Source organism: Haliotis asinina, chromosome 8, assembly GCF_037392515.1.
Source record: "Haliotis asinina isolate JCU_RB_2024 chromosome 8, JCU_Hal_asi_v2, whole genome shotgun sequence".
NCBI lineage: Eukaryota > Metazoa > Mollusca > Gastropoda > Lepetellida > Haliotidae > Haliotis > Haliotis asinina.
In genome coordinates, this window is record NC_090287.1 from 4,311,378 (window position 1) to 4,419,525 (window position 108,148).

At 40.7% G+C, this 108,148-nt stretch overlaps 3 protein-coding genes across 6 annotated transcripts; 2 read left to right on the top strand and 1 right to left on the bottom strand.

The window, feature by feature from the left end:
• The first annotated feature begins 7,157 nt into the window (after positions 1-7,157).
• LOC137293932 (uncharacterized) lies at positions 7,158-57,534 on the top strand. 4 transcript variants are annotated; one of them, XM_067824796.1, is made up of 10 exons: positions 45,290-45,524; positions 47,200-47,336; positions 48,156-48,201; positions 48,973-49,068; positions 49,921-49,995; positions 51,952-52,059; positions 53,387-53,443; positions 54,231-54,529; positions 55,834-55,941; positions 56,279-57,534. In XM_067824796.1, the coding sequence occupies exons 2-10, from the start codon at positions 47,334-47,336 to the stop codon at positions 56,792-56,794; spliced, it is 1,308 nt and encodes a 435-aa protein (XP_067680897.1). In that variant the 5' UTR covers positions 45,290-45,524; positions 47,200-47,333; the 3' UTR covers positions 56,795-57,534. The 4 variants fall into 4 exon arrangements, with proteins under 4 accessions (XP_067680894.1, XP_067680898.1, XP_067680896.1 ...); XM_067824793.1 differs by lacking the exons at positions 45,290-45,524; positions 47,200-47,336 and adding an exon at positions 7,158-7,373; XM_067824797.1 differs by lacking the exons at positions 45,290-45,524; positions 47,200-47,336 and adding an exon at positions 24,249-24,336.
• A 14,399-nt stretch (positions 57,535-71,933) lies between these two features.
• LOC137294332 (phenylethanolamine N-methyltransferase-like) lies at positions 71,934-83,956 on the top strand (the record flags this gene model as incomplete). The annotated part of the gene is made up of 3 exons (XM_067825331.1): positions 71,934-72,093; positions 82,309-82,513; positions 82,897-83,956. Coding segments are annotated over 3 exons (795 nt in total), but the record flags the coding sequence as incomplete, so codon positions are not given.
• LOC137294464 (anti-sigma-I factor RsgI6-like) lies at positions 83,895-95,598 on the bottom strand. The gene is made up of 12 exons (XM_067825485.1): positions 95,392-95,598; positions 92,103-92,251; positions 91,378-91,482; positions 90,547-90,706; positions 90,177-90,222; positions 89,658-89,813; positions 88,829-88,884; positions 88,557-88,694; positions 87,057-87,228; positions 85,460-85,570; positions 84,685-84,903; positions 83,895-84,229 (listed from the first exon to the last, which is right to left on the bottom strand). The coding sequence occupies exons 1-12, from the start codon at positions 95,559-95,561 to the stop codon at positions 83,990-83,992; spliced, it is 1,722 nt and encodes a 573-aa protein (XP_067681586.1). The 5' UTR covers positions 95,562-95,598; the 3' UTR covers positions 83,895-83,989.
• Between the last annotated feature and the right edge of the window lie 12,550 nt (positions 95,599-108,148).

A 108,148-nucleotide genomic window follows, 5' to 3' on the forward strand; every position in this document is an offset into this window, starting at 1 on the left:
GGCCATACCCCAGAACAAAATGTTCCGATACGTGGTTGAAGATGTTGGGAAAATGAAGCTGGTGATAATCCATCTCGTATAATCAACTTTAAACTGTGTTTGGGGACTTGTTAATATCCTTGATAAGAAGAACAACAACGATCACAGCTAAGCAATTTAAAGTGGGTGGTGTTATGATATAGTTATTCATAAAACAGCAATACATGACAGATTGGCGGTAATTGCAACACCTGTAATATGTACCAACAACATAATTAAGGAATGTAATAGTTTGATTTGGATAACCCCTGATACTGTTTCGCGGAGTTGATAGACTTGAGTATGTGAGTAACGATTTATGTAATGTGTGATGACGGGAATAATAGTACATGCAGATCCTGTAGTGATTTCTAAGCATAGCTCGGTGCAGTCTTAATAAACTATCACTATTATCTGCTTTACTGATGTCAACAGCCGTAATAGAACGCGAGGCGGCCGAACTATTAACTATTCACACAACCGCTACTATTTAGCTTTGGGCGGAAAATGGTCTACTTCTTCATGTACTTAAAGGTGTTATTAAATTGTTGTATTTCTAAATGCTTCTTCCCTTAAACCGATACGAGGAACGATTACAGTGAAGCAGTTTACAGTAAGTGGTGTTTGACTTTCAATGATTCTTTTCTGATAAAATTGTCCATTGTCTTGGTGTAAATCGTGATTTGTCGAAACGATTTGGCTCTACGAAATGTTAGTTAGCTACAACTAATCATGTTTAATATTGCTGATGTCGTTTGACATTTACGGTTCAATTCGATCTTTGAATGTGAGGTTAAGAACTCGCACTTTACATATTTCTAATACCGACATATTCCCTTTCACTTCCAAAGACCACCGATTCAGTCGCTACAACGTTAGAATTATATAACGCCGTGGTCCAGTTAGATTACAAGACCGATGAGAAAAATCTTGTGCATGTTAATGATTAGAGGGAGATAACTGATGACGTCACTTCCGAAAGATGAAGTTTTGATTGCGATTTTCTTCCGTGTATTTGTCATAATACCTTGGATAACCGATCACGCTGTTCCACAGTATTGCTAAACATCCCTGCTCTCGCTGACCTGATATAATGAATGAGGCATGATACTGGCATTATGTTAGAGTGCCCAAGCATCTTGTGAGTCGTTTACAGGAGGAGTTAATGGAATCCACTCGTCACACAACATCGTGGTTTTCATTATCTAAAGTTCACTCTGAATCCCTACGTCACCGTATGCACCAGGCGGTCTTTCGACCACGATAGTGACTTGCACAAGTCTTTAAGGCAATGATAAATAGGTGAGTTGATTATTTGTATAGAATATAAATATTCCTCAAATGGGCTTGTGTACTGTCTAGACAGCTAGAATTGAGTACTCTATACACTCTTAGGCTCTGCATACAGTGCAGCCTTGGCTCGGTCCACGCGAGGAGTTCATGTTTCTGGCATCTGGAATTGATACCTGACACCTCTATGTTGACACCTTGAAGTGAAACATGACACCTACGTGTTTCTGTTTGTTAATCAGGAGCTTCAGTCTATCAATGATTTGTACAGGAACGGAAACATACCACCTCACCATGACCAAGACTGGTACCAGTGATCGAGTAGTGACGTGAAATACTATATACAACTCTTCCAACACTGACTAGTCACGTGAATCCCCTCAAAACCGTGCTGGGTAATAACAAGTACCGTCTTTAAACGTGTGTTGGGATGACGTGACCACACATCGACACAACCCCCGACTGCCCGGTAGACGCTCTACCCTCTAGACCACACATCGAACCCCCGACTACCCGGTAGACGCTCTAGATACCCTTTAGATCGCACATCGAACCCCCGACTCTCCGGTAGACGCTCTACCTTTTAGACCACACATCGAACCACCGACTACCCTTTAGACTACAGAGGGGGACAATAGTAATATGCATTAAAAGTGTCACACCGACTATTTTAAACCATTTTCAATTTACAGAAACACTTACACTCGAGCCAACGTTCTATGGTTCATGGTACGTTGCTCTCCAACTCAATAGCTCTTAAGAGCTACTTGAACATGGCCAAACCAGGCTAAATATTGTATGATTTTAAGCCCTACTCTGGTTTTCCAGTTATAATATTTTTCGAAACACGTGCAGTCGAGGTATTTAATGGTTGTAAGGCCATTGGAAAACCTCCTTTGGACTACCTAAAACAAGGCGCGCTTTACTTGCTTTCCAGTTGATATAGCGATGTTCAGTTTAAGAACAACACAAAGATGACTAACTGTGAACATTCGCCATGTTTCTACATTGCGTATAGTTATGATTGTTTGATGTAGACAGAGGACACAACAATACACAAACAAGAAGGGAAAACAAGGGAGGTCACTGCTACTGTATTTTGAAAAGCTAAGAACAAAAATAGTATTCCAATTTTCTCAAATAGATGGAAGTAGTGAATTAACCTTGTTCTGACGGAGTGTCTCTGTGGACGACCTACTATCTAGCATGGATGTTATACCTGTAGTGGAGAGGTCAAGACTGGCCATCATCTTGAACAGGGAAGACTGTTGGGTATATCCAGGCAAGCCGATCTTATGACTGCGTTTCTGATTGTAGGAGCGTACTAGTTTTGGACATCGGTACATAAACTCCTAGTTGGGATATTGCTCTGTTAATGTATAGATAGAGTACGTTCACAAGATGGAATAGTGTCAACTAAATATTATCGCAATGATATATGTCAAAAGGCTATTGTCCACAAGCTTCCGTTATGGTTGCTCTCGGGAGACAGTGTGGACAAGAAACGGAGGGGAGCCAAGAGTCAGTGGCAAAGGTGAAGACAGCAGCAGCAATGTTCTATTATTGTTTGGTCGAGTGAGTGAGTTTAATTTTACGCCGCACTCAGGAATATTCCAGCAGTATGGTAAATAATTGAGTCTGGACTAAACAATCCAGTGATCAACAACATGAGCATCGATCTGCGCAATTGAGAACCGATGGCATGTGTCAACCAAGTCAGCGAGCCTGACCACCCGATCCCGTTAGTCGCCTCTTACGGCAAGCATAGTCGCCTTTTATGACACGCATTGGTTGCTGAATGCCTATTCTACCCCGGGACCTTCACGGGTCTTGTTTGGTCGAATGAATTCTTCATCGTCGACGTAGTCGTAGGTGGGGCTACGGTCTTGGCCGACACCCCGACTAGACGCACAATCCGTCCACTTCTGTCGATGATCTGGTTTACCTGCTTGGTTCCCATGACTGGTCTCGCTGGTTGGTCTCCCTGCTTGTTCTCCTTGGTTGGTGTTACTTGACATGTATTGAGAATTAAGGGTCCTGTCCGGAGGTGGGGTTTATGATAAGGGGGATTCACCGACTGTTTGCTGAATACATTACACAGACAAAGGGGATAGAATTTCTGTGCACTTTGGACATATATTGAACCAAATAGATCAATAACATAAGTATAGACCGAACTTAACTTAAACCGTATATACCTAACCTAAGATGAGATGATGAGATGATAAAAAACACTATAGGTTAACTACGTCAAGTACAGTGAAGGCTATCCAGACTTTGGTAGAGGCAGTGTGAACTAGCCACCTCACACTCAAGCCTACATTAATTACATGTACATACCAGGGATGTCGCAAAGCTGGTCGACCTCACCTGGACAGTTATAAAAATGTAACTGTTTTTATGTTGTATTTTGATACATATTATCTGTCAAGCTCAAGCAAACTGTTTTGCCATGTTCCAGCCTCACGATCCCCATTTTGTTTAACCTTTTATCTTGGTACCCCTCAAAACGCAAAATCGGCAATAATACATCATTATCTTCAGGAAAGAAAATATGAAAGAAACATTTTGTGTGTTTGAGATTAGAAGTTCTCTAGAATCAAACGTAGATGTTATGGTGCATAATCATGGAGTTTGAAACTAGAATCGCTTGTTAAAGTGACTCCCCCATGATACTGACAGAGCTTTTTTTTTGGAGAGATCACCCACCCCCATTTTCAGGTGACGTAATCAAAAGGACATAACTTATTCTAATGTGTTCACTTATTCATGCATGGTGCCAAGGGTTCAAATGACATACTGAATAGTCACAGAAGTGTCAGCTCTCAACATACTGTAAACAGTGCCAGCCTGAATGTCTGGACAAAATGGTTTTGAAAGATCAACATGGAGATGACTTTTAAAACAGCCTCCTCTAAATATAAACCAAGCAATCCAAACCTTTGAATGGTGTTTATGACGTGAAGTCATCCACACTATACTGAACATATTGTATATCATATCATCTAAACGCATCCCATCAACCAAAAGGTACTAAATGACAGATTGTTTTTCACTTTCTGCAATGTTATAAAAGGTATATTACACCCCAATGTGTTGTGATTACGAATATCTCGTTAACCACAGTAACCACATATGTGAAATTCTGGATATGCCTTTGGTTGGTAATGATTCCTTCAAAGAGAAATTGGATATCTAGGGTATAGTGAGCCCGACCACTTTTGGGACACCCCTTGTAACCCACAATTTATGATTCCCTATAGTACCCAAAAGGTCCCAGGTTGTGGATGGTTGTGTCATTCTTGAAGAATTACCTACAAGAAGGTCGTTATCGCGCCTCTCTGACCCTTATCGCTCAGCCGGACTGACCATGCGTGCTTTAGTCTGTCTGACAGTCCCTGAAGCACATTACATTCCCTACTGCCAAGCCCTCTGTGCAATACTAACGCCTCAAATGAAGAAGTCTAGACGTCTATATATAGCCATGGTTTGGTGATGGTTAAAACAAAAACCAAGAAATGGTGTATTATGTCAGATTTGTTTTGGAAATAAAAAGGCAGTGTTTTGGCGACCTTCAACCACGTTTGGTAAAATACGTGTTTTCAAGAGTCTGATTTGCCCCCCGTCTGTATATATCTGGGTGTTCTTAGTGGTGTTGGTAAAGTCTGATCTAATGGTCTTGAACCGTTGACCTAAGCTAACTTCCTTAATACATGTATATCAAAACAAAGGAAGTTTATCCTTAATTGTGTTCTGGCTCAGCACAAAACTGTCTAAACATGACATTTGAAAACTCCCTTCCTTGAAGAAGGGATTGTAAAGATGGCGCGCAGATGCAGAGCACAATGTTCCAGTGCGTCCTGCCAAAATTCAAGAAATATTTCGCCGAGCGTCTGACCCATTATCGGCGTGGCCCCAACGCCACAGCTGCCCATAGATCTTATCTCTGCTCTGTGGTCATCGCCTGGTCAAGCTCACACACGAACTCAAATAAGATTCTGACTTTATATTTGCTGTGTTCGCGCGATGCGTTCCAAGGTTTCCGGTTTGAATAATATTGGTATGGTTGTTTATTGTTCCACTGTTACAGCTGTGTGTTATTACGCATATCAGTCAGGTAATCACGTGTCTTTAACAGATCAGAATAATAACTGGGTTACTTTTGAAGTTTCAGATGCTCCATATATAAACTACATGTAAACTCACTCACTGTATACATGTAAAGGTCCTCGCTCTTGCCACCGTGACTGTCAAACTTCATATAGTTATACTTTTAAAGCAAACAAATGACAAAATCGACTAAAATGAGTAGTTTTCTTTTTTCCTCCATGTACCTATTTCTAAATGTTTTCAACAAACAAAAAGACTCATTTGACAATTTTTGGCCTACAAATGAAACTTTCCGGAGTAAATTATTTGCATTCATCTCGGAATTTTCACAAACTATGTTTAAAACTGGCAAATGTGTTCACACTACCAAGCGAAGGTTACAGGTGCTGTAGTAATATAGCAGGCATTTCTCCCCCGGTTCGGCCTAGCACTCATGAAGGAAATCCTATATAAACGGATTGTACTTGATGATGCATTGGTGTGGAACGTTAGATGAAAGATCTGGATGGATGAAAGTTTGTTTGCAGTTCACACTCATCATGCACTCGTATATACTTATTAATTGTTGATGAAGCTGCTAAAATTGGATCTGACATTAAACTATATTATTCAGCACCGATTGCTACTGAGGACTTCCATAAAGGTGAAGGTACAATTAATAAACAACGATCATTATCTTACCACATACGCAATCTGTACCCGCTATAACTACACAGGTATACCCGACCGTCGAGGCAATATACAATTTTCGACAGTTTCTGTTATCCTTGTGCGGCATCACCAGTAATAAATAAGGAAATGCTACCCTTTAGGAAATCCTGGCACCCCTACCCTTAAAACATGTATCCTGTAGGGCGGGTCCCCTGTCCCATGACGAGAATCCTCGCTCACGATTTTGATGTATGGTCTGCCTGGTTCAATCATCTGTTGTCATATTGCAAAGTTTTACAAAATTTACTCATATTTATCTCCACATATCTGATGTCGTTGACTGGGTGATTGTGATTTACAGATCACTGTGCAACATTCGTCATAAGTGCAAAACTCACTCAAGGGTGAAATGAAAAGTTTGCTTTATTATCATAGTTTCGATGTACAGTGAAATCTGTCTATTACGGACCGGCCTGGGACCGACTGATTTTTGAGGACTGTCAAGCAGTCCGGATTAAGCATCAAGAGTCAACCCCCTTTGTTATGGACAATGAACAACTTAAACCGTTCTTTTTTGTTTTATATTTATACTCAGTATAGTATTTGTACTTTCTTTGAAAAAGAAATTGAAATTGAAGTCCCTTAACTATGATTTGCTTCTGATTGTGCAAATTTGATCGTAATACAGTGTTTTCACTCATTAATCATTTTGAACAGAAGTAACAGAAATGTTTATTCAGTCAACTCTAATTGTAGTCAGCTACGCCAGGATTACAACGCATTGTTCTTCTAGTAAGTTGATAGTCGGAACTGCTATATTTGTCAGCTGTGATAGCATAGCACTGTTCTTCTAGTAAGTTGATTGTCGGGGCTGCTACGTAAATATATGTTATTTTGATGTCTGGTACCATTACAATAACCAAACATATTTAAACAATTCGTTCTGTGCTGAACTTTGTGGTATCTCCTTTTCATTTCTACATCTGAACAGTTTTTATTTTCAACTGTCGTCGACTTTGTAACAGATCGCTCGAATACAGCTTCGAAACCTATCGAAGGGAGATAACCGCTACCAAGCAAACCGGATTAATGTTCTGATAAGATAGCTCAGCTGAATGTTTATATTCAGCCGAGTCCATACCGGATACTATCAAACCAGGCTGTGTTCTGGAGACCAGTCTCAGAAAATGGGATAAAGCCTCGCCTCACGTGCGTTACCTAACTGTGGACAACAACATAATTAACAAATGAAATGGATAACACGTTTTCTAGCACTTCTTCACTGGAACACAGATGAACAAAAGGTGAGCACATGCCTATTTATATATTTCATTAGCAGTTGCTGTGAAACATTTATCACTTCATCTTTGATAATTTATTGATAAATTATTTCATAAGACGTATTACGTGAAGACGTTTCATGTAGACCCTGTGACTTTACATACACGTTTACAATGCAATAGTATACAACCAAACCTCCAGTCACTTGCACATATTGATTAAAACAGTATTTCGGAAAGAGATGCAGTGCACAATGTTCTTCACGTGTTCTGTTGTCAGTCATGGACACCCTGTCTACAGCTGAAATACAGATGTATATTACACGACATTAATACATTTTTAACGATGTCTTCCGCATGATTGTTCAGTCGCACGTTGTGTGTCCGTCTTATAACGTCATTGCCACCGACCGGAGCTCTAGTATAACTGCCGATAACGTCTCTGAGAGGAATTTAGTAACTGGAGCAGCAAGGTGGGATAACAGCAAATACCTCTTTACTAGCGTCCTTAGATGTACTTTCCACTTACCCAGCCTTGGATACACCAACTATCTATCCATGAGCTCAGAATTCAGTACAGCTTGGGGAAACACCTAAACGTCGCTGTCACTTTTAATCTGTCTCGCAGTCCCTGAACCACATTATTTTCCCTAGTGCCAACCCCTCACTGGGGCTCCATTTTTAATTTAAATGTGTTTATTTGTTGCTATCAAAATTATATATTCTGGGACTAAGCGTTGGTCTACTCTCACTGTAACACGCTAACTGAAATGTAACATGGATTCCTTATATATTTTATTCTATTTCATCAATACATATAAAATGTTTAGATTTTTCACATCAGGTATATTTTGAATAATTGACTATTAAACAAAATATTTATTGTCTGGCAAACGTCGATATGAAGAGTATTTCAACTGCCCCTCAGGCTAGTACGTATTGTGGCCGGAAAGCGTGACGTGAGGCAGCGTTTTACCACCTTGATGCCACCTTATCCATACACGCGCACTACAGTGGCTTTGCGAGGATCAGTGATATAAGCAATGTTGTTGTTGAGATGATCCCGACTCAAAATGCTTCACAGTACAATAAATATATCATGACAGGCCCATACACTTCGGTGCACCCCACTCTCCAGCTTTGCCGATCGGTACGCTACCACCGCATGCAATCGATTAAAACGTAATGACAATATAATCGTGGTGATTGGCATATCAAGCACCACTCACAGCAGCTACCAGTTCTTTATTTATTTTTCTGCAAGTCGATTGAATTCCGATTTCCTCTCTTTACTAAATGACCTTGACACAAATAGATGACGATATGTCCGCCTAAAACGGGGTTTGGGTAGAACCAAGCCCCCAGGTTTGGTGATGCTTGGTAATTAAACATTTATGACGGATGCTTTCTTTTGAGAAGCCATTGCTGGAAAAATGAATTTAATAATTTACATTTCCAAGTGAAGCAGTCGATGAAAGTAAAAATTACCACGAAATTTCAAAGAATGAGCAGATTTACAAGCGTTGACAATCAGGGGATTGTATAAAGTAACTAAGGGGATCCCATCTGCGTAGACCGATGCACATGCTGTTGACCACTGGATTCTTTGGTCCAGTGTGGCGTAGAATTACGCTAGGGTACACTTACAATACACTTAATCACTCAAAAAAAAAAAAAAAAAAAAAAAAAAAAGAAACAAACAAACAAAGAAATAACAATAGAAAAAAGATGGTACTTGTTTTCCAGGTGAGCTGTCACGTACGACACCAAGGATCACCTTCAGTGTAGACTAACGCTTAGTTACTGATATATATACGTTTGGTAATAACCAATAAACCCATCCCATTAAGACTAACCACAAGTCTTGCATATGTAATGGTTAAAATATCCACCTCAAAGATGTTCGCTGATGCATTGACGCTTAGGACAAATTATTCGCAAAGCGCAAGCATTTTCACCCCGGTTACAACAACCTGTCTGTGAGGCGCTAGAAAGTCAGCCGTCATATATTAATGACCATCCTCTCCCACCCATTCACCTCTGAGTAAACAGAGCCATTTCTGTACAAACTCACTTGCCTGATGTGAGACAATGAGTTTCATTATGGGGCAGGACTGAAACCTTAGAGTGTGTGAGTGAGTAATATTAAGTATAATGTCATAATTTCTATATCATGTAAATCATTAGTCTGCCATACAGACCGTCAAGCAAATATATCAAAGAAAGTCCACACAAGTCTAGAAAATGTTGCAAGTTGACATGTCCACAGCTTCAGGTTAACGAAGAAAGTATCTGGGTTCCTTTTTATTGTATTTCTAATCTGAATGTAAAGACTTCTGTTTTCTGTAAAATGTGTTCATTTCAGAGATTAGCTGTTTGTCTGGTAAATCACAGAATACGTTATCCTTGTACTGTCCACTTATCCACACCTATCTCCTATATTGACAATAAGACCGGAATTACCACCCACCCATGTCCTTCTACTGTCCACTTATTCACACCTGTCTGCAATAATGACAATAAGGACGAAATTACCACCCACCCATGTCCTTCTATTGTCCACGTATCCAGACCTGTCTGCAATAATGACAACAAGGACGGAATTAACACCCTCCCATGTCCTTGTACTGTCCACTTATCCACAACTGTCTGCAATAATGACAATAAGGACGGAGTTAGCACCCACCCATGTCCTTGTACTGTCCATTTATCCACACCTGTCTGCTTTATTGACAATAAGGACGGAATTACCACCAACCCATGTCCTTTTACTGTCTACTAATCCACAACTGTCTGCAATAATGACTATAAGGACGGAATTAACACCCTCCCATGACCTTGTACTGTCCACTTATCCACACCTGTCTGCAATAATGACAATAAGGACGGAGTTAGCACCCACCCATGTCCTTGTACTGTCCATTTAACCACACCTGTCTGCAATAATGACAATAAGGACGGAGTTAGCACCCACCCATGTCCTTGTACTGTCCATTTAACCACACCTGTCTGCAATAATGACAATAAGGACGGAATTAGCACCCACCCATGTCCTTGTACTCTCCATTTATCCACACCTGTCTGCTTTATTGACAATAAGGACGGAACTACCACCCATCCATGTCCTTCTACTGTCTACTTATCCACACCTGTCTGCAATAATGACAATAAGGACGGAGTTAGCACCCACCCATGTCCTTTTACTGTCCACTTATTCACACCTGTCTGCAATAATGACAATAAGGACGGAATTAACACCCTCCCATGTCCTTGTACTGTCCACTTATCCACACCTGTCTGCAATAATGACAATAAGGACGGAGTTAGCACCCACCCATGTCCTTGTACTGTCCATTTAACCACACCTGTCTGCTTTATTGACAATAAGGACGGAATTACCACCCATCCATGTCCTTTTACTGTCTACTTATCCACACCTGTCTGCAATAATGACAATAAGGACGGAATTACCACCCTCCTATGTCCTTGTACTGTCCATTTAACCACACCTGTCTGCAATAATGACAATAAGGACGGAATTAACACCCTCCCATGTCCTTGTACTGTCCACTTATCCACACCTGTCTGCAATAATGACAATAAGGACGGAAGTAACACCCTCCCATGTCCTTGTACTGTCCACTTATCCGCACCTGTCTGCAATAATGACAATAAGGACGGAGTTAGCACCCACCCATGTCCTTGTACTGTCCATTTATCCACACCTGTCTGCTTTATTGACAATAAGGACGGAATTACCACCCACCCATGTCCTTTTACTGTCTACTTATCCACACCTGTCTGCAATAATGACAATAAGGACGGAAATAACACCCTCCCATGTCCTTGTACTGTCCACTTATCCACACCTGTCTGCAATAATGACAATAAGGACGGAGTTAGCACCCACCCATGTCCTTGTACTGTCCATTTAACCACACCTGTCTGCTTTATTGACAATAAGGACGGAATTACCACCCATCCATGTCCTTTTACTGTCTACTTATCCACACCTGTCTGCAATAATGACAATAAGGACGGAGTTAGCACCCACCCATGTCCTTGTACTGTCCATTTAACCACACCTGTCTGCTTTATTGACAATAAGGACGGAATTACCACCCACCCATGTCCTTTTACTGTCTACTTATCCACACCTGTCTGCAATAATGACAATAAGGACGGAATTAACACCCTCCCATGTCCTTGTACTGTCCACTTATCCACACCTGTCTGCAACAATGACAATAAGGACGGAATTAACACCCTCCCATGTCCTTGTACTGTCCACTTATCCACACCTGTCTGCAATAATGACAATAAGGACGGAGTTAGCACCCACCCATGTCCTTGTACTGTCCATTTAACCACACCTGTCTGCTTTTTTGACAATAAGGACGGAATTACCACCCATCCATGTCCTTTTACTGTCTACTTATCCACACCTGTCTGCAATAATGACAATAAGGACGGAATTAACACCCTCCCATGTCCTTGTACTGTCCACTTATCCACACCTGTCTGCAACAATGACAATAAGGACGGAATTAACACCCTCCCATGTCCTTTTACTGTCCACTTATCCACACCTGTCTGCAATAATGACAATAAGGACGGAATTAACACCCTCCCATGTCCTTGTACTGTCCACTTATCCACACCTGTCTGCAATAATGACAATAAGGACGGAGTTAGCACCCACCCATGTCCTTGTACTGTCCATTTAACCACACCTGTCTGCTTTATTGACAATAAGGACGGAATTACCACCCATCCATGTCCTTTTACTGTCTACTTATCCACACCTGTCTGCAATAATGACAATAAGGACGGAGTTAGCACCCACCCATGTCCTTGTACTGTCCATTTAACCACACCTGTCTGCTTTATTGACAATAAGGACGGAATTACCACCCACCCATGTCCTTTTACTGTCTACTTATCCACACCTGTCTGCAATAATGACTATAAGGACGGAATTAACACCCACCAATGTCCTTGTACTGTCCATTTAACCACACCTGTCTGCTTTATTGACAATAAGGACGGAATTACCACCCACCCATGTCCTTTTACTGTCCACTTATCCACACCTGTCTGCAATAATGACTATACGGACGGAATTAACACCCTCCCATGTCCTTGTACTGTCCACTTATCCACACCTCTCTGCAATAATGACAATAAGGACGGAGTTAGCACCCACCCATGACCTTGTACTGTCCATTTAACCACACCTGTCTGCAATAATGACAATAAGGACGGAGTTAGTACCCACCCATGTCCTTGTACTGTCCATTTAACCACACCTGTCTGCAATAATGACAATAAGGACGGAATTAGCACCCACCCATGTCCTTGTACTGTCCATGTATCCACACCTGTCTGCTTTATTGACAATAAGGACGGAATTACCACCCATCCATGTCCTTCTACTGTCTACTTATCCACACCTGTCTGCAATAATGACAATAAGGACGGAGTTAGCACCCACCCATGTCCTTCTACTGTCCATTTAACCACACCTGTCTGCAATAATGACAATAAGGACGGAATTAACACCCTCCCATGTCCTTTTACTGTCCACTTATTCACACCTGTCTGCAATAATGACAATAAGGACGGAATTAACACCCTCCCATGTCCTTGTACTGTCCAGTTATCCACACCTGTCTGCAATAATGACAATAAGGACGGAGTTAGCACCCACCCATGTCCTTGTACTGTCCATTTAACCACACCTGTCTGCTTTATTGACAATAAGGACGGAATTACCACCCATCCATGTCCTTTTACTGTCTACTTATCCACACCTGTCTGCAATAATGACAATAAGGACGGAATTACCACCCTCCTATGTCCTTTTACTGTCCATTTAACCACACCTGTCTGCAATAATGACAATAAGGACGGAACTAACACCCTCCCATGTCCTTTTACTGTCCACTTATCCACACCTGTCTGCAATAATGACAATAAGGACGGAAGTAACACCCTCCCATGTCCTTGTACTGTCTACTTATCCACACCTATCTGCAATAATGACAATAAGGACGGAAATAACACCCTCCCATGTCCTTGTACTGTCCACTTATCCACACCTGTCTGCAATAATGACAATAAGGACGGAGTTAGCACCCACCCATGTCCTTGTACTGTCCATTTAACCACACCTGTCTGCTTTATTGACAATAAGGACGGAATTACCACCCATCCATGTCCTTTTACTGTCTACTTATCCACACCTGTCTGCAATGATGACAATAAGGACGGAGTTAGCACCCACCCATGTCCTTGTACTGTCCATTTAACCACACCTGTCTGCTTTATTGACAATAAGGACGGAATTACCACCCATCCATGTCCTTTTACTGTCTACTTATCCACACCTGTCTGCAATAATGACAACAAGGACGGAATTAACACCCTCCCATGTCCTTGTACTGTCCACTTATCCACACCTGTCTGCAATAATGACAATAAGGACGGAATTAACACCCTCCCATGTCCTTGTACTGTCCACTTATCCACACCTGTCTGCAATAATGACAATAAGGACGGAATTAACACCCTCCCATGTCCTTGTACTGTCCACTTATCCACACCTGTCTGCAATAATGACAATAAGGGCGGAGTTAGCACCCACCATGTCCTTGTACTGTCCATTTATCCACACCTGTCTGCTTTATTGGCAATAAGGACGAAATTACCACCCACCCATGTCCTTGTACTGTCTAATTATCCACACCTGTCTGCAATAATGACAATAAGGACGGAATTAACACCCTCCCATGTCCTTGTACTGTCCACTTATCCACACCTGTCTGCAATAATGACAATAAGGACGGAGTTAGCACCCACCCATGCCCTTGTACTGTCCATTTAACCACACCTGTCTGCTTTATTGACAATAAGGACGGAATTAACACCCATCCATGTCCTTTTACTGTCTACTTATCCACACCTGTCTGCAATAATGACAATAAGGACGGAATTAACACCCTCCCATGTCCTTGTACTGTCCACTTATCGACACCTGTCTGCAATAATGACAATAAGGACGGAATTAACACCCTCCCATGTCCTTTTACTGTCCACTTATCCACACCTGTCTGCAATAATGACAATAAGGACGGAGTTAGCACCCACCCATGTCCTTGTACTGTCCATTTATCCACACCTGTCTGCTTTATTGACAATAAGGACGGAATTACCACCCACCCATGTCCTTTTACTGTCTAATTATCCACACCTGTCTGCAATAATGACAATAAGGACGGAATTAACACACACACACACACACCATGTCCTTGTACTGTCCACTTATCCACACCTGTCTGCAATAATGACAATAAGGACGACACTGCTACAGACCCATGTCCTTTTACTGTCTACTTATCCACACCTGTCTGTAATAATGACAATAAGGACGAAATTAACACCCACCCATGTCCTTGTACTGTCCACTTATCCACACCTGTCTGTAATGATGACAATAAGGACGAAATTACCACCCACCCATGTCCTTGTACTGTCCACTTATCCACACCTGTCTGTAGTAATGACAATAAGGACGAAATTAACACCCACCCATGTCCTTGTACTGTCCACTTATCCACACCTGTCTGTAATAATGACAGTAAGGACGAAATTACCACCCACCCATGTCCTTGTACTGTCCACTTATCCACACCTGTCTGTAATAATGACAATAAGGACGAAATTAACACCCACCCATGTCCTTGTACTGTCCACTTATCCACACCTGTCTGTAATAATGACAATAAGGGCGGAGTTAGCACCCACCATGTCCTTGTACTGTCCATTTATCCACACCTGTCTGCTTTATTGGCAATAAGGACGAAATTACCACCCACCCATGTCCTTGTACTGTCTAATTATCCACACCTGTCTGCAATAATGACAATAAGGACGGAATTAACACCCTCCCATGTCCTTGTACTGTCCACTTATCCACACCTGTCTGCAATAATGACAATAAGGACGGAGTTAGCACCCACCCATGCCCTTGTACTGTCCATTTAACCACACCTGTCTGCTTTATTGACAATAAGGACGGAATTAACACCCATCCATGTCCTTTTACTGTCTACTTATCCACACCTGTCTGCAATAATGACAATAAGGACGGAATTAACACCCTCCCATGTCCTTGTACTGTCCACTTATCGACACCTGTCTGCAATAATGACAATAAGGACGGAATTAACACCCTCCCATGTCCTTTTACTGTCCACTTATCCACACCTGTCTGCAATAATGACAATAAGGACGGAGTTAGCACCCACCCATGTCCTTGTACTGTCCATTTATCCACACCTGTCTGCTTTATTGACAATAAGGACGGAATTACCACCCACCCATGTCCTTTTACTGTCTAATTATCCACACCTGTCTGCAATAATGACAATAAGGACGGAATTAACACACACACACACACACCATGTCCTTGTACTGTCCACTTATCCACACCTGTCTGCAATAATGACAATAAGGACGACACTGCTACAGACCCATGTCCTTTTACTGTCTACTTATCCACACCTGTCTGTAATAATGACAATAAGGACGAAATTAACACCCACCCATGTCCTTGTACTGTCCACTTATCCACACCTGTCTGTAATGATGACAATAAGGACGAAATTACCACCCACCCATGTCCTTGTACTGTCCACTTATCCACACCTGTCTGTAGTAATGACAATAAGGACGAAATTAACACCCACCCATGTCCTTGTACTGTCCACTTATCCACACCTGTCTGTAATAATGACAGTAAGGACGAAATTACCACCCACCCATGTCCTTGTACTGTCCACTTATCCACACCTGTCTGTAATAATGACAATAAGGACGAAATTAACACCCACCCATGTCCTTGTACTGTCCACTTATCCACACCTGTCTGTAATAATGACAATAAGGACGAAATTAACATCCACCCATGTCCTTGTACTGTCCACTTATCCACACCTGTCTGCAATAATGACAATAAGGACGAAATTAACACCCACCTATGTCCTTGTACTGTCCACTTATCCACACCTGTCTGTAATAATGACAATAAGGACGAAATTACCACCCACTCATGTCCTTGTACTGTCCACTTATCCACACCTGTCTGCCTTATTGACAATAAGGACGGAGTTAGCACCCACCCCTGTACAGTCATGTATCATTCAGTACAGCCTTGGAGCAAGACTACATAATGGAGTTCTATTGAGGACAAAAAGAATGGAACTTTCGCACATCGGCGGTAGTGATCAATGACTGCACGTGTCTGGTGGAAACCAAGGAGACGAGGCAATAAACAAGATAGGTTTCGGCTGATGGATTTGAAATCACTTTATATATGGAGAAGTCGTGACTGCCTGTCGGACAGGCAGCGATAGCACCTTTTTAGTCTAGATGTATTACCTACACTATTAGATGTATTACCTACACTATGCAAAGCTTTTGTTCATAAGAAATCTGCAGAGTAACGTTTACACATACAAACGATGCGTAGAAACAACTGCAGGTGAAGATAAAGTGTTCTGAGCCATTCATGGTACATTCTACAACAGACCCTGCTCGCTTATTTGGAAAAAAAACCCACGTCGACACTTCCGATGCCTTGCAGATAAATATTCATGGAAAGTTCTATTTTGATCACGTATGAAATGGATCTTGATCGTGGCAAAGGTTGAAATAAGTGTTCCGTCGCCACATGTGGTGAAACTCCAAACACAGATAAAGCGCATCCATCACAATGTCTGATAACGTTTTGATGAGCTGCGTGGGGATATCAAGAGTTTGCTGTGCTTGCACTGCTAATGGTTCGTTCAGTGAAATGCGCAGGCACAAGTGTCTGATGAAGGAAGACACTCAGTCTGTGACCCACATGGGGTCGGGGATGAAACAGCACCACTTGTTCACGGGAATCGGGGGTGATATTTTACAACCCCTGAGTTTGACATTTTCCCGATTAAACTTCAGAAACTGATCTTTTTTATCCGTTTTGGTGGGAATGTGGGTATTTATTTTCCGAATTAAACAGTAACGATCCTGGAAAGGAGAACATTATGGTCGCTCTTTGTATGAATATGTGATACAGTAACGACCACGATATTGTGAACGTAGTCCGACTCACAGTCCCAGAACCACATTATTTTGCCTAATGCCAAGCCAAGCTTAAATGTAGCAAGACTAGATTTCCCGAGGTTCTGAATCTCTGGTCTCCCTGCGGCTACTTTTCAGTTATAATGGGTTTGTTACTATCAAAATTATATAATATTATATTCAGAGACTAAGTCTTAGTCTATTGTGGACGGTACAATCTGTCTGTCTCGCCTGGGTTTAAAGCTGGACGTTACACAGTAATGTGGAACCGCACAATACTATGCCGTGTATGATACCCCAGAAAAATGTACAATACAGTGTCCAATAGGAGAGTGTATTGTATTGTACATTTGTTCTGGGTGATTTATTCCCGGAGTGGCCCTTTCTACAGTGGCCCCTGTGTTGTCATGCCTTTGGCATACACTAGATCGTTTCAATAAGTTTCCTTAAAACTTCATTTATTCAAACGATCTATTTGTTTCAATATAAGTCCAAAGTGCACCGAAATTCAATCCCCTATGTCTGTGTACTGTATTCAGCAAACATTCGGTGTATCCCCTCTTATTATAAACCCCCTCCGGGCAGGACCCTTAATTCTCTAACGCTATCAATACATGCCAATCAACACTTCCCTACGTCGGCGAATCTTACGTATGTACATGTGCATGGGCCAGTGACCTTGCACAATGTGACGTAATGGCCCTGTGTATAAAAACCTGACTGATATGGTCAGTCGGAGAGACCAACCAGCGAGACCAACCGGCGAGACCAACCACGGAAACCAGATCATCGACAGAAGTGGACGGATTGTGCGTCTAGTCGGGGTTTCGGTCAAGGCCGTCGCCCCATCTGCGACTACGTCGACAATAAAGAATCCCCGTCGGACTTCTGAATGTATGTAAGTGGCAGAAAGGGTCTCCACCTCGGGATCATTGGCCACTCAGTCCCGATGTGCGTTCTGTCACATGTTCACCACTGTATATACCATTTCGACCGTCATTCAGCCAAACAACAATAAACCATAGGTACTGCTGTCTTCGCCTCTATCACCGACTCTTGTCTTCCCTGTCTCCTGTGCACCATCCTAAACTACCACCCGAGAGCAAACCTCGACGACCGCTCTTGGACACCTTGTTGATGACTCTTCACAGTGTGGCTCTCGAACACTTAAGTGTTCCCACACTGACCTCTCTTAATCCAATCAGCATAGTTACTAACTGTGTTGGACTAATTAGGGTGTAAATGTAAATATCTGTGGGATGGTGGTGAGTTCCTCACTGGCTCTTTTCTTCGTAGAGGTTGTGATGATATGCACAACAATCATTCCTGTATCTGACTGATGGGTGTGTCCCTTCCTTCTTCTCTGAAGACAACCATCAGCATCAGTAGTGATAGTTGCTTAGCAACCTGTGTGACGACAACGCCATGCTGCTGTGCCATTCATCTTTTCCTTCTAAGCGCTTCTTCTTGTTATACCCGAAACCGTCCATCAAAATATCAAGTCGATTTTTGTACTAAGAACAAATCCTCCCTCAGAGCCATGGCTCATATAGCCAACATTCGCCCAGAATGTACGACAAAATATTATGGATGTCGACTTCATCTTTATTGTTTTCACAATAAGTGAATACAGTAAAGAGGAAGTTGACATCTATAACATTTTGTCGTATATTAGAATACCGACTTCTAAATGCCTCCCAAGAACCTCATTCACCCAGAAGTCTACTTATAGCAAAATTCAAGGATAAACACACTCCAAAACTGAAAATGGAATATTTCACCAACATCCTCCTCGGACCAGCAGTTACCAAGATTAACATTAGAGATAAATTGTTACATAAACCATTAATGGTAATCAGACGCCCACTGATCTCTTTCTCATTGTACTCTGAAGTTGAGAACGAAGACTCTTATGGGTAGACAACTTCTTTCTTGCAATGGATGCTTGATAACGGTGTTAGACTCCACACCGAGACGTCACATCCACTGCAAGAAAGAAGCTGTCTATCCATAAAAGTTTTCATCCTCTTCATGCTAACTTCTAAATGTTACTTAAAGAAGGTACTCTGAAGTTACCACCTTCTACTCCCAGCAGCAAACTCTTTGTTTTGACAACGTTCACGCCAGCATCAGCAGTCACCTTCATTGGTTTGGCAAGTCTAGACTATTTCCTTGAGTGGCATTGACAAGCTGGTGTGAAGAACATCGTTTGCATGATAATGGTTTTGGCATCGTCACCGAAACTTCCCATATGTGACAATAAAGAAATTGTATATGTAGCACCACCTCCCATACTGAAGTCTAGATTTCAGGAGTCTCTGAAAACAAAGATGTTGTATTGTTAGTATTATATTTCATTATGGTAATCTACCATCCTTTTTCTATGAAATACATTCATTTCAGGGACTAAATGTAGAGAGCTATGATTTGTCATTTAAAGGTGACCAAACTGTCTCTGCTACTGAATGTTTTTCACACTAAGAAGGAGAGATTGACTATTATTCACCGAGCCTTGTCAACAAATTAATTAGTTGGACCGCTGAAGGGAACTGACATCATCATCATCATCATCATCATCACCATCATCATCATCATCATCATCATTATGTTTCGGTTTCACCTCGTATACAACATGAATACATACATATATACAGGTATAATAAAATGCATACCGAGCCACCCATATCGGGTTATGAGAGACTAAAAAAAACCGTAGAATGAACAAGAGTGACATCACAGAGATAAATCTAAGCATTAAATAAAATAGACTTGCGCTTTTCAAGTAAGAGTTTGCAGGTTTGGGCTGTTAAAAACAACAGATCATCATTGGACATAATAAAAGCGAACTTCTCCTCATCATCTAAAACTTGAAAATTATCACAGATATGAAACAAAGGCGGCTGTGTGCGGGATCCTGTGGCGTCCTGGCGGCTTATACTGATGTCATTATGCCTCCCAGAGGCTCGCACACACCTGTGTACACACAGTCTTAGGACTCGACATAATATGGCCACCAGGCGTTGTTTCAACGAACGCTGATCTCACGTCAGCCTATTTTATTACAGTATGGTGCTTCTTTCAAGCTGTTAATTAACAAGCTGCGATGTTGACCAATGGCTACTGTCAATGGCTACAATGGTGTGATATAGTCTGCCATTTCCAGAAGACATAACTACACTGACAAGAAGTTCGAACGGCATTCCAGAAGAGGGATCCAGCGGGTACATGTGCACCACACGTAATCCACCCAACAAGGTAAGATGTTGCCGCCCAGACAATTCCTAAAACCCCAAGTATTCGACCGTCATCAAGGAAGTCTACAGTCCTGTACTCGTCCAGATGAAGTCATTCCCACATCGTACGTTTGTGCGGTGTCAGGCCAGAGTGACGACCTTCCGACCTCCTGTATCGGCCCCTTGTAGGGCTGTAACGACGCATCGAACTATCGATGCATTGCAGTTGTCGAGTCTCCATGAGCAGTTAATCGATGGTAGAAACGAAAAACCATCGATGCATCGATTGGGTGGCTGAGTAACGATAGTTTAGCAACTGACTTCCCTTGGTAAATGCGCAGTGCAAAATACAGTGACTACCAAATTCGTTCACTTTGATTTAGACTTTTCCGCTCCTGTTACTTGATCCGTGTTTCAAGTTTCTTGCCAGTTATTAAAAGAGACCGAAACTACGTCAGCTTGTGTTTAGTTAACAGAGACTATACATTCTTTTGAGAAATGATTTCAGATGGGACACTTTAAGGAGAATATATTTATTGCAATAGTATAGCAATATAAAGAAACATTACTGAGCATTTTCTCTTGTAATGTCTAGGGAGGATTCTTTTCACATCCTGAACTACGTTTATACGTTTATCCTGCAATGGGCAGAGTTATCGAAGCGATGAACTTGCACATAGCGCCACGAAGTAGATTTAATAATAAGCTCCATATTCCGATGCAGTTAGACTAATGCTTATAGTCTCTGACGGTATATTATTTTGATTGTAACAAAAAAAAACAAAAAAACTATTTAAATTGAAAAGGGGGCCAAGCTCTACCAGAGATTCAGAAATTGGAAATCTAGACTGGCTTTATCCAGAGCCTTAGCACGGCGGGGAGGACAAGGCTGTAAGGGAAATAGTGTGGTTCAGGGGCTGTGAAACAGACTACGATGCAGTGTGTACTTCCCCCGCGGTGTTGTATAACGAACACTTACTACTACACCGTGCTATACGGGCGTATCACGTGACTGGAATTTTTTCGTTGTTTGTCAACATTCTGAATTATAAACAGACGCGCCTAATACAAGCCATGTCATGGCTTTAATTATTGATTGGCATAGTTATGTAAGTATGCTACATACTTGTCCAAGGTTTCGGGATTTTGTTTCTTAATGAATCATGATTTTATAAGAAGTATTCACGTTAATAAGTGCAGTAGATGAAAAACCTGTAATTTAATGAATGAAGTTTTTAAAATATGATGAATCATGTCACATCTCCTTTGCGCAGAGAGATAGCTGCCGGCTGTCTTCTAAGTCAAGCATGGATTTTGTTTAGTATCTTTTGAAGTTTGCTGACTGTCAAGATTACCGACAACAAATCATTTGGTACATGCATATAAGCAAAAGCAATAATCTCTTTGAATAGCCACAAGTTTTTCTTTTCTAGAAGTAGAGGGTATTCCATCACTGGTTACGTTTATTAATCGGGGAGTCGGCATCAACAAGTAGATAAAAGGAAGTAGCCCCATCCTGGTTAGGACTGTGCTGCTCGACACAATGTAGACATTTGATCACCTAAAACAAAGGAACATAGAGTAGAATCCAAAACGGGGAATTGCACGGGACGTCATTTGCCACGAATGCATGGGGAGTGTGACTCTTGTTGACTCGAGCATTAATTAGTCCAGTGAAAGAAATCTAGCTGATCATTTGAGGAAATACATTATTTGACCAAACACTGTTTGCTTTCACATCAAGACTATTTTAGAAATAACACTTGTCCACCCCTCTCACATTGTAGTTATATATTTCAAATATTTGATACTTACTGTACGAAAACATGCTTGTTTACTTTCGAAAAGATCCATGTTATATATTTAGGAGATACACCCAGTAGTGTTAAACTGCGTTCTCTCAGAGAATTTAGAATACAGATAAGCCGGTTTCTTTGCATTAAAATACTTTGCCGTAAACTATACGTTAATATTGCGTGGAGTGTTGAGAAACTGTTTGCCTAGCAGCAGACATAATCTTAGGCTGCAGGAAACACAATATATATATGTCTTTGCACGGTTTCCCCAGCCAGACGGGTTTCATCTCGTGTTAAGTTGATGAATGGAGTCACTGTCCTCGTTTCCATTTGTATGTTTCAGTTTGAGTTACTCCGCAATGAATTCTGGAGAAGTCACAGACAAAAACGTGACGTTTCATTCGCTTGAGAATTAGAGGCAATGACTCTAAGTGTATCGATAATGGAATGCTTTAAACTCAATACTAGTATACTGAATACAACACGTCCGACTTCTGTCGGACTTCTGACACGTCTGTCAGTTCTTTATAAGAAATACATTCAAGGTTCCGTTGTACGTGGTAATGATCAAAACGCGTCATACAGTGTGGGTTTGACGCCTACTGTAGGCATGTTCCCTTGATTTTAAAGTCTCGGAGGGTTCCATATATATTGTGTGTAGAAAGGTCAGACTCTTATCATGACAGAATATATATAGTGATACAACCCTTTTAAGAACCATAAGATATTTCTAATGCCTGTGGAATGACGAAGTGTTATCCCAAAGTTCTATTCGTCTTTTTGTACGTGAGACATTTTGTTCACCCCAATGTTCACCCCAATGATGACACTCTGACGCAGAGATAAGTATTTAAAGTCATTCTACGGACAAGAATCTTATTTTCGTCGTGGATCTCCAACAACTTTATAACATCTCCTTCGACAAATATCATCCAGATTTGTATCGCCAGTCCAACACCTTATGTGCATACACTATCTTGACTTATTGCCATTTTGTCCAAAACAAAAAGCATGGTTATGTCCCTTGCCGCACCAGAATCTGCTGCTTGCGGATACGATACTAGATTGCTCATCTTTTGTCACCAGTGATGTAAAGGCAGGAAGTTTTCCTTGTGTTTCCTGACGCTCAAAAACATAAAAAATGAAGTTACAAAATCTTAGTAAAACGTAACAGAAGAGGGTAACAAAACAGACCATAGCGTTCTCTCAACAGGAGGCACGGATAGGGACAGGTTATTCACCAGGCCCAAATAGTTTTCATAATGCCTAAACTAAAGCTTTCTCAGTCGGCATTAAGTTATGTATGCTTGGTAATTTCTGGGTGAGTATTTTGATTTACAAATACCTTCAGGGCAGGCTTTGATTAGATTTCCGTCTGTTTTCCGATTTGACATTGTCGCGCAAACAAAACATGGCAGTCGCGCCTGACAGTATGTCGGTGTGTGCACAGATCGTGCTTGTCACATGTGTTCCCGCGAGATGTCTGCCAGTTCTCGTTTCTTCTTTATGGGAATACCACGACAAGATCAATGTGATAAAAAAAAGGAGGCCAATTCACATACTCCGCACACCGACTTGAGCACAACCGGCGTCGTCATACCAAACTCAGATAGCCAAGCTCGTTACAGGGCTAGATGTTGCAACAGCTACTATATATCTTTGCTCCCATGGTAACTCTTAGCTGAATGGGATAATAGTTGATTCTCAAACCGCAACCACGCTGCCGAGATAGGATCCTGTAGTTTCTATAGTGGATGCTAGTCGCAGTACTGTCTGTTGTATAAGAGATACCAAAATGAGCCTTCTGACGGAGAGGTGACATGTTGCAGATAGGTGAGTGTTAGCGTGTTCATATATACATATTTTCAGTTGGACAGCGATGTAGCGGTCAAATGGATACAATACTGACCTACAGTTTGTCAGTCTAGACAACTGAATTTCAAACTATTTTGGTGAGGGCTTGTAGAATACGAAAAAAGCGTATAGACTACTATAGACTGACCGCTAGTCTCTGAAAATGAACATATTTAACAGAAAATAACATTTTTTAATTAATAATTATAAGACAAAAAGGAGTTCAGGGACTTTCTTCACTTTTAGCTGTGGAAATCTAGACTTGCTACATCTTCTATACTTTCATGGGCTTTGTTGGATATAGTTGTCTGTATGACAAGCTAAGACTAACACAGTAGGGGCTGTAGCATACTATTCAGCTTTTAGAGTAGGATTCCACGTCTAATTAATTATAAGTTGACCCTGAAGTTAGAAATGAAACAGTTTTATATATTCTGTAACAGATGGCAACCTTTGTTAGACGTGAACCTCTGTCTGACACGCCTTCCGAAACTATATCTTAGCGTTTTGCATGGTTTTGTAACGCCGCGATCTGGTAGCCCCTTGTCGTTGTCATCGGGGAGAGGAGAGATGGGGTAGCCTAGTGGTTAAAGCAGGCTCGTCACGCCGATGACATGGGTTCGATTCCCCACATGTGTACAATGTGTGAAGGCCATTTCTGAAAAACCTTGGACCTAGAATGTGGATATTATCAGGTTGAACTTGACAACATGTCTTTTCCGATGATGGAGTTCAACCAGATCCTACAAAACTGGAAGTAATATAAAACTGGCCATGAATTACGAGCTCTTTCCATGTAAGAAAGTTTCTAGGCTTTGCAGGATACTACATACGGTTTGTAGAGAATGTCTTCAAGATTTCGTTAAGCGTTCGCTCGTCACACCGAAGATCCGGGTTCGATTCCAAACATGTGTACAATGTATGAAGTCCTTTACTCCCCGCCGTGATATTTATTGAATATTGCTAAAGGCCACACTCACTCACTCGATTCAGTTGGATCACAAGGGTCAACTAAGAGACCACTGCCACTGCGATGTAACAAAGACTTTTACTTTCATATAAACATAACTATTTGTTACTTCTGCAGAACGGCATCAAAATATACAATGAAGGCATAAAGCGAACTTTCACTTCGACATAATGCGAGAACACAATGCGATGACGTCACATTGTTTGGCATGTCTCAACAGTGGTGAGAGTAAACAAGCTTGTAGACATCTCACAGTACAGGCACGTTAACACGATCTCAGATGTGGACAGAAAACAGATTGGAATTTAGTACCTGGGAATCCGTGTACCCGAGGACGTTCAGTAATAACAGCCTCCGAAAATCATGTCAGATATAATTTGATCCTCATGTGACCAGAAGTTACTGGAAGCGGCGTATAGTCCCACTACCTGGTCCACAGAAACCGCCAATAGTCTGTGTCACAGTCGCTAGACCAATGAAGAATGTCTACATTTCCTCAGGTCCAGGCTGAATTTCGGGTCTCCCAGACGTTCCTTTTCAATTTAAACTGGTTTATTTGATACTGTCCATATTATTTATATTCAGAGACTAAGCGTTAGTTTAAGACCATCAAGACAGCCCCTGGGTTTGCGATCACAGATGCAGTGTGTGTCATTTTCCCCCAGTGACATTTTCACTCGTACTGCCATGCCAAATGAACGCGCGTGTTGCCACAGGGATTCCCAGGGTTTATCATGCACGTTCGTTCAGGGGTATTACATTAGCAGCCTGGTGTCCGGGACTTCTGTAATTATAAACATTTCATATAAACAACGACTTGAAGTTAATATTATTATAGCTTCTGCGGACACGGACGTCAGTTGGGCACCAACAGCTGATTCAAGCGAGCATTAGTGGCCAAGGGTTCACACCTCACGTAACGGCCTTATCCGATCTTTGGCAGCACCTGTTTGTTGGTGTTTCCAGGTCACTCTAGTGATGCCAGAGTGTCAGTAGCCTCGCTGGCGCCCGATTGACTTGAATGACATACTCACAATCAGCTCCATGTGTGCCCACAATCTGCCATTTCAGTCCCATTGAAAATCTTCTTTTCGCCGTGCATGTTGTCATGTATTGATAAAAAGGATGGCATATTCACATGTCTTATACCTACGTACGGCCGGCTAGACAGAGATACAATCCTAAACCTCGTTGACTGTCGTCGGTATGGTAGAGGCTAATCGCAGTAACCCAATACCGCCGTGTCTGTATAATTCAGATGTTGTAATGCTACTTCCCGGACAGCTCCAAGACCCAGTCCATGTTCTTTGTTTGTCTCTTCTGCCCGCTAGGTATTACCTGTAAAACCCACTGCCAGCTCGATTACCGTAATTCCCTCTATTCTTGGTAAAGCAAAACTGCCCGTGATACTGGACGGTCCCAGCGTCTTCTAATTGTACAAGACAAGTGTTGGAGAAACATCTGCGTCTGATGGAATCGTGTGGCAAGCGACTGGGATTATTGATTCCTTGTCAACGCCAACCTGGGCCCCGTTTCACAAAACTCTCGTAAGCCTAAGATCTCGTAAGTTTTCTCGTAGTATTGGCGCCTCCTATGTTACAGTATGAGAGGTACGAATGCCAGGAGAAAAGTTACGAGATCGTAGGTTTACGAGGCCGTGGAAAATAACTTGTGGGTTTGCTTGAATACCTATGTAAGTTTACCTCCTTGGAGCCCTACTTGCCCCTCTGCCACAAACCTGCCTGTACACGCGCCGTAAACTTTATATCATCATCAATGTTATGCATTGTTTGATAGGTATGTGGGTGTGTATATCCAAGCACGTCAGTATATTTTACTATTTACTTATATTACCTGTTGTATTCAGTATATGTCCGTGTATCCAGCATAACTGCAGTATGTAAGTATGTATGTAGGTATGGGTGGATGGGTTGGGTTGGGGACAATTGTACTCAGCATCACTCTACCATTGTGTATCTGTATGTGCGTATGTGTGTGCGTGCGTGTGCGTGCGTCCGTGCAGGTGTGTGCAGTCTAAGTATAGTCCCAGTATTACTCGTTACATTCATGCACTAAGCCTAACAAACCCGTGTCAGCTAACCTTTGAGTGACCTATGACCGTCAATAATACTAGTACGTGAAACGGTCGAACGGATTTAACCAACCAGGCGACTTACGAAATTTCCACAGTCACTGACCCCTCAACAAATGAAAGTCCACAATAAAACACATATATCTGACCTGCAGTATACACGGTCAGGGCTTTCTGTTGACCTTGTTACCATTAGCTAATATTTCCTGCAAACTGACATCCTTGAATATTGCCAAAAACGCTGTTTTCAACGACTGTTTATTCAGTGTTGTGACGTGCTCCATCGGCATCACCCGGAAGCCATCGCAATGAGAAAAGCATTCTTAATCGTTCCGGTACAAACCTTTTCGAGGTAAAGGTTCAAAAGATATGTGCGATTATCCACTTTCGCGATTTGGTAAGCTGTGTTCTGATTGGGCAGTCTCAAAGGTTACCTACTTGGGTTTGTTAGACTCAGCAAGGTGTGTAACGAATGCATGTAATACCGAATAATACCGACTAAGTTTACTTAGACTTGGGGTTGGTAGGGGAGGCTGTGGGTGGGTGCTTGTTGGTTGGTGGGGGTTGGATATGTGTGTACATGTATGTATGTATCAGTCTGTACTTACGTAAATAAAGTTTTAACTATTTTATTCACTTTCATATTTAGATATATCTTCAAGTAAACTAGTATAATGTAGGCTAATTGACCGGCTGCTGTTTTATTGCAGTATAATACAACTATAAATTCTGTGCCAGAACATGTGACACTTCAACAGAATATTTTTCTTCTTCTTATGTTCCCGTTTAGTCCGTCTTGATTTGTCTCCAATCATTCTTTGCCGAGCATTCGCACAAATGATCATATACCGAAATGTTCACTACAATGAGGTGTGAAAGGATGTGTGCCTTGAGTATATGTGATCTTTAAGAGACCCAGGACCCATCGTTGACTTACATATTTCCACTGTGTTTGACAAGACATCGGTACCCAAATATTTGACATTAACAGCTGATATTTGCTGTGTGCTGCAACCAGTGGTAAACCAGGTAAAGCGTCTATTGATTCAAAACCAGAGGCCCGTTTCACTACCCGATCGTAGCACTACGATTGTCGTAAGCCTGTGTTAAAGTGTGAGAGTTACGATCACCTTAGCGCTACTGCTGTCGTAAGTCTGTGTTAAAGTTTGAGAGTTACGATCACCTTAGCGCTACGATTGTCGTAAGTCTCTGTTAAAGTGTGAGAGTTACGATCACCTTAGCGCTACGATCGCGTTATGAAATTTAATGTTAATGTATGCCACATACGACTACCTTAGTTCTAAGCGAGCTTAGAAAATATAGGCACTGGGGTCGTGGGGCTTACAGCTCGCTCTCAACAAAGTAAGTGTGAACAGCCAACAACAAATAAATTGTAGCCTGTGCACCTGAGAGTGAAAGAGGAGGTTTCATTGGGTGAAACCGCTATACCGGTTTATCGGAATACGCTTTTCAAACGATACCTGTTGCAATATTTCTTGTGAGAACATCTGTCCTTGAACACCGAAAAAAGACAAGAAGTTCTGGATTGTCAGATACAGACAGGGTCGACACACCCAGTAAACAACGATGACATTAACACACGTCGTGTACACCCCTTACACATCGTCTATAGCCACGCCCCTCAGGATAATGATCCTGTGTACAAGCACCCTCTCCTTAACGTCCACTGTACTGACTGTGTCCCAACCGCTCACCTACAGGGCCAGGTTATGGCCAGTCCCCTCACGACTATGGCTGTCTTTGCCCGTGCGACGTCATTGTGTGAAATGCCTTGGTCTGTGGAACATATAATGTTAAGACTTTTGTTGGCCCTCCATAGAGACCCTGAAACAAATATTACCGATTGGAGCCCATGCAAGTCTAGAGTATGTGGCCAATCTAGATCACTACAATGTGTGGAAAAAAAGAAGGTCTCCTTTTGAGTATTCTACCCATATATGTTTCTGGAAAGTGAACAGACATAGAAAAGAAACTTTATATCGTTGATATCAGCGGGGAGCCTATATAGAGGGGGAGAAGAAACTCCTTGTAAAGCCGCTGAACGTATGTCTCGGGTCGTTACGTAACCAGTGTAGCCAATATGGTGGCAGCGTAGTACTTATGATTCAGCCCGGTTTATTTTCAACAGCTGATTAAGTTTGCTGAGTGTTGTAACAACTGAAATCCTACATGTAGAAGATAGGTTAACTATTTTGTCACTTCAGTTTATGTCAAATAATTGGTATTAGAGTGCGTATTAGGACAGTAGATTTGAAGTAAAGTTTCAAGTCGGTATATTATAGCTCACTGGCTTCTATTCTCGATTCACCGCGAAGATAGACCAAATTTTGCCGATAAAAACTTCTTTCACACATTCGTTTAATTTTTAGAAGGAAAACATACCTTTAGTTGAAAGGTATTTGCAAGTAATAGTGACAGTTTTGTGCCTTAAAAATTGATAGGGTGTAATTGAGGTATGTGAAAAATATGTCACTTCGCCGATGTGTTCTGATCCGCCATTGAAATACTATACGCCGTTGTTTGAGTATTCATAGTTACTTCCTCAAAAACAGACCCGTGAAGGTCCCAGGGTAGAATAGGCTTTCAGCAACCCATGTTTGCCACAGAGGGTGACTGTGCTTGTCGTAAAAGGCGACTAACGGGATTGGGTGGTCAGGCTCGCTGACTTGGTTGACAACTTGACACATGTCATCGGTTCCCAACTGCACAGATCGATGCTCATGTTTTTGATCACTGGACTGTCTGGTCCAGATTCGATTATTTACAGACCGCCGCCATATAGCTGGAATATTGCTAAGTGCGGCGTAAAACTAAACTCACTTACTCACTCCTTAAAAGCATCTTTCACATACACCTGTAATTCATATGAGGAGAATATACTATCAGGTGAAATGTGTTTGCAAGTAATAGTGATAGTTTCATAATCTAAAAAAGAATGTTAGGCTGTATTTGAGGTGTGTGAAAAATATGACGTCTTGCCGATCTGATCTGATTCGCCATTGACGCTTAAGGGTTATAGTTCTATAACTTCTTTCTTGATAACTAGAGTTACACGCCCCTATCAACACAGTCACGCAACACAGCAGCTGAGAAGATTTAGCCTAAGGTAATTATCAGTCTGCCGCGTGATATTTGACAATCAACTGTAAATGCTACTTTATAAGGAACTAGAGCATCTATACACCTGGAAATTAATCAAGCAACACCCCAATTTTTTCTATTGGAGCAACTTTGAAGTGTTCTGACAATCAAAATATGCCGGGTTGATATAGTTTGACACTTTTGTATTCAACAGACGATCTCTGACAAACAACTTAAAGGGAAAAAGTATCAAGACTTTGCTTTATTGCAACGAAATCCAAATTCTTAAAACTGTCTTAAATTCATGAAAAAATGGACACAATTTACTATTCATCCACAGACGTTGTTGTCAGGTGTATTAACACAAATGTCACATGGAAAGAAAGAACAGTCATCTGAGAGTCTGCACACCGACTTTCATCAATATCTAGTGTGTCCTCCCTGCGCACGCACCACCGATTCCAGACGCCTCCTCATTCCTTGGATGAGTCTCCGGATCTGATTCTGGGGGATCCTGTTCCACTCCTCATGCAGGGCAGCCGTCAATTCGTTGAGATTATGGACTGGTGGGTCTCTCTGCCTCACACGACGGCCAATAAAGTCCCACAAATGTTCAATGGGGTTGAGGTCAGGGCTCATGGCAGGCCATGGAATTCTGTCAATTGCATTTTGCCGCAAAAAATCATTTACAGCATGCGCCCTGTGAGGTCTAGCATTGTCGTCCATAAATATGGGTCTCGTTGCCAGAGGATGGTTCTCAAAATGAGGTACCACAGCCCTGTCAAGAACCTCCTGTTGGTAACGAACACCGTTAAGGTTGCCACGGATGGTAATGATATCCAACTTGCAGTTCATGGAAATGCACCCCCATACCATAACGGAACCTCCCCCAAAGGCCACAGTCTCCTGGATGTTCCGTGGAGCCATTGCTGTGTTCCTCTGCCTCCAGACCCGAGTACGACCGTCCACCATGTGCAGCAAGAACCGGCTCTCATCTGAGAAATGGACCTTCCTCCAAGAGGCAATGTTCCAGTGCAAACGGTCATTACACCAGGCCAGTCGGGCTGCCTTATGGGCTGGAGACAGTCTGGGTCGCTTGATTGGCCTCCTTGCCCGGTATCCTGCAGCTTTCAGACGATTCCGAACAGTCCTGTTCGAGATGGGTCTCCCTGGAAGCCACTCCTGTCTCAACCGAGAGCTCGAGTCGAAGGACCTGCGCCGTACAAGTCTCAGTAAAGCTCTGTCCTCCCGGACTGTGGTCTTCCTGGGTCTTCCTGGTCTAGGCAGGTCTTTAACTTCATTAGTGGCCCGGTATTTTTTCAAAAGTTTTGAAATTATGGAATGATGTCGTCCGATTTGAGTCCCGATTTGTCTTAGAGACATACCAGCATTCCTCATGCCGATTATTTGCCAACGAGTGGCCTCTGATAATTTCCTACGTGCCATGACATTGAAATGAATGAAAAACCGAATGCAATCGACAACCTGCGCTTGTAAACACCCCAGGGAAAAAGTGCATTTTTCGAAAGTTGAGGTTAAAGCAATGCACGTGCGCTGTGCAAGCTTCACGCGCGTCATATCAACCCATGAAAAGCTCATGCTGTATGTCAATACATCAAAATTGAATAATCAATCATCAAAATTACTTCGTTAAACTTTGTTAAGTTTTTATGTGTCTTTGAATTTGGTGTTGCTTAATTAATTTCCATATGTATATATGACTTAACTATGATAGACCTAGAGCTCAATAGAGCGACGATCGGGCTCTTTACACACCCGAGGGGTAGCCGACAGGTCGGCCATTGTGACACCTACACCCCGTATACCGCCAGCTCTGATGTACCCTGCAGACTGACTCTCTATGCAGTACTCTTCACAACACATCTCATCTTGTCTTCTTCCCTTGTGCGATATGTGGAGGTTTGTGCTGAGACCGGGCCTCTTGAGTTTGATGTGCTAGCTGGGGAAAATGTGATGAAACTAGATATTGAGGCCTTGAATGACAGGACAGTGGATATTGAGGAATACTTGTAGGAATTAGACACTACACTTGAGGATCATGAGTAACGTAGCATACGGAACAATGTAGTGCTGTATAATGTGCCTGAGAGCGATCAAAGAGAGACACGCTGACAGTAAGGACAAAGTCTTGTCAGTTCCCAATAAGGCCAAGGTAGTGAAGAATCTCCCACCTTCAGTCCCGAGGAATATAGAAAGGGCACATAGACTCTACTAAGAGGGGTGGCAAGACTAGGCCCATTATACCTCGCATGTGTCATTGGGAGGATAAGTGGTAGTCGATGAAAATGAGGAGTGTTTTGAAGGACCAGGGGTTGGGAATTGCTAACTACCTCACAACGTACCAACGCAAACATTTAAAGAATTTCAACGACGACGCAGTGTAAACCCCAACATACGTTACTATTTTAGGGGTAACAAACTGATGGAAGCTCAATAGGACGACCCCGAGAAGACAACAGACACACCTGCACCCACTCAGTCTCCCTCACACCATGCAGAGAACACCTCGCCAGAGCGTAGTAGTAGCCATGGTCGTCTCCGTCGTGGACTCAGATCAGGTTCGCGTCCCCCTCCCAGGTAACACCCTCACCAGGGGTGGGGGCCAAGGCCACGATTCTCGTCATCATTTTACGGCGCATCGGAAACGACCGGAGCAGGAAGTTGTGACGTCCGCATGTGTTAACAATACATCGGACTGTGTGAACTTTGTGTTATGGAACATTGGTGGGATAACACACAGATTATCTTATAAAGGTTTTATTGATTATATTAAAACATTTGATGTTATTGGAATTAGTGAAACTTGGAGTGAGAGCATTGATATCCGTAATATTTTCCCTGGTTTTGATGTGATTGTAAAAGCAGCAGATAAAATGTCTACATAGGAAGACCTTCCGGTGGGATACTAGTTTTGATACGTGACCAATTCTGTTTGATATCTGAAATGGACAATGGAAAACGCTGTTTTTATATTATTTGACCGTGCATTATTTGGTCTAGACAGAGGTAGCCTCTACTCGTGTGTATACATTCTACCAGAAGGCTCAACATGGTACGAAAAACTATATCCACATTGTAAAAATGGAATACTTATATTTCAAGAATCATTATTAGAAGGTGTATCTCATCTACCAGGTGTCTATATTCTGTGTGGTGGAGATTTTAATGCTCGAACTGGCACAAACACGGACTTTGAAGAGGATGATTTATTAGAATATACAGAAAATCAAAAAGAATCCTGCTGGGACTTTAAAACAGACTTTTTTAATCTAAAACATTTTTCCACCGACAGAATTCTAAACAATTTTGGTAAAACCTTACTAGATCTATGTTCTACATTGAATATCCATATTATGAACGGGCGATGTGGAAGCGAGCCAGAAACTGGGATTTTACGTATATAGGCAGGAATGGTACGAGGCTAATAGATTACATTATCTCATCATCAGTATTATTCGACTTTGTTGGTGCTTTTAGTATTCAAACTCGTATCGAGTCAGACCATTTGCCGATAACACTATCAGTAACGACTGATCATGTTAGATATTCTGACGGATGTTACACAAAAACAAATAGTGCTTATAATTTTTTTCTGGGAAAACGATAAAGCTGAACAATTTAGAGAAATCTGTTTTCCGATCATGTTCAAACATAGCTTGATAACTCAGTTGATAAAGCATTCATAAATATTGGTGACAGTATTAAACATATCACTAATGCTCTTTGTTTAGCTGCGGAGAAATGAAAAATGGAAAGAAAAAATTGGTACACCAAAGAAAATTTCAAACAAATGGTATAACAGTGCACATGAGAAACTTAAAACTAAACGTTGTAAGCTATTAAATAAGTTTAGAAAATCGAAAGATAGGAGGTCATTTGAAGAATTGTCAAATTAGAAAAGAATATAATTCAGTATGTAAACAAAAGCGACTTGATTACTTTAAAGAAAAACGGTTAGACATAGAAAATAGCATATTGGACTCTAAAAGGTTTTGACTAAAGTTGAAAACTTTGAAAAGCGTAACAAAAACAATATTAGTATGAATGAGTGGCATCGACACTTTAGTAATCTTTTCAACACGGATACGGATAATAATACGAATAGCCTTTTGGAGGACGCAAACCTACCAACATCTCCTGACTCGAACTTTGCGCTAACAGAGGATATGCTGGATTCTCCTATCAGTAGAGACGAGATTTTGGACAGCATTAAATGTTTAAAACCCAATAAATCACCAGGCATCGATGACATAATACCCGAGTTAATTAAGAATTCGTCGGATATTTTAGCACCGTATTTAGAATTATTGTTCAATATAATTTTCGATAATGGTATTTTTCCAACTAGCTTGACAATCGGTATTATTGTCCCACTCCATAAACACGGCAGTATCGATAACCCAAATAGCTATAGAGGCATTACTGTCACATACCAAAGTAACCACAACAGAAGAATAGTTTGTTTTGCAAAACTTTATTCCTCCCCTTAAGATATAAGTAACCCCAATACCTATACTAAACTAATTCTACAGGTGCAAATACAACTAACTAATCTAATTACCTAACCTAGCTACATATACAGTTCTGTCTACCACTTATATTGCTAAAGTTCTAATAATACTACTACTACTACTAACTACACTAAAATCCTAATACCCTCACTAATATAGATAATGATTACATATAATCCCAATCAGAAACTAAACAATTGAACTAAATAACAATAAAGGAATTTTCCACTCAGAGAGAACACTTTCTCTTTACAATGTAATCAGAATGTCAGTGCACTTTGGTTCCACTTGGTGACGTCATGGTATTTGTGTGGTATCCCTCACACCCAGGCGATGGTTTCCCTCACGGAGTTTAAGGGGCCTGTGTAATGGTTGATGGCTGTGCCATCCACATCTCACATTACTAGGAGATACATGCTCCTTGTACAACAGGGAAGACTCTTGTCTGTCTCCTTACAGGCGGAGATAATACCCCTCTCCTTACTTTAAGGATAACCGGCCAGTTCCGGGACACTACAATACAATATAAGTAACTACAGTTACTCAGTAAGACATGTGTCAATGTCTTATACTTTATGCATGTACTTTACTCCGATTTACATATTTGAAAGTGGAACAGTTTTTGTGGAACGATAACATTCAAATTTTGAATGGCTTTGTGGCTATATAGTGTTACAATATGCACATATATCTAGAAATACTACATCAGTAAAACAATTTCTTGCTACATCTACTCAATCAATAAATACAAAAGTAATAATGATAATAAAAACTTACGCCAGCCAGCGTGAGATGCAATCCCATACAAAAGTTGAACCCATACAGGTGAACACAGTGGTGATTCTGGCTGACTGTGCAGATTACTACCCTTCCTCACTATTTATATTGACCTCCCATACCCAAGCTACTCAACACCTCTCTATTGTTTACAAATTAACACCCCAGCTCTCTGGCCATACCTGGTCACGCTTCCCTGAACATAACCCTGTTCCCATAGTATTACCGAACATAATCTAACAACAACTCCCAACAATATATAACACACTCTAACAATACCATACTACATCTATTTACAGTACCATAAACTAATTATATAAACGAAATCATCTGTGATCTTGACATCACTCCCCTCTTCAAGTAATTGTACACAAGTACAATTATATATTACACTCAAGATCACATTTAAGTTTGTTTTAATGCATAAATATCATAAAACACAATTGTCTAAATGTACAATAGCACAGTAATACATAAGAAATAACTGCTGACAAATAATCTGGATATGCAGAGAGTACATTATTTACACACTACCATACACATAGTATGACTAGTGTGAACACCGGCTCAAGAGATCAGCCCCAACATTCTCACTTCCTTTGATTGCACGAATTAGAAATCTGTAGGGTTGCAAAGTCAGGGCCCACCTCATCACTCGTCCATTGGTCATTTTTGCCTTGGTCATCCATATTAAGGGCTGATGGTCAGTCTCCAAAATAAATTCTCTCCCATACAGATATCTTTCTAACTTCTGTATTGCCCACACAATAGCCAAACACTCTTTTTCTATTGTAGAATACGCTCTCTCACGATCTACTAACTTCCGACTCACAAACAATATTGGAAATCGCTCACCTTCCTGTTCTTGTAGCAGTACAGCTCCGATTCCAACGTCAGAAGCGTCTGTTCTTACCAAGAATGGTTTCTTCAAGTCGGGTAGTTTCAAGATAGGAAAACTTGACATATGGGTTCTTAACGTAGTGAAAGCTAATTCCTGGCTTTCTGTCCATATTACCTTGTTTGGCTTTCCTTTCTTTGTGAGATCAGTTAACGGAACTGCTATGGCTGCATAGTTTGGGATAAATTTCCGGTAGTACCCGGTCAGTCCCAACAACGCTCTCACTTGTTTCTTGGTTTGAGGTCGCTCCACATTTAGGATCTTTTCTACATTCTTACCTTCTGGTCGAATTAGACCACTACCCACCTTGTGCCCTAAAAAGTCCAGATGTTCATATCCCACTTTTACCTTTGAAGGTCGAGCTGTAAGATGGAATTGTCTTAACCTCGTAAATATTGCTCTCAGACTTACCATGTGGTGTGACCAGTTCTCAGTTCCTTCTATGATGTCGTCTATGAAGTTGTCTGTATTTGGTATGTTGTGCAATACTTGTCTCATCAGTCGGGAAAATACTGCAGGTGCATTAACTACTCCAAATGGCATCACCTTCCATTGGTATAATCCATCCGGAGTTATAAATGCTGTCAGTTCTTTGCTACTCTCTTCCATTGGAATCTGCCAATATGCTTTGCTTACATCAATTTTGGTAAGATATTTACAGTTCCGTAACCGTGCAAAGATGGAATCAGCTAATGGAATTGGTTCGGCATCAAATACGGTCACCTGATTCAGTTTGCGAAAATCGGTACAAAATCTGTAAGTCGAGTCAGGCTTCTTCACAAGTACAATGGGGGATGCATATGGTGACTGAGAAGGTTCTATCACCCCCATGTCTAACATTAGCTGTATCTCCTTGGCTACAACATCTCTCATATGATGAGGAAGTGGATAGGGCTTGGATCGTATAGGCTCATTACATGTCAGCTTGATCTTATATTCCATACAATTTACCTTCCCTGGTAAATCACTCAGTACATCTTTGAATTCACTTATAAGCTCCTTCACCTCATTTTGTTGCTCCTCTGTCAAATCTTCAGAAATGTCTACATCCTGATACGTTTCCTTAGAAACTAAAGAAGGTGAAGCTATGTCTAACATACTCACCTCTTCAGCCTTGACATCCACCAGACCAGCACTGACATGCACAAGTTGAGCTATGCTGACGTCACATACAGCTGTGTCCTTGACCTCCTCTCTCTCAATGTACCTTTTCAGTAGATTGGCATGATAGGTTTTAATCTTGTTACCAACCTGTATTCTGTAATTGCCAATGCCAAAGGTATCCAGTATTTCATATGGCCCTTTCCACTGCAGCAACAGTTTGTTTGAATCAGTGGGCAACAGAATTAATACTTTATCACCAACCTTCATTTTTCTTGGCTTGGACTTCACATCAAAGAACTTTTTGTATTTACATGCTTTCTTTTGAAGTTCTTGCTGTGCTACGTGAATAGTCTCCTCAAGACGGTTTTGAAGATCTAGCACATACTCATATGTGGTTCTTACCTCTGGATTTGGTATATCTCTTGTCCAGATTTCCCTCAGAATCTGTACTGGTCCTCTCACAGTGCGTCCATATAAGAGTTCAAATGGGGCAAAACCCAAACTCTCTTGAGGTACCTCTCGGTAAGCAAATAACAAAGCAGGTACATACCTGTCCCAGTCATTTGGTCGTTCTGCACACATCCGTTTCAGCATCGTCTTCAAGGTTCCATTGAACTTCTCCACTAGGCCATTGCACATTGGATGATAAGGGGAAGTAGTAAGCTGATGTATGGACAATAGTCTACTTACCTCCTTCATCACGCCTGACGTGAACTGGGCTCCCATGTCTGTTAATATCTCCTTGGGGATACCAACCCTACTGAATATCTCGAACAGAGCTTCGGCAACATATTCCGTCTCTACTCTGGGTAAAGCTACTGCTTCTGGGTATCGTGTTGCATAATCAACCACCGTCAGTATATACCTATTACCCTTGTCTGTGACAGGATACAATGGACCAATCAAATCAACAGCTACCCTCTCAAATGGCACTTCAATTAATGGCATTTGTCCCAGTGGTATTTTCCTTACCTTTCCCTTCGGCATGGTACGTTGACAAATATCACAAGACTGAACATGTCTTCTGACATCACCAATTACTCCTGGCCAATAAAACTGTGAGATTACCCTATCTAGAGTCTTCTTGATTCCAAGATGTCCACCCATCAGTGCTTCATGACATACCTTCATTACCTGTGTGCGCAATCCAACCGGTACTACTGCCTGTACAACTTGTTTACCATTGTCCATTTTATTGGAAGTATGCTTCCTATACAGCATATCATTCTCCACAAAGTAAGAGGAAGTACTATGTCGGGTCTCCCTAATCTTACCTTCTTCCACTAATTTTCTTATTTTGTTCAGACTTGAATCCTGATGTTGTAGGGATACGAACTCACCTCGACTCAGTGTCAACCCAACAGGTTCCAATGTCTTCAAGGGTTCCATGCCTACTTGGCGTACTCTTCTCTGGCTCCTTGTCTCTACAGCACCTACTGTTTTAATGTCCTGCTTATCCCACATCAAGTCTGGATCTCCTGGCTCTCTAACTCCGGGAATATTGCCTAATATTAAGTCACAGATTGGTGTGTCCATACATGCTGCTCTCACCATACCCGTGTAAAAGGGCGTATTTACAGTAATCCATGCTACCGGAAGTGTCAAGATCCTGCTATCTGCTAATTTACAAGATTGTGTTTCTGAAGTCAAACATGCATCTTTTACCATTGACCTCCTCACTATTACACCGTTACATCCCGTGTCTCTAAGCACATCTACTGGAGTGTCGTTTACCTTTCCCTGATAAAATGGCATGCGGTGATCTTTGGTAAGCACACTCCCTGAGGCTACATCTGCTTTAGTAACCTCCTCTGAAGTTGCTGCATCACCATCTAGAACTTCATGTATGCAGGGCTCTACTTTTGTGTTATCTGGATGTATTAGAGACATGTTTGTGTTGTCTTCACTCACCTGGATACTTGCCACTTTAAACTTGGGTTTCTTGCACTGTGCTGCCAAATGCCCAGTTTGATTGCAGTTGTAACATGTCCTTTCCTTAATAGGAACAAATTGTTTGGAACAAGTACCATGTTTACCTGATGCGCTACCCTCGACTATTTTCCCTTTGGAAACCTGCTTGTCAGTTTGACCTGGAATAACTGGTCTATTGTATCTTCCATGACTCGTACCTCTAGCTTCTATAAATTGCTCTGCTAGTCTAGCCATTTCCATCGCGTCTTTTGGCTTTCTCTCTCTCAAGAATATACCCAGATCCCTTCCAGTCACATTCAAAATCTGTTCACGCAGCAGCAAATCTCTCACACCTTCGAACGTCTTTTGTGTACCACTTAGTTCAATCCATCTGTTGAAATAGTTCTCAATTCTAACTACAAATTGTGTGAAAATCTCACCTGTTTCAGTTTTAGCAGTCCTAAATTTCTGATGGAATCCATCCTCAGTCATTTCATAGCGTTTAAGTAATGCAGTTTTAACTGCATTGTAATTTTCAGCCTCAAAGGCATTTAACCGGGAGTATACTTCTAAAGCCTTACCTTTCAGCAGAGTACACAGGTAAGCTGCCCAATGGGACGGGTCCCAGCCTTGCGCTGTAGCTACACGTTCAAACCTTTGCAGATATGCATCAATATTGTCATTGTGGTCGTCAAATGGAGGCATTTTAGGCATCTTGGGAATGGCTGCCGATCTATTCTCTCCTACCTGCCCTTCTTGATTTCCTGCCGCACTCTTTTCTAACTTGGCTAGTTCTATTCTTTCATTTGACTGTATTTTACACTTTTCTTTCTCCAATTCTAATCGTTCTCTCTCTCGTTCCCATTCTAACCTTTCTTTCTCCTTTCTTTCCTCCAGTTCTAACTTTTTAATCTCCCGCTCCCTAGCTCTTTCCTCCCGTTCGAGCCTGTCCTTTTCTTTCTCATTCTCCAACTCCATTTGCTCTTTCACAAACACTCTCAAATCATCTTTCTCATACCCTAAACTCTGACCCAGTTTGATAAGTTTGTCAATGTCCATAATTGTCTGTATGAGGGCAAAGCAGGGTACACAAAAAGTCAAACTGTCTGGAATAAATAGGGATCCTACCAAGAATAAAACCGGAGGTGATTTCCCATATATCCCAATGTTCAAAATGTTCACGACGAACCAATGGCCTTAACTGACCAATAACCACAATACACCCTCCACCCTTGAATTCCAAATCATACACTCAAGGACGCAGAAGTGGTGCCGTATGTTCTAACCCTTCTTTATGGACACAAAGATTCTGCAGCGATATACAATCAACAACGCTACATCAAATGCGCTACAGAACACAACTAGGGTTCCCTTTGATAGTGACAAATAATCTAATTATCCCACCGCTGCCACCAAAATGTCACATACCAAAGTAACCACAACAGAAGAATAGTTTGTTTTGCAAAACTTTATTCCTCCCCTTAAGATATAAGTAACCCCAATACCTATACTAAACTAATTCTACAGGTGCAAATACAACTAACTAATCTAATTACCTAACCTAGCTACATATACAGTTCTGTCTACCACTTATATTGCTAAAGTTCTAATAATACTACTACTACTACTAACTACACTAAAATCCTAATACCCTCACTAATATAGATAATGATTACATATAATCCCAATCAGAAACTAAACAATTGAACTAAATAACAATAAAGGAATTTTCCACTCAGAGAGAACACTTTCTCTTTACAATGTAATCAGAATGTCAGTGCACTTTGGTTCCACTTGGTGACGTCATGGTATTTGTGTGGTATCCCTCACACCCAGGCGATGGTTTCCCTCACGGAGTTTAAGGGGCCTGTGTAATGGTTGATGGCTGTGCCATCCACATCTCACATTACTAGGAGATACATGCTCCTTGTACAACAGGGAAGACTCTTGTCTGTCTCCTTACAGGCGGAGATAATACCCCTCTCCTTACTTTAAGGATAACCGGCCAGTTCCGGGACACTACAATACAATATAAGTAACTACAGTTACTCAGTAAGACATGTGTCAATGTCTTATACTTTATGCATGTACTTTACTCCGATTTACATATTTGAAAGTGGAACAGTTTTTGTGGAACGATAACATTCAAATTTTGAATGGCTTTGTGGCTATATAGTGTTACAATATGCACATATATCTAGAAATACTACATCAGTAAAACAATTTCTTGCTACATCTACTCAATCAATAAATACAAAAGTAATAATGATAATAAAAACTTACGCCAGCCAGCGTGAGATGCAATCCCATACAAAAGTTGAACCCATACAGGTGAACACAGTGGTGATTCTGGCTGACTGTGCAGATTACTACCCTTCCTCACTATTTATATTGACCTCCCATACCCAAGCTACTCAACACCTCTCTATTGTTTACAAATTAACACCCCAGCTCTCTGGCCATACCTGGTCACGCTTCCCTGAACATAACCCTGTTCCCATAGTATTACCGAACATAATCTAACAACAACTCCCAACAATATATAACACACTCTAACAATACCATACTACATCTATTTACAGTACCATAAACTAATTATATAAACGAAATCATCTGTGATCTTGACAATTACTCTTTTGAGTATTTTTAGCAAGGTTTTCACTTCTATCATTAATAGAAGATTAGTGAATTGGGGAGAGGCAATGAATAAAATAAATGAATCCTAGGCAGGATTTAGACATGGATATACGACTACAAATATGTTTATATTACAAAGTGTTGTACAGAGATACCTCAACACCAAAGGGGGTAAACTCGATACACTGTTCGTTGATTTTGATAAAGCATTTGATTAAGTCGACAGACAAAAGCTATGGTCTATTCTTACTACCCATGGTCAAAGTCTTAAAATGAAAAAAATTATTCATAATATGTATCAAAATGTTAAAGCTTGTGTTAAGAATAACCATGAATTCTCAGATTCCTTTGAACTACAACTCGGGGTACGACAAGGCTCTATACTAAGCCCATTTTTATTCTCATTTTTCATAAATGAACTAGCAAACCAAATTGAAAGCAATTGTGAGCATGAAATACAGTTACACCCAGACCCAGTACATATTTTTCTTCTGCTTTTTGCAGACGATATCGTGCTGTTCTCAAGTACTGTTGCAGGTTTACAGAGACTTATACAAGAACTTGAGACTTATTGTGACAAATACAAATTAACTGTAAACAGAAGTAAAGTTCAAGAAGTAGTTTTTAAAAAGGGTTGGCGTTTATCAAAAACCGAGAAATGGTTATATAAAGGTAAAGAAATAGAATGCACCAGTTCATACAAATATTTGGGAATGTTCTTTAGCAACTGTTTATCTTGGACAGCACATGCTACTTACGCTTGTTTGCAAGCACAAAAAGTCATGATAGGTATCTTCAAACAACTAAATGTACTTGGAGACATAAATTTCAGTTCTTATTTTTAAATATTTGATAAAAACATTAAGCCGATTTTATTATATGGAGCCGAAATATGGGATTTGAATTATTACAATGATATAGAAAGAGTCCAATTGAAAGCATGTAAACGATTTCTTGGTGTTAAGTCCAATACAATGAATACAGTAGTGTATGGAGAATGTGGTAAATACCCGACGTATTTGTATACGAATATAAGAGTTATAAAATACTGGTTACAACTACTGGAGATGCCTTCTTATAGGTTACCAAAGAAATGTTACAATATGTTGATGCTATTCGATAAAAACGGCATACAGATTGGGTTTCTTCTGTTAGACATTCTCGAAAGGGTTTGGGTACGTATGGAACAATCAGTATGTTGATTCTGAGGATAAGTTTATTTTAGAACTAACACAAAGATTAAAATATATATATTTGCAAGAATGGTTTGCAAAAATATCACTTTCCGGTAAATGTTTGAATTAAAAGGCGTTTAAATGTACTTTTGATGCCGAAACATATCTTTCATGTCTCAATAAAAAAATATAGGATAACGTTAAGTCGACTGAGATGTTCGTCACATGATTTATTTATCGAAAAAGGAAGATTTAAAAATGTCAAAAGAGAAAACAGAACTTGCAAACTATGTGATCTTAACAAAACAGAAGATGAGTTTCATTTCCTTTTAATTTGCCCTGCTTATAATTCCATTAGGAAGTTGTATATTAAGAAATATTATCCTGTCCATCCAAACATAGATAAATTCGCAGCTTTGTTAAATAACACAAACCGTACTATGCTTCAAAACTTGTCCATGTTTGTTTACTATGCCATGTTGTTTAGAATAAAATATATCTTAGAACACAATGTAGCCTACAGTTGATTACTGTCTCTTTTTCAAGTATATGTTATGTGTGTGTAAATATCGATGTAATAATTGTCGGGTTTTTTTTGGTACTACAGGCCTGTGGCCTTTCAGTACCGGAAATAAAAAATAACTTCTTTCGTTCTTGTTGATTTTATTATTTGACAAAACTGGAAAGGTGTTTTAGAACGTTTTGTGAGAGTTTTACACTTTATTTTTGAGGGCAGTGTGACAGTGTCAGTTAACATTTTGTTAATGTTCATTCCATTTCACACATGCAATAAGATATCTGAATTAATTATTAATGTGAACAAAAATGTCTCAAAGTAGATTTTTTGAAGGGACAGTTGATGTTAACACGTGTTCTCGCGATACTTTTGTGTTCTTTGACATGTTTTGGGAGGGAAGGCCGCGTGTATCATTTATTATTATTTCATTCATTCACACATGTACTTCTTTCTTTTATTCTTTTTCTTCTCATTCATTCACATAATTCTTGCTCTTAATTCTTACTATAAGTCATACATTGTAAAATTCCGACTGAAACAATAAACTGGCTGAATTTCTGTTAAACACAACTGAAGTTGCGCTGGGAACGAGCCAAGTCACTATGTGCGTTGGAGCATGACGAGGCACACGTTCTTTAGTACAAATGGTAAAGAAAGCAAGCTGCGGCCTTCATGTGGGATGTTGATGATATGACCTATTCAATATAGCGCTCGGTACTGTTTGGATAACATAACAACGCCCTGTTTTACGAGGGGATCGTAGATGCTTGAACCCGTCACGTGATCACGGGTGGCTTCCAACGAGGCCGCACCCGGATGAATGGATACACAGGCGATGACCGAAGTAACCTCAGGCAGTGCAGCTACATGCGCATATTACATGGATATAATGCATTAGCTGGATCAAATCAGCTACAAAAGTTTGTATTTTAAAGTAGTTAAACAAGGTAGGTTGTGTTACGACATTGTCAACTTGTCAGATGTCTGATGAACGTAACAGCAAATAAATGCCATGTCCCAAATATCAATATGTTTATTTTGGGGAGTGCGCAAATTGCGCAATTGCCGATCGCACTTTTTCGGATGTAAATTCGAGTCACATGGGTCGAAATACATTGACAATTTATAAATTAAGCTCAGCTATGTCATGAAGGTCACCAGTCTTTCCAAATGACTTGTATGAAGAACCACCAGTATTTTTGTTTACTGTCAAGCGCATGCGCGGTAAAAATTTTCTCGACGAAATTTGTTGTGATTGTTTACGAACAGTCAGACTGTTATACCTGAAGTCTGTGGATGAAACATTACTGATGTCTCCAGTGCAGTGATAAAATGCGATAATAACGCTAGATATATTATTATATACCTATATCGCAACGACAGTTTTAGTACTTTAACAATATGGCTCACGCTTCCATGTCAGCCATTCAATAAGAGTTAGCGAAACCGAATGTAAGACCATACACCACGCCATTACATAACAGCAGAAATATATTTTTGCATAAGTTTTCTAGCAAGGTTAAGACTAACCCAGTCTAAGGTTAGACTCAAGATTACAAAACATAATACAATTTAAGCCAAGGAGTCCTGGACAAATAAGCTGTGGTCCAATATATAAACTGTGCACCAATTTTCGAATTCCATTATTCAGACATCATAACTGTCATGTATATGCAATTGTGAGGTTCTATATGTCCAGTTGTTTTTGACTGCAACACTGCCCCCATTGCATATTTTACGAATGACCTTTAGACATGGTAACACATTTCTGTTAAAAGTTCTTCAACTAAGTTCAAGCCACCAATGTTTTAGTATGTAATAAATCTTGGCAGGTATTTCTTAAATATGCTTGTTAATATTAATTCAAGTAACCAAATGATTCTGAGAGCACTTATCTGTAGTTCACACAGTTCGCACAAACTTGAAAAAAAACCATGAAGCAAGGGCCATCAAAAATGGTTTAGGGAAAAAGTGGGTCCACTTTGATGAGCTAGCTGGCTGGTTGAAGGATGGGTGAATTTTGTTCCTATAGATATCTCATATCCACAAATTATTTGTTATAAAAAACTGTCCAGTGCCTTACCACACAACTAACCCAAAGGATCTATGGGTTATTGTCACAAAGAAAAGATTGGAAGAGATCAATAGATTACGGGCAACCTGGAGAACAAGACAATTGACTCTAGTAGGCAAAATTACTGTTGTTTAGACATTGGCTCTCTCAAAATTAGTTCATATTTTTAACAGTGTACCTAACCCTACAGAGGACTTTATCGCCGCTCTTGAACGAATATTTTTTAAATTCATCTGGAATGACAAAAACGACAAGATCAAACAGAGCACCTTTAAAAAGGATTATAAAAAGGGGGGTCTACGCATGATTGATATCAAGATCTTTGTTAACGCCATGAAATTATCTACTCTCAAACTATACTTGAAAAAAAACAAATCCTTGTAACCCATGCAATTTCCCTTTTGAGGATATACTAAAATATGGGGCAAACTTTCAGAATATAACAGCAGTTGATAATCTTTTTTGGAAAGATGTTTTAAGTGCATTTATATTGTACAAAAAAAATATTGATGCTGAGAATATTACTGAAATCTTATCCAAGTCCCTATGGTTGAATAACAATTTAAAAAACTCAAACCACATTAGTAGACACTGAACTAAAAGAGGAATCTTGACAATCAAGGACCTATGTGATGAACATGGATTTATATCCTTAGAACATATGAAGCGTAAATTGAATTTGTTTGAATATGTTATGTATCTTTTACCTGAATCTTGGAAAAAGACTATAAAGGAACATGGATATATAAACACAAATGACCTCGCCATAAATTCTCTCTAAAAGGATTCCATAGCATCAAGAAAAGGTTCAAGGGTCTTCTATGATAAATTGCTGGCCGAAAATGTTAAACCCCACAGGTGCCAAAAATGGGAAACAATATTTAATTGTATTGATTTTGATTGGTGTTTGAATTTTGATACTTCCAAAAAGAATTTAAAAGATGTGAAATTGTTAGATTTCCGTTATAAATTTCTGCATGGAATTGTACATACCTAACAAGAACTGTTTAGGATGAATCTGGTTGACAATACATTATGTTCTTTTTGTAATAGATCTGATGAGACCCTATGCCATGTATACTGGGATTGTGAAGAAACCAAAACTTTCTGGAATAAACTTGAACAGTGGATTATTACACATATCCAAGCATATCATTTGACAAAAAAATTGAATCGGTTTGCCTTTTATGGTAAGAACTCATTACTGATTCACGTATTGTTATCTGCTAAGAGGTATGTTTAGACATGCTCTTTGAAAAAAAAACAATTCCAAAAGTTGATAATTACTTGAAGATATGGAAAGACTTATTTACCATCGTAGCCAAATGATTTCCTCTCGTCCATGAATTCAAACCCTGAATGACCACAAATACATACCACTGATGTTGATGTTGATATTGGTATTGGTATTGGTATTGGTATTGGTATTGATCTTGATATGTGATGTACACTTAATCCACTGTATGCTTTTTTATATCTCTGTACCCACTACACTGGGATATGTGATGTACTCACTTACTCTGTCCTCCCCACTTGTTGTATGTACACTTACTCTACTATATGCTTTTTCATATCTTTGTACTCATTATATTAGGAACAATAAAAAAGATGGAAAAAAAATTGTGAATGAGTACGTAAGTTAGCAGTGGGTCATTGGGCTTGGGCCACCAGGTTAAATCTGTTTCAACTGTCCCAACATTTTGCGTATCTGGGTTTGTACTTCAGCAAAGCCTTAGTGGTGGCTAGTTTGTCATTGATAATTTGAACCTCATTTTAACGCTGGTTGGATATTGTAAAATGGGATTTGTGTTGTAAGATCTGGTCTCTACTCTGTTTGAAGGTTGGTTTTGAAAATAGTTGAATTCTACTGTGGATTTGCCAAGTTATGTCTGAAAAATACCATGTTGCCATATCCAGTAGAATGTCGGTTGTGTACTCTATAGTCTGTACTTAATGACATCCTGCAGTGCAGAAACCATCTGTAGTAACTTCTGTTTTTATTTCAACAGGTGCAGAATACCACAATGGGGATGTCAAAATACCTGCGAAAAACAGGTGAGAAGTATACATATATTCATTGTCATGGTTGCAAGAATGTTGTCAGGTTTTCACCTTTTTGGCGAGTTCTTCACACAAGACAAATGCTAAGGAATGTAGCTGCTGTAAAATCATATATTTTAATAAAGACTTAAACATTCAGCAACAGTGTAGAAAACAGTTGTTGAAACATAGCTGAGGCATGGTCCACAAGATAGCTATAATACCCGTATCCAATACATGTCCATTAATTAAGCTTTTCTTGTTTCTTGTAATTTGTATGGATGGATAACAATATATGAATGAACAGCTTTATTACAGTGAGAGCAATGTTTCATGTTGTTTCTCCTCATTTCCAAGAAAGTGATATTATCCTCCCTTACTACTCCGACTTCTAAATGCCTCACAGACGTTCATCAGTTGGCATTCATGTTGGATTGTGCAACATGAATTTTAATTTTGTAACTGAACTTTTTATGTTGTTTTTAGATCAAAGTTATGGTTCTGTTTAGTTGTTAAATTAGCAAATTTAATTTTTATCTGGACATTCTCATCACCACACTGATTAACAACCCACTGTGTACTAGTATTTGGAAACAATGTCCAACTGACTGCTGTAGGCTGTTACAGCTGACAGCAGGTTGACTGAATGGCACATCATGCTTTGTCATAGTTATTAGCAGTCTTAATAGTCTTGTCATTTTATTCATTAACATAATATTGGGTTTTTGGTAAAGGCAGGTAAAATTTACTTTATCATTATTCATCATGATTTGTTTCATATTTCAGGTGTTCGACTATTAATAAAACCTTTTCTTCTCCTCATGGCAGTGTTTGCCTTTTACATCTATCTACGATCTCAAATCTCATCACAGATGTCCAGTGGTGAGTATACCTCTCTGCTTCATATGTAGCAGAAAATCAAAACTGATGAATGGAATGAAAGCTACATGCATGTCCTAGTTCATAGACTAGTCTATTTGTTCACAGAGGGGACACAGGCTGCATGTTTTGCATGGTATGCCAATGCTATCTAGAAACTACATATCCTGTTCAGATACCCACAGGTAAAACAATCCCATAGATTTTATTAATGTCTGAAAATGTTGTGAGTCTGTACCAGAATGCTTAAACACTCTTCTCCTTTCTCACATGATTTCTTTCACAAATCAACCTGATCACATGATTTCTTCTCCAGTCTAGATAAAAACATAAACATGTGCAAAAGCAAAATTAATAAAATCGTAACTTCATGGTCACTGTGGATTTGTTTAGTGTCACTGCATCACAATCAGAAAAGCAGAAAAGAACAACATTATTCATTGGCTGAAAGCATTCTGTAGAACAAACACAGGTTGATCTGTGGAAGATACAGTTTGATTGATCATGAACTCTATAGACATCATCTAGTTACCACAATTGTGAACTATTTTCGAAATATGTCCCATAGTCAAAGACATGGTCAAATATATACCCTTGGAAAATGTATTGGTCCACAGGGACGGCTATAAAATAAAGTTGTAAGCCCGCCATGAAACTAGCAAGCAGTGGGCCGCCAGGCAGACGCAATTTCATACACTGTGTACACACACAAGACATGTAGTGAGTGCTTTAAGTGGGTTGTATACACTGAAATCTGCCATAATGATCACTTACACACCTACATTGCCTAGACCAGCTGGGCAGATATTTAACATTACCTTCATCAAGTGTACCCAATAGCTGTTTGAATTACAGATATTGAAGAGCTGAGAGCTCAGGTCAGTTCAATTCAGAAAGAATATGGAGAACATCTGCACATACCAGATACAGGTTTGTATTTTTAGCTTAATATCCACATCTTGTTGTTTGTAAGCTTGCCAGTATTAACATGCCTATATTTTGATGGATTGCACTAAATTGGAAACAACTGATAGCAGGTTGACTGAACCACATTCACCCCCTCTGTTGCTTATTAACATGTTTTATATGAAATCTAACACTAACATTAGTACACTCTTTGGGAAAGATTTAAAACAAATACCTACACTTTTCAAAATGGAAGAAAACCAGGAAAAGAGAGTTCACAACATTGACGAGATGAACACTGATGAGATGAACTCATAAATTCACTTGACCCATGAAGGTCAGTGGTAGAGTAGGCCTTCAGCAACCCACGCTTGCAATAAAATGCAGCTATGCTTGTAAGAGGTGACTAATGGGATCGAATGGCCAGGCAGTCTGACTTGGTTGACACATGTCATCAGTTCCCAGTTACGCAGATCAATACTTATGCTGTTGATCAGTGGGTTGTCTGGTCCAAACTGGATTATTTACAGACTGCCACCATATAGCTGGAAGATTGCTGAGTGTGACATAAAACTAAACTCACTCACTCACTCACTCACTCACTCATAAATTCACTCTCCCATGGGTCTTTGTTTATCAACATTATAAATGTAGCAATTCAGTCCAATGTAGAAACAATTGGTAGCAAAAGACTTCATGTTTTCCACAGTTTGTATGTTTGTATTTTTTGTGTACTTGTGCTCATGTGCACGTATGTATGTAAAGGTGCATGCATGTACATGTGCATGTGTTCATTGCAGATACTTTCTCAGCACTGTGAATATATTCTGCAATTCCATGCATCACAATTCAATGAAATGTTTTCTAGGCCGTGTAAGTGTTTCGTTTGTGCAAAGTCATTTGATTTTTTGCAAAAAAATTGATGTTTTATTTTTATTTATCAAATATAATTGTGTCAACCTTAGTGAAATAGTAATGATCAATATCTACTGTCATTTGGAACATTTACATTCAGTTCCATTTAACTGATGGATTATGCAAGGTGGAAAAGGGCTTGTTCTTTCACAGATCAAGAAGTATTTGCCTGTTTCAGCAGCACAACGCCAAAACGTAAATATTTATGTTGAAAAAGATGAACAGCATGATTATATTCTTGAATGATCAAGGTACATGATGGCAGTAAACTTTGTAAGAGTAACGAGACTTCAAATCCTAGTTTTCACTGAAGCAATATATTTTCACACCAAATTTCCCATTCAAAGATTACTTTTCATAAACTACTGTAGTGATGAATGATACTTAAAGAGACAGGATCAGATTTATTTTTTTCTCCATAAAATAATAAAGTCGGTGTACTTTCATTCATCCTTAAAGTTAATCTCTGAGTTTTGGGCATCTGGAATGCAGATTATGCAGGGAACCTGATGTAGGACTTAACCTCATGGAATGCACATTTTTAAAAATGAACTTGTTATGATATGTGTTTGTGAGCAATCAAGTGTTAGGCCATGTATGCTAGAGCTGTTTTCTGTATGCACATGCTCCCTTACATGTACATGCCTTTCTTTATCAAAAGGTAAGATATCAGAAAATATAGAAATCTTATTTAGTAGTGTTTTGTAGAAGCAAACTCTTTCATTGATCTCATTCTGCACTTACTTGCCAAGTTGCCTGTGACATACTGACAGACCTCCACTATCTTACACATAGATACCTAAGATCTTAGCCTGTGACATACTGACAAACTGCCAGTGTCTTACACATAGATACCGAAGATCTAATTGTCTTATACTTGGACACCTGAGATAATGATTTTGTGTCCATATTACAATATTTATTGTGATTTATGCTGAAAGTTGTTTCTGGAAGTGGCAATCTATGAAGGTAATGCTCATTATGTTGTGAACAATATATATAGTCACAAACCTTTTTAATAATGTTTTTGGAAGCCTTTTAAACTCATACCTCTTTCTCGTTCAGATCATTCGGAGGAGGTCAGTTCACTTAATGACCCCAAACGTGTGCCAGAAAACCCACAAAACCATCTTGAAAAAAAGCTTGTCAGTATATATAAATCCAAGTTGAAAGGTATGTATGTGGTCTCTGATTGTTTATTACCGATTCTTTACAGTTGCTATTAAAGCGAGTGAGTTGCTGTTCAAGCGATAGACTAACAACAAGTCTCTGAACATATTTGACTGAAAAAAATATTTCATAGTAAAACAATAAAGTATGATGAAACAGCCCTGAGACGTTCTTCATCTTGGCACATTTTGTAGACTTGCAAGAGCTTTTTTGGATATATTTGTTTCAGGTCAGACAGTCAGTCAGTATATTCTCAGTGTATGACCAACACAGTGTGTTGGATCTTATTCTTACCAGGAATCCTCATGTGGCATTAAAAATCCCTATTAAGTTTGGAGTAAGCAGTCTTTTCTCCAGATTTCTGCTACATGTTAAGTCACACATGTACCTACCAACCCCTCTGAATGTCACATGCCAACAAACAAGAAATCAAGTTACACAACAGTATGTACAAAATACACATGGCTCTTGTGTGTCTACACTGGCCTTGTTAGTTGTATTGCAACATGGGCACATGTTGTCACCAGAGCTGAAGCATGTGGAATTCATCATGAATGCACTGTATTGCTCTGTGATGGTTGTGTCAGTCAATCGGTTGGGAGGGAGGGATGTTAGGTGGTATGCTCAGGAAGGAAAGAGGGAGTTAGAAAGGTAATAGGTAAGAAAGGAGGGAGGAAGGTGGTGAAAGACTTTAGGAGGGAAGTGGGGAAGGGAAAGAAGGAATGGTGGAAGTTAGGAAGACAGGAAAGAGGGAAGGAAGAAAGTCATGAGGGAAATGATGTCAGGAAGGAGGGAGGGATGTAGGGAAGAAAGTATGTTAGGAAAGAGGGAGGAACATCAAGAGGGTGGTTACTGAGGATGCAAGGAATGAGGTAGAGATGTCTGGAAGGAAAGGTAGGTGGATAAGTTAGGAAGAGAGTAAGAAAGGAGTGAGGAAGACTTGGTAATTTGATTCATAGCATGCTGTCGTGGTCATCACCATAGGCTGATGTTTATCAGAAGCTTGACATTGTAAAGGCCTGATTATCTACATGATTTTAACAATGTTTAACCTTGGCATACAGTATTAGCAGTCATCAGGACTCCCTGATGTCATGCATGGGAGTCATGGGCATGGTTTTGGGACTCAACTCCAATCTGTCTTTGCCCTTGACATAAAAGGTTAGGATTCATCATGACTCCCTGATGTCACGAGAGGGAGTCATAGACATTTTTGGGGGAGTGAATGGGAAACACTGTTTAACAGGATAATTTCTGTGACATTTCATGAGTAGCTAAGAAGGAAAGAAACAAACATATATCTGTTGATAAACATGTTATATTTCTACAGATATTAAAGTCCCACTGGCGACAGCAAGGGTTACCTGTGACAATGAACCAAGTATTGGTAAGGATACAGCTTCATGTTAACATAGTGCATCGACCTCAACACATCATGTTTGTCTACCCAGCAGGGAAAGAACTGACCCATGTTTAGGAAGCTATGTTTGGCCTCTGATAGGGCACAATCAACATATGTTTGTCTCTGTACAAGAACAGTATGAAGCCATATTTGCCTTCTGATGGGGTAAGGGGTGGTGGGTTAGCCCAGTGGTTAAGGCATTCACTTGTCATGAAGAAGGCCTGGGTTCAATTCCCCACACATGGGTACAATGTTGAAGCCCATTTCTGGTGTCCCCCCATAATGATATTGCTGGAATATTGCTAAAAACGATATAAAACCAAACTCACCCTGATGGGATACGAGAACGATCAACATATGTTTGTCAGTGCATGGTGTGCTAGAAGGGTATGAGTCCAAGTTTGATAATTGAGCCCAGAATGGCCCCCCATGCCCCAAGCATACTGAAGAGGTTTTGAGGTATATTTTTGGAGACACTTAAACAGACATTACTATTTAAATTATACCTTCAGGTGATGTGTAGAAATTAATGAAGCACTGGTTTTGAAGATAATGTGTCCTTTGTTCTGTAAAGGACAGCCATTAGAATAGTATGGCATTGAAAAGTGAAAGCTGAAAGGACATCGTATTCAGTGTTCCAACAACAAACATGGCGTGCTGGGGAGATTCCTTATTGCCAGGCCCCAGCTTAATTTTGAAATGAGAAATACAGCCCGAAGTGTAATATGGACAGTTGACCAAACTTTAAGCTCTACTGTGTATTGTGTTCCAGATAAAGCATGTGTGGACACTAGGTGCAGGGCTGATTTCCTTCAACCAATGGAGGAGAACTTGTTGGATGTTTTGCGTCGACAGTTTCCCATTCCAGAGAAGTACAAGCGGGTTATAGAGAAGATGGTGGACCCAAGACGAGACAAGACCAGGATTTCGTTTGTGACTGCAGCCTCAGCCAATCACTTCTATGAGTGCCAGGTTTTGATGAAGAACTTGATTGAAAATGTATTTCCAAATTTGCAGCAGTTCCGATTTTATGTCTACGACCTGGGATTAACACCTGCACAAGTTGCAACGGTTTGTGCCAATATTTTATTTGTTAATGTTTTGTATTTAATGCTTTCTATAGAGTGGAATAGTCCAAGGTGCCACATTTTGCTGTACAGACTTCCTTTGCGCATGGCGGAAAGCAGAAGTCCTGTCAAATCCTACAGGGCTGGTTATGAAATATAAATACTGCAGCACACAAATGCTTCATACACAAGTGAGCCATTGATTCCTTCCAGTGGTCAAGAGACTGAAATCTGGAGTTTATTACTTTATCGGAAACTTAGATCAGTGGCTAATGTGTTTGCTTGTCTCATGACTTGCCCACAGAAAAACAGTATATGTTGCTTGTACAGGCAACCTCTGAATTATTGCCATACACAAACCCCATCATTTATGCCACATACCTGAACATGAATTCCACAGCAACTTAATCACATGCTGTCTGTGTATTGGTGGTAAGTCTACACCAGACTATCACTGACTCCCTGGCGTCTATCTGGAATGTGCTGTGGAGTCAGTCATCTCAAATTGTGGTCACATCTCACTCTTTCCATATATCTGTGTCTGTGAGCTATAGTGAAGGGAAATCCTCAAGAGATAAATATGGGAAAATATTACCACATCGATGAAGCCCACAAGCATGGTTATGGGGTTGATAAACAGGAATTCTGCCATGAATCAAGAAAATGCTTGATTTTGATTGGTTGTTCAGAATAATCAGACTGCATCAATTCTGGATTGAGGTTGTGTTATCTGTAGAGTGAGACAGTTCAATTTTAAAAGAGTTGTGTTAGAATGGAGGTAAAACCTAGTGTGTTTGAAAATCAGAGGCATGCTTTACAGAATTGATGGTGACGAAATAACCAAATTAAACTGAATTTTAGTTTGAACTGAACATGTAGCATGAGGTTTCATTTGAAATATTTAGTCACCATCAATTCAGTGAAACATGTCTCTGATTTTCAAGCACTCAAGGTTTATCTCCTAAATCATAATTAGGGCAATTCTGGAATTTGAACCGACAATCTTTGGGTACTGACACAGGCAAACTAATTGTGGTGTCTTACCCAACCCTTCAGTCACTGAAGATTGACCAAAGAAAATCTACATTTGTATTGTCAGAGCACATCCCATGCAAATAGGGAGATCTTGCTACCAGCACCAGCTACCAGTTGAGAAAGAAAGTTTCAGCAAGAAGTTTCAGCAAATACAAACAGGAAAAGTGTTCAACGTGATATGATCATGGTGGAACATGATATAATCAGATAGACAAGCAGCACTTCTGATTTTATGATGTCACAACACATGTAAATCTGATCTGCTCGTTCCAGCTCAAGAAACACTGCCCTGTGTGCATTCTCCGTAAATTCCCATTCAGCCAACTGCCTCCAGTGTTCAGCAACCTCAAGTCCTACACTTGGAAACCCACATTGATACAGGTATGTACACCTAGAAACCCATCCTGGTACAGGTAGGTACATCTGCATAAAACACCTTGGTACAGGTTGGCACACCTGGATAAAACACCTTGGTACATGTAGGTTTGTGTTGCACTATTACACACCACAACATCACATCCTTGAAGCTCTGTTGTAACATTATTTGAACAGATCCACCACTGCATCATATTAATAATATTACTAACAGCAACTTTTTATTGTAACATATATGCGTACACAGTCATAGATATGTGGACCCAGTACAAAGTTAGAGTTGACTTGGAACATATTATCAAACAAGTTTGTGACCTTTTAAACAAATATTTTTTTTCTGCAGGCTCATCTGCCAGTATCAAAATATGTATTTTGGATGGACTCATCAGTAAGGTTCCTTGTGAGCAATCTCACAGGAATACTCGAGACTGTACGAAAACGAGGAATGATGATCTCAGCATCTCACATATCCACCCCATTGCACACAGATCCCAAAATGTATGACTATTTTGGTGTAGAAGCATGTCAGATGTCACGATTCCGAGAAATGGAAGGCACATTTTTGATATTCCATAGTGATGTGTTCACCCAAAATGCAATAGTACTTCCGTGGTTGGCGTGTGCATTCGCCCCTAACTGCATGTACCCATTCAAGGAAATTCCCGCCTCCTCCAGCCACTACTCGTGCAAGACATCCCAGAGGAAATATGGCACATGCCACAGGTTCGACCAAGCTGCGCTCAGCACCATTCTGATAAAAATATTTATGGATGATATTGGATATGTATTGTTGAGGAAGAACACAATCAACGTGAACAAACGAGGAGAAAAAATAAAGTTTTTCCCTGAAGACAAATAACAAACAATGCCAAAAGAGTCTGATAACAGAAATTGTCAACAATACTACCAAATGTAAATAATGTTTCACAGGTTGATACTTATTTCTGTTGTATGATCATTCAATGTATTTGAAGTCCTCATCACATTGACAGATAGGTTTATGCAATGTGCAGATGTGCAGATTAACATAATATGTACTATTTTGAGTAACAGATGAAATGATGTACAAAAAGGTACAATCAGTCTTGTGTTCATATTTGTGTTCATATGAGAGTATGATGTCTGAATCATGCTGAAACATTGTTATGTGATCAGAGAACACATTTATTTGTGTGGGCACACACTGTTCAACTGCATATTGCACAAACCTCTGTGTGTGTGTGTGTGTGTGTGTGTGTGCATGTGTGTGCATGTGTGTGTGCGATAGCAAGTGAGCGAGCAAGGGAGTGGTCTAGGTCAGTCTTGAGTGAGTTAGTGAATCATTTTAACCAATATTACATCAATGGCTCAGTAGGGGACACTAGAACCTCATGTGGGAAATAGACTCTGCGTTGGATGACCACTTGGTAAAGAGAGAATGGGTTAAAAATGTAAAGGTGTCTGTCAAACATTGTAAATATTCACAACAGTACATTTATATCTATATATCTATATTTATGTTATGTATATCTTTTACAGCAGTCATGTACATTTGATTCGTTTTTAAGATATATGATATATTTCTATTTTTGTATCAATGAATAAAACAAAAGAACGTCACTATGACCACGTCTTGTCATGTAAAGGACAACACTACACATGCTGCTGGACAGGTCACTATGACCACGTCTTGTCATGTAAAGGACAACACTACACATGCTGCTGGACAGGTCACTATGACTACGTCTTGTCATGTAAAGGACAACACTACACATGCTGCTGGACAGGTCACTATAACCACGTCTTGTCATGTAAAGGACAACACTACACATGCTGCTTGACAGGTCACTATAACCACGTCTTGTCGTGTAAAGGACAACACTACACATGCTGCTGGACAGGTCACTATAACCACGTCTTGTCATGTAAAGGACAACACTACACATGCTGCTGGACAGGTCACTATGACTACGTCTTGTCGTGTAAAGGACAACACTACACATGCTGCTGGTAAGGTCACTATAACCACGTCTTGTCATGTAAAGGACAACACTACACATGCTGCTGGTAAGGTCACTATAACCACGTCTTGTGTAAAGGACAACACTACACATGCTGCTGGACAGGTCACTATGACTATGTCTTGTCGTGTAAAGGACAACACTACACATGCTGCTGGACAGGTCACTATAACCACGTCTTGTCGTATAAAGGACAACACTACACATGCTGCTGGACAGGTCACTATAACCACGTCTTGTCATGTAAAGGACAACACTACACATGCTGCTGGACAGGTCACTATGACTACGTCTTGTCGTGTAAAGGACAACACTACACATGCTGCTGGTAAGGTCACTATAACCACGTCTTCTTGTGTAAAGGACAACACTACACATGCTGCTGGACAGGTCACTATAACCGCGTCTTGTTGTGTAAAGGACAACACTACACATGCTGCTGGACAGGTCACTATAACCACGTCTTGTCATGTAAAGGACAACACTACACATGCCGCTGGACAGGTCACTATAACCACGTCTTGTCGTGTAAAGGACAACACTACACATGCTGCTGGACAGGTCACTATAACCACGTCTTGTCGTGTAAAGGACAACACTACACATGCTGCTGGACAGGTCACTATAACCACGTCTTGTCATGTAAAGGACAACACTACACATGGTGCTGGACAGGTCACTATAACCACGTCTTGTGTAAAGGACAACACTACACATGCTGCTGGACAGGTCACTATAACCACGTCTTGTCGTGTAAAGGACAACACTACACATGATGCTGGACAGGTCACTATAACCACGTCTTATCATGTAAAGGACAACACTACACATGCTGCTGGACAGGTCACTATAACCACGTCTTGTCATGTAAAGGACAACACTACACATGCTGCTGGACAGGTCACTATAACCACGTCTTGTCGTGTAAAGGACAACACTACACATGCTGCTGGACAGGTCACTATGACTACGTCTTGTCGTGTAAAGGACAACACTACACATGCTGCTGGTAAGGTCACTATAACCACGTCTTGTCATGTAAAGGACAACACTACACATGCTGCTGGTAAGGTCACTATAACCACGTCTTGTCGTGTAAAGGACAACACTACACATGCTGCTGGACAGGTCACTATGACTATGTCTTGTCGTGTAAAGGACAACACTACACATGCTGCTGGACAGGTCACTATAACCACGTCTTGTCGTATAAAGGACAACACTACACATGCTGCTGGACAGGTCACTATAACCACGTCTTGTCGTGTAAAGGACAACACTACACATGCTGCTGGACAGGTCACTATGACTACGTCTTGTCGTGTAAAGGACAACACTACACATGCTGCTGGACAGGTCACTATAACCACGTCTTGTCGTGTAAAGGACAACACTACACATGCTGCTGGACAGGTCACTATAACCGCGTCTTGTCGTGTAAAGGACAACACTACACATGCTGCTGGACAGGTCACTATAACCACGTCTTGTCATGTAAAGGACAACACTACACATGCCGCTGGACAGGTCACTATAACCACGTCTTGTCGTGTAAAGGACAACACTACACATGCTGCTGGACAGGTCACTATAACCACGTCTTGTCGTGTAAAGGACAACACTACACATGCTGCTGGACAGGTCACTATAACCACGTCTTGTCATGTAAAGGACAACACTACACATGCTGCTGGACAGGTCACTATAAGCACGTCTTGTCGTGTAAAGGACAACACTACACATGCTGCTGGACAGGTCACTATAACCACGTCTTGTCATGTAAAGGACAACACTACACATGCTGCTGGACAGGTCACTATAACCACGTCTTGTCATGTAAAGGACAACACTACACATGCTGCTGGACAGGTCACTATAACCACGTCTTGTCGTATAAAGGACAACACTACACATGCTGCTGGACAGGTCACTATAACCACGTCTTGTCATGTAAAGGACAACACTACACATGCTGCTGGACAGGTCACTATAACCACGTCTTGTCGTGTAAAGGACAACACTACACATGATGCTGGACAGGTCACTATAACCACGTCTTATCATGTAAAGGACAACACTACACATGCTGCTGGACAGGTCACTATAACCACGTCTTGTCATGTAAAGGACAACACTACACATGCTGCTGGACAGGTCACTATAACCACGTCTTGTCGTGTAAAGGACAACACTACACATGATGCTGGACAGGTCACTATAACCACGTCTTATCATGTAAAGGACAACACTACACATGCTGCTGGACAGGTCACTATAACCACGTCTTGTCATGTAAAGGACAACACTACACATGCTGCTGGTAAGGTCACTATAACCACGTCTTGTCGTGTAAAGGACAACACTACACATGCTGCTGGACAGGTCACTATGACTATGTCTTGTCGTGTAAAGGACAACACTACACATGCTGCTGGACAGGTCACTATAACCACGTCTTGTCGTATAAAGGACAACACTACACATGCTGCTGGACAGGTCACTATAACCACGTCTTGTCGTGTAAAGGACAACACTACACATGCTGCTGGACAGGTCACTATAACCACGTCTTGTCGTGTAAAGGACAACACTACACATGCTGCTGGACAGGTCACTATAACCACGGCTTCTCATGTAAAGGACAACACTACACATGCTGCTGGACAGGTCACTATAACCACGTCTTGTCATGTAAAGGACAACACTACACATGCTGCTGGACAGGTCACTATAACCACGTCTTGTCGTGTAAAGGACAACACTACACATGCTGCTGGACAGGTCACTATAACCACGTCTTGTCGTGTAAAGGACAACACTACACATGCTGCTGGACAGGTCACTATAACCACGTCTTGTCATGTAAAGGACAACACTACACATGCTGCTGGACAGGTCACTATGACTACGTCTTGTCGTGTAAAGGACAACACTACACATGCTGCTGGTAAGGTCACTATAACCACGTCTTGTCATGTAAAGGACAACACTACACATGCTGCTGGTAAGGTCACTATAACCACGTCTTGTCGTGTAAAGGACAACACTACACATGCTGCTGGACAGGTCACTATGACTATGTCTTGTCGTGTAAAGGACAACACTACACATGCTGCTGGACAGGTCACTATAACCACGTCTTGTCGTATAAAGGACAACACTACACATGCTGCTGGACAGGTCACTATAACCACGTCTTGTCATGTAAAGGACAACACTACACATGCTGCTGGACAGGTCACTATGACTACGTCTTGTCGTGTAAAGGACAACACTACACATGCTGCTGGACAGGTCACTATAACCACGTCTTGTCGTGTAAAGGACAACACTACACATGCTGCTGGACAGGTCACTATAACCGCGTCTTGTCGTGTAAAGGACAACACTACACATGCTGCTGGACAGGTCACTATAACCACGTCTTGTCATGTAAAGGACAACACTACACATGCCGCTGGACAGGTCACTATAACCACGTCTTGTCGTGTAAAGGACAACACTACACATGCTGCTGGACAGGTCACTATAACCACGTCTTGTCGTGTAAAGGACAACACTACACATGCTGCTGGACAGGTCACTATAACCACGTCTTGTCGTGTAAAGGACAACACTACACATGCTGCTGGACAGGTCACTATAACCACGTCTTGTCATGTAAAGGACAACACTACACATGCTGCTGGACAGGTCACTATGACTACGTCTTGTCGTGTAAAGGACAACACTACACATGCTGCTGGTAAGGTCACTATAACCACGTCTTGTCATGTAAAGGACAACACTACACATGCTGCTGGTAAGGTCACTATAACCACGTCTTGTCGTGTAAAGGACAACACTACACATGCTGCTGGACAGGTCACTATGACTATGTCTTGTCGTGTAAAGGACAACACTACACATGCTGCTGGACAGGTCACTATAACCACGTCTTGTCGTATAAAGGACAACACTACACATGCTGCTGGACAGGTCACTATAACCACGTCTTGTCATGTAAAGGACAACACTACACATGCTGCTGGACAGGTCACTATGACTACGTCTTGTCGTGTAAAGGACAACACTACACATGCTGCTGGACAGGTCACTATAACCACGTCTTGTCGTGTAAAGGACAACACTACACATGCTGCTGGACAGGTCACTATAACCGCGTCTTGTCGTGTAAAGGACAACACTACACATGCTGCTGGACAGGTCACTATAACCACGTCTTGTCATGTAAAGGACAACACTACACATGCCGCTGGACAGGTCACTATAACCACGTCTTGTCGTGTAAAGGACAACACTACACATGCTGCTGGACAGGTCACTATAACCACGTCTTGTCATGTAAAGGACAACACTACACATGCCGCTGGACAGGTCACTATAACCACGTCTTGTCGTGTAAAGGACAACACTACACATGCTGCTGGACAGGTCACTATAACCACGTCTTGTCATGTAAAGGACAACACTACACATGCTGCTGGACAGGTCACTATAACCACGTCTTGTCGTATAAAGGACAACACTACACATGCTGCTGGACAGGTCACTATAACCACGTCTTGTCGTGTAAAGGACAACACTACACATGCTGCTGGACAGGTCACTATGACTACGTCTTCTCGTGTAAAGGACAACACTACACATGCTGCTGGACAGGTCACTATAACCACGTCTTGTCGTGTAAAGGACAACACTACACATGCTGCTGGACAGGTCACTATAACCGCGTCTTGTCGTGTAAAGGACAACACTACACATGCTGCTGGACAGGTCACTATAACCACGTCTTGTCATGTAAAGGACAACACTACACATGCCGCTGGACAGGTCACTATAACCACGTCTTGTCGTGTAAAGGACAACACTACACATGCTGCTGGACAGGTCACTATAACCACGTCTTGTCGTGTAAAGGACAACACTACACATGCTGCTGGACAGGTCACTATAACCACGTCTTGTCATGTAAAGGACAACACTACACATGCTGCTGGACAGGTCACTATAAGCACGTCTTGTCGTGTAAAGGACAACACTACACATGCTGCTGGACAGGTCACTATAACCACGTCTTGTCATGTAAAGGACAACACTACACATGCTGCTGGACAGGTCACTATAACCACGTCTTGTCATGTAAAGGACAACACTACACATGCTGCTGGACAGGTCACTATAACCACGTCTTGTCGTATAAAGGACAACACTACACATGCTGCTGGACAGGTCACTATAACCACGTCTTGTCATGTAAAGGACAACACTACACATGCTGCTGGACAGGTCACTATAACCACGTCTTGTCGTGTAAAGGACAACACTACACATGATGCTGGACAGGTCACTATAACCACGTCTTATCATGTAAAGGACAACACTACACATGCTGCTGGACAGGTCACTATAACCACGTCTTGTCATGTAAAGGACAACACTACACATGCTGCTGGACAGGTCACTATAACCACGTCTTGTCGTGTAAAGGACAACACTACACATGATGCTGGACAGGTCACTATAACCACGTCTTATCATGTAAAGGACAACACTACACATGCTGCTGGACAGGTCACTATAACCACGTCTTGTCATGTAAAGGACAACACTACACATGCTGCTGGTAAGGTCACTATAACCACGTCTTGTCGTGTAAAGGACAACACTACACATGCTGCTGGACAGGTCACTATGACTATGTCTTGTCGTGTAAAGGACAACACTACACATGCTGCTGGACAGGTCACTATAACCACGTCTTGTCGTATAAAGGACAACACTACACATGCTGCTGGACAGGTCACTATAACCACGTCTTGTCGTGTAAAGGACAACACTACACATGCTGCTGGACAGGTCACTATAACCACGTCTTGTCGTGTAAAGGACAACACTACACATGCTGCTGGACAGGTCACTATAACCACGGCTTCTCATGTAAAGGACAACACTACACATGCTGCTGGACAGGTCACTATAACCACGTCTTGTCATGTAAAGGACAACACTACACATGCTGCTGGACAGGTCACTATAACCACGTCTTGTCGTGTAAAGGACAACACTACACATGCTGCTGGACAGGTCACTATAACCACGTCTTGTCGTGTAAAGGACAACACTACACATGCTGCTGGACAGGTCACTATAACCACGTCTTGTCATGTAAAGGACAACACTACACATGCTGCTGGACAGGTCACTATGACTACGTCTTGTCGTGTAAAGGACAACACTACACATGCTGCTGGTAAGGTCACTATAACCACGTCTTGTCATGTAAAGGACAACACTACACATGCTGCTGGTAAGGTCACTATAACCACGTCTTGTCGTGTAAAGGACAACACTACACATGCTGCTGGACAGGTCACTATGACTATGTCTTGTCGTGTAAAGGACAACACTACACATGCTGCTGGACAGGTCACTATAACCACGTCTTGTCGTATAAAGGACAACACTACACATGCTGCTGGACAGGTCACTATAACCACGTCTTGTCATGTAAAGGACAACACTACACATGCTGCTGGACAGGTCACTATGACTACGTCTTGTCGTGTAAAGGACAACACTACACATGCTGCTGGACAGGTCACTATAACCACGTCTTGTCGTGTAAAGGACAACACTACACATGCTGCTGGACAGGTCACTATAACCGCGTCTTGTCGTGTAAAGGACAACACTACACATGCTGCTGGACAGGTCACTATAACCACGTCTTGTCATGTAAAGGACAACACTACACATGCCGCTGGACAGGTCACTATAACCACGTCTTGTCGTGTAAAGGACAACACTACACATGCTGCTGGACAGGTCACTATAACCACGTCTTGTCGTGTAAAGGACAACACTACACATGCTGCTGGACAGGTCACTATAACCACGTCTTGTCGTGTAAAGGACAACACTACACATGCTGCTGGACAGGTCACTATAACCACGTCTTGTCATGTAAAGGACAACACTACACATGCTGCTGGACAGGTCACTATGACTACGTCTTGTCGTGTAAAGGACAACACTACACATGCTGCTGGTAAGGTCACTATAACCACGTCTTGTCATGTAAAGGACAACACTACACATGCTGCTGGTAAGGTCACTATAACCACGTCTTGTCGTGTAAAGGACAACACTACACATGCTGCTGGACAGGTCACTATGACTATGTCTTGTCGTGTAAAGGACAACACTACACATGCTGCTGGACAGGTCACTATAACCACGTCTTGTCGTATAAAGGACAACACTACACATGCTGCTGGACAGGTCACTATAACCACGTCTTGTCATGTAAAGGACAACACTACACATGCTGCTGGACAGGTCACTATGACTACGTCTTGTCGTGTAAAGGACAACACTACACATGCTGCTGGACAGGTCACTATAACCACGTCTTGTCGTGTAAAGGACAACACTACACATGCTGCTGGACAGGTCACTATAACCGCGTCTTGTCGTGTAAAGGACAACACTACACATGCTGCTGGACAGGTCACTATAACCACGTCTTGTCATGTAAAGGACAACACTACACATGCCGCTGGACAGGTCACTATAACCACGTCTTGTCGTGTAAAGGACAACACTACACATGCTGCTGGACAGGTCACTATAACCACGTCTTGTCGTGTAAAGGACAACACTACACATGCTGCTGGACAGGTCACTATAACCACGTCTTGTCATGTAAAGGACAACACTACACATGCTGCTGGACAGGTCACTATAACCACGTCTTGTCGTGTAAAGGACAACACTACACATGCTGCTGGACAGGTCACTATAACCACGTCTTGTCATGTAAAGGACAACACTACACATGCTGCTGGACAGGTCACTATAACCACGTCTTGTCATGTAAAGGACAACACTACACATGCTGCTGGACAGGTCACTATAACCACGTCTTGTCGTATAAAGGACAACACTACACATGCTGCTGGACAGGTCACTATAACCACGTCTTGTCATGTAAAGGACAACACTACACATGCTGCTGGACAGGTCACTATAACCACGTCTTGTCGTGTAAAGGACAACACTACACATGATGCTGGACAGGTCACTATAACCACGTCTTATCATGTAAAGGACAACACTACACATGCTGCTGGACAGGTCACTATAACCACGTCTTGTCATGTAAAGGACAACACTACACATGCTGCTGGACAGGTCACTATAACCACGTCTTGTCGTGTAAAGGACAACACTACACATGCTGCTGGACAGGTCACTATAACCACGTCTTGTCATGTAAAGGACAACACTACACATGCTGCTGGACAGGTCACTATGACTACGTCTTGTCGTGTAAAGGACAACACTACACATGCTGCTGGACAGGTCACTATAACCACGTCTTGTCATGTAAAGGACAACACTACACATGCTGCTGGAGAGGTCACTATAACCACGTCTTGTCATGTAAAGGACAACACTACACATGCTGCTGGTAAGGTCACTATAACCACGTCTTGTCGTGTAAAGGACAACACTACACATGCTGCTGGTACGGTCACTATAACCACGTCTTGTCATGTAAAGGACAACACAAAACATGCTGCTGGTGACTGCTGGAAGTGTCTTTATCCTATCGAGCAAGGTTTGAGTCGCTGTTGTCGGGTGCTACAGTAGTTTACGTGTAGCATCCAGCATGTGTAGGCTGGATCAGGAAACCAGTCCCTTCAGATACACCAGACACGACCTACAAACTCAATGCCTCCACGTAAACAAGAGTCGGTCAGGCAAATCTTGGGTTGTCAACTTGATAGTTGGAGTAAATATGGGTATCGTCCACGTGCTGACTTCAAGCAGGTGGGTCAGTGGCATTGGCAACGTCAGTCATTTCTAAACCAACCTGAAAATGTTTACATTACGAAGAGACGGCCATTTCACATCTGCGACTTGCGACGAAAATAATTGCATAAAAATGCTATTAGTTACAAGAAAAGTATCAAATGCATATATAATGTGCATATGCCTGAATATACATCTGTTTGATTTATCAAACTACAAATATTACCATTTATAACCTGATCATGACAACATTATAGAAATATTTGGGTTAGGATCAATCAAAAGAGCAACATTCTCTCCTGCAATGAAAGGACAGTGACACACATGTATTAGAAATACAACGAAGCATAGAATGATGGGCTGTAGTTATGGGTGACTCAAGAGCATGGATGGAATGTCAACCAGCGTCCAAAAGAAACGCCACCAAAATACGAATGACTGTAATCTGTCAAAATAATTGTCAATCTCTTTGATAATAGCTAAAAACACATTTCTCGAACACAGCACGTCTATTCCACGTGAACTCTTGTCCTTGCATTTCTTATTTTGTGGGGAAAAAACCCCGAATTTATACGCGCAAAATGGAAATTGTGCACAAACTTACCGTATCCAATTAGGGCATAAAAACTGACTGCACTTATTTTCTTTTATTATGCCAATCGACTGGCAACCAGGAACATGCCTCGTTTAAAACCAGAGCAGGAGAGAGCAATCGGTATGCTACAGGTGGGAGCAACACTAAAGCATGTGGCTAGGAACATGGAATGCTGCAAATCTGCCATCGCTTGACTTGTCACACGTCTACGACAGACTTGCAGCATGGCAGATAGGCCAAAGAGTGGTAGATTGAAGGTCACTGCCTAAAACGAAGACTGGAATTTACGGGTGTTTCACCCGAGGAACCAATGCTGTGATGTCATCAAGCGCTGGCAGCCGTGGACATCCAGTCAGCAGACAGACTCTGGCCAGACAACTCCGCCATCATGGTCTCGGTGCTTATCGACCTTCCAAGGTCATTAGGTTGACGTGCCAACACTGAGGTGCCAGACTGAGATGGACCAGGACTGTGCCACTCTGTCAGCAGCAGTAGAGTGCTGTTTGGTGATAAAAGCAGGTTCCAGCTCTTCAAGACCTGCCTCCAACCGAGCACTTTACTTTGGGACTAATTAGGACCTGGTATTCGGAAACTCCAAAATCAGTCATTGATGTGGAACAACTGGTGTCGGACCCCTAATCAAGATGAAGACTCACCTACTCAGTTCAACACCGGGTTCAGGCCTGCATCACCGCTGGGGTTGACCACATCCGGTATTGAACAATATGTGGGGCTCAGAAAGTTGTAACAACTCTCAGTCGATTCTGCATTGGTGATGGAATAATGGATAATGCACCCCAGTGTCATTCATGTATCATTGATTCACGCACTGCGTCGTTTGCCTTCTTGTCCACTAAATAATGTTGCTGAATGATTGCGTATTACAATAAAACTCTGAATGGTAGCAACCGCTTTTTCTCTGATTGAGCAACCCTAATGTACTGTACCACATGTATTTTGCAGTGAAAAGACACAATTAGCGAGAAACAGCCAAAATTATCATGGCAAAATCTGGTTCATTGTAAGTCTGTGTAGATTTGGAAATGACGTCATTTCAGTCAAAAACATTTCGATTTTCACTTTTCATGCAGAGACGTAAGTGTCAGTACTATTCACACATCTTGTTTCCATATTGGGAGTGAGTGAATTTTGTTTTACATCGCCTTTAGCGATATTACAGCAATATCCATGTGCCCACGTGGGGAATCGAACCCGGGTCTTGGTGTGACCTTTAACCACTTCACTACACCACCGCCCCTCATGGAATTGAATCATACTGTCTTGCTAGTCCATATCCTGACTTTCTAATAGTATCTTGTGCAACCTCCCTGCACAGGAACAACTGATTTAAGAGTGTTCCACATTCCTCGGATCGATGCTGAGGAATCCTGGTCCATTCCTCATGCAAAGGAGCAGTCCGTTAACTGGCAGTATGTACAGCTAAGATAGAAGTACAGAGGTACTGACATCTGGACTCATTGTAGAAAAGCATGGTTCGTGTCGATGCGATGCAGGTAGCGTGTCCACACGCTGGACATGGGTCAAGCAATTTCATAAATTCAACAAGGGCGTGGTCATCGTTCCTACTATACGCATCATGTCTGACAAGCGTACGTAAAATCTCCAAATCATCATTGCATCAAGCATGGAGAGCTTCTGGAAATTCATGATAATGTCACAGTCTGCTTTTGGCGGATAATTCTTACGAATGTCGAAAGGGTTTTGTTGCTTCTATAGTCATGTTCTCTGCAACTCTGCCAAGTCATTTGGTAAAATTTGGTAAAACTTCAGGCAAGAGACACACAAGCAAGTCAAAGCAGTTGAACTTGAATATTATACCGTTGAAGAAAGCCATCTGTATTTGTGCACAGATGTAGTTCCACTTTGGTTTCTACCAAACTATCTTGTGTATATGCTTCATTTGACCAGAATTCACACCAACGAACATGAACTAGACTAGCAACAGCAGAAGATCCAGAGATCCTGTTGGTTAGAATCCCTGACGGAATTCAACCCAAAATGTACAAGAAACCCATTCTGTAGTGGTATTCAAGAGCTATGACTACCAGCCAGCTAGACACAACCGCCACTGGTAACAGGCTACCTCATTCCGTGCATCTGTGGCAGACCTAAGTAGGTGAAACATCTAAACCCCTCAGAACCCGAATCAAAGAACATTGGAGTTCAGTGTCCGGACTTAAGTTGACTCCAAATAAACCCTATCAGATCACATCCAAGACGGTCCTGACCACACGACCACAGTATCCAGTGGGACAGAGCCAAAACCCTAACAACCAACCTCAAAGACTTTAAACTCAGAATCTCCAAGACGCTATCTTCATCAAAAGGCCAGCCATCAGTCAATCGTGACTCAGGCTATTACATACCTCTATCATACTCATACTATTAACTCATCAAAGATCCCCATCAGTTATAGTCCATTTCTGCATACTCAAGTTTCACATTCATATTCGGTATACACTGTGTATAAACATCCACATTTTTTGCCTTTAATAAATAATGTATAAACATACAATATTGTGGAATTATTACATCAACACAGAAATAAATATTACCACTTCACCAAGTTTCCATACATACGACAAAACAATTTCCATGGTCTTATCTGCTAAATGCAAATAGTCCATTATTGAGTTAAACATAAACACCTGTATATGAATCACTATCAGACAGATGTCATCAGTCCCAAATGACACATGTTTAATGTAAAACTATTATTTAAAGAAAGCGCACGGGCGTCAGTAACAGGTATGTAGTGATTTTGTCATTTGATCCCGAGAAATTGTCTAGGCGCACAGAGGTAGAAGTTTAATAATGTGAATCACCTCAAGAGTGATTTTGATCGTGGATTGATCTGGGAATCCTCCACAGACCCAATCACCGAAACTACGTCAAACATCAGTAACTCGTTAAAACGCGGCAAGGGGAATCCCTCCCCACTGTCCCGGTGGCGAATTATTTGAGTTTTGGAGGACGCTTGTGAGGTTTTTTTTCTCGCCTAATTTGCACCTTATTATTTTGATTCAAGTTGGTCAAGCATTTGTCCTTAAGGATACTTTAAATTACTGCAAAATTGTTAAGTTGTGTTCTCCCCTGTAAGTACCCCAAGGAACAAAGACATTGGTCTGTTTCCGGTAAATACGTTGACAAACACATCACACATCAGGATGTCGGCATCCCCAAGTCGACACAACAAGGGTTAACTGTTCGACATAACAAGGGTTAACTGTAACTGAAGTCCCGACACGAACGTCATAGTTATCTAACATTGACTGTCAAATGCTGCAGAAAGAAAGAATATGATTACATGTATCACATTACAAAGATTGAAGTGAGTGAATAACGAAATAGCGCCATCTAGTTTACCACACTAATCGAGAATTTCATGTGTATTGTAGCAGGCGGTGTACGTCAGATACTTCAAACGACGATGCATTTAGGTCAAGTTTCTTTTCTGAGTGTTGAATCACACAGTGAGTATGAGGTGCATCTAGGTCATGGTTCTTTCCTGATTGTTCTTTGTTTGGTGCTCAGAGGCAGAAGTTCCTGTGTATTGTAGCAGGCGGTTTACGACAGATACTTCAAACGACGAATCACACAGTGAGTATGAGGTGCATCTAGGTCATGGTTCTTTCCTGATTGTTCTTTGTTTGATGCTCAGAGGCAGAGGTTCATATGTATTGTAGCAGGCGGTTTACGACAGATACTTCAATTGACGAATCACACAGTGAGTATGAGGTGCATCTAGGCCATGGTTCTTTCCTGATTGTTCTTTGTTTAGTGCTCAGAGGCAGAAGTTCATGTGTATTGTACCAGGGGGTGTACGACAGATACTTCAATTGACGAATCACACAGTGAGTATGAGGTGCATCTAGACCATGGTTCTTTGCTGACTGTTCTTTGTTTGGTGCTCAGAGGCAGAAGTTCCTGTGTATTGTAGCAGGGGGTTTACGACAGATACTTCAATTGACGAATCACACAATGAGTATGAGGTGCATCTAGGCCATGGTTCTTTGCTGACTGTTCTTTGTTTGGTGCTCAGAGGCAGAAGTTCCTGTGTATTGTAGCAGGCGGTGTACGACAGATACTTCAAACGACGAATCACACAGTGAGTATGAGGTGCATCTAGGTCATCCATGGTTCTTTCCAGATTGTTCTTTGTTTGGTACCCAGAGGCGAAGGCTGTGACCGTGGTTCTGAGAAAGGTCGATGATGAATGCGTGTGAGGTGATTTTACTTTTGCATTAGGGTCAAGGTCATTTATTGTTACTTGATGGAGATACACTGTCACGTCGAGGATGTCGTACCCCGACAACGCGGCAGGCTGATCATGCTGTCGGGCACCGGTTGCCTTTATGTAAGACCCGAATATGTAAACGCTATCGGTATATATCTGAAAGACTCCGACTGTGTAGCAAAAACTGACAAACACAGATTCACACATTACAGGGTAACTCATCGTTTGAAGTGGCGTCTTTACATACTACAGCTTGAACGAGGATGTTTTATTGAATGATGCACGGAGACTAATAACTCAGTTTGCACTTTTCTGATGTATTTACACAGCCATGGACAAAAAGAAGTTTGGACGAGAGGACTATCTGAAATATTTTGATCCTGTTGCCTTCCTAAAGATGTATCACTCGGATATTAAAGGAAACGAGGATGAAGGTGACCTGATGCCATGGAAGATGAAGACTCTCCACGACGTTTTTGCAGAAGGTGACTTCATGATTACTGTTTTAGTAATATTTCATTTCAAATCTCCGACTGACGCCATTGGTTCCAAATAATTTGACCTGCTAGTAGGGAAAAATTCACCTGTCATACACAGACAAAAGCATTCCTGAACCAAACAAAAACATTCCTGAACCGAACGAAAGCATTCCTTAGGAGCACAAAAGAAATTCCTTAAGGAGCGTAGGAGCAACCTTAAGAGGACAAAAGAAATTCTTATAGGTGCTCCCAGGTGCATACAGGTTCGCTAACTCCCATTCCATCGGTGTGACATTTAGACAATGCACATTCCTTTAATACAATATCAAATTCTTATAGTTTTCTTTGTTCACTTCAAAACAGTTTTACATGTAGACAAGAGACACGTAATTATGCGGTGGAAAAGTTAATCGCACTTATTTACCACATGCGACAAACTCACCCGTGTACACTCGAACACCATGTTTACATAATGATAAAATGTAGGTCGCCTCATCCCGCTTCACGTTTCACACACAGTATAGTTATAATCTGCCTCCCTAGTAGTGCATAAAATTCAAACACAAAGTATACTAGAACAGTGAGTTGAATTCAAGTCATAATGTAGGATGTCTCGTCTTGCATACTCATACTTAGAATTGTTTACTAGAACAGTGAGGTAAATTCAGCTTTGATCATTCAGTTTGTTTTACACTCCTAGTCGTGTTTATTTAACACAGCCAAGTGCATTCACACCTCATGCTGTCATCACATGCTTTCATAACGTATATGATATAGTTCGCTTTGTCACTCATACAGAGTATCGTTATATAATGTTTGCTTGCTAGCAGTTCAAACATGCATTTTTAGAACTGATAAACTGGGTCAGTTGACTCTATGTGCATATTTTTCAGAAGTAGACTGCAAAGTAAATAGGGTCTATGCGACAGGGAGTGAATTGAAAGAAGTGTAAATATCCAACACTTACTGAACTGAAAACTAGACTTGCAAAATGTCCTTAACATTGATACAAAGGATATCACTTTTAGTTTAAATTACTGCTTTCATAGAAAAGAAAACAAATATTTGTTGCTTAATAAACATATTATAATTTTACCCACATTGAATGCATACATAGGCATGACAAATCCAGCATCAATACCAAAAATCTCATTTTCTTTATCCGATCAATCCAGTCACTGCAGATCAAATCCCTTTTCGTGGAAGAACAAGCATATACTTGTAGAAAAACAATCAGATAAAAGGTAATAGCAGTTATGCTGTCTTACTCAACTAAAAACCACAATGACAAGAGAAAGAGAGATTCATCACCTCGTGTGAACCAGCAGACAATGTCAACTTGGTATTGAAATGTTCCCGTAAAGTATACAAGCTTATGATAACTTATCCTGTTAACTTAATGTCCCCATGACTATTATAATGAAACAACCATAACTGAGAGATGATATAATAAAATGTAAAAAGTAGAAACCCTTTTGCTCTTCCTATCTTTAACGGAAAAATCGTCCTCCTGATGGGAAACATCCATCACCTCCTGCTGATGGGAACATTCCATTCCCCTCTCCTCATGGGAACATCTACGCCCCTCCCTCTTCTCCTCCTCCTAATAGACACACCAACTCCCTCCCTCTCTTGATGGGAACGTCCACCCTCTCCACACTTGCATATGCATACTCTGCGGACTGAAGTAAACCTAGGTCTTTAACAGTCCTGTGCATGTCAAAAGAAATATTAAAACCTCACTGGTATCTAGCAAAGAGATAGTTTTATGCTTTCCTGCTTAGAGAAAGGACATAGTGTTGAACCATGAGGACAAATTCAACAGATGATATATTTGGACCTATATCATCACAGAGAAGGAGAGCAAAATCATGTAAAAGAGCATCATGGCAGAAAAGAAAAGATGATTTAATCTACAAGAAAAAGAAGAGGAACGTGTGAGGCAAGATAGGAACAAAGCCTCCACAGAAAATACAGCCTGTGAAGATAAAATATGTTTCCACAACACAAGCTGTGTTGCAACGAGCCAAAACTAAATTGAAACGAGCTCAACCAAAATTGACACATAACAAGATGGTTGGTGGGTTTATAAGACTACTTCAGACTCATAAACCTGCTCATTTGTAGTTGGAACACCATGGAAATGATCACCTGTCCTGAATGTGGTAAGACATTTACAAGAAGCGATAACCTACAGAGACATCTGAAGCAATTTCATAGGTCAACACAATTCTTTACTCCCCCGCCTACTCCTAATGGCAACATAAACACTCCTCCTCCCCCTAAGAATGTATGCTCACACCAGGAGAAAGAATTCAAATTTGTAATTCCTTCAAATGTTCTTGTTGTTGGACCAAGCTCGTGTGGGAAATCAATGTTCACATATCATCTTTTACGAGAGGGTTTAATTGAACCTCCTTCAGATCGTATTGTTTGGTGTTATATGCAATGGCAACCCTTATATTAAAATTTTAGTAAACAATTACCCCAAAAGTTACTTTTGTCAAAGACCTACCCTATGATATCACTGATGATAACTATTTTGATGCAAATTTGCGGAATATTTTTGGTATTGGACGATTTTGTGGCTGAATCAAAAGTTGACAAGAAAATATCTAAACTGTTCACTCAAACTTCTCATCACAAGAATGTACTGCTTCTTCTTGTTCAAAATCTGTTCCCAAGAGGACGAGAATCCAGAGACATTGCACTGAACGCTCATTATGTCACCCTGTTTCATTCACCAATTGACAAACAACAAATTAAACTTTTTGCTCGTAGAATCTTTCCTGAAATATGGATTACTTTTTGTCTGTGCATGAAAATATTACAGAAAAGCCATATGGGCAGCTTGTCATTGATTTAAAACATACCACAAAAGACGGGGACCGACTGCATGTGAACATCATTAAAGAAACAGATGAGGGAGCAAATGCTCAGTGTGAACGTGAACAGCCTAGGAAGCAGATCCCAGCAGAACAAGAGCCTCATTTGATAAACCAGACAGGCAGCAAAACTGAAGAACATAGCAGAGCCGATCATTACCCCTATACAGAAACAGATTCAGACACGGATAGCGAGACAGGTCCTTTCACTATGGCTATTGCTTGTGCTGACTTGTGTTGATGGATAATGTAACCAGATCTGAAAAACCGCATCAAGACCTGGTGTCCTGTCAATAATCATAAAGCAATTAGGAGACGAACCAAATGGTCTGAAATCAAGAATGTCAGTGATGATGATGATGATGATGATGATGATGATGAAGATGCCAATGACTCACTCTCTCAAAAGGGTGGAGGACCTGTTCCCTAGCGTCGTCGAGGTCAGATACTGCTCACCAACATGATGCTGAGGAGTGGCAAAATGTGGGCTTACAACACATCTAGAAGCGGGTGTATGACTTGTATCATGACAATATTCATCTCAAAAGAAAAAGATACAAACAGAATGGTCGAACCGAGGAATGGAAAGATGACAGAAAGATGAAACAACTGTGGGAAAATCAATTGACTAGCAGTCTAAACAGCGTTATAGAAAACACCCAATACCTGAAACAGGGACCTCTGTTTCAAACGCTCCTAGACAGCCTAGAAGACACGAATCCCTCTACAGATCAAACCATCATCCAAAGTAAGATCAAACTCTTTCTTAAACCGAAAATGAAAGAGATAATGACTCGTATAGATATGCCGGACATGGATAGTGATGCTGAATCTGACATGGTTACACAGGATGATGGTGATGATGATCCGAGTGAGCAAGAATGAAATGTATACGTGTTCAGGCTATTTTCTTTGTCATTTGAATCCATGACATTGGAGGAGGAAGATGCAACCTAAACCTAGATCCAGCTTGATTCATATTTTGAAAAACATTCATCGCCAGAAACGGGGTCATGATAGACAAAGGAAAAAGAAGATTTCACTCTCTGTGAGAGGACTTGTAAAGCTGGGACCTCCTGGAGTGACATCATTAAGAAAAATCTCTGATAGCAAATAACACACTTTGCACAAGGAAATGATGTGTTCTTGTCATTCAGACATGTTGTTTAAAATTGGACATTTTCATTTTATTTGTCGCAGAGAAAGAGTTTATGTAATCAATGATTTTGTGTCTTTGGAAATCTATAAATATGCTTCATGTCAAGGTTTCAATAAAGTTTCAACGGAAGCTCTCCTTGTTTGTTTGTTTATCTTGTGTCAGAGGGTGTGTGCCAAACTCATTCTTTTTATCAATTAAGAACTAATGTATAGAAGAACATAAAACAAACGCTTGACATTCAACTAAACTAAGCTTTTATTTCTTGTTTAAAAAACATTTCTGTATATGTATATGATAATTGATACATACAAAAACACATAAATACTTGTTGTCGCATGGTTACACACTATGTATTATACTCAACCCATACACAAAGGGTAACAGTATTTAGAATAAGTATTAAACAGTATTAAGATATGAAATAACAATCAACAACATTAATAAAACTCCATCTTGATTTCAATTTGGTTTGTTATCTTGAGGTTCACCAACCATCTGAATGTAATCACAATGAGGAGACAGACTAAAATGTTCACTCGTGGGATCATCTTCTGGTATCCACTGTGATGCACTTGAAGCAGTACACTTTATCAGATTGTCCTGTGTAAATAAATCCTGTTTCAGCCATGAATTTAGGTGACTGTTTCATGTGAATGGGCCAAGTTTTGAACGAAGCCAGTCTATCAGTAAACTTTTGTCCAAACTGTTTGGTAAAGGGTGATATTTCAACACAGTCAGCCACCACTTCATCATAAAAAAAATGTCCACACACATCCATGTTAGTACAAGTTTTCAAGTCCAACCCCAGTTGAAAAATGATCAAAGGTATGACCTCAACTTTGGTTTTATTGAGTCAAGTCAAGTACACTATACACGACTCATTACTGAATATTGAAGTTCTCAAACGAGTATAATCTCCCATTGTAAATGGGCTAACATCAATAAGTAAATAGCCATATCTTTTCCCACCTACAGCATCTTGGAATGATTCAGTGAAATAATTCATTTGACCAGGAAATATCTGAGACGCTAAAATTTTGTATTCACTGAAACAACGTTGATTTGATAAAAGTATAAAGTAGTAAGTATTTAATGAAATTGTTCTGCTGCATTCACCTTTGGGATAGGCACTTTGCTGTATGAAAATGACTGAAATTTCAAGATGATGTGACTGAGTTGTGTAAAGATTTAAAATCAATTGGCTTTTGCACATTTCGTTCATTTTATCATCCAACACAAGCAAACATTGTTTATATGATTGTTGTGAGTAGGATTACTGCTCATCTTCTGTAGGCAGTGTATCTCGAAGTTGAATATTGTGTACACTTCTCTCTAAGTCAGCATAGATGTCTTGCCACACAGCATAACAATACACACTCACGTTAGGGGGTGTATCATACATCCTGGTTAGAGTTTTTAACAATCTGGCCACAAAGTAAGTCTTCCCAGAACTGGAGCCGCCAAGGACTGTCAGTGCTGAAGGTTGAAGGTGTGTAAAATGATAAGAGACATTTCGTTTCTTCCATGATGACAAGTGTTCACAACACAATATTTTTCTCAATAATGACTTGATTGACACATATACCAACTTAAGTATTGAAGAACATACAACGAACACATCTTTTCAACTAAACTAATGTTTAATTTTATTTATTTTATATAAATAATTCTGTCTAATGTTTAACACACAAAAACTCACACACACATTCATTATTACACGTTATGTACAGTCCATACACGCAGGGTAATAATAGTACCTGAAATAATGACAAACATATTGAGATATGAACATATCATTCCATGTCAAAGTTTTCAAATCAAACTGAGCTGAAATAGAAGTTAAACTCATAAAAGCTTTGAATTTACAGAGTAAATAGTATAGGAAATACAATCCACATATATCAGAATCAGATGATTGTAACTGCTCATCATTGCATACATAAGAACTAGCATACAACTTAAGATAGTCAACAAATTCTTTGCTGACAGGCTCAGCTAGGCTGTCAAACGGTTCCGATTTATTGCCTTTCAGATACATTGCAACCCAATGTCGACCTTGTTTGCCTCTCACATCAGTATTAGCAATAAGCCCAACACCTCTCATCAACATTGAAGATGTAAGCACAGGTAAAGTGTCTCTAGCATACACTCCTAAGACATGGTTTCTAAGCACAGGATCACACTGAATAGCACATAACAATTCTGTAGCTTTCATCTTCTTCACTTGACATACACATTCCTGGCTTGGTCAATTTCTGTGAGCGAGGTCCTTTCACTCATGACAATACAATTCAGTGTTTTGGTTAAGGCAGCATTGAACTGAATTTCTAGTGATACATTTCCCCGTCTTACTAGACTGAGATGTTCAGTCCCAGTTTCATTCAGTTTGAACACAAAAAGGGCACTTCCCAGTAAAAATTCTTTTCTGCTGATGAAGTTATCTTTACTTTCACTCTTTACATTCACACCATCAAATAGATTCAGATAGGTATCTACATCATCTGCATTGGATGCTCTCCCTGGAAGACTGACACCATTTACATTGAGAGTAACCTTTTTGATCATACTTGACTGAAAGTTGTATGGGTTCTTCTCTAAAGAACCTGACATACTACTGCGCTCAACAAACGCAACTGTGTATCGATGGGCAACAGGATTTGATATATTCTCAATAGTAAATGATTCAGTACATACAGGAATAGTGGTAGATTTGACTTATGTTTTCACATAGGGATACGGTGCATTGTTTGGTTTCCCGTTTCTCTTTTCTTCAAACAATGGGTTATGAGCCAGAATTTAAGCTGGGTTCACTTTCAAATAACACACTTTAAGGGTTGCTTCTAAAATGCTTATTTAGTATTAGCAACTCCACTCATGAGACAAAACTGACGATCTGTTCTATACAAGGTTACATTCAATTTTACTCCATTAATCAAATGTCGATCCATATTGAAAACATCTTCAAACAAATTCACAACCATTGTCAACTCTTGACTTTTGGCAGTGAAGTCTCCACCTTTCAACAATCCTTGATTACCACCAGCAACAGCATCAGTTGATTCAATGTCGTCATTGTCATCACCTGTATCTTTATAGAACAGCTGTGATGTTAACTGAGAGATTTTGGCATCTGCTCCATAATTCAACAATGTCTTGAACATGCTTTTATAGGGATAGTGATTATTTGCACTCGATACCAACCGAAACCGAAAGTTGGGAGAACAGCGACAGTGAAAACAAGTTGACAGGTCCCACCTCCTCATTCAAAGCCAGTGAAGATGATGTAGCATCATCATGCACCACTTTACGTTTAACATGTAGTCTTGTTCTCTTCAAATCAATCTACCCACTACCCTGATTAGGGATAGCAAATTCCAATGGTGACGAGTCATTGACTTAGCTTAATGGACGTATATCGTTGAAATAGAACATCTCTGTGGTCGTTGCATAACTTGGAAGCGAAAAAAAGGAGTAGGAATCCGGGAGATATTCCGAAAAGTTGCTGCTGGATAAGAGTACCATTGTGTTAACTGAAAATATCGTTTCCTGCGACAGGTGAGCACTTCAAAACTTTAGCTGTCGTAGAAGGTGTAGTGTCTGTCTGATGTATCCTCTTGGAAGTGATGATCTGTTCTCCTGTAGCTCTTTTTAAAGACTTGCGAGGTCTCTCTTTGGCACCTGCCTTCCCTACTGTGCTCTGAGTCTCTGATGTCATTTGCAATTCAACTGAAGGTCCTTCTTCTTTTCTTTTCACTGTATGCGATGGTATTACCTTAGCTGATAATCTACCATTGTGGTATTGCTGGTTACTTGTGCTCAGTTTCTTGAAGTAATGTTTCCAATGTTCATAGTGGGGTACATAGAGAGGATAATCTTCCATCTTAACTTTGCAAATGGATATCGCTGTAAGTGAAGAGTTGCACTGGTCTCCCCGCTCAAGAATGACAAGGCCACTTCATCACTGGGTTTTATAACAATTTCTATGATAGGTGATTCTTTCAATACCACATGAATATTATATTCGTTTGCAAAGTTAGGACCTGACCTCAAGTCAATACATCTCAACAATGGTAGCCGAGCATCTCCTACCAGTGTCTAACTGGTTTGTGTAAACTGTAAGCATCTTGCTCATTCACAAACCGTTTCACCTTCCTCAACCTGATATTGTGTTGCTTGTTTTTCTTCAATTCATCAAGCAGTTTAGATGGACCATAGAAAGCGCCTGGTTTTTGTGGGTTGAAATAATACTGTTCTAATGCTTTGTTCTGCTTTAAATCACTGTTCTTCTTTCGAGAACTCACGATGAATTGAAGCAAGGGATGTGTTGAACAAGATTTTATACAACTAAAAAGGAAATGTACATAAATTATTTATTTCACCAAAAAACACTCTATACATAACATCAGCTGAACATAGCAATTGACATACACAACAAGATAAGAACCAATGATAGTCATCTCTGTCATATGTCTTCTGTTGTTGGAATGCAACAACTAATACTGTGAGGATATGTCCAGGAAAGTCTTGAGATATCATATCATCCATCATCCCCTCTGGGTCATGATGACACATACAGTTCATCAGATCCATACAACACACATGACACTGAACCTGTCCACTATTGCAGCACATATAACGCAACAGATTATTATGACAGCAAACACTACAATTCTTTTGAAGTCAGTTTGTGTTCTTCATAAGGATCATCCTCTACTGCATTTGTCTCTCGTGGCTCAAGAGCTGATTGTAATCCTGCCACCAGTCGTTTAGGGTAGTAGATTCAACAGGTTGACAGTCAGCTACGTGGGTGTCTTCGTCCACTAGCAAGTTGACTTTACTTGAGACATCTAAGTTAGCTTCAGTTGGAGGTGTAATAGGTTCTATAACAAGCGATGGTTGACTTGAGTTGTTGTCCATTACCCTACCAACAAAAAGAAAGGAAAAAGATATAAATTAAAAAACAAAATTGATATTGCAGGTAGAACACAGTCGCATGTAACACAAATATTCACTTACTTTGCTTTCTTGATACTCAGCTTCTTTGAAGTCTTCTCCTTCTTTGGTTTCTTCACCACTGGTTTAAACAGATCATCCTCTATTGTTTTTCTGCTTCTCTTCTTTTTCTGAAGAACAGGTATTTCCTGAATCGTTCCGCTCTCTGAAGTTCGGTCCTGAGCAGCAGCAGAGGAGAAAGATCCTATGATATCAGTGTAATCCGTCAACCATTTCAAGAAAGGAGTTGACATTGGTTGAAGCTTCCCTTCTAAGGCTTTGGTCTTCTCCAGCATATCTGTGTAATTGGTTTTGTACAACACACTCGATCTCATCATAATTTCATGCAGATAGAGTTGAGTATCAAGAATATCCTTCACTTTCAGAAATATATCGTCAAATGTCTCCACTGACGAAAGAGCAACACGTTTCACATCCACACTTTTCTGCGCCATGGTGAATATGTAAGAGATTGATTTGAAATAGCTAAAATGTTTGAGGTTTCAGGCAAAATTGTGCGGAAGGAGGTTTCGATTGGATGCTCAGTAATACACATTTAGTTTGATTGGCTAAGAGATATGGAATGATAGGAATTTGCTTCAAGTGATTGAAATAGATGCAGATTTAAAAAGCTATGTCATTATTCCGTTGTAAACAATTCTTTGCTAATACTTTAAATATATTAAGATAAGAATTTGGTATTGTATAGAATCTTTTCAATTTAATATTGTATAGAAGGAATGTGTATTGTCTAAATGTCACATCTATGGAATGTGTGTTAGCGAACCTGTATGCACCTGGGAGCACCTTTAGGAATGTCTTTTGACCCCTAAGGTTGCTCCTACGCTCCTATAGGAATTTCTTTTGCCCTCCTAAGGTTGCTCCTACGCTCCTATAGGAATTTCTTTTGCCCTCCTAAGGTTGCTCCTACGTCCCTATAGGAATTTCTTTTGCCCTCCTAAGGTTGCTCCTACGTCCCTATAGGAATTTCTTTTGTCGTCCTAAGGTTGCTCCTACGCTCCTTAAGGAATTTCTTTTGCCCCCCTAAGGAATGCTTTTGTTTGGTTCAGGAATGCTTTTGTCTGTGTATGACAGATTGATCTTTCCCTACTCCTGCTTCAGATACTCAATACCACAGAGATATTCACCAACACGTGATGTTTATCTCCTACTTTTATGCCGCAGGTAAGTTGACAGGCCGTCGACTGCTGGACATCGGAACAGGACCCACAATCCACTCTGTGATCAGCGCCTCCAACTACTGCGACAACATCTACCTGTCCGACTTCACTCCCCAGAACAGGGACATACTAAGGAAATGGCTGGATGGGAGTCTGGAGCACAGCTTCAAGAGTTTCTTCCAGTATGTTGTGGACGAGGAAGGGAAAGGGTAATTATTTCGCTTTGACCACCAGGCTCCACTGTGCGGTGGGCAAAGAAGGGAAAGGGGAATTATTGCACTTTGACCGTCAGGCTCCAATATTTGGTGGATAGGGAACGGCCTAGCCCTTACTGCAATGCTAAAGCCCCAAAATGAAGCAAGTCTACATTCCATCAGCTCATGTTTAATTCAAAAGGGTTTATATGTTATTATCAGAATTATACATATTCAGAGACTAAGCGTTAATCTAGGATACAAGTCTGAGGCAAATGGCAGCACCTTGGAATATTCTGATGTCCATGACTATAGGAAGGACAGGCCTAGACATTATATATCTAGAAATGTCCATTAAATGCATTCGTTTTGAGATCTCAATGCCTACTGTCATTCAGGACTTCACCCTCATGTCGGGAAGAAGAACTGAGGAAGAAGATATGTGCCATCCTGCCAATAGACCTCCTGGAGGAAGAACCACTGGCGCCTTGTTACTTCCCTAGGTTCGACTTGGTAACAACATCATTTTGTCTCGATGCCGTTGCCCTGGACCACGTCGACTACGATCTTGCAGCCCAGAAGATAACGAATTTGTTGAAGATAGGAGGTCATCTAATAGTATGCGGACTCCACGGGGAATCTGTTTACCAAGTAGGCGAGCACGTGTTCAAGAACTGTCAAGTATCTGTTGCACAGGTGAAGGACATATGGACACGCTGCGGGTTTGATATTGTAGACTGGAGGGAAAAGGAATCGAACATGCCCAGGAACAACACCATGCTTATCCTTGATGGCTTCTTTGTCATGGTAGCTAAGAGGGTGCGTTAAGGATATTTTACTGATTTTTCTCTTCAACACCCTACTCAGAAAATCATAATACTCAGTGCTTGATTAATGGCATTCGTGACCAGCTTCAATCTGGAAAGTTGGCCAGTGATGAAGATGGTTTTGCTGATGGCGTTATGTTTTTTGTCTTTCTTGGCTCACTATTTTGGATCCGGTTATAATTTGGAAAATACGCTTGTTTCGCCATCACGGCGAAAGTATGTTTAAACCTGAAAAACGTATTTTCATATTTTCTATGCAAAATCCAAAACAGGGTATTTTTCAAACCAAATCCTGAACAACAGTTCAATGAGAGAAACATCAACGTCATTAAGCAGCTGGTGTTGTTTCTGACATTTCGTTAAAAGAGAATTTCATTATATACCTGTATATTTACAAATATCTAGATCACATAGCTACTACATTTTTAGGACTTTTGGCCCAGAAGTTATGATTTTCACAAAAGTTTTAGTGACCATTTCCATATATTAGAGTACATCCCAAGTTGGAATCTGAAAGCGTATTGCTGCTTTTATCCGAGAGTCAGCATCTATACAAGTGTCAAACCATGCTGGGGTGATAGTAGTTTATTCTATGCAATATATGTACATCAATAAAAGTCCTGGGCAGATATTCAAGAGTTATGTTATTTAACAAGTATATAGTTCATCCAATAATAGCAGCGGACAGTCTAGGGATGTGCAGTTTTGCATGAATGTCCGTCTTCCCGAGGGTAAATGTTGTCTTTGTTTGTAATGGTCGTCCATGATACGTCGCCGTCAGCTCATAATCGCCATGGAAGCCGCGCACCTCTATCTGTCTATGGGTATGGGAAACCTTCGTTGTCATATTTGTCATCCATTCTTTTTCCAGAAGGTCTAGGAACCTCTGTCCAGCTGCATTAGTCTAAAACAGGAGACATTTAGGCAGATTTGGAAATGGCTGCACCTAGCCTTCATTACCGTTGCAGATCTGAATGTTGAAGTACGTATTTTTCAGCATTCAGCCTAATGACGGCGACATGACAGGCCCTAGACAGACAATCCAATCACTGACCTATTATCATGTACCACCGCCATAGAGTGGTACTATATTGTATATGGTAACAAAGAGGTGACAATCAGGTTATGTAGTCAGCTTCCTTGAGAACAAGCAGCAACAGACTAGATCGGGTGTATGTGGATGTGAGGTCCGATTGCTCGATGGCGTGGGACGTTGTTCATAACATCAGTCAGTAATTTATCGTGTCAACAGTTGATTAATCATACACCATATAGCTGGGGTATTGTTGAAAGCGTTCTTTACTAACAAAATAACTGATCTCAGAAACGGCTTACACTAGGCACCCACACTATAGTTACCTGGAAGCTAGGTCCACTGACCAACGAGGCAGGTTCCCCACGCCACTGCTGCTCGGACCAGAAGCCCCACAGCATGATACCATCCACAGCTGGGTGACCGAACAATGACCTCAGAGCAATCTCGTACCAATCAGCTCGCTTGTTCACATCCGGGGAATACAGGTCCAGCTCGCTCACCCACAGCGGGAGGCCAACTTCAGCAAGCAGGTCTAGACGTTTCTGATACCAAGTGTTATTGAATGAGATCGGTTTGAAGGCAACTTTGAATAGTTTCACTTATTCCACAATGAGTCGGTTGGGTATTATAGTGGCGTCGGAGGTGGTGTCACACCATATTAATCACGTCCATCCAAATTAACTTTCCTTGTTAAAAGTCGTCCTCGGTGAAGTGTATAGACTTTAGATTTCAAAAGATAACGCGGACTAATTACTGGTTGTTATAGTGTCTGCATCACAGCAGCAGTACATATCGTCGGATAAGACGTGTAATGACCCCAAAGGTCAAACCAGTGACGTCTTTGGTCAAACTTTGTGAAAGCCAGGTATTCATTTTGGTCGACGCCAGCAGACCTAGCAAATAACCACCCATTGGATTCCTCGCAGATACTGAAGGAGAACCTGTGACCAGTGTGACTGCTTTTTACCAGGCGTGCATGGTCTCAAAATGAAACCACGGTGGCGGCTAGACAAAATTTGGACACATTCGTACGGTTGGCATGCATACACAGCGTTTAACACCCGACATACACACGGACAAACAAACAAACAAACAAACCTTGAGAAGGTAAGGGTCCGGTGAGGTGAGATCCCTGAAGTGTGTCTGGACACCCATACCATGTACAGGGACCCCGGCCTGTTTGAACTGCATCGCCATATCACGGTATGCCTGGAGATTAAGGAGACATAAGATGAGTCAGTATATAAGCGAGGTGATTTCTAACCTATATCTGGTGTCACCCAGCGTCATATTGCCGGAACTTACTAATCGTGTCTTTTATAGTAGTGCACTGTTTTCCCACTTACATGCAAACTGTAGCGCCAATGGGGTTGCGCAGCATAGAGAATATGACAAGTCTACTATATGCGAGCGAATCGAGCAAAGGCTGGCAACGTACTTTCCGCGCTTCAGATCGAAAAATAAAACAAAATATCGCCACCATCGAAAATATACACCCATTTCTTCACTGGATTGTGCATTTCCAACCCCATGTTGAACAATTACTCACGTGAAATATGTTTTATTCAATATTTTAAGCGCAACTGGTGGTAGATCAGACCGTTCTTTGCCTCCATTCCCCCTTCCACTTTCCGGTCCAACGGAGTGAAGGAACAGTAGGGTATTATTCCACATGGAATACGTAGTTACCTCCCCTGCTTCATTCGCCCGTTACGCCAGAAGTGTTTTTATGTAGAATAAATGTTACGAAAAGTCTAACAATAGAGACAACAGATAAGACAAATAAACTCCAACAGGTTCATGACAAAATTAAGCAGTATGGTATTTCTTCTTAATTTCTGCTTATTTTTGTTCCGTTACTTCGTTCATCTGGAAGCTGGCAGGGGTAATGGAGGCGAAGAACGATCTGAATTCCACGTGTGGCGCTTCAAATATTGAATAAAACATATTTCACTTGAGAAATTATTAAACATGGGGGTGGAAATGTGAGGGCACAATCCAGTGAAGAAATTGGTGTATATTTTTTATGGTGGCGATATTTTATTTTGACATGAAAAATATGTTTCGATCCCAACCGAAGAAAGTACGTTGCCAACCTTCGCTCGCCTCGCGCGCATATAAGTAGACTTGTCATATTCTCTATGCAAGCCCATTTGCGCTACAGTTTGCCTGACGCCCACTAAACCAGGTGATGACATGGCTTTAGTCTTAACATGACTGGTATTCGTCCTACATATTGTATTAATCTCACGGGTATTTCATGCACTGACGCGATTCCTAAGTAGGATGTAACCACATTGTTCGGTTTGGGTAGAAACTGTTAGATTTCGGGCTTGAAACTTTGCCTTCGAGCCAGTCTCCAACTTGTGTTTTTTACATGTTCAACATCGCAGTCGTATTTATTCCTTAAATGTACGTTGTCCTTTATTTTTTGTACGAAGCTGTTCGTATTTATCCAGTGTGTTAATGGATTGTACTGCTCTAACTGCTTGGTAATACATGTACATACATCTGAAGGAAATATACACCAACTGGTAATAATAACGAGGTATTGAAATATCAGTTCAGCTTACATTTAGTGGGACTGAACCCATGTTCAAAATGTGTTTTTGGAAAGGGGTGCTAATGGACCGTTCATAATTTATGGCTATGGTGACCCAACATTCCAACCAGTGGTGTAAATCTCAAAGGTTACCATGGTATCACCACCGCGAGCTGTTACTGTGTTTTCATTAAAGAACAGCTTCATGCTAGGGTCCACTTGGTGGGCGATCCTGAACACCTCCATGTTGTAGTCCCTGTCTTGGAGAGTCTCTCGGAACCACTGGGTGTGGAGGTTCTCGTTGTTTACGTCCCAGTGTTGAACTCTACAAAGACAGACTGTCACATGGAGTTGCCACTCTACACATTTACGTTATCGTGGTCTTCAGTAATACGATATGCTTGTGACAAAGCAAGATTTATGGATCTCGACTTCTTTATTGCGAATAACATTATGTTTCGGAGCGTATGCTTGCTCCTTCATCCGGCCTCTTCATCTTCTAATGCAAGCACACACTCGGGCCGTGTAATTCTCAACAACGAAGTTGACATGTATGACCGTTACGTTTCTTATGCATTCCACTTCTAAATACCCTTAAACTATGGGTGCGTTGCAAGCCAGTAAGCAAATGAATGGCATATCCCGGGCTTGCAACAGCTCGAAGCGTTTCTCACTCTTCTAAAAATGGGGAGCGATTACCGTTTGCTCGTCTGGCCCTATTAGAAGAGTCACGATGACGAGTGATGAATTTATGATTGTTGATGACTACACTGAAACTGTGGAAGAAACTGAGGATGATGGGATGTAAGCTGTCTTTGCCAGTTAGCCAGTCGAACAATTCTTGTTCCGCCGTAGAATTCAAATTTCGCTGAAGGGGTCGTTGTCGGCACAGGTACTAAAGAAGTGTACCCTAGATACTTTCCTGTATACAGAAGTGTATCATAGCCAAAGTAAATGTACAGAATCAAACCCTAGGACGATCCCATTCTGCATCGCGATCAGCGCTAAACCGGTATCTCGAACGCGTACTTATATTCCTGTCCGGAAAAAAATCAGCATGGCATTGCGTGTTCGTCAGGAACAACAGTATACCTTCCTTCGGCTGTCAGTTGTTAAATATCAGCTCCATATTCGATTACGTTAGAATACAAGGCGAATAAGACGACTTTTGATGCCCAATAAGCGCTCGAAGTCAGGCGATCTGGAACACCACCACCACCACAAACCGGTTTCGGTTTTGGCTTGATAAAAGTGGACTCGTCTGCTGTTTAGGGTACCGGGTACGTTTCTGTACATTTACTTTGGCTAGGGTACATTTGTATACAAAACGAAACGACCCATCCAGCGATTGCAGACTCTGAACGTTGTGAGGTGAATCGCTGTACATGGCTTGCAATCAATGGGTTGTTTGCAACGCACCCTAAGATATATCTCAAACAAGAGTTATGAACAGAAACAGTCACACACTGCTATCATATTCCGTTACGGTATTAATATGATACAATTTGACAAAACCTGACATGATGTGAAGCCGATTCTTCAATACACTGAGTGTTGGCTGCAACTGCATATTCGTTTAATGTAGCTCTCGTTAAAAATGATGAGTTCCCCATGCTGAGGCTAGCAAGTCGTTTCTCTTTCTGGTATACTTACAGTCCCTTTGTCTTATTGAGGGCCTCTGATATTCTGTGTGTGACGGCCTTTCGGAGTGCGTTGCCTCTCAAAGGTCGAACCCATGGTGGTACTTTGTCCACCTTGGACCACAGAAGGCAGTGCGCATTAGCCCGATGTCTGCAAGTTGCCAACATAAATGTGCTTGAACTAATATATTTACATTCACATACGTGCATAATCATTCCTTCTTTACGTAAGAAGCAAGGATAAGCTTACTGATTCTATTTTGTTCAGGGTTTATTATTAGTTACCCATTTGAGAGTAGTTTGTTGAGCGCCTCTACTGCAGTGTCATAATGGGCAGCTCCCTAGAACAGACGAAATGAGACAACTTCACACGTGCAGTAGCACATGGAACAGGTACAAGATGCGAATCCTGAAACATGGCATAACGAGTTCTTGCTTAAACCGACCAATTCAAAGTGCTTTAAAAGATGCAGCAGCTGTTGAAAAACACCTGTGTCAACAACAGTACAGCATACACAAGCAGGTTCATACTAGATGTCTAAAAGCGTTCCCAAAAGGTTCGGTCTAGATATTCCACCCACCAGTAGGACAACCTCTAATGGTTCAGACATTATTTACATCCTGCCGAAAGGTTCCAGACCAGATGGCTAGTTAACAACAGAGCTGGGGCTAACGCTGCAATGAGTGAGTGAGTGAATTTAGTTTAACCCCACTTTGCAATATCCCAGCAACATCATGGCGGAGGACGCCGGAAATGGGCTTCGCACTTTATACCCGTGCACAGGATCAAACCAGGGTCATGACGAGCAAATGCTTTACTCACGAGGCTACCACACCGTCCCACCTTGTACAACATTCGATTTGTACTGCAGTGTGCCATGTTGAATGGGGAGGAGGATGTACTACAGGTATTCAGGTAGTGAACGTTTGTCACTTAGCCAAAGACTCCACTAGTAAGGACAAGGGACAGTCATATCTTTAAACATAAACGAACCCACGATTAGATCTCCTTGAATGGCAAAAGGAACGCAGCTCTGCACAGTGAATCACGGGGTTTGACGGACTGAACTATGGCCCAATGGCCTCAACTAACTAAACTGCTAAAAGTACATACAGAATGTCTTGCGTTGATTGGCCATTTCAGGTCATTCTCGAGAACTGCATAGTTGAAGTGTTTGTTGATGAAGTCACTATAGCGACGGTCACCATGGAGATACTGTTGTGCCCTGACCGCAGTTCCAAACGGAAAACCATGTTTCACCTGCTTTAACTGTACACAATGTAAGGACATTAATATTACTTCAAACACACGCCTTGGATACTGGATTATGTCCTCGAATCTCTACACCGGAGGCTTTAAAGACACTAAACACTATAAAATGTGATTTGACAACCCCCAGCAACCCCACCTTTTCTCAAAAACAACAAAACAAAATATACGGGATATGCCATTCAAAATACAAAAATACATAGACATACAAAATAGACACAAAATGTAATCTGAACATAACTACAATGACTCAGACCCTAAACCCGTGATAAACGTATCATTTACATCTCCACCAGATAAAATGTTCTCTTTTCGCTACCATCGTATATCAGTTGCGCTACGTCCGCCATTATTCTCACGAACCTGGATTTCTAAGGTGCTGGGGTCGACTGACGTGTCCCAGGTTACTCTGTAAGTTGAAGTGGTATTTAGGCGTCAGGAAAGTAACATGTGTTTGTATTCAGTTAAGGTTACTCTTGGTTGTTTAAAAGGATGGTCTTGGATGCGTGGATGCGTATCTCACTACAGTTTCATTCCATTAAATGACCGCATCCCTCATTATACAGCGTAATATATCTCCAGTCCGGAACCATTCACCGCCATGACTGGTGGCTCTAAACGTTGTTCTCTTAGTTTGGGCTTATTTGTAACAGACGCCATTAGAAGATTGCCTTATTAATAATTGAATACAGCAATAAAGGGGTAGTCTTGGCTGTATCACTGCGAGACCTACTTTATAGTGATATTTGATTTGCGTATTCTGTCAATAACTTGATCAGTGTCTGCCTTCCAGGTCTGGGGAGCCTTCGGAGCAACTTTCAATGAAGCTGAATCCACGAGGAAATTGACCATCGGGTGGGGGCCAGAGACGTAGAGTCGTGTTGACCGCAGGGCTGAGGGGAAAGAGACGGGCGCACAGTGGGCGTGAGGGAAGAAGAAATAGTCAGTAACTGAATGTTCAAAACGGTGATGAGCAAGCCACATGTGATAGAGTTGACCTAAAGATGGTACGTCTAGGAAACTGCAGAAACTAAATGTTGTGTAGACATAAGGACATCCAAAGCTTTCAGTCTACTCAAGCCTTTATAACCATTAGCTTTTGTCGTAGCATAAATGGTACAGTGAAAATATAGCAAGTAGGGTTCGAACTTAGAAACCTGAAACTAGGACCCACATGTGATCTAGTTGCAATCAATCCTAAACAGTAGAAGGACTACCGATCTGTAACATTTGCCTACGAAAACGTAATAAAAGTTTCTTGAAAGATTAATGACAGCTGTCGTTTCTCTGAAGAAATATAACACACTCAGGATGCCGGGGTGTTAGCTGTCTTGAACATTTCCCAGCTGATCCAGTCAAGATTGTATATTCTTCGGCTGTCAAACCCCTATTTTTCACCGGCCGCCATATTGTTTTGTGGAATAAGCTTCCCCAGCCAACGCTTTGCGGTTTGTAACCATCCAAAAGCTCCAGGCAACGATACTACTTCGCACTGTAAGACAATCCGGAAAAGCAACATTATCATATATCTGCTAGTCCTGGGTTTAACACATCATATACACACGTGTATCTGGGGCACTGAAGTCTCCTTGCAGATGGATCCAACCATCTGATGACGTCACCATGGGCTTGTCGGCAGCAGGGACGTATAATCTATCCTTCTTACCACCTGCAAGTCATAAAACTTCAGTATTGATGATTTATTAGTATCGGTAATAAATGTAGAATATGCTAGTATTTATTTTAGGCCGGAGTTGAGGGAACTTCTGATAAAAACATCAAATATAGTCCTCAGATTGGACCGCAGTCGGAGGCTGGAGAACGGATCTTTTCACCTTTCATATACATGAACAAGGTATGCTTGATTGTTTAGAAGGTTTCTCCATTTGACAAGTCCTACATATGAATGCATGCCAAAATGGAAATCTAGTACCAGTATTGACGTCTTTGCATGGTGAAACATATAACCTTGCCAAGATGTCTCTCAAATCTATTTAGATATTTGGAAAAGACGAATTCCCCTGTACCCTCTAAAATTATTTTTAATGTAAAAACGTCCTTCAGGACAGTCGTTTTCGAACAACTGTAAACATTCTTAGATGCACATATATTAATCCAATGGCCCGTTGCTGTTGTCACGTATTTGTTGTCACTAAATTCAACTGGTTACTCATTGATCGTGTGTAATCTTTAGTTCTAAGACCAATTAACAGTATACAATACTTTTACATCAGGTGATATGTCCATCAAGCACTAGGTGCCATGCTTATCATATATCAGGTGACGTACCTGGTAGGCCGAATTCCACTGTGAGACTGATATGCTGTCCAAGAACCGTTGGCTCATCGTTCAGCAACTTGACATACACACTGGCTTCATACTGACCGTTGGGAACGATGCTGTCCACTGTTTGGCTGGGGCCTTGGTAGTAGTGGGTTCTGGCACAAGCAGATGCACATCATGGTGTGACAAGTAAGGTTTGGAGAGGTCAGGATGTGTTGAGAATATTCAGAATGAACTGCTGTCTTTGTGAGAGCTGCCTGGTGTGCGTTCAGCCTCGTTATTATTTCAATGCGACGTTTCCGGTGTCTGTACAGTTATCCAACAGGGACTTCGGTAAACGACCCTGTCTATATTGATACTAGAGATTCTAAAATGCTATTTGAAGTTGAAAAGGTTGGTCTGTTTTCACATCATAAAAGCTTCACCTGTTTACGGGGCCGTTTATAACGCCTCTCTAGACTCTGTTAGTGTATATCGCGGCAATCAGCACTCTTCACAACTTATGTCGATGGTCTGTATATAATGGGGTCTGCACCATACAATCCAGTGATTGAGATGAAGAGCAACACCCTGACATGTGTAGTCCAGTCTGACCACCCGATACAACCTCCGACGAACAGGCGTTGGTGAATTCCAACCCATATCAGCACGGTTCACCGTGCCAGTTGAATGTAACGACTACACGGTATTATGGGTCGATGCATTCATGGATAATGTTACATTACGTGTAATGCTGAAGCCCTAAATGAAACAAGTCCAAGTTTCTTCAGGTCCTGAATCTCCCATCCCATTTGGGCTCCTTTTCAATTTAAATGGAGTTATTTGTTCCTGTCAAATTACATCACGCGTTAGTCTAATACATCTACTGTACCTATACGACATTATATCAAGGTTGTACATGCTATAAAACGTACTACGCTGTTATATGACAATCGTACATGTAATATAATAGCTTACCAAAATATAGAATTTGGCAGTTTTCAAGCCCAGTTACCGACCCTACCTTTGCCACAGTTAATGTATAACATGAGCCAGATGACATAGTGACAATAGTCACACAAAACCACCAGACATAGTCACACAAAACAACCAGACAATACAGTCACACAATACCACCAGACAATCGTCACAATAGTCACACAATACCACCAGACAATAGTCACACTAGTCACACAATACAACCAGACAATAGTCACAATAGTCACACAATACCACCAGACAATAGTCACACAATACAACCAGACATAGTCAAACAATACAACCAGACATAGTCACACAATACCACCAGACAATAATCACACATTACCACCAGACAAAAGTCACACAATACAACCAGACATAGTCACACAATGCCACCAGATAATAGTCACACAATACCACCAGACAATAGTCACACAATACCACCAGACAATAGTCACAATAGTCACACAATACCACCAGACACTAGTCACACTAGTCACACAATACCACCAGACAATAGTCACACAATACAACCAGACATAGTCACACAATACCACCAGACATAGTCACTCAATACCACCAGACAATAGTCACACAATACAACCAGACATAGTCACACAATGCCACCAGACAATAGTCACACAATACCACCTGATAATAGTCACACAATACCACCAGACAATAGTCACACAATACAACCAGACATAGTTACACAATGCCACCAGATAATAGTCACACAATACCACCAGACAATAGTCACACAATACCACCAGACAATAGTCACAATAGTCACACAATATCACCAGACAATAGTCACACTAGTCACACAATACCACCAGACAATAGTCACACAATACCACCAGACATAGTCACACAATACCACCAGACATAGTCACTCAATACCACCAGACAATAGTCACACAATACAACCAGACATAGTCACACACTGCCACCAGACATAGTCACACAACACAACCAGACAATACAGTCACACAATACCACCAGACAATAGTCACACTAGTCACACATTACCACCAAACAATAATTACACATTACCACCAGACATAGGCACACAACACAACCAGACAATACAGTCACACAATACCACCAGACAATAGTCACAATAGTCACACAATACCACCAGACAATAGTCACACTAGTCACACAATACAACCAGACAATAGTCACACAATACCACCAGACATAGTCACACAATACCACCAGACATAGTCACTCAATACCACCAGACAATAGTCACGCAATACAACCAGACATAGTCACACAATGCCACCAAATAATAGTCACACAATACCACCAGACAATAGTCACACAATACCACCAGACATTAGTCACACAATACCACCAGACAATAATCACACATTACCACAAGCCATAGGCACACAACACAACCAGACAATACAGTCACACAATACCACCAGACAATAGTCACAATAGTCACACAATACCACCAGACAATAGTCACACTAGTCACACAATACCACCAGACAATAGTCACACAATACAACCAGACATAGTCACACAATACCACCAGACATAGTCACTCAATACCACCAGACAATAGTCACACAATACCACCAGACATAGTCACACAATGCCACCAGATAATAGTCACACAATACCACCAGACAATAGTCACACAATACCACCAGACAATAGTCACACAATACCACCAGACAATAGTCACACAATACCACCAGACAATAATCACACATTACCACCAGACATAGGCACACAACACAACCAGACAATACAGTCACACAATACCACCTGACATAGTCACACAACACAACCAGACAATACAGTCACACAATACCACCAGACAATAGTGACACTAGTCACACAATACAACCAGACAATAATCACACATTACCACCAGACATAGGCACACAACACAACCAGACAATACAGTCACACAATACCACTAGACAATAGTCACAATAGTCACACAATACCACCAGACAATAGTCACACTAGTCACACAATACCACCAGACAATAGTCACACAATACAACCAGACATAGTCACACAATACCACCAGACATAGTCACACAATACCACCAGACAATAGTCACACAATACAACCAGACAGTCACACAATGCCACCAGACAATAGTCACACAATACAACCAGGCAACACAGTCTTACAATACCTACAGACAGTAGTCACACAATACAACTAGACAATATAGTCACTCAATACCAACAGACAATACGATCACACAATGCAACCAGACAATACAGTCACACAATGCATCTAGACATTCAGCACAATCAGGCTACAGTAGGAGTTGAAGGTGTGGAACCACACACTGACCTGTTGGAAACTTTGAGAGCAAAGTTCCCTTCAACTTTGTCAGTAACGAGGTCGCACTGCGTCAGGTAGCATGACCACTCAGCGAGGGTTTCAAATCCTGGATCTTTAAACATTTCTTGGCAATATGTTAGAGGCAAAAATAGTAGCAGCACACAGAAAGACCAGTCCATGGCTGCTGTCTTGCAGGTGAAGACAATCCCTGGCCTGTTATTTGACCTTGTGGAAAACCTTCACCTAGTTTGATTACAGGGGAACCTGGTAAAGTCTACCCTACTTACAGTTCTACAAGGTGTTTATTGCAGCCAGGCCCACATAAAGGATCAATTAATCCATGAACATACGAAAACTTTTACGTATGCTTATCATTCACATAAAAACAAAACTGTAGAAAAACAAATCGTAACACAGACAACACATGACAGATTGCCTAGAAGATGAATACAAGATTATTACTGTGTACGTATGATTTTATGCGGCCTTTAGCAATAGTCCAGCAATATCAGCCGCGACGAGCGAGCGCCATAGCCACTAGCAGGGGCGTATCTGCCTGAAAAGCCCCGGGCTTATACATGAATTTTGCTAAAAAGTGTTTACAAGCCCTCAATGCTATCTAAATATAAAGTTTTGCAACCTATCATGCTTACACGAGAGAGAGATTATTTAACGTAATGGTAATATCAGCAAGCTCTGCAGGCTGTTTTTAACAGCAACGCTTTCACTGCAAGTCGAGGTGTCGTTCGTTATAAAATTTCTTCTGTCTCCTGCAAAAGTAATGACTGCAGTAATATCTGTAACAGGGCGTGGAGTCATCCCACAGATGATATCCTTCCGTTGTCAGCTTGCTGATGGGGGTTAACCTTTTTGGACCAAAAGGTCCGAGGTTCGAATCCCAGCACAGGATTCAAACATTACAACGATAGTTCAATATAGGTACCTCCGTCATTAGGGAAGGGAACCTCTCTTTAGCGTTTTGTGTATTGCCACCTGGGGTTTACAGATGGTGCTGAAAACACCCAGTGCTGACTGTGACACTGTGCTGTATCGTTTAACACATTTAACAGTGAGAACATGTAACTCTACGCACATGCATGTATACCCATTGCACATATAGCCGTTGTGAAATTTTGAACACAAATAACACAAACCACCTGACTCTGACCACCATAACGAGAACAAACACATCGTTTCTCCACATTATCCAGTCCTGCAGAAAAGTTGCTGTTCTCACCTGATCGTGACAACTGATTTCCCCAGACACGACCAGATACATCCCACCAAAGCCTGATATTGAACGGTATAGCATAACAAATACCATATTTTGTCCTGAGGTGTCATATGCTGATCGTGTGATACAGGTACTCAACATACACTGTACACGGTCATTTATCCATCAGCATCACGTGGGCGCACCTGTTTCTGGCACTGCTCTTGGTCACCTTCGTTGGAGCATGGAAAGGGTAAATGCATTGATTTCATCTTTCATCCAATGAACCATGAAACGATTCTGGGAAACAACTTCTGCAATGTTTGTACCGTCGTTATACAGGTTCGATGCCCTGTTTCTAAATGCATGTCCAAAACTTCATTTAGTTTCCTAGCTTAAATTCACACATCACACACTTTATCACACAAACTGGCCCATGATCTAGAGCAGAGGCGCCCACCACGGGTCCGATAAATCGATAAATTAAGTCCCGGTTTACTATCCAACCCCCTTACTATAGGTTATAGGTTATATAGTAAGGGGGTTGCATAGTAAACCGGGACTTAGTTTGGCGATTTTTCGGACCCGCTTTGGGCGCTTGTGATCTATAGAGTATCTGATACTGGCCCATTAAATCCATCCTGTGCACTATGTAACGTGTGTTACGTGATAATGATATGTTCTCCATATCCACAGGAACGTGTGTTCCCGTACAGTTGTGAAGTACACGAGGGTGCGTCGATGTGCATATAGGACCTGGCTGTGGTATATGGCATTTTCTTCATCAGTCTATAGAAATTATTTTTCCTGAGAAATTCTTTGTTTCCTAATACTGATGTTAAACTAGGTGTTGCGTTATGTTGCTAGGTACTCAAGGTACTCAAGGTACTTGCCCCTTGATTAGAGGAAAACTGAAAAGCGTTGAGAATTTAGGATTGAGATGGTTAATAAAGGAGGTGCTCAAGTAATGAAACGCTGTAGTTAAGACAAGAATTACAAAGTCTTAACATTGCGAAACCAGGGCGAATTCCCTCACCATTGATGAAAGATGCACAAAAAGAAAAACATTTGGCCATGAGCTCACGAAAATCAACACTGGAATAATGTTCTTTTCTGATGAAAGGTCTTGTCGGGCTTTTGCCGAACTGTCTGAAACGTTTTACAAGAGATAGCGAGAAACCTAGCTAGCAATGTCCAAAACAGCCCGACATTTCATATGTGCGGTGTGATATCATCACGTGGAGTGACGCCGTTGTGTATTTTCACTGGAATATTTGACGAAGGAAAGAAAAGTTGACATCTTAATTGGTCACCTCCTTCCATCTCCTTGTCTTCTGAAAACGCCGCATTGTTGATGGCAATTCACGAACAGACAATAATGCGAATTTATTCAACTCCAGATAAAAGTTGTTTAACAAACTATCATAGTTTCAAATCGGTATTATTGGTTTGTAAAGGGGTATGCACATTAATTGAAACACATTAATTGACAAGTTGATACTAATCACTTACCGCACGTGCGTTTCTTTCACTGTTCCAACCACTGTTCTCAGTTGTGATACAAATCAATAATAGCGATTTGAAACTATGACCGTTTGTTAAACCACTTTTACGCAAAGTTAAATAAAATACTGACTGTTCAATTGGCAAGGTAAATTTGTGAGGATTCGCAATCTTAATTAACTTTATGAATTCACGTTTTCTTTTAAAAGTGATACTTATCGGTATGTTTTCACCGCAAACAGACTATAACTGAGATTTTAATTCGTGTAATTTACTATCAATGTTTTCAGGAAGGATATATTTCAAAGGCCACTGACCAACACAAAAATACCAGAAATAGTCATCAAACGTGATGTATTCTTGATGTATTCTTTGGATGGATTCCTGACAGACGCACTGGGTATTAACTAGCATGTGCCTAACACAACTGTTTATTAGTATTGAGGCATATACCGGTGTTTGACCTCGCAATAGAATCCTAACGAGTCATTTCAAGGTAAAACATTATTCATTGTTTCACAGTAATGTCATTGTTTGAAATTAGCTCTAAATACGATTGATCGGAAGACTTGTTTTCACAGGTCAAGGTGTCGTTATTACACACACGTCTGGGCCCCTCACTACACTGTAAGCTACTTCTGGTGTCGTGGGTGGAGACATTCCGGAGATTACAACTGTAATAAGAAGGTAGGCGATGGAACACGGTATATGCAGCAGTGTTTGATACACACAATCAGGGCAGGGAAATCCCTCAATATAGTCACTGACGTGTGTTTTCTTTGTTACCGCTACGTTCAGCAACATTGTGGCTTCAGTCCGTAACTGATCAAGTCTCAACAGACACTCATAGACGCCCAACTCTTATAAGTATGCTACCTGTCTGTATGTGGTATACGTCATACTTTATAAATATGTGTGTCTTGGGCGTGACTGCAGACAATCCAGTGACAGTCCAGCATCGCTTCACGCAAACTGGATGCGATGACATGCATCAACAAAGTCAGCTAGCCAGACCGCTCGATCCCGTTACGATAGGCAGGGGTGGCTGAACACCAATCCACATTCGAATATTTAAGGGGCAGTCAAGGAATACTTATGAATTACTTATGAAATGAATTTCACACTGTAGGGGTACTGGTGTATGGTGCAACGTAAAATCGTCTAAATGCCGGGGCTTGTTGTCCATGTGATCAGCAAGCTGACATATCAATTACATGTACTGGAAATATCTTAAACTCCAAAGTATGATTGTAGTCAATTTTGCACGCTTTCATTTCGATGTTTTTGTTAGTTATCGTCAGTCTCCTGGAATGCGCGTATCCTGTAAGGCTGGTGGTATGCCATGTATTGTAAGTAGTGCTGCACCTCATCTTCACAGGTTCCTGCCAGCTCTACTTAACTCCCCAAGTCTGTGAACCACAGGAGACGGATCAGTTCCAGCACGGTCTCTGCCTCTTTGGTATTGATACTTGTAAAAAAAACATTCATGGAATTTATCAGCATATTTGAGAATCATTCCTGATATGTGCAGAACTGTCTCTCAGTGATAGCAAACATTCATGAAATCCAGTGCAGATATTATACTGGCTTTCATATGCAATAACCCTTGAACGCAATTTAGTAATGCGAGGCGAAGACATCAACTGGACAGTGTGAGTGCTATGTGTCGGCAAAGTCAGCAAGACTGACCACACGATCACCTTAGTCGCCGTGGTTCGATCATCGGCCGCGTCAAACGGAAGGGGTTAAAAGATACTACTTGTTGTCCGACATTAAGGGAGTAAAACAGGTACTGGTCGGCTCAGAGTCAAGCGTTTAGTGGTTATAATCAGGGACTGGGTACCCGGTAGGATGCACACGAATATAATGTTTTTTAATGTTGTTTAATACAGATTGAAACAGATGCAATAAAGAAACAGATTGGTTATTCTCGCAAAGATTTCAAGGCCCTTGCGCACTGTACATGGAGCCAAAGTACAGTCTGTTAACAGGCTTTCTTCCAGTAGGAAGACTTGACAGAACATGAAGATAACTCAATAGTCGCTGCCTACATGACAAACCACACAGTCAGGCTTGTCGGTCTGTATGCGTCTCAGGGTGTGTCTAGGTCTCGTCCATACAATTTCATAATGATCATTATTATATCACACAACGATGTTTTGAGTGTTTCATTAAAACCAACTGACTTGGTGGAGCGAGTGTGAACCTTTGGGCTTGTCATATTTTGATGATGATTTTGTTAAACGCCTTTTAAAAAGCAACACCGGTTTTGTTTGGCCAGCGTACATTTACATGACGGTGTCATGTAACTTGAACATCTGCTTCCGATGCAAGTCTCACGCTGATGGGAGGCTTGGTGGGGAGACTGTATCATCCCACACCTCATACAGGAACTAGCAGCTCGATATCCCTGTTTCTCATCACGTGTAACACCGTGTCGCATTAGAAATGCATCTGTGCCTGATTGTCCAGCGTATTGCATATAAATTCTATGTTTAATAACAGTAGAGGATGATGAATTGTGTGGATAGATACCAAGTATTGCAATGAAGATCAGTATCCTTTGAATGAATGAGTTCAGTTTTACACCGCAATCTGCATTGTTCCAGCTATACGGCGGAGTTCTTTCAATAATCGAGTAGAAACCAGACAACACAGTGATCAACAGCATGAGCATCAATCTATGCAAGATGTGTCAAACAAGTTTGCGAGACTGCCCATTCGATCTGCTAGTCGCCGCTTACAAGAATGGGTTGCCTTGTGAGTGAGTGAGTGAGTTTAGTTTTACGCCGAACTCAGCAATATTCCAGCTATATGGCGACGGTCTGTAAATAATCGAGCCTGGACCCAGACAATCCAGTGATCAACAACATGAGCATCGATCTGCGCAACTGGGAACCGATGACGTGTCAACCAAGTCAGCGAGCCTGACCACCCGATCCCGTTAGTCGCCTCTTACGACAAGCACAGTCGCCTTTTTGGGGTTTCCTTGTAAGAAATTTAACACCAAAACATACATTTAGAGAGGCAGTAGGCCCATGTATACTCATGAAGAGTGTAATCCCTGATTTTTGTACTTTCGAAGAGGACTGTTAAACGCGATGGACCAACGTTTCTGTAATTCTTCTTGATTTCATTTGTGTTACCGCTGTGATTGACATGGATTCGTTTTTTGTGTGTGACCAGACAAGGCAGTTCCGACACTCATTCTAATATGACTAGGGAATGATGTTTTGCTGTTATCAGTCAGCCTTGGTCTGTACGTTATCATATTTGGACTCTGATGGTTCAAAGATTGAGCAATGATCGAAGATGTGATAGGTTGTTTTGTTCAGTCCATATACTGACCCTCCAAACGTCACTTTGTACATCATAACCATTCACTCTTACGGGATGTCTCATCAAGGAACCCAACCACTGACCTGGATTGACTCAAACACATCTTGGAGTTTGTCTTTGTGCTTTTCCTTAACTCTTCCAGCAGAAATGAGTAAAACTCCACGATTCAGTATCTGGAAAACTCTCTAGTCTGTCTAGTCTGACTCGTCACAAGCTGGTGGGAGCAGTAATTGTCAATAACGCTGATGTTTAGAGTGTGATTAAATTAAAGGACACCAAGTTCTATGGCTAGGTATGTTGATATTCGGGACAGTTTTCAAGCAAGTGATTACTTGTTAGTTCCGTGAAAGTACCTACAGAGAAACATCGCACTCCTTACAATACACAAGTTGACTATCCGTAGAACTTGGTTTTCTTTCGCCTATACAATTTCTGAAATGAACCTTCACGACCAGATCACGTTGCTGGAACCTGTTCCAACCCGAAATCCCCACAGGGCATCCAGACAGTTCCCTTTAAGAACCAGCTCACACAAGAGGCATTTATTATCATAAATTTTATTTCTGGTAAAATCATTTGTTGACTCTGTCTACCATAGGTAGACAGCCACAGCAATGTACAGGACACAGCTAATTAATACAAATTGATGAAAGCCATGGGCAATTGCAAAATACTGATTGCAGGTATTCCATCAATCAACATTCATGGCTCGTCACTGCTATTAAACAACCATCAACAGTGACATACAATCACCCAATCTAAAACCCTTTAACTAATACTTCAATTAGTTCAGATTAACATAGAGTAAAGCTCTGTGAAGACATTATCACATATTGCAGACCGTTATCCTCAGGATCAATGGTGACCCTAAAGAACGGGAACATATACAATGTTCTTCATTATGTCAAACGCCATTTCATAAATGTACAAATAGTACAATCAATAGTACAAAGATCACTGCAGGTATGTTCTGAATAATATTGTTCAACATTCAATAATGAATTTTATCCAAGACAATGTTTTATTTTCCAACAAGCCTTTCAAAACGTAGGTACATTCAGATTATTGTCTTGAGGGGATAGTCAACTTGTAGAACAAATATACATATAAAGTTTCAATAGGAAAATGACCTCAAGCTCCAAATATAAATGAACTACAGGTAACGGTCAATATTCTTTCAATTTGAAATAAGACATCCATTAAACTTGAGAACACATTACCAATTTGAAGTTTTGAAAAGATAAAAATGAAGTTCTATATAAAATGAACTACAGGTAACCGTTAATATTCTTTCAATTTGAAATAAGACATCCATTAAACTTGAGAACACATTACCAATTTGAAGTTTTGAAAAGATAAAAAAGAAGTTCTATGAATACATGTACAGAGATTAAGCCAGCGCTTGAACGAAGCATCAGAATGGCCACCACACTGAACTAGAGGTAAAGGAAGAGGATCTTATGCATTCCATTTGTACTGTGACAGACCGAGCCATCTGGGAAATCATGGCTTCATGGTCTTCTGTACATACCTGAGGATTCCTGCATTTAGACCACATATAGGAACAGACTGCAATAAAACCTTAACACCTGCCATACCAGTCAGCATTCACACACCCACAGCCACAGGACACTCTAGCTACTGCCTCTACAGGGGACAGCTGACATTGAGACTAGATTAGTATTGCATAATCTTTCATATTTGTACTGAAATCACATAAAATTACAAACACCACTGATTTCATGAAACACACGGAATATTATTGAATACAAACAATTCTGGAAACTCTCAGTATTTCAGAATTGAAACTGTAAATAGAATAAATGTACAATCTGCCTCGACTGATATCAGAAACAGCCTCGGGACAGAGATTATTACATTCCAACTAATCCATATGAACAAACAAGTATACTACAAGCACTAGAACAAGTCAAAATATCTTCATACTTATCAAACTTATCCTAAAAATAAAGCCCAGAAATTGTACATGGATAGTTGCATGATGAGCAATGTGGACTAAAACAGGTGATGAGGTGATGGTGTGACGATGTCTTCCTTGGTGACTGGGCTGTTGCAGCCTGAGCAGAAGGACCTCCACATGGTGCAACAAAATGCTGTACAGTGATCAACAATCCTGTCCAAGGTGACTGACCTTGTTATGGTACCATTGGAAACTGATCATGGGTATAACAACAGATTACATGTGTATATGTAATATGTAGTATGGATTATGTAACATGTTTTGGCTTAGAATGGAAGAAACAGCTGTCCATGGCAACCATGGAAGAAAGACATCTACAAGTAAATAGTCAACCAGTACTATGAGTTATTGATTGATTAACTACCTTGAGAAACCTGGAAAAGCATCATCACCTTGAAATTGTCCTGCACTGCATTCAGGACTAACAGAGGTACAGTAGTGGTTGATTTTGTGAATATTTATCCTTCTTTCGCTGTATGTCATAAACCCAGTCTGACCTTACAGACACTTTGTCCTCTGAGGTAGCTTCTATACAAATTCTCCATCAATTATGACAATGCCCTGCAGTCCCCAACTAAACACACAAAGTGTATTGCACAGATTGAACATAGGAGACACACACAGTCAATAAAAGGCCACAATTAATGATTAATGATGAGCGTTAGTTTCGTTTCACATAAAAAAACGTCCAAAAGACGTTTTCTTGATATGCGGGGTACAAGTAAAGGGAGTTCGACTATACTGGTACTGTTTACAGAAGATAAGTTATTAAAAGAAAAGTATAATTCTAAAAATTGTAATTTTAAGTTTAATAGAAAGAAAATGAAATAAATATTGAGTAGGTAAGTCTCTCCTATTAGGCTTAGATTTCATTAAAACTGATATTGCTTAAATATATACACTTACAAATATTAGCGGAATGTCTTGAGCCTGAATGCATACACCATTTCCTGCACCATTCCCAAACTGTCTAGTTGAGTATCCAAATATTGAACAATGACTGGCATATCGTGGTACTGGCACTCTGTGTGTGTGCATGCTTGTGCATGTCTGCGTACGTGCATGCATCAGAGGAAGGTACCACTATACTGGTACAGAACTGTCAGTTTCTGAAATCAGCATCCTACATCCAATCCACATGAGACTGGAGTTTGTATATGATGCTTAGTCAGCATGTTTAGAGTTGAAAAGAATCAAAAAGCTTCATTGATGTGTAACATCATAACATAATCATTGACTTCTTCACACAAATCTAACTGTTCTGTGTTTTTTATCCTGATACAGGTCATTAACAGGTCATCAGTTTTTCCTTAGGCATGTACAGACAGCATTGCTTTGAGGCATTTCAATTAAACAGAAATAATAGCAGCTAAATAAAGAGTGCATCATTTTGGCTTTTCTAACTTATCTTTTAGTCAAGGCCACGCACACCATACTTAAAGTTGATTAATGTGGCTTTTTCTAAATTGCTATTTCAAGTTTACAGAACTATCTACAGTTATTAAAACCCTCCATACAAACAACATCCTGATTGCCACTACATTAAAAGTATGTTCAGCATGTACAACACAAATCTATAACTGTACACCTCTCACACCAACATTATCAGCATGTCATGAAAGTCAGACTGTTTGGCACAAAGTGTAGTTCACTGTTTATAAAATCTAGTATGAAAAACATGCTTTCAAATAAATATATCACAATAGACAGCAGTGTAGAGCAGCATGCACACATCGGAGGAGGAAGACTGTCAGGTGTCCTCGTAATGATCGGTCTCAGTCCACCAAAGTGACCAAACTCAGACAAGTGTCCAAGTCAGGCAACTGAACCTACAACTAACTGGTCAAGGAGGAAATATTTTCATAGTTTTGCGACATTATAACAGTTTGTATTTGCACAGTAAAACTGCATGTGCAACCATTGTCTGTCATCTAAATTACGGTTGTAAGGTGAAAAGGGTATCAGTGTCACTTTGAGAGTGTTTCTGTTACACCCAGACATATGAGTATAAAGTAGGACCTATCTGAAGTAACAAGGACCAGTTACTACTGTAATGAACTCTGAAGAACAGGGAAATTGTTTTGATTTGAAACCATGGAATGGGTCAGTCAGGGACCTCGTTGTTGGTTGCAACAGTCCATTCGTTACACTTCAACATGTCAGCAAGTGGTTGGAGTATGCTGAAAAAGATGCCTGATTTCTTTCACATATAAGGGACATAAGACCACATAGTGACTCATGGTGATCTTGATGTTATGCCCACATCACGTTTCCATTGCATTTTCCAATGCTACATATGATAATGTTTCACATCATTTTGAAGAGACATACGAACCATGGACAGAAAGATGTAATCAATCTCAGATACATGCTGAGTGTGCTTTCCCTATACTGTCTTAATATTCAGATCCCAGTCAGAGCGCTTCTAATTATCTACTGTCTTTTAAAACAAAAACTAGTCAGAACCAGGAAACCTTATGGACAGACAATACATAAGTGAAGGGTTAATAATCTGTATCACTTTCACGTTTGTACACTTTGCAGTTGGTTGCAGACCAAGAGGCACAATCATAAAACAGACATGAGTGCAATATACAATGCTACAGATGAGACATACCCCAAGTTTCTACATTATGCTTATACACATGCCAACTTCAATGACTGGGATGGTTGGGTTGACATGGATTTGAAAGAAATAACTTCACCATGACAACAATGGTGCCACACGCTGCAAAGAAGGTTCTACTGCTTTGCTGTAAAACACTTTTAAAAGGATTATTTGAGGAATAAAAAACTTCAAGACCAATAAGCACTCCCATCCCCCAAACGTATGGATTCAGTGAGTGAGTTTAGTTTTACACCACACTGAGCAATATTCCAGCTACATGGCGGCGGTCTGTAAATAATTGAATCTGGACCAGACAATCCAGTGATCAATAGCATGAGCACCAATCCTTACGCATTTAGAAAATAGGATACACACACTATAGGGAATATAAATGAAGTCCTTCAATGTCAGTAGTGAACACTTCAACTTAAAGATTACAACCCACCATGTCACAGAGTTGGAGTAACTTTCATCCCTACCACTGGTACAATATACATCCTTGTCATGGACTGTACATAACTTTCACAGATTATTCAACACCTACTTCATTAGACGAAGGCAATCATAGGGAAGCCTATTTCTATCCTACTGTATACATCACCATTATACTGATGTTCATTTCTCATGTAATGAATAATGTAATCAATATTCAATTCAGCCCACTGTTAATAAAAAATTTGCTTAATAGGGAAATCCTCATCAAGCCTTGGTAATAACATACTGATGTTTGTTTATCTAATCATGATAGCTGTGATGAACATTCAGTTCATTCCCCTTTTAACTAAAATTTAACCTAATTAGCAAAAACATGATTATACATGTATTTCGATGATAATGACATTACAACTATCTCAACACAATCTATCATATGTTTTGTAACACAATCATTAACTTAAATTTAAAACATCATGTAAATCAACAATAAATCACAATTGAATATACAAGTATATAAAATATATCTCAGTCTCATCTCTGTAGTGGACACAGTGTAATTATGGTCAAGTCCAGGGGTGTTTGGCTTTATGATTAATACTTTAGGCATTTGGTATGGCCAGCAGTCACTGGTAAAGTGCAGCTACCCTGCTACCAGAGTCTCCCACTACTAACTCTACAACACTTTGTGTATATTCTATAGACTACTCTGAACAGGTTCAAGAACATCCAATTTGCTTCAAGTGCCATGAAAGATAAGTGTAGTCATAACAAATAAATAGTTTCTTTCACTTCTTTTGAGTAGCATATTCCAAACTAAACTATTGTCATAACTTATAAGGCTGATATTAAGACATACATCAACAAAACACTTCCTTCTGTAGCAGAAGGTTTTCCTAAACTCAACACTGTATCTGTAAGTCAGCTGGTCTATAAATGTTGGAACTAAAACAAAATGAACAACTGTCAAGTAAAACTGATTTGGGAAGAAATGTTAAAGTTTTCTTTCAGAATAAACAGATGCAAGTGTAGGCTGAAATAGTGATCATAATATATCCTGGAAACAACACACAAGTATTTATTGCCTCAGGACTTTGCTGATCATTCAGGCCTACTTTCTGTCACAATCAGACATGGAAAAAAAGACACAATAGAACAAACATCCTATGTCTATGTCTTGCTGACATGACTATAAACACGGTTATAAAAGACAAGACTAAATACAAAAAAAAATAATAATATTAAAATCTAATTAAAAATTGACATAAATATTTAACACATTCCATCAAAAAGGTCATGATGTCATGGTAGCATTAAGTTAAGACATAACCTGATTACATATATACATGTATATGTATATTTCTGATGTAACCATGGGAACTGGATCATATACATTATTTTGATTTCTAAATGTTTGGTATCACATGTTGAGCAGTTACATCACATAAACAACACAGTCGTCAGCTACATTGTGCTTGACATCTTGCCATTAAAAGTACCATGCTTAACATCTTGCCATTAAAAGTACCATGCTTAATCAACATTACAGTATTCAACCAAATAAGTGACCCCACCCCTACGAGGTCCTCATTTATCACAGTGGACAAATAGACTGTGATACATCCTCACTCACTGTGGTGATGATAGGAATGATTCTAACCAATATAATTCCTTGTCACAATTCTTTCTC

Coding starts and splice junctions, on each gene's coding strand:
- LOC137293932 (XM_067824793.1), top strand. CDS start 7,317: ATGAAATGGATAACACGTTTTCTAGCACTTCTTCACTGGAACACAGAT. Junction 7,374..48,155: donor GGAACACAGATGAACAAAAG/GTGAGCACATGC, acceptor TTATTTCAACAG/GTGCAGAATACCACAATGGG. Junction 54,530..55,833: donor CACCTGCACAAGTTGCAACG/GTTTGTGCCAAT, acceptor TGCTCGTTCCAG/CTCAAGAAACACTGCCCTGT.
- LOC137294464 (XM_067825485.1), bottom strand. CDS start 95,561: ATGGACTGGTCTTTCTGTGTGCTGCTACTATTTTTGCCTCTAACATAT. Junction 91,483..92,102: donor AGTGGAATTCGGCCTACCAG/GTACGTCACCTG, acceptor TATGACTTGCAG/GTGGTAAGAAGGATAGATTA. Junction 88,695..88,828: donor AACAAACTACTCTCAAATGG/GTAACTAATAAT, acceptor GGCAACTTGCAG/ACATCGGGCTAATGCGCACT.